The 117,454-nt window shown below is 51.0% G+C and overlaps 7 protein-coding genes and 1 non-coding gene across 18 annotated transcripts; 3 read left to right on the forward strand and 5 right to left on the reverse strand.

The window, feature by feature from the left end:
* Positions 1-10,541: 10,541 nt before the first annotated feature.
* MPL (MPL proto-oncogene, thrombopoietin receptor) lies at positions 10,542-25,645 on the forward strand. The gene is made up of 12 exons (XM_004001876.6): positions 10,542-10,667; positions 10,833-10,965; positions 11,290-11,468; positions 11,983-12,281; positions 12,913-13,075; positions 13,450-13,576; positions 18,336-18,514; positions 18,677-18,819; positions 21,456-21,615; positions 21,809-21,905; positions 23,963-24,050; positions 24,256-25,645. The coding sequence occupies exons 1-12, from the start codon at positions 10,589-10,591 to the stop codon at positions 24,541-24,543; spliced, it is 1,935 nt and encodes a 644-aa protein (XP_004001925.1). The 5' UTR covers positions 10,542-10,588; the 3' UTR covers positions 24,544-25,645.
* Positions 17,334-17,435, reverse strand: LOC114111150 (U6 spliceosomal RNA). Its single transcript, XR_003587255.1, has one exon. It is a non-coding gene; the product is annotated as a U6 spliceosomal RNA (small nuclear RNA).
* Positions 25,646-30,249: 4,604 nt separating the features above from the next.
* Positions 30,250-34,215, forward strand: CDC20 (cell division cycle 20). Its single transcript, XM_004023553.6, has 11 exons — positions 30,250-30,344; positions 30,517-30,705; positions 30,814-30,962; positions 31,049-31,145; positions 31,306-31,434; positions 31,537-31,733; positions 31,844-31,938; positions 32,077-32,305; positions 32,466-32,591; positions 33,491-33,608; positions 33,960-34,215. Exons 2-11 carry the CDS (start codon positions 30,525-30,527, stop codon positions 34,136-34,138), a joined length of 1,500 nt encoding a protein of 499 aa, XP_004023602.2. The 5' UTR covers positions 30,250-30,344; positions 30,517-30,524; the 3' UTR covers positions 34,139-34,215.
* A 175-nt stretch (positions 34,216-34,390) lies between these two features.
* Positions 34,391-39,174, reverse strand: ELOVL1 (ELOVL fatty acid elongase 1). Of its 7 annotated transcripts, none has more exons than XM_012117796.4 (9): positions 39,067-39,174; positions 38,295-38,360; positions 36,512-36,571; positions 36,194-36,384; positions 35,894-35,974; positions 35,714-35,770; positions 35,518-35,623; positions 35,299-35,435; positions 34,391-35,128 (listed from the first exon to the last, which is right to left on the reverse strand). In XM_012117796.4, the coding sequence occupies exons 3-9, from the start codon at positions 36,555-36,557 to the stop codon at positions 34,907-34,909; spliced, it is 840 nt and encodes a 279-aa protein (XP_011973186.1). In that variant the 5' UTR covers positions 36,558-36,571; positions 38,295-38,360; positions 39,067-39,174; the 3' UTR covers positions 34,391-34,906. The 7 variants fall into 7 exon arrangements, with proteins under 7 accessions (XP_011973186.1, XP_011973022.1, XP_042102894.1 ...); XM_012117632.4 differs by having other exon boundaries at positions 38,272-38,360; XM_042246960.2 differs by lacking the exon at positions 39,067-39,174 and adding an exon at positions 38,620-38,881.
* Positions 39,175-42,522: 3,348 nt separating this feature from the next.
* On the reverse strand, positions 42,523-43,047 carry LOC106990835 (transmembrane protein 258-like). The gene has a single exon (XM_042246965.2). The coding sequence runs from the start codon at positions 42,925-42,927 to the stop codon at positions 42,637-42,639; it is 291 nt and encodes a 96-aa protein (XP_042102899.1). The 5' UTR covers positions 42,928-43,047; the 3' UTR covers positions 42,523-42,636.
* Positions 43,048-55,436: 12,389 nt separating this feature from the next.
* Positions 55,437-60,624, reverse strand: MED8 (mediator complex subunit 8). 2 transcript variants are annotated; one of them, XM_012117908.3, is made up of 7 exons: positions 60,597-60,624; positions 59,143-59,261; positions 57,992-58,136; positions 57,442-57,582; positions 57,166-57,247; positions 56,549-56,797; positions 55,437-55,821 (listed from the first exon to the last, which is right to left on the reverse strand). In XM_012117908.3, exons 1-7 carry the CDS (start codon positions 60,600-60,602, stop codon positions 55,757-55,759), a joined length of 807 nt encoding a protein of 268 aa, XP_011973298.1. In that variant the 5' UTR covers positions 60,603-60,624; the 3' UTR covers positions 55,437-55,756. The 2 variants fall into 2 exon arrangements, with proteins under 2 accessions (XP_011973298.1, XP_011973368.1); XM_012117978.4 differs by having other exon boundaries at positions 59,508-60,624.
* Positions 60,625-60,704: 80 nt separating this feature from the next.
* On the forward strand, positions 60,705-112,148 carry SZT2 (SZT2 subunit of KICSTOR complex). 2 transcript variants are annotated; one of them, XM_027968781.2, is made up of 72 exons: positions 60,705-60,807; positions 72,491-72,616; positions 72,929-73,102; positions 73,396-73,566; positions 76,863-76,994; positions 77,761-77,902; positions 78,310-78,416; positions 81,870-82,080; positions 82,276-82,446; positions 82,802-83,036; positions 83,209-83,338; positions 84,207-84,349; positions 84,600-84,752; positions 84,885-84,999; positions 85,202-85,419; positions 85,502-85,717; positions 86,109-86,187; positions 86,387-86,481; positions 86,746-86,914; positions 87,084-87,198; positions 87,320-87,433; positions 87,623-87,793; positions 87,916-88,010; positions 88,246-88,369; positions 88,461-88,625; positions 88,715-88,919; positions 89,214-89,329; positions 89,438-89,684; positions 90,498-90,639; positions 90,773-90,865; positions 91,011-91,089; positions 91,191-91,484; positions 91,648-91,789; positions 91,966-92,061; positions 92,150-92,213; positions 92,445-92,630; positions 92,958-93,128; positions 93,216-93,303; positions 93,402-93,473; positions 93,651-93,852; positions 94,672-94,771; positions 95,469-95,598; positions 97,346-97,498; positions 97,601-97,703; positions 97,789-97,894; positions 97,980-98,091; positions 98,628-98,746; positions 98,852-99,016; positions 99,251-99,335; positions 99,470-99,634; positions 99,723-99,890; positions 101,037-101,170; positions 101,558-101,724; positions 101,838-101,935; positions 102,025-102,157; positions 102,257-102,387; positions 102,520-102,620; positions 102,693-102,869; positions 103,055-103,322; positions 103,426-103,505; positions 103,585-103,710; positions 103,815-104,014; positions 105,335-105,425; positions 105,652-105,732; positions 105,815-105,889; positions 108,074-108,287; positions 108,647-108,800; positions 108,943-109,065; positions 109,162-109,567; positions 109,682-109,798; positions 111,082-111,150; positions 111,312-112,148. In XM_027968781.2, the coding sequence occupies exons 1-72, from the start codon at positions 60,781-60,783 to the stop codon at positions 111,453-111,455; spliced, it is 10,290 nt and encodes a 3,429-aa protein (XP_027824582.1). In that variant the 5' UTR covers positions 60,705-60,780; the 3' UTR covers positions 111,456-112,148. The 2 variants fall into 2 exon arrangements, 1 of the variants encoding a protein (XP_027824582.1); XR_006059346.2 differs by lacking the exons at positions 108,074-108,287; positions 108,647-108,800; positions 108,943-109,065; ... (2 more) ...; positions 111,082-111,150; positions 111,312-112,148 and adding an exon at positions 104,903-105,014 and having other exon boundaries at positions 105,815-105,845.
* HYI (hydroxypyruvate isomerase (putative)) lies at positions 112,142-114,996 on the reverse strand. Of its 3 annotated transcripts, XM_015091922.3 has the most exons (8): positions 114,683-114,996; positions 114,492-114,603; positions 113,416-113,530; positions 112,942-113,020; positions 112,803-112,852; positions 112,631-112,700; positions 112,408-112,542; positions 112,142-112,298 (listed from the first exon to the last, which is right to left on the reverse strand). In XM_015091922.3, the coding sequence occupies exons 1-8, from the start codon at positions 114,879-114,881 to the stop codon at positions 112,225-112,227; spliced, it is 834 nt and encodes a 277-aa protein (XP_014947408.3). In that variant the 5' UTR covers positions 114,882-114,996; the 3' UTR covers positions 112,142-112,224. The 3 variants fall into 3 exon arrangements, with proteins under 3 accessions (XP_014947408.3, XP_027824591.2, XP_060255837.1); XM_027968790.2 differs by lacking the exon at positions 112,631-112,700; XM_060399854.1 differs by having other exon boundaries at positions 112,142-112,542.
* Positions 114,997-117,454: the final 2,458 nt, after the last annotated feature.

Consider the following 117,454-nt stretch of genomic DNA (forward strand, 5'->3'; position numbering starts at 1 on the left):
TAACAAGTTGGCAAGAAGAAATCAGAACCCTCGTACATTGCTGGTGGAAATGTAAAATGGTGCAGCCTCTTTGGCAAATAGTAGTTCCTCAAATAATTAAGCATAAAATTCCCATAGCACCTCACACTTCCATTTCTAGGTATATACCCAAAAGAAATGAAACATAGGCCTACATGAAACTGTACATGAATGTTTGTAGAAGCATTATTCATATTAGCCCCAAAGTAGAAACAACCCAAATATCTATCAGCTGATGAATGGGTAAACAAAACATGGTATATCCATACAGTTGAATATTATTCAGCCATTACAAGGGAATGAAGTACTGATGTACTCTATAACATGCATGAACCTTGAAAATACCACACTAAGAGAAACCAGTCACAAAAAGACCAATATTGTATTTGTTTGTATTCCATTTATTTGAAGAATCCAGAACAGACAAGTCTTTAGAGACAGTCAGTAAATTGCAAGTTGCTTAGGACTGGGAGAAAGATGGAAGGATATAAAGGCAAGAGCTAAAAGATACAGAATTTCTTTTTGAGGAGGTAAAAATGATGCAAAATTGACTATAATTTCATATAAACACTAAAGTATGCTAAAAGCCATTGAATTACACACTTAGTTAGGCAAATTTTATGGTATGTGAATTATATCCCAATAAAGCTATTAACAGAGAGAGAGAGAGTGAAGATGTGATGGTGTGGTGATGAGCCGGAAGAAATACTTGGGTGAGAGACTGGGCAGGGGGTAAATAAGGGTGAGGAAGGAAAGGGAAGGCGCCTAGGAAGGGTGCCACACTTCTGTTTAGATGACTGGGTTACTGGAAGTGCCAGTCACTAAAAGGACAAAAAACAGCTTTAAACTCAACATTAGAAAATAACTAAGATCACGGCATCCGGTCCTTCACTTTATGGCAAACAGAAGGGGGGGAAGTAAAAGCAGCAACAGATTTTATTTTCTCGGGCTCCAAAATCACTGTGGATGATGACTGCAGCCATGAAATTAAGACACTTGCTGGTTAGAAAGAAAGCTAGAACAAACCTAGACAGCGTATTAAAAAGCAGAGGTACCCCCAATCAAAAAGTGGGGGAAAGACCTAAGCAGACTTTTTTCCAAAGTAGACATACAGATGGCTAACAAACACATGAAAAGATGCTCAACATCACTAATTATTAGAGAAATGCAAATCAAAACTACAATGAGCTATCACCTCACACCCAATCAGAATGGCCATCTCCTAAAAGTCTACAAACAATAAATGCTGGAGAGGGTGTGGAGAAAAGGGAACTCTCTTGCACTGCTTGCACTGTTGGTGGCAATGTAAACTGATATAGCTACTATGGAAGACAGTATGGAGATTCCTTACAAAACCAGGAATAAAACCACCATATGACCCAGCAATCCCACTACTAGGCATATACCCTGAGGAAACCAAAATTGAAAAAGACACATGTACCCCAGTGTACACTGCAGCACTATTTACAATAGCTAGAACATGGAAGCAACCCAGATGTCCATCAACAGATGAATGGATAAAGAAGCTGTGGTGTATATATATATGATGGAATATTACTCAGCCATAAAAAGAAACACATTTGAGTCAGTTCTAATGAGGTGGATCTTATTATACAGATTAAAGTTAAGTCAGAAAAAGAAAAACAGATATTGTATACTAACACATATATATGGAATCTAGAAAGATGGTACTGATGAAATTATTTGCAGGGCAGCAATGGAATCAAGATTGCCGGGAGAAATATCAATACCCTCAGATATGCAGATGACACCACCCTTATGGCAGAAAGTGAAGAGGAACTAAAAAGCCTCTTGATGAAAGTGAAAGAGGAGAGTGAAAAAGTTGGCTTAAAGCTCAACATTCAGAAAACGAAGATCATGGCATCTGGTCCCATCACTTCATGGCAAATAGATGGGAAAACAGTGGAAACAGTGTCAGACTTTATTTTGGGGGGGCTCCAAAATCACTGCAGATGGTGACTGCAGCCATGAAATTAAAAGATGCTTACTCCTTGGAAGGAAAGTTATGACCAACCTAGACATCATATTAAAAAGCAGAGATATTACTTTGCCAACAAAGGTCCATCTGGCCAGGACTATGGTTTTTCCAGTGGTCATGTATGGATGTGAGAGTTGGGCTGTGAAGAAAGCTGAGCACCGAAGAATTGCTGCTTTTGAACTGTGGTGCTGGAGGAGACACTTAAGAGTCCCTTGGACTGCAAGGAGATCCAACCAGTCCATTCTAAAGGAGATCAGTCCTGGGTGTTCATTGGAAGGACTGATGCTGAGGCTGAAACTCCAATACTTTGGCCACCTCATGCGAAGAGTTGACTCATTGGAAAAGACCCTGATGCTGGGAGGGATTGAGGGCAGGAGGAGAAGGGGACAACCAAGGATGAGACGGCTGGATGGCATCACGGACTCGATGGACGTGAGTCTGAGTGAATTCCGGGAGTTGGCGATGGACAGGGAGGCCTGGTGTGCTGCGATTCATGGGGTTGCAAAGAGTTGGACACGACTGAGCGACTGAACTGAACTGAACTGAATGGAGACATAGACATAGAGAACAGACTTATGGACACACAGGGGAGCAAGGAAGGAAACTTATATTGCCATATGTAAAATAGATAGCCAATGGGAATTTGCTATATGACTCAAGGAACTGAAACCAGAGCTCTGTAACAACCTAGAGGGTTGTGATGGTAAGGGAGATGGGATGAAGGTTCAGGAGGGAGGGGACATATGTATACTTATATTGATGTTTGGCAGAAACCAACACAATTCTGTAAAGCAATTATCCTTCAATTAAAAAATAAATAAATTAATTTTTTTAAGAAAGAAATTAAAAAAAAAAAAAGCAGAGATATGACTTTGCCAGCAAAGGTCCGTATAATCAAAACTGTTTTTTCTGGTAGTCATGTATGGATGTGAGAGTTGAAACATAAAGAAGGCTGAGTGTCGAAGAACTGATGCTTTTGAATTGTGGTGCTGGAGAAGACTCTTGAGAGTCCCTTGGACAGCAAGGAGATCAAACCAGTCAATCCTAAAGGAAATCAACTCTGAATATTAATTGGAAGGACTGATGCTGAAGCTGAAGCTCCCATACTTTGACTGTTTGATGCAAAGAGCCAACTCATTGGAAAAGACCCTGATGTTGGGAACGATAGAAAGCAGAAGGAGAAGGGGCTGGCAGAGGATGAGATGGTTGAGAAGGGGCTGGCAGAGGATGAGATGGTTAGATAACATCACTGACTCAACGGATATGAATTTGAGCAAATTCTAGGAGACAGTGGAGAACAGAGGAGCCCAGCATGCTGCAGTCCATGGGGTCACAAAGAGTCAAGCACAACTTATTGACTGAACAACAGCTTACATGACACTTAGTTGCCAGGCACTGTCCCAGGAACTTGTCATATATTAATTCCTTTAATTTTCAACAACCCTATTAGGTTGGTACTATTATTATCATTCCCATTTAACAGAAAAGACAACAAGTCTGAGAGGTTAAGTAACTTAACCAGAGTCTGGCAGTTAGTAAATGGCAGAGTTAGGATTCAAACTGAGAATTTTGGATCCAGAATCTTTCTGTTAGCCACAGTGCTACGGTGCTTCTCTGGCACAGGAGAAAGGGGCCAGCTGAGGTGTGATTGTTGTTGTTCAGTTGCTGAGTCATCTCCAACTCTTTGCCATCCCATGGACAGCATGCAGCATGCCAGCCTGCCCTATCCCCCAATACAAGCTTGCAAATCCAACACCAATACTTTGATCCCATACAGGCTAAGGGTGGGCCCCAAGGGTACCCTCCCCAACAGAAGAGCTCGCATGTCCACTTGGCACCATAGGACCCAGGATGCCACTGCAAATAAGAACTTCAAGCCAAAGCGCCTGGCTTCTCAGCCCCACCCGCCCCAGTCCTGTCTAGCTGTGGTCCTCACCGCCTCTCTCAGCAGCTGCATTCCCACAGGGGCTGGTCTGGGTTGGATAAGCACTGGAGCAAGAGGCCAGACCAGCAGCACGAACTTGTTTCCAGGGAAATGATGGAAAGCGGAAGACGGAAGGCCAAGCTGTGCCTCTTAAAGCCTCATTAGGCTGGCGGCTATGGGGAAGGCAAACCCAAGCGCTTTGCCCAAGAGGCTTTGCTGCAACCTGCCTGGGCTGCAAAAACGGAACTCCCATCCATCAGCCCTGAGTCATTCCCTTCTCAGCCCCAAGGAAAGGGTGATTTCCTGCCTGGCCCTCCGGGCAGCTCAGGCTCCTCTCATGGGTTGTGCATCTCTTATCTCACCCCAGGCCCTCTGCCTGAGTCTGGCCGGAGTGGTCTGGTCTTCATGTTTCCTGAGCAGGAAACATGGATTCAGAAAGAGCCCAGCAGCTCAGGAGAACAGAGGGCTAAGCAAACTGGGTCTCTGGAAGCTCTCTCGCTTGGAGTCACTGGTGGGTACCTAGGGATCCTTTGCCCCTTTACTTGAAGTAAGTCTCTCGTGATGCCTATTTTCAACCCAGCCTCATCCTGTGGGAGATTCTGGCCTAGTGTGGCCCTGTGCCAGGCACAAAATATTAAATACCGTAAGTCCCCTGCATCTGAACGAATTACTTTCCGAGAACATATTCAGACGTCCTATTTGTTTGTAAGTCCAACACAGTTAGCCAAGGTGCCCAACTAAAGCAATCAGCTATAGAGCACTGTACTAGAATACGTTTATAATACTTTTCACATAAAAACACAAAAAATAAACATGTTTAATCTTCCACCACAGTTCCTTGAAAAGCACAGTAGTTCAGTACAACAGCTAACATACAGTGATTGGCACCGAGTGAGCAGGCAAGAAGAGTGACTGACTGGAGGAGAGGGGAGGTGGGAGATGGCAGAGCTGAAGGATGGTCAGCAATGGGAGACAGAGGGCAAGCTGCACTTTCACTCACGTCTGACGTTGGTGACACAGGTTCTGGTCCCTTGCTGGAACCAGATGCACGTGTGCGTCATTGAAAGTCCTCCAGTTGAAGTTTCATATGTAGGGGACTTACTGTAAGTGAATGAAGTGAAGGAAATGGTAGTCGTCGTCAGAGGTGTCCATGTAGAAGTTATAAGAACAGGCTTTGGAGTCAGAGAGACCTGAATTCAAATCTCAGCTCTACCCCTGAGTCGTGACTTTGGACAACTCAGTTAATCCATTTCAGGCTTGGTTTTCTCTTCTGCCAGTTAAGAAAGCATGAAAGTGAAAATCACTCAGTCATGTCTGACTCTTTGTGACCTCATGGACTATACAGTCCATGGAATTATTCAGACCAGAATATTGAAGTGGGTAACATTTCCCTTCTCCATGGGATCTTCCCAAACTAAGGATCAAACCCAGGTCTCCCACATTGCAGGCGGATTCTTTACCAGCTGAGCCACCAGGGAATCCCAAGAATACTGGAGTGGGTAGCCTATTCCGTCTCCAGCAGATCTTCCCAACCTAGGAATTGAACCGGGATCTCCTGCATTGGAGGTGGATTCTTTATGATCTATCAGGGAAGTCCCAGAAGAAGGGCATATAATCAATTCCTCATGTGATGTAATGAGACAATATGTTAGCACAGAGCTGGCAAACAGCAAACACTCTTTAGTGGTAGCTAGTGAGACGGGGAATTAGAGAGAAAGAGGCTGGCCCACCCCATCCAGCTTTTACCCCAGGAAGCATGAGTATAAAATGATGGTACCCTCTAAGCAGGGTTGACATCTTGTCTAGCAAAGGCAAAGTTATGCATGGCCATTTATATATAAAACAATAGAGGCGCAATAGAGGCGCAAAATTCTGGGGGGACTCAGAGGAAGGGAGGAATGTGTGTGTGACCCAAATATCCTCAAGGCTTTCAACCCTTTGAGGTCACCTTTTCCCTTTACATCCGATCAGAACAGCCCTGTCCCTACTCCACATCCTCTGGAAAGTCCGTACCCGTCTCTATTTTGACTAGGACTTTAGTACACCCTCATGATCACCTCTCAGTCTGAATTCCTGCTCTTGCTAAATTTTTCACCGCTTTCTTGCTCATTTTCTGTGGCTGCCATTGTCTCTTGATTCCTCAGATACTGTCACCTTTTCCCTTTGTTTCTAAAACACCATGTAAGTTTTCGTAGATAGAATGCCTGTACCAATAGTATGCTTTAGGGAAGCTAAGCTATCACAGAAGAGAGAGTATAAAGTTAAAACTGAGTATTAGGCATCATTGTTCTAAAATTTTCCTCCAACAGCCGTTCTACTGAAATTTCTCCCTGGTGAAGATGTCTTTTCCTCGGACTGCTATCTTCCATTTATTAGCCTCCCTTCTTCTCTGGAGTTACCACTATACACTTCAAAATTCTCACGAATTTTGTGTTTGGCAAATTAGCTCTCTAAATCCTTCCCAGGCCCAAAGGCTCACGCAGTTGTTTTTGATCACAGAAGAGTTACCAGGCCTCTGAAAGGAATGTGACAGTGCATTTTTCTTTTACAGTTAGACTCCCCCATGCACCCCCCCACACACACACACACTGCCCATTACATTTAGTTGGGAGAGAAGAGTCCCAAAAAGTAATGACTCGGGACAAATCTTGAGTCACAAGGACCGTTCCAATAGGTTGAGAGGTTCTGGAGGGTTTTGTGCTCAGGGAAGCAAGGGCTTGTGGCAGGAAAGGGGATCGCATTTGGGAAAGAGCAAGGCGGGCATCATGAGGGAGAGAGTCAGGAATGGAATGAAGAGAAGCAAAGGGCTTCTGCTCCAGCATCGAGAGGTGAGCCTTGGTCCAAAGGATCGTGAAAGGGTTTTAAGCAGGGAAAGAATAAAAGCAAATTTGAGCTTCAGAAAAAGTTCTGAGTAAGGAAATACCATTTGTTAACAATGGCAATGGCAAACATAACATTGAAGAGGATATGGGGAAACACAGTGCCCTGACACACTGCCCCAGGTGCCAGCGCAACAAGGATTCTAGGAAGAAGCTTGGCAAAGCTGGGAAAGAGGCGGGGAGATGGAGAAACTAAGTGCCCAAAGCTGCCTCTCCCAGGCTTTCTGACTGGATTAAAATGACAATGTTGGGAAATCTGGGAGGGACAGGGCAGGAGCACATCACTTGAGTAGCTTGAAATTGGCTGTTTTGCAGGTCTTGGGTTTTTGTTTGTTTGTTTTTTAACCGCGTGGCACATGGGACCTTATTTCCCCGACCAGGGATTGAACTTGCACTCTCTGCATTAGAAGTATGCTGCTAAGTCGCTTCAGTCTTCTCCAGCTCTTTGTGACCCACTGGACTGCAGCCCACCAGGCTCCTCTGCCCATGGGATTCTTCAGGCAAGAATACTGGAATGGATTGCTGTAAATCCACTGCTAGATCCTCCAGGGGATCTTCCTAACCCAGGGGTTAAACCGAAATCTCTCACATCTCCTGCAATGGCAGGTGGGTTTTTTACCACTAGCACCGCCTGGGAAGCCCACTTATACCACAAAGGTCAGCAAATGCTACACAACAGGACTCCCATGCCCCCCACTCCCCTCCACCACCACCCACCAAAGAGCAGATCAACAGCACATACCTGCCTGAGCCAGCCCTCACACAGCAACCCTTTGAGTTCCCTCAGCAACGGCTGCACAGAGAGTAAATACAGACTTTTGTAGGCCAGGGCTTTGGCTTGATATCCCAACAGCAAAGTCTAGGCCTACTGACCTGGGCTGGACCCACTGGATTCTGACCAGAGAGTAGCAAACCTAAATGAACCTTCCCCGAGGGCTATCCCAGTCCTTGTTTGATATTCTACAAAAGCAAAGGGCCCAGGAAGGCATCTCTCTCCAGCTGTGTGGAAGTAGAAAAAAATAGGAAAATGAAAGGGACAGATAATGAGACCTCCTTCCACGCAGGAGCAAACAGGCCCCAACTCAACTCTGCAATGGTCATAAACAAGCCCCTTGTCTTGTGGGCTCTGCAGCCCTAACTCTCTCTGTGGAATTCACAGGACTTGGTAAGACTTGCATGCAGGAGTGGAGGCAGAATGAAAATTTAAACATTTCAGGTTCCAAGCCCACATACCCAGGTTGCCTATGGGGAGATGCAGACCTAGGAAGGGAAGATAGGAGGGAGGTAGGAATAGTTCTGTTTGGGAGCCCGTGAGCCTGAAGCACCCATGGGACAACAACTCAAGATGTCTAGTAAGTAACTGAAAACTTGAGGTTAAGATTTGGGGAGTAACTGGTAGATTTTATAAATGGAACTGAAGCCGTGAGGCTACTCAGAAACTAGTAACAAAAAGGGGGAAGCAAGGAGATCTTTAGAAGAGTAACATTTAAGAGAAGGAGCAAAGAAACTGGAAGGGAACATGACAGGAGGGGGAAGAAACCAGGTGAATGTGACATATTGCAGAAACCAAGGAAGGGAGTACCAAGCATTGCAGAAAGATTGAGCATGATGAGAATTAAAATGAGAGACACAATGAGGTTACTGTGACCGATACAGAGAGAAGGGGACAGTGGTAGGAGACAGGACCTAAGTAGGCCGAGGTCAACTCAGACAGGACCTTGTCTTTAAGAGTATTCTAAGTGCAGTAGGAAACATTAGGGGTTTTAAGCAAGGGGGGGGGGGGGAGAAATGTGATCTGCATTTTGAACATCTCACTCCATTCTATGGAAGATTTGCTGGAGGGATTAAGAATGGAGGCAGTTACGAAGCTTATCAGTGACTCAAACAGGGACTAGAATGGTAGGAGTGCAAGTGGTAAAAAGCATTCAGGTGCAGGGTACATTTTGAAAGACTTTCTGGCAAGAGTTGCTAATGACCTGAATGTAGGGTAAGAGAACGATAGGAATCAAGGAGTACTGAGATTCGGTGCTTAATCAGCTGAGTAGATGGTGACACCACTTACTGAGTAGGTAAGACTAGAGGAAACAAGAAAGGTGTAGGGAGGAAGCCAGACTCAAGAGTTTTATTTTGGCCATCATAAGTATAAGATGCCCATTAGACATGGAAGTAGAGATTTGAAGTAGGCAGTTGGTGATCCAAATCTGGAGCCCAGGAAGGGGAGTCACAGCTAGAGACATTAATTTTGAAATCATCAACACATCCGCAGCATCAAAGCCATGGGACTCCATGAACATTAGAGTTATTTCCCCTCTCACTTGACCCGACAAATTTAGTGCCCCTTGCTTGGGGGCTGGGAGAGGCATCCGATGTCATCTCCATTGGGCAGAGGAAGCTGGTCCCATGGAACCTGAGAGGTGGACAGGAATCAGGGCAAATCTGGCCTCAGGGACTTCTTGCAGAGACGTGATGCAAGAGAAGCTAAGACCTCACAGATGAGGCTGAAGGTTTCACATCCTACAATCCTCCTACCCCTCCCTACAGCACTCTGTTAATATCATTAACTCAGGAGGAAGAAAGAAGGATACTCAGTCTGCAAAGCCAGTGAGGGGAGCCCCAGGTGAGGTCGGCGGGGCTAAATGTGGGAAGTTACCATGGCCTGCACTGGCCCCACGCCCTGCCAGAGTAAAGCTCCTGAGAGTCGGCGCAAAAGCCACCACAGTTACAACAGTCGCAGGAGGGAACTTGGGCTTCAGAGAAGGGATTGCACCGACTCTTCCACCACCAATGTGAAGATGGGCCAGAGCTGGAGGGCTGAGACCAACCATCCCTTGATTCTGAGCCAACCAGATAAGAGCACTGAAGCCCAGAGATTCTCAAACTAATATGTATTCACATCATCTGGGGATTTGGGGATAGTGCAGATTCTGCTTTAGAAGGTCTGGGGCGGGGCCCAAGAGTCTGCATTTTAATAAACTGCCAGGTAGTGCTTTTGCTGATGGTCCATGGACCACACTCTGAGTAGCAAAAGGTAGCTGTGGAGGCTCCCCACAGTGGAGGGGGCTGTCCAGTTCCAAGGAGAACATGTTTATTTGTGCACAAAGTGACAGAACCTATTAAAGTGGAAATAGCCACCATCTTGTCACCAGAGCAAGGCAGACAGCCATTTCTTGGTGGATTTCAGCTTCCAGAGGCACTGGCATGGTTGTTAAACACTTAGGTTCTAAGCTTGATGTCCTGATTTTTACCTGTTAGGAGGTGCGTCATCTTAGGCAAATCTTCAATTTTTCTGCGTCTCTAGTTTCCCCGTCACTATGATGGAAAAAATAAGACTATTACGAGGACTGGCTGAGTCAGGGGATAAAAAGTGCCTCACACGTGGCAGCAGTGAACAGCACTCAGTAAGTGTTGCTCTCCGTGCTCACAATATGCCTTCTCCAGCAGTGAACATGGACCAACACAGAGGCTTACTCTGCTTCTAGTACGTGGTCAAAAAAAAAAAAAAAACACGCAACCCCCCATCTCTCTCTTAATGAAAGGCCTGTATCCTCCCTTTCAAATTCCTCCTTCCCTTCTGCCCACTCCCATGCCCCCTCCCCTGGCCCCCAGCCCCAGTGTGGTCTGGATGGGCCCCACAGGGGCAGGGGCAGGGACAGGGACAGGACGTGGGCCTGTATCTGACAGGAACCTGAGGGGCTGGCCCGGGAGGGGACTGGGGCCCAGCTTCCTGAAGGGCGGATGGGCTGAGGCAGGCACACAGTGCCGGAGAAGATGCCCCCCTGGGCCCTCTTGGTGGTCATCTCCTACCTCCTCCCGGTCCCCCAGTACCTGGCACAAGTCACTAGCCAAGGTGAGGTGTGTGGAGGGTAGCAAACACCCATACCCAGGAAGATGGAGCCCTGGGTGGGCGGAGGAGGGAGGGAAGTGCAAAGTGGGAGGCCCCCGCTGGTCCCCTACTCTTGCCCACAAACATGCCGGGGAGGACCGGGAGCCCAACTCACCAGCTGTTCCTCAGATGCCTCCTCGCTGGCCTTGGACTCAGAGCCCCTGAACTGCTTCTCTCGAACCTTTGAGGACCTCACTTGCTTCTGGGACGAGGAAGAGGGAGCGCCCAGTGAAATGTATCAGCTGCTGTATGCCTATCCGGGGTATGTGTTGTGTCATATATGTATATCGTGTATATACCACTCCCCTGTGTCTGTCCTGTGCATACCGCAGCTGAGCCCTGTTCCAGCAGCTTCCTTGCCTTTGGCCCTGTCAGAGGACTAGTCCGAGACCGAAGTAGCCACTTAATGAACAGAGGTGCTTTGGATACAGCCAGCTCCAGCCCCTACGTACCCCCTAATCCCACCCATCCCAGGCACTGAGAAATGGCGGTAACGGAAACAGAGGTCGGGCTTGGGCCCAGACCTGGGTCCTCAGGGCTGGACAGGTGAGCATGTAGGTAGCCCAGACTTCTCCTGTGCCCACAGGGAGCAGCCCCGCACCTGCCCCCTGAGTTCCCAGCATGTGATGCCCTTTAGAACCCGATACGTGTGCCAGTTTCCGGCCCAGGCTGAAGTTCGCCTCTTCTCTCAACTGCACCTCTGGGTGAAGAACGTGTTTCTGAACCAGAATCTGACCCAGCGGGTGCTCTCTGTGGATGCCGTGGGTAAGCAGCATCCTCCTGTCAACCCGGCCCCTCTGTTTGCCACCCTTGAGCCAGCTCTTAGAATCAGACCGAGCTGTGCTCTTTCAAGATGACATGAGTGCCCCCCACTACCAGACTCCCAGAGGCACCTCGAGACCCCTTTCTCATTCCTCTTAGCCTCAGCGTCCAGAGCTAGACTTCGTTTCACACCAGAGACACCCCGACCTTCCCGTCATTAACCTATTCATTGACTCACTCATTCATCAGTTACAGAATACCTACGCTGTGCTAGGCACTGGGCATCAGGACAAGGACGCACAGATGAGGAGGGGTCCCTGCTCTTGAGGAGCACTGAGCCTACCCATCGGTGGTGAGGCCACTACTCATCCGAGGACAGAACAGGATAAGGAGCCTCCCTGCCCCTGCCCCAGGGGCTGCCCTCACCCCAGCCTTGAGCACCCCTCTCCACAGTCCACGGGCTGAGCTGCAGGCTGCAGCACCCAAAGAGTTCTGATGTGCCCTGTCTCGCCCTTAGGCCTGCCAACTCCCCCCAGTCTCATCAAGGCCATGGGTGGGAGCCAGCCAGGGGAACTTCAGATCAGCTGGGAGGCCCCAGCTCCCGAAATCAATGAATTTCTGAGGCATGAACTGCGCTATGGCCCCAAGGGCCCCGGGAACTCGACTGGCCCCACAGTCACACAGCTGCTGTCTGCAGAAACCTGCTGCCCAGCTCGGCGGAGACCAAACCTAGCTGCAACCCTGGACCAGTCTCCATGTGCCCAGCCCATGATGCCTCGACAGACTGGACCAGAGCAGACCTCCCCACCGAGAGAAGTACCCTGGCCTTCTTCTGCTCCACCTCCTATCTCTTACCCTCAATTTTGCCCCAAGAAAGGACAGGCCATGCTTTGGGGATTCCAGACTGGGTCGGTCCTTGGAGAGTTAGCATAGGCTCTGATTAGTTCTCAGAAGCCATGTTTATTTAGGAATCTCCACTTTAGATCATTCAGACCAACACAACTGAGCACTTCAAGTCCCCAAGTTAGTGGGGGTTTCCAAAAAAAACCCTGAAAGTGAAAGTATCAGTCACTCAGTCGTATCTGACTCTTTGCAACCCTGTGGGCTATAGCCCACCAGGCTCCGCTGTCTGTGGAATTCTCCAGGCAAGAATACTGGAGTGGATTGCCATTTCCTTCTCCAGGGGATCTTCCCCGACCCATGGATCAAACTTGAGTCTCCCACCTTGCAGGCGGATTCTTTACTGTCTGAGCCACCAGGGAAACCTAAAAAACCCTGAACTCCACCTGAAACCCACCAACCTGGCCCCCAGTCTGTGCACGTATTTATCCAGTGAAGAACTGAGTGTCTCTCCACAGGCATGTTGTGGGGTTTCAAATATAAGAGATGGAGGCTCTCTTGGCTGAGAGGCAGACCTAGATTGTGAGGCTGGGATTCTTCTCCCAAGGCTCCATCTCTGACAACGAAGGGTGGCAGCTGCCTCATCTCAGGACTCCAGCCTGGTAACTCCTACTGGCTCCAGCTACGCAGCCAACCTGATGGGGTCTCTCTCCGTGGTTCCTGGGGATCTTGGTCCCTCCCTGTGACTGTGGACCTGCCTGGCGATGCAGGTGAGTCAACAGAGGAATGGAGGAGGAGACAGAAAAAATCTCTAGAGATACCTGGGCTAGATATAGAAGCTCAGAGAACTATGGTCCTTCCTGACGATCTCAAACTTGCTACTGCACAGGATGAACTACATTCAGGGAGAGAAGAAAGGATAGGAGCAAATGTTCAAGTTATGTGTGTAAAGATGATCTGGATACCCTATGGAGTAGGAGCATGTGGGCTCTGATAGGGCTTCTTTCTCCACATCCATGCTCAGTCTTTGCAATCCTATGGACTGTAGCCCACCCGGCGCCTCTGTCCATGGGATTCTCCAGCAAGAATACTGGAGTGGGTTGCCATACCCTCCTCCAGGGGATCTCTCCTTCTCCAATCCCAGGGGAAATTGGACTACAATGCTTTACCTTGGACCTGACGAATGTTACCTGTCAGTGGCAACAACAGGACCATGCCAGCTCCCAAGGCTTCTTCTACCACAGCAGGGCATGGTGCTGCCCCAGAGACAGGTGAGAAGTGAACCGCTGATTGAGTTTGATGTCATAGGCTGCTGCTGCTGCTGCTGCTGCTGCTGCTGCTGCTGCTGCTGCTGCTGCTGCTGCTGCTAAGTCGCTTCAGTCGTGTCCGACTCTGTGCGACCCCAGAAATGGCAGCCCACCAGGCTCCCCTGTCCCTGGGATTCTCCAGGCAACAACTCTGGAGTGGGTTGCTATTGCCTTCTCCATGATGTCATAGGAGAGAAGCACAACTCTGCAGAAAGAAAGGAGAGATTGTTCTTGATCCATTTCAGTCCCCTTCCTTATTCCCCAAACCAAAGGCCCTCCATGCTCTCATCTGCCAATGGGTATTGTATCCTTTCAACCTCTCTTCATACCCCCTGGGAATGCGTTGGTTTAATTCAGTGTAATCATATCACCTAGACCATTACAACAGCCTTCATTTTCTATCACTTCCAATTTACCCGCCCCTGCATGCTGTTGACAAACTGACCTTTCTTAAACTTTGCATGGCCTTCTCCTACTCAACTATGTGCTGCTGCTGCTGCTAAGTCGCTTCAGTTGTGTCCGACTCTGCGCGACTCCATAGATGGCAGCCCACTAGGCTCCCCTGTCCCTGGGATTCTCCAGGCAAGAACACTGGAGTGGGTTGCCATTGCCTTCTCCAAATATGTACTGCAACTTTTCACTATCTATCGGATCCAATCAAAACTTCACCCGGTCTTCAAGCATTTCCACCAAACACCTCACTGATATGCCGTTTCCTTCATATCTAATATATAGCCAAGTCTTGTTGATTTTACCTATCAAACATCTCTAGGATCTGTCCGTGTCTGTTCATCACAGCTGTCACCCTAGTACAAGCCATCTTCATCTCTGAGTTAGGTTACTGAGAAGACTTACTAACTGATCACTTCTTGGATCCTCCAAAACATTCTCCACACAGAAGCAGAAGTGAGTTTTTAAAAGCAGAAAAATAAATGCAACATTCTCTGCTTAAAACTCTTCCAAGATCCATAGCTTTCACTGATCTTAGGACAAAGAAAAGAATTCTACTGTGACTGTGTAAAGTTCCAAAAGACTCAGCCCATATCTGTGCCTTCAACTTTATCTTATTCTATGCTGCCTTCTGTGCTCTTTTCTCCAATACTGGCCTACTTTTCTTCCCGCCTACCTGCCACAATCCCTCCTGCCTCTGGATCTTTGCACATGCTGTTTACCCAGCTTTTTTATCTTTACTTAACCTCCACTTATCCTTCAGATCTCAACTCAGATGTCACCTCCCCCGACCTTCCTTCTTAGGTTCAGCGACACTATTATATATCCTTGTTGTACCATGCACCTCTCCTTCTTAAATACTTAACATAGTTATAATTTTACATTTATACTTTACATGGTTATTTGATTGATAACAAAATTCTCTCTCAGAGCTCTATTGAGAAAGGCTGATCTTAACTAAACATGATCCCTGAGGGCAAAGTCAGTGTTCGCTTTTACTCACCAATGTATTCTCAGTTACCATGGGGCCTAGAACAGAGTAAGTGCTCAGTAAAAAGAAAAAATTATGAAATGATGAAAAAAAAAAAAACCCATTAACAGTTTTAGTGTATTCTTCCAGTTTTCTATGCATTTACGTATATCTAAACATAATATTTAATTTTCAATATAAATTGGATCACATTGTATGTATGATTCATTTTAACTTACTTCTTTTTAACTTACTTTTTTGCTTAAAAATATGTCTTGGTCATCTGTAACGATGTAACTCATTCTTTCTAATAGCTGTATAGATTTCCATACTGTGAAGAGGGCATGAGTGAAAGGGTAGTAAAACTGAATTCACATACTCTCTGTCAAAACCTGCTCCTCCCCTTCTTGTCCATCTTGCCATCAACTCACTTTTCCACCCTGAACTTCTGCATTTTCTACACTCTCGACATCCAATCAGAAACACTGGTCATTTCTACCTTTTCAGTACCCCTTTTGAATCCATCTGTTTCTCTCTATCCCCACTGCCACAATCCTGCTTTCAGATCCTCATCATTTTGCATGTAAAATTCCGTGACATCGTCCTAATAAATTTCTCGGCTTCTAGTCCACCCTCACAGATCCTTTCTCACAAACTGCAGTTAGAGAGACTCTCCTAAAGTGCAAAGATAGTGATGACAATTCTCTGCTTAAAATCCTTGAATGTCTCCATAATTGCTGCAAGATTAAGTTCAAGCTCCTTAGAAAGGCAATAAGGCCACCTGTGACCTTGATCTGCCCGCACTTACCACTCTCCACCAAGCCCTCTGTGCTAAAAACTTTCTGCACCACTTAGGGTTTCCCCCAAAGTACCATATCTCTTATCTGTGCACAAGCATGTGCCTGGGATGCCTGTTTGTACCCTTTTCTTGTCCTATTTATAGTCAAAGACTCATTCTAAGCACTGCCTTATACAAGAAATATTTTCTGACCCTCCCCATTTGGGTTAGATGATCTTCCTTGCTACTCCCCAGCCAGCCTGTGCACATCAAGAAAAATACCATCTGTTTGTTTTTCTCCCTTTCCCAGTGAAACGACAGCTCCTTGAAAATTTTTCCTCTGTGTATTCATAGGGTCTACCATAGTACCTAGCACATAGTATAAATTATTTGTTGAATAACCTAGCAAACATAAAAATACATAAAATGGCAAATGATTTTAGTAATAGCTAGCTATTTCGGGGTTATAACCAGGAAGGAGACAGGATTTATTTGTTCAACAAACAACTCTTGAAGGTGACTATGTACCAGGCCCCAGGGATAGAGTGACAAAACAGAGAAGCTTCCAGCATTGTGGGGGCTTACATTTTAGTTGGGGGAGGGGAATGAGGGGAGACCAACAAGAAAGAAAGGAGCAAGGTTAAATGATAAAGACTAAGTGGAAGGGTGGGGATAGGTGCTAATTTCATGAGTGGGTGGAGAAAGCCTTGCCAAGGAGGTGACAGATGAGCTGAGACCCAAGTGGCGAGAAGAAATGAGTCACGTGAGATCTAGAGGCAGGGCGATCCAGGGCACGGGAGCTGCAAAGACAGTGCATCTGGTATGTTTGCAGCACAAAGAGAAGGCCCACGTGGAGGAAGGGTCATCACTTTGTGTGAGACTTGCTGGAGATGAGAATGGCAAGGCAGGGAGGAACTCAACCATATGAAGTCCTGTCGGCTCTGGGATGGAGTTTGGGTTTTATTTGGGATGGGGAGCCATGGAAGGATTTAAGCAAGAGTGATATGATATGAGCTTCCCAGGTGGCTCAGTAGGTGAAGAATCCAGCTGCAATGCAGGAGATGCAGGTTTAATCCCTGGGTCAAGAATATTCCCTGGAGAAGGAAATGGCAACCCACGCCAGTATTCTTGCCTGGGAAACCCTTTGGACAGAGGAGCCGGGCGGGCTGCAGTCCATGGGGTCAGAAAAGAGTCGGACACCACAGCAACTAAACAACAATGTGACCCCATATGATTTACATTTTTTTCACTTTAAACTTTTTATTTTGTATTGAGGTACAGCCAATCAGCAGTGCTGTGATAGTTTCAGGCGAACAGCAAAGGGATTCAACCATACATATATCCAAGTATCCATTCTCCCCCAAACCCTGCTCCCATCCAGGCTGCCCCATAACAGTGAGCAGAGCTCCATGTGCTATACTACAGTTCCTTGTCGGTTATCCATTTTAAATATAGCAGTGTACACATGACCATCCCAAACTCCCTAACAATCCCTTGCCCCTGGCAACTATAAATGCGTTTTAAAACATGTGAAATGCTTCATGAATTTGCATGTCATCCTTGCCCAGAGGCCTGCTAGTCTTCTCTGTATCATTCCCATTTTAGCATATACGCTGCTGAAGCGTTTACATTTTTAAAAGATGTTTCTCTGTGCAATTAAAAGGAAGTAAGAGTGCAAGCAGGAGCACCATTTAGAAATATGCCTTAATCCAGGCAACAGATAATGGTTTCATCTAATGTGGCAAGAATAAAGGTCAAAATAAAGAGATAGCTTTGACATATATTCTGGACATTATCAGATCAATATTTTGGGTCTACATTCTGATTGCTGTATGGAGAACAAATTGAAGGGAGTGACAGAAACAGAGGCAGAAAAGCTAGTTAGGATACTGTCGCAATAATCTGTTAGTAAAATAATATTTAGAGGTGACTAAGAAGGCTGCCTAATGAGAACAGATTAAGAACATAAATATGTTTTGCTCTACTCTTTGAAACAATCTCATTCAAAGTAGGTATTACTGACTCATTTCACAAATGAGGAAACTGAGGCAGAGATGAAAATTAAGTAATTTGCTGAGTTTTATGCCAATAAGCCAAGACCTGAACACTATAGTCCATTTAATTTCCCTATCTCATCTAGCTCTTGCTTTTTGTTTTGTTTTTTTTTTTTTTTTTTTTGCTGCACTGGGTCTCTGTTGTAGCACTTGGGATTTTTCTCTAGTTGCTCTTCACAGGCTTAGTTGCCCGGTGGCATGTGGGATCTTAGTTCCCCATCCAGGGATCGATGCCCCCATCCCCTGCATTGGAAAGCAGATTCTTAACCACTGGGCCAGCGGGGAAGTCCCTACCTCTTTATTAAGAAGAGGCTGAACCCCAAAGCAAACCTCAGAAAAAAATACATGGCATGAGAAAGCCCTGGAGGCCTGTCCAAGGAACAAGGTAGATTATAATCGAATTCCCTATGAGACTGGATTAGTCTCCGAGGCAGGCATTGAATCAAATGACTCCATTTGCCTGATTTGTAGGGACCCCGTCTGGGAGAAGTGTGAAGAGGAGAAAAACTCAGGATCACAGTCCTCCCAGTTCTCCCGCTGTCACTTCAAGTCACAAAATGACAGTGCTATTCACATCCTTGTGGAGGTGACCACAGCCCAGGGTGCTGTTCACAGCTACCTGGGCTCCCCTTTCTGGATCCATCAGGCTGGTAAGGACTTTCTTCCCTTCTCCTCCCACGCAGTTCCCACCCCTACCTTGTCTGACCCCACGCCCAGGATCACCAACTCTGATACTTCTGACCCATGGCCCTGGTGACATGATGTCCCATGCACAGAAGGGCTTAGGCCAGTCCCTGGTGACATCCCTGTAGTGCTCATCCCCACTCCAAACTTGCTCTGGAGGGAGGTCTCCAGCGGGCAGCTGGAACTGGAATGGCAGCATCCATCAGCCTGGGCAGCCCAAGAAACCTGCTACCAGCTCCGATACACAGGAGAAGGCCATCAGGACTGGAAGGTACAGTCAAGGGACAAATGACCCCAGACCTCATACTTGGGATATTTCTGAGTTTCAGGATGTCTGTTATCAGGAGTGATAACCAAGATATCACTGTATACTCATGTGTATGTGTGTCTGGGCTTGTTTATCTCTGTTCTATCTGATTCAACTGGTATCTTAGTCTCTCTTTGACATGTGACACTGCTGACTATGCCTGTTTACAATGCTCTCTTCCCTTTGCTTTGGGGATATCATTCTCTCCTGATTCTCTACCACTTCTCTGACTGAACCTCCTCACTCTTTCCCGGGCTCTTTCTTTCCACACTTCCTTAATAGGTTATGCTTCCTGCAGTCCCATCCTAGACTCTTTTCTTCTCTGAAAGTGTTAGTCGCTCAAGTCGTATCCAACTCTTTGCAACCCCAAGCATGGTAGCCCAACAGGCTCCTCTGTCCATGGAGTTCTCCAGGCAATAATACTGGAGTGGGTAGCCGTTCCCTCCTCCAGGGGATCTTCCTGACCCAGGAATAGAACCCAGGCCTCCTGCATTGCAGGCAGATTCTTTACCGACATCTAGATGTTCTCTCTAGGTGAGTGCTTAGATTCCATGTTTTCAATGACTACACATTAACCATCCCAAACTTATCCCGACACCTATGTGGAAAATAACTTCTATACCATAGGTGAATTACCTAACCTTCTGAAGAGTTTCAGTTTCCTCACTGGTGAAATGGGGATAAAGCTATGTACTTTCCAGAGTTATAGTAAAAATTAAATACATAGATATTTAGCATATTGCCTGGTAGATAGAAGGCACTCAATAGACATTAGTTTCTCTTTTATTCTCATTTACCACGTGTATATATGACTTCTTACCAGACTGCTGCTGCCGCTGCTGCTAAGTTGCTTCAGTCATGTCCGACTCTGTGCGACCCCATAGATGGCAGCCCACCAGGCTCCCCTATCCCTGGGATTCTCCAGGCAAGAACACTGGAGTGGGTTGCCATTCCTTTCTCCAATACATGAAAGTGAAAAGTGAAAGTGAAGTCGCTCAGTCGTGTCTGACTCTTAGAGACCCCATGAACTGCAGCCTACCAGGCTCCTCCATCCATGGGATTTTCCAGGCAAGAGTACTGGAGTGGGGTACCATTGCCTTCTCCATCTTACCAGACAGTTATACCTAAATGCCCCCTAGGACATTTCAGACTCAGTAGATCCAAAACTGAACTCATTTTCTTCCCCAGACTTTTTTACTTTTTTATTGAGGTATACATTACATAAAGTAATATAAATCTTAAATAGAATATTGGTTAATTTGTACATGTGTATACATCCATGTAACCATTACCCAGATAAAGATAAAGGTTGTTTCTGGTACCCCAGAAGTGTCTTATGCCCTCTGGTCACACATACACACCCTCAGAGGTAACTACAATTCTGACATTACTATTCATAAGTTCTGGCTATTGTTGAACTTAATCAAATAGAAAAATACAGCATTTCTTCCTCAAACTTAGTTCTCCTGTTCCTTGCCTGTGACAATGGCACCAACACTTAACCCAGTTACTTCAGCACGGAATTATCCTTGACTCTTCTCTCCTTCTCACTTGTCCCTTCCCTCTACCAACAACTTAGTTGAGTTTATTGTACTAATGGGCCTTACATCTCTGCTACCACTGTTTCAGTCTTATCTTTGACCCTCTAGTCCACCCTTGCATGTTCTTGGCACACAGAACACTCTGTAACCCACAATCAAGCAACTCAGTCAGTGTAACACTCTTTTGAGGGCTCTGTGGCACCTTATTTATCTTGTTATTACTGCACTCATTACTTCTTGTAACTATTTACTTGTTTGGATATCTTCTTCATAAGACATGTGGGATCTTGTTTTTCTTTTTCCCCAATGCCTACTCCAAGGCTTGGCTCCTCACAAGCAATTCATAAATATTTACTACTGATCAAGTTAATAATGTGTCCCTGCTGGTATACACGATGTTTGTTCCCTCTTCTTGGACTCTCCTCGTACCCCCAGCACCTGGCACAGTGCTGGCATCCTCTACTGAGAGGATGTTATTTGTGGCCTGGTTTACACGGCTATGAGCCTCCCTGGTAGCTCAGGCGTTAAAGCATCTGCCTGCAACTGTGGGAGACCCGGGTTCGATCTCTAGGTCGGGAAGATCCCCTGGAGAAGGAAATGGCAACCCACCCCAGTACTCTTGCCTGGAAAATCCCGTGGACCGAGGAGCCTGGTAGGCTACAGTCCATGGGGTCGCAAAGACTCGGACACGACTGAGCAACTTCACTTACACGGCTATGAGTATCAGAGTGTGTCCGGGGTTTCCATCGCCCAACCTGGTCAGTGTGTGTGTACCGGATCTCTGCCGACGTATCATACGTATGTGTGTCAGGATGAGTAGTTCTGTGTGTAGATGAGTCAGTGTGTCAGGGGTGTATCACGCCAGGCAGGGCGAGGCTCTCTGTCCGAGTGTTCTCTCCAGCCAGTTTCCGCCGGGGATGCCAGTTTTCTGCCAGTGAGGCGCTTTGGAGGAATCCCCGGGGATTCAAGGCGGTAGGATTGGGGTCAAACAGAGGCCGAGTTCTCGAGGGCCCAACGCCGTCCCACGGGGACCTGACCACCGCTTGCACCTTTGCGTAGGTGCTGGAGCCACCTCTTGGGGCCCAGGGAGAGACCTTGGAGCTGCGCCCGCGCTCCCGCTACCGCGTACAGCTGCGCGCCAGGCTCCACGGCCCCACCTTCCAAGGTCCCTGGAGCTCTTGGTCCGACCCAGTGAGGGTGGAGACGGCCTCGGAGACGGGTGAGGGCCGGGCAGGGGCAAAAGCTCTCTGCGGCTGCGCGAGTGGAGGGGCGGGGCTCCGACCCCACCAGGCTGCGGTTGCGCAGACGTACCCGGCGCCCGGGGACAGCGAGTGGGGTGGGGCTGGTGGACCTGCGGGCAGGGCTCTGGCCAGGCGCCTCCGCCTGAGGGCTGACTGCTTTTTGTCCCTTAGTCTGGATCTTCCTGGTGACTGCTCTGCTCCTGGTCCTGGGCGTCAGCGCCCTTCTGGGCCTGCTGCTGCTGAGGTGGCAATTTCCTGAGCACTACAGGTACCGCTCCGGCCAGGTGGGAGACGGGGCTGTGATCCGGGCAAGGCCGGCGGCCCCTAAAGAAGCATCCTCGGGTCACTCTATGACGCCCGTTCTCCAGACAATCTCTCATCCAGACCTGTGGCATCTGCCGCTCCCCGCACGTCTTCCCTGGGAGTCCCACCGCCTCCTTACACTCGATCATGTCCTCTATGCGGGACACCTCAAACAGCCCCACCTTCTGGCTCCTCATCTCAGTAACAAGTCCACCTGTCACCCAAGCCAGCCCACTTGGGCGCCTCCCTCCCCATTATCCAGTCTGGTCCTGTCATTCCACCTCCTAAACCTCACTCAAAAACAACACCCTTTCTTTAGCCCTACAGGAACTACCTGACTCACCAAAAGGGAGCCCCTTCTCCCTCCAATCTAGCCTCACACAGCCACCAGAATAATCTTTCTAAAACGGCGCACATGAACTTGTCACTCCGCTTCCTTAAGTTTCCCCATTAGCTCCCCAGGATAAAGTCCAGGCTCTAGGCAAACAAGCAAGGCTGTGCCCCTGCCAGAGTTTCCACCTCCCACCCTGTGCATCAGCCTTGCCACACTGTCGGTGATTTCCTGCACAAGTCCAGTGGTTTTACTTCTCAGCGCCTTTGAACATAATGTCCCCTCTGCCAGGAATATCCTCCCTGGATGACTAATACCCATTTATCTTTAAATAACTTTCTTCACCAACTCCTAGGAAACCTTTCCTGACCCTCCCCTATTGGCTACTCTCTTTGTGCCCCAATACAGACTTCTTTCATAGTGCAGGAAGCTTTTTACTGCATTCATTTCTTTATATGTCTTCCCTGTGCCTTACGTGGTCATCCTTAAATCTTCAGCACAGTGCCTGCCAAATAGCACACCCTTAAATAAATGCCGTTAATGAATGAGTTGTTTATGTGGGGAGACTAAGGCTGAGGATAAATGTCACTGGAAGTTATAAACATAAAAGATAGATTCCATACCACCTCAGTCCTTCGGTAACATCTCTTTATTCTTGAGGACTCAGCTCAGAAGGTGACTTCTCCAGGTGGCCTCTTTTGATGGCCCTAGGCTGGATTAGATGCCCCTCTTTTGGGCTCACATCTCTCCTTGAACACGTCTTTGAGCTTTTAATCCTCTCTAATGTATGAGTAGACTGGGATGTAGCCTGTATCCAGATCCACCTAAAAGGCTGAGGGAGGAGAGGGAGGCTGCGCTGCTGACCCAAGTGTACCCAGTTCCTTTCCCCCAGTTTACCAGATACCACTCCTCCTCCCCTGGAGAGATAAAAGTGTAGTCACAGAAGAGGCTCAACTAAAAAAAAAAAAAAAAAAAAAAGCAAAGAAGAGGCCCGAAGGTCATTCAGCTAAAGTCCTTCCTTGCGGAAATATGAGCCTAAGGAACTGGAGGTTCCCCTGACATACCTTAACCCACATTCTTCACAGGGAGACCATCTTCCCCAGTAACTTAATAAAAGCCCCACAGGTTCTCTTCATTCAACTAATTTCATGAGAATCTATTATGGGTCAGATACTGTTCTATACCCTGTAGATCCCAGAGTGAGCAGATAGACAAACTCTTTGCTCTTATGGATTTACATTATATACATATATATATATATATATATAATAAGATTCTAATAAATATACAATAAGTCAAGCACTATAAAGAATAATAAGCAGAGCAGGAGACAAAAAGTGATGGGGAAGGGAGGTGGTTTTATTTTAGACAGGGTAGTCAGGGAAGGCCTCTCTGTCGGGATGATATCTGAGCAGAAACCTAAGTAAAATGAGGAAATGAGTCGATGTTCCAGGCAGAGAGAATAGAAAGTGCAAAGACCCTGAGGCAAGAATGTGGGAGGACACTCAAACTGCTTTTTTGAGCCTCCACACCACTGACTTCCTCCCACCACCTGAGGGCTCCTCTACCTTCCTCTTACCTCTTCAAGCTTACTCCCCCACCTCACTGCCTCTCCCCACACACCTCAGTGGTCTCTTCCCCTACCTAATTCACTCCCGCAGCCCAGTGTCCTTCTCTTCCTTCTCCTCAAGGAGCCTGAGGCATGCCCTGTGGCCCTCACTTCCAGACCTACACCGGGTCCTTGGCCAGTACCTTAGGGATACTGCAGCCCTGAGTCCGGTGAGTGCACCTCCCCCCCCCCCCACCCACCACCAGCCCTGCTTAGAGCTCCTTGCCCCATCACACAACTTCTCCAAGGCCCTTGCCCCACAAGTATACCATCCCTGGGCCCTACCTCCAGCCCAACCCTTCTTCCTGCACAGTCCAGGTCCTGCTCCCACAGGACCTGCTCTAACCCAGACCCCTTTTCCCCCATCTCTCCCAGCCCAAGGCTGCAGTCTCAGATGTCTATGAGGAAGTGGAACCCAGCCTCCTTGAAATTCTACCTAGATCCTCAGAGAAGGCTCCCTTGCCCCTGTGTCCCTCCCAGGCCCAGTTGGACTACCGAGGATTGCAGCCTTCTTGCCTGGGGACCATGCCCCTGTCTGTGTGCCCACCAATGGCTGAGCCAGGGTCCTACTGTACCACTCACATCGCCAACCATTCCTACTTACCACTCAGCTGCTGGCAGGTCCCTCGCTCCCAGTACCCTGGACAGATCCAAACTCTGTAGTCCTCCCTCCTGAACTTCCTAACCCATCCTGTCCCAACAACCACCATCTCAGATCTCACGTCCTTCCCTGTTGTCTACCCTTCTGGCTGGACTTCATAGCACTGATCTTTCACCACTGCTGCTGGCATCAACCTGGGACTCTTTCTCCTCAGGCAAGGCTCACTTGACTAAGCCCCTCTAACTTTCACCTCCTTTCTCTCTGCTCTTTACCACCAAAGTCCTTGAAAAGGAGTCTCCGCTTCCCAACTCCATTTGCTCCTCAGACTGCTTCAATTTATTCCCCTGCTACCACTCTGCTAATGAAACTACTCAGGCAAAGCTCACCTCAAGCTTTCTCATCACAAGATCCAATCAGATCTTGTTAATCCTCAACCTGTTTGATCTCTCTGTTGGCATTTGTCAGGGTGGCTACTTATTTCTCCTTTAAATTCTCTCCCCTGTGGCTCGCATGCATCACCATCTCTCCTGGCTCTGCTTGCGCTTCTCTGAGTATACTGATAGTTGACAGCATAAACTTTGTGGCCTCAGAGCTAGGTTCAATTCCTATCTTTCCCACTTGCTAGCTGCGTGACCTTGAAGAAATAACTCAAAGTCTTTGAGCCTTAATTTTCTCATCTATAAAATAGGGATAATACAGAATGCTATAGAGTTGTAAAAAGTATTTAGTGAGATAGTCTAAAGCACAGTGAAAGAGGATCCCGGATTAATGTCAGCAGCAGCACCAACATAGTGCCGACTAAGACATAGTGTTTGAGATATCTAGACTAGACTATAGTAATTATTCCTTCCTAATCTCTTATCTTGGCATATCTTCCACTCCTTAATTATTGCAGTCACTTAAGAGTCAATTCTTAACAGTCTCCAACCCATCTGCTCTCATAGCCTTTCTTACATGCTCTTATCTCCAGCCCAGACTTTTACTATAGCACCTGTAATGCTTTATGCAAATAACTGTTTACATGTCTGTCTTCCGTTACTAGATTGTGAGCTCCTTGGGGGCAAGGGCTGTGATTCATTTGCCTTCCCCCTCCTCCACCCCCTAGCACCTAGAATAGTGCTTGATTTACGATAGCAGGCCTCCAATAAATGTTTTCTAAATGAAGGAAATCTTTCTGGACAATGCCACCTCATCCCATGCCAACCTCTCTCATCCTCTATGCCATTCATATGCAGTGGTTAAATATGCTTAGGCCATTCTGATTATGGATTCCCTGACCCATTCAAATTCTCAAACAAATGGTATTTTTTGCTGACTCCAAACATACCCGCTGTATCAGTCAGAGTCTTGGCAGAAATAGATGACACACACACACTCAACCTGGGTATCTGGATGAGAATTTAATATAGGGCATATTTACAAAGATGGGGCAGGATTCAGGAAAAACATCAAGGAGGAGTGCAGTGTCCTGGGGCTAACAACAACTGGGAGGTGGGGCCCACCCCTCTCCACCCTGTGTATCAAGGGGTCATGGGAGAGAGTGGTTACAAAGGCTGCCTGGCAGGAGCTGTGGCAGAGAGCTGCAGCCAGCCTGTGGGGATGTAACAGTAATGGGGCCAGGGGAACACACAGCTCCTGCCTGCTCTCCCCCTCCCTCCAACACCACCCCTCTGTATTAGTTTGCAAGCACTGCCCTAACAAAATACCACAAACAACAGACATTTATTGTCTCATAGTTTTGCAGGCTAGAAACTCAAGGTTTTAGCAGGGTTGGTTGCCTCTGAGAGCTGTAAGGAAGAATCTGTTCCATTCCTCTCGCCTAGCTTCTGGGGCTTTCCTGGTGTTCCTAGACTTGGTTCTAGGCTTCTCCTCCATCTCTGCCTTCATCTTCGTATGGCGTTCTGCCTTTACTTGTGTGTGTCCAAACTTCTCCATTTTATAAGGACGCAAGTCATATTGGATTAGGACTCACCCAAATGACCTCATCTTAACTAATTATATCCTGGAGTGACTCTATTTCTAAATCAGGTCACACTCTGAAGTACTGGGACTTAAGTACCCAACATATAAATTTGGGGGTGAGGGACACAATTTAACCCATAACATCCTCCCATTTGGTGAAATACAAACAGAAACCAGAGTCCAAGGGAGTCCACTGACGCAGGCCATGTGAGTCAGCCTCACAGGGCACAGAGCCGAGCAGAGAAGGATGAAATGCGGCCCTGAATGGGACACATGGATGACACCTAGTATACTCACTTTCCATACTTCTCCAAGCCACGTTCAAGGCTCCAATTCGACTCCTAGGGACTCAAAACTAGGACTGAGAACCAAACCACTGAAACTCTCACCTCTACACCAATTCAGCCATCATGTCCTTAACCCCTTTTACTTACCAAATTCTGTGTCCTCTTCTCCATCTTCACTGAGCTATTATTACAGCCTCTACCAACTACCTCTGCCTCCAGTCTCTCTCCCTAAATCCAACCTGTATGTTGCCTCCAGATTGATCTTCCCGTTCATCTCACTCCTTGCTCACTCCTTACCTCTAAATCTTTAGTTTGGCTCTTCAGAACTGATCTCATTCTCTTGTACTACTTTGCTATGTGAGAATTAAAAGTGCTAATACAACACCAAGCACATAGTAAATACTCAGTATTTACAGAGTTATCTTTATTATTATCCCAACTAGACTGTTCCACCCCCTGAATATTACCTATATTTTATTCCCTCCATACCCTCTCCTTCAGGTCCTTCAGGTCCTTCAGATGAGAGTTCCCTTATCGAAGCAGCTCATCGGGTATCCAGATACCTTGCTCTACCAATAGGCCATTGCCTGTCCTCTTCTATCTCCTCTGGCTCTTTTGCCTTCACCTTCAAAAATTCATAGGTAGGACTTCCCTGGAAGTCCAGTGAATAAGAACCCACCTGCCAACGCAGTTGACACTGATTCGATTCCTGGTCCAGGAAGATCCCACATGCCTCGAGGCAACTAAGCCTGTGCACCACAGCTGCTGAGTCCAAGCACCCTAGAGCCCTGCTGTTTAGCAAGACTGCTCTTCAGCAAGAGAAGCCACCGCAATGAGAAGCTCAGGCGACCCAGCAAAGTGTAGCCTTCTCTGCAACTAGAGAAAGCCCTCAGGCAACAACAAAGACCCAGCATAGCCAAAAATAAAAATTTAAAATAAAAGATGCATAGGATCTTAGTGTTGGCATTCCCTCCAGCTCCCATGAACTGCCCTCTTTCTCACTCTCAAATTTCTTATACAAGTAGCCCATGCTTGCTGCCTCCATATTCTCCCCACCCTCCTTTCTGCAACCCCTTCCAAAGGAAACCCGAACACCCCCTCCCCTGATCCCTTTCTCTCCAAGGTCACCCATGATTTATTTTCCAATAGCCAACTGTGACCTTTTCTGTCATCACCCGACTATTTTGCATATTAGAATTCCTCCCACTTCAAGGTCCATGTCAGTACAATTTCCACTGGCTTCTGCCATTCCTTTTATGTTTTTATTTTTTAAATTAAAGGTCTTTTTTTAATGGTCTTTAAACAAATAATTTTATTTAATTTTGGGGCTGTGGTGGGTCTTTGTTGCTGTGGGGCTTTTCTGTAGTTGCACAGAGAGGCTACTCTCTAGCTGCCGTGCACAGGCTGCTCATTGTGGTACAGGCTCTAGGACACTGAGGCTTCAGTGATGTGGCATGCCGGCTCAGGTGTTGCAGCTCCTGGCTTCTGGAGCACAGGCTCAGTAGTTGTGGTGCACAGGCTTAGTTGTTCCATGGCATGCGAGGTCTTCCTGCATCAGGGATCAAACCAGTATCTCCTGCACTAGCAGGCTGATTCTTTACCAGTGAGCCACCAAAGAAGCCCTGCCATTCCTTTACTTTTCAAGGTTCAAATTCCCTGAAGTTGTACCCTTATTTACCCTGTTGTTCTTTTCCTCTACAGTGACCCTTACTCCAGAAACTGCAAATTGCTGGCCATGCCTTGTCCTCAGAAATGTTTTGTTTGGCCCTCCCCTGAATTAGAGCCTCTCACTGACTCCACAATGCCTAGCAGATAAAAGTCCAAACTCCTTAGCTTAACATTTATGGCCCGGACCAGCTTGACTCCTTTTATGTCCTCTAGGGTTCAGGGATTCCTCATTTCCAACCCTAGGACACATAAATCCTTGTTTTCCAAGGTAATTGGAAAGAGATAACATGAATGCTTCAAAATTAAAGATAATAATATTATTTGGGTGAAAACTCCAAAATTTTCTCTTGTCATCATCAGAATTGATTTTAGGCTAACGACTGATTTTTTTTTTTTTTTTTTCCCTAGCCTCTCTCTGGGACAGTGTAGAATATGGTTAGATTCTGAGGTTAGTTAGTTTGGCTCCACTAATTATTACTGGCTGTGTGCCTTTGGGCAAGTTTCTAACCTTTCCCTGACCTGGTTTCTTTCTTTCTTTCTTTCTTTTTGTAAAAACGGAATAAAGTTTCTGCCTTATGGGATTAAGGATTACCTGCAGTAATGTACATAAACTCTTTAAACATCATAGTTAGCAGATGGTCAGTAAATGGTGCCCATTATCATTTTTATGATTGCTGCTGCTGCTAAGTCGCTTCAGTCGTGTCCGACTCCGTGCGACCCCATAGACAGCAGCCCACCAGGCTCCTCTGTCCCTGGGATTCTCCAGGCAAGAACACTGGTGTGGGATGCCATTTCCTTCTCCAATGCATGAAAGTGAAAAGTGAAAGTGAAGTCGCTCAGTCGTGCCTGACTCTTAGCAACCCCATGGACTGCAGCCTACCAGGCTCTTCCGTCTATGGGATTTTCCAGGCAAGAGTACTGGAGCGGGTCGCCAGTGCCTTCTCCGTTACGATTGCTGCTTCACCTCTAAGTATATCATACAGTTCACTGAAGTCACTGTTAGAGCACTCTATTGAACAGGAGTCAGATCTGGACTCCCACCAGCATGTGACCTCGCACAAATCCCTTTCTGGGCTGCGGTTTCTTCATCTGTAAAATACGGGTGTGTTGCTGGGATGGGGAGATGCGCCATGCGCAGATTAGACTCGTGCATCTCTAAAAATCCTGACATCTCTTGAGCTCCATGGGGGTCAGCCCCAGTTTCCCTCACAGGGCTATCCAATCTTATCTCCCGGATAGGCAGGTCTGAATCCTTTTTTCTTGACCATAAGGAATTCACCCTTCTTTCAGCCTCATTTTCCTCGTTTCTAAAACAACAGCAAACAAAACAGTTTTTGAAAACAAACACAGGCACTTCTTCCTTCCTAGCAGTGTTCCCGCAAGCACTAAGCTAACAACGGACGTTCCGGCCTTCTCTCGTCTAAGTTTTTCAATCAACTCCTGCAGCACCCCACTCCCAACCCGCCTGCCTGCCTTCGGACCGGCTGGTCGGTAAGGCCACTGCCTTACACTGCCTTCTCTAAACAGGCTTAAGTGCTTTAGGGCATTCCACCGAGTTCCGCACTACGTATCATAAAAACGATCCTCAAGCATGAAGCGTGAAGGTCGGGTGTGGGGGAGACTGAGGAATGAATGAAACCAATAGGGGAAGGCGGCCAGTGCAGGCCCCGCCCCCAGACGCGCCCCCACCCCGCCCCGTTTCCCGACACCTGGTGGCCTTTGCCTTTCTCCCACCCTTCAAATCCCGCTCGCCTGCTGGACTCCCGTGAGATCAGGAGCTTCCCCCGGAAGACCCGCCCCTGTGCCGTGGAGGCCAATGGGCTAGGGCGACGGTTGCGACGGTTGGATTTTGAAGGAGCCAATGAGTGCTTGGAGCGGAGAGTTTAAGTCGTCCAAGTCCTCACTGCTAAAGCCGGTCTGGGGTTGGAACCTGCTCTAAACTGACGGTGAGAGACGGCTGGACTGAGCGAACCGGTCTGGGCCTGCTGCCGAGGGTGCTGCGCCGGGAACAGCTGCGGCCAGCGTGGTCCTGACTGTAGTCGGCCGCCCCAGAGCACGGTCGCCTCTCTTACTCTGGGGCTCAGCAGGCAGCCACTGCAAGGAACCCTCTCCCTCCAGACGTTCCCATGGCCCAGTTCGTGTTCGAGAGTGACTTGCACTCGCTGCTGCAGCTGGATACACCCATCCCCAATGCACCGCCTGCGCGCTGGCAGCGCAAAGCGAAGGAAGCCGCGGGGCCGGCCCCCTCGCCTATGCGGGCAGCCAACCGATCCCACAGCGCCGGCAGGACCCCAGGCCGAACTCCCGGTCAGTAGGGTGCGACGGGTCGCGGGGAGGGCAAGGGCTTGAAGCAGCCTTCACGCCTCCTCCCCCTGAGCCGGGTCTGACAGTCTGGCTTCCCTCTCCCTGTCCCAGGCAAATCCAGCTCCAAGCCTCAGACCACTCCCAGCAAACCTGGCGGTGACCGCTATATCCCCCATCGCAATGCTTCCCAGATGGAGGTGGCTAGCTTCCTCCTGAGCAAGGAGAACCAGCCCGACAACAGTGAGACGCCCACCAAGAAGGTATGTGTCTCAGGGGACTTCTGGCAGGAAACTGGTCTGTGAAATCTAGATAATACCGCCACCTCATCCCCACCCTTATGTGCCAGGAACATCAGAAAGCATGGGCTTTGAATCTGAACGGTTTTGACATGGAGGAAGCCAAGATCCTTCGGCTCAGTGGAAAACCACAAAATGCCCCAGAGGGTAAGATGTCATTCTATCCCCAGGGCTCAGGGTGGATGAGATGGCTGTCTGCCTTTTCCATCTAGAATTGAGGGGAAGGAAGTGCTTATCTGGCCTTCTGGGCTAAAGGCATGTGGAAGTGTCAATCCTCCCAGTGTCTAGACGCACTCTGTTGCCATAGGTTACCAGAACAGACTAAAAGTACTCTATAGCCAGAAGGCCACGCCGGGCTCCAGCAGGAAGACCTGCCGCTACATTCCTTCCCTGCCAGACCGCATCCTGGATGCCCCTGAAATCCGGAATGACTACTGTAAGTGCAGGCTTCTCCTTGTCCAGCGGATGGAGAAAGAGGGAGAGAGAGAGGGACAAGGCAAACAAGACAGCTCATGCTCTTCCCTTCCCCCTCTGGCAGACCTGAACCTTGTGGATTGGAGCTCTGGGAATGTACTGGCTGTGGCTTTGGACAACAGTGTATACTTGTGGAGCGCTAGCACTGGTGACATTTTGCAGCTGCTCCAAATGGAGCAGCCTGGGGACTATATATCTTCTGTGGCCTGGATCAAAGAGGGCAACTACCTGGCTGTGGGCACCAGCAGTGCTGAGGTGCAGGTGAGATTTGTCCCGGTGCTGCAGCTCTGTTGTCCCCAGACCCAGGGGGCTTGCCCAGCAGGACGATGTTAATGCCAAGTCTCGATCCTCATGGTCTTCTTTCTCTGTAGCTATGGGATGTGCAACAGCAGAAACGGCTTCGAAATATGACCAGTCATTCTGCCCGAGTGGGCTCCCTCTGTTGGAATAGCTATATCTTATCCAGGTCAGTGGCTTTGTTAATCCGTTACAAAATCAGATTTTGGCCCCCCTCTCCCTGGACTATACACCTCTGAACAGAAGCAGCTCGGGCCTGCCGCCTGTTTGGCACCGCTGCAGGACCTGGCTCCCTTCTCTCCTGCAGTGGCTCACGCTCCGGCCACATCCACCACCATGACGTTCGGGTAGCAGAACACCATGTGGCCACGCTGAGTGGCCACAGCCAGGAAGTGTGTGGGTTGCGCTGGGCCCCGGATGGACGGCATTTAGCCAGCGGCGGCAACGACAACCTGGTCAATGTGTGGCCTAGTGCTCCTGGAGAGGGTGGCTGGGTTCCTCTGCAGACCTTCACCCAGCATCAAGGGGCTGTCAAGGTGAGAGTGGGGCTGGGCCGGGCCTCTGCACTCTCACCCAGAAGAACCTGGGGACTGTTAAGAGGACATGGGATGGTGGAATTGGACTGAGTTAATTTGTGTGCCCAATAACTCCTTGTCTTGCTCTAGTACCTGCTGACTTCACCTTTATCCCACCTAGGCTGTAGCTTGGTGTCCCTGGCAGTCCAATGTCCTGGCAACTGGCGGGGGCACAAGTGATCGACACATTCGTATCTGGAACGTCTGCTCTGGGGCCTGTCTGAGTGCCGTGGATGCCCATTCCCAGGTAGTCTTCCTTATCCCAGCCTCACTCCCAGATGTGTTCTTATTCTGCATAGCTTTCCTGGGCAACCTCCTCCCCTCCAATGGCTTCACTGATGCAATACTGGCATGATCTCCAAGCTCAGATGTCACCCTTGAATTCCAGACACACATTTTCAACAGTCCACAGCCAGCCTGTCTCTAACCCCACGTTCTATAAGGTGGCACCACACTAGTATGTCCCAAATTAAACTCATCGCTTCCCCGTGCCCCCCTGAAATGTGTTCCTCCTCTACTATTTGAAAGGGACACTAAGAAATCAGAACAAGCAAGACTCTTTCATCTTCCTCACCTAGTCACCAAGATATATCAGTTTTCCCTCAGAGTATCATTCACATGTGTCCTCTCCCCTCGGCCTCATCCTTCTTCCTGTGGAGACTCACAGCACTGGTCTTTTATTGCTTCCAGCCTGTCCTCTGTACTGGTCTTGGTAGTCTGTTTCTGTCCTCCTCAAAGCCCTGCAAGGGCTCCCAATTACCTACAGTGTATAATCCAAATGTTTTAGAATGATATTTGAGGCCCTAGCTCAAAGGTGGGTCTCCCTGCAAGCCCTGCAGCTTCCTCTCCTGACACCCCCCTTCCCAGTACATGCAGACTTTGCTTTATTCGAGCCTCAGGCTCTGGAGCCAGAGTTCAACTTAATTTGTATGTGAGCTTAGACAACTTACTGAACGTCCTTCCAACAGATTCCTCATCTGTAAAATGGTTAACAACTCTAACTCTCAAAAGGGTTTTGTAAGGACTAGTCATTCAGGTCTGAGTCTGGAGCCTCTGGCAGAGCGCCTAACACCACGGTGGACGCAGTTCTGATTTGAGTAGTGCCAGCTCTGTGTGTGTCATGCCCATGCCATTTCCTCTCCACAGGTGTGCTCTATCCTCTGGTCTCCCCACTACAAGGAGCTCATCTCAGGCCACGGCTTTGCCCAGAACCAGCTGGTTATTTGGAAGTACCCAACCATGGCCAAGGTGGCTGAGCTGAAAGGTGAGTGCTAAGTGGCAGACACAGAAGGGCACACATTGTCTGACTATTTGTATGAAATGTCCAGTAGAAGCAAATGCAGAGACGGGAAACAGGTTAATGGTTGCCAGAGGCCGGGGAGAGAGTACTGAAGAGTGACTGTCTTTATGGAGTGATGAATTACCATTGTGATGGTTGCACAACTTTGTGAATACACTAGAAACCAATGAATTGTATGCTTTAAAAGGATGAATTTTATAGTATGTGAATTATTAATTATCTCAATTAACTGTTACAAAAACTCTCAAAATTGGAGGGCTATAGGTACCTACCATCCTATGTATTGCTCTCACTTTTTTCCTCCTCACATCCCAGGTCACACAGCCCGGGTGCTCAGTCTGACCATGAGCCCAGATGGGGCTACAGTGGCATCTGCAGCAGCAGATGAGACCCTGCGACTGTGGCGCTGCTTTGAGCTGGACCCTGCCCGGCGGCGGGAACGGGAGAAGGCCAGTGCGGCCAAAAGCAGCCTCATCCACCAAGGCATCCGCTGAGGACCAACTCCTCACGGTGTTCTGTGGGGTTTGTTTTTTGTTTTTTTACTTTTCTAATAAAGTCATGTCTCCCTCTCTTTTGGCACGACCTCTGTCCCAGCCAGCAGCCTTCCCAGAGGCTCCTCTCTACTGGGATCAGAGAGCTAGAAACATCCATCCTGTGGGCACCTTGACCATCCCTCCTGTTTGCAGACAGGCTGGCAGGCTTTGTACCCACCTCTTCCATTGACACATGTACACACACAGCCACCGTGCTTTCCTCTGTCACTTTTAATAAAGACATAAAGGAGTGAGCAGCCTCCACAGGCTGTATTCCCAGGCCCCCCACCCACCCTGACCTTTGGCCAAGAAGCTCCTACTTCAGTGTGGGGTGGAGAAGGGAGGAGCCTGGGTCCACAGTGACAGATTATTGCTGACCTCTTACAGTGTGAGGAAAAAGGCCACAAGACCCTGGTGGGGGCCAGCCCTGAGTGCTCCTCTCCCAAGTGTAAGGCAGGGAGGGGGAAGTAAGTGTCCAGCCCTTTCAGCCCCCGGCTCTGGAGTGGCAGAGGGCAATGAGGCCACATCCCTGGGGCTGGCCGGGAGAAGTCAGGGAGGAACGGAAGCGGTGGTCTCTGTGTACCAGCTGTGGGGTGCAGAGAGCTGTCTGCTGCTCAGTCCTGACCACATAAACCCTGGTCACAGGTATAGCTGGGGAGGACAATGACAGCTGCTGCCTAAGGTGCAGTCCTGAGGCACTTAGGTGGGCACCTAGCTAGCCCATGTTTCTCAGTTGGCCTTGACTTTGGTGGTACCTGGAACTCCGTTTTGCTGAAGTACACGGGGCAGCCGCTTGCCTTTAGTGTAAGACTGATACCAGAAATTGGAGAAAAGCACAAAGAAGATGGTGCCGTACATCCAGATGAGGTGGATGATGACTGGGTACTGGTAGTTACAACTGGGCAGGAAGTAGTACTGGGAGATGTGCAGCGAGACCAGGACAAACTGGATCTGGGACCAAAAGGCATGGGTCAGAGGGCACAGGGAGAGAGGACTGGAGTGCAAGGGGACAGGACAGTGAGTGGGGAGGGCTGGAGGCAAAGGTGAGGCAGACTGGATAAAGGTAGGGTCCAAACCAGAATGTCGGGGGGATGACTGTGGGTCAGGCTCGGGGCCCTCACCAGCTGGATGGCTGTCATGTGCTTTTTCCACCAAAGGTAGGGCTGAGCCACAGGCCCAAGGGCAGACAATCCATAGTACAGGTACATGATGACGTGCACTGAGGAGTTTATCATGGCATGGAAAGAGGCCATTCCTCCTGTGAGTGGACAACAGGGTCAGGAGAGTCAAGCCTCTGCTCCCCAGTACCTGTCCCTCCCCTAGCGGCCATCGCCACTCACCTGGGGCTATTTTTACCCCCCACCACCAGCTCCAGGGAAGCACTGAGTGGTGGAAGACATGTAGGAAGGTCACCTGTCCATCTTTCTTCCGGAGAACAAAGATCACCTGAGAGACGTGTGGGAGGAAGGGGTTTCAAAGCCAAGGCCTCTCACGTCTTTCTCCCCACACATTCTCAAATCTCACGTAATTACTCACTGTGTCTATCAGCTCAATGAACTTGGAGAAGAGGAAGAGCCAGGCCACTCGAACCATCTGTAAGAAGTCAGGACATCCTTAGGACTGCCAAGAGCCTCTCTAAACGGGCCTATAAGACAGGGCACATCCAAAGTGCTCTTACCCGTGGTTGTTTGGGGCCTGGCCTCCAGCACCACTTACCCTCAGTGCCTCCGGGTTGTTGGAAAAGTCCACTGGGTCGCAGCGCCAGGTGTAGGAACTTAGCCAGCCGGACATCAGGAACTATGAAGAAGTGTGGATTAGAGAGCCAGACAGCCCTCCCTCCCCCAAATCTCTTTTGTTCTCTAGACCAGCGGTCCCCAATCATGCCCTGGAGGTTGGGCACCCCTGCTGCAGATGGAGAAACAGAGCTGAGCCTCTCTGGAAAGAAGATGCCTCCTCTAGCCTGAGGGCCCACCCATTATCCTGGAGGAATAAAGCTGAGGCATCCCAGGGGCCTACCTCATAGACAATGTAGAGAGAAAGTGCCACCAGTGAGAAGTTGTAGACAACCATGAAGCCACGGAGCTGGAAGGGCTTCCGGTTGGCCATGATGCGAGGTCCCAGTGAGAGAACGAAGTACACATAGGTCAGGAGGATGGAGGTCATTAGCAGGGGGGACCCCATCAGAGGGTAGCCCTGGAGCCGGGGATCTATGAATAAGGGTAAAAAAAAGTAAGGAAGGGTCACAGAGTCCAAATGGTCCCCAGCAGACATGAGGTCAGGTCACAAAGGGTCAAAGGGTCTGTAAGGAGGAAGGGCTAGTAGACAGCATCTCACCTGCATGCTTCATCATCTCCTGGTACAGGTTCACAACAGCCTCCATCCTGGCTAAGGGCTCTGGCGAGGTCAGGAGGAGAGGTGTCAGAGAGGGCTGACTGTTCCCCCAACCGCCCGCCCCCCAATTTCACCCTTGACCCACAGACAGGACACAGACCAGACAGGACAGTTCCAGACACCTTGCCACAGAAAGGACAGAGCAGTGAGAGGAAGGAGTTGCTGGGGACCAGAGCGAGAAGGTGGCCATGGGGGGCAGGGATGGGGTGGGTGGGGGATCTGTTTCCCACACAGCCTGCATGCCTGGGAAGGGCTGTTCTGCCCTTCCTCTCCACACCTTCCTCTCCTCTCCTTACACTCTGCTCCTCTCCAGGGATTTCGACTTTCTGACTTCCCCTCCCTTCTTCTTCCACGAGAGGACTCTCAATTTCTGGTCTCCTTCCAGAGAGGCTTACCTCCTACCACCAGGGAATTCGTCTCTGGAACGAACCTCCTCTCCCTTCCTCACCAGTCTCTCACCTCTCCAGAGGTCCTCCCCTTCAATTTCTCTTGCCCCATTTCAGGATGCACATCTCCCGGCATGGTCCCTCCTGTCCTCTCAGGAACTGTCCCTCCCTCCTCTCCCCTGCCGAGACACTCCCTCAGGCTCTCCTCTGCCCTCCTGGGGCTCTCACCTGCAGCCTCTCCTCTGTCTCAGATGCTCTCCTCTCACCCTTCCTTTCCAGAAGCCTGGCTCTTTGAGACTCCTGCCCTGGCGGCTCCACCTGTCTGACTAGATCTGGCAGCAGCCCCGCCCTCTGCCCACCCCCACAGCACAGCGTCCGAGGTGGAGGGTGGGTCCAGGTCACAGGTCAGTGCCTGGAGGACCCACCAGGATTGAGAAAGCCAAGTAAAGCGCAGGACTCACCACCCACCCAGCCACCCCAGACCAGTCAGATGAACTCTTGGTTTTGAGACAAAAACCTGGACTCCAGCCCCAGGCCTAGCCTCAGCCCAAAGAGAACTGCTGAAAATCCATACCCGGGCATCCTCTTCTAAATGAGCCATAAATTCTCAGGCTGTCCTACTTCAGAATGGGTACCATCACCCCTCTCTCCCAGGGAGGGGCCGGGAGCCAGTGGCATGTGAGGAGGTGGGGAGTGGGAGAGGTCTCAGGAATCTTCCCCTCCCTCAAGGAGGGGTCATAATTGACTAGGCCGTCTCCCTCTCGGAGCCTGAAGGAATGTCGGGGGAGGGCTCGAAGGGACACAAAAGCCTTGGCCAAGAGGAGAGCCTGGGACTCCAGACAGACAGCCCTCAAGGGGCAAGGCACTCCCCAAACAGCCAGCACAGCAGGTGCTCTGCGAGCTGCCTTCACTTGGGTTGGCCAGGTTCCCTCCACCCAGAGAAGCAACCCTGCAGGTACTACGTAAAGAACACAACTTCTGACAGTCACGGGGGCTGCACATACATCTCACAGATGCTCCCCCAACCTCTACGCCCACCCACAACTGCGCCACCTCGTTCAGGCCCCCAGCCCTCCCATACACAGCCCCTGCCACAGCTCTCCCTCCGCCCCTGCGACAACCGGCCAGTGGCAAGCACACACATGCAGGGCCCACCTGCCTCCTGCCAGCTGCAACTGCCCTTGTCTGACACACCACCCGGACAGGTCTCCATGGACTTTGACATGCTCGGTCTCTAATACTCAGGCCTGCTCCTAGCTACGCGCACACCGGCAAACACACTGAAACACACACGCTCCTTCACAGGAGCCGCATTACCATGTGCAAGTGCTTGTGCTCACATGCAGGTTTCCTCTGGCGTGAGTCTCAGATGAGCGCGGCCACATACATAAACTCACACAGCCCACCTGCAGGTGAATGAAGCCAACATCATCCACACCGTGTGCTGACACAGACTTGCCCTGGGTCATGCACTCCCACAACTCTCTTCACCGATGGCAGTCATCATTCATTCATTCCCAGAGTTTTGCTGGCTGCTTATTCCAGGGTAGGGCCTGCCCAGAAGCATGTGCTCTAACACACAGCCCCTCCTCGACCCATGGGAGCTTGCCAGCTTGTTATCTCCCGGTCTCTCTCTGCCACCATCCCCAAGTTCACCTCCCCCACCTCACACACGCCGGCACCCTGGAGGTCAGGGGTGGCTCCAGGCTTCTGGAAGGCCCTCTCCCCAAGTTTCAGGAGAGTCTGGGTGTGTCCCCAGTAGGGAAACTCGGTCTGGTCCTTCCTTGCTTTAAGATGGATGGAAGGGAAAAGGAGACAGGCAAAGGGAGCAGCGGGGGTGCAAAAGGGCGCCAAGGGGAGGGAGGAGTAAGAGACAGAGAGGGGCCAGAGTCAGAGGTGGTGGAGGAAGGCCCAGGTTCAAGCAAATGGGGGCCAGGCACGAGGGAGGCTGCTGGGGAGGCCCAGCCCCGGAGAGCTGGGACCTCCCACCCACTCTCCACAGGCACAGCCTCGCCCACAGCCTGGGCAGGGCAGGGCCAGGCCGGGCCGAGTGGCCCAGCGGGTCAGGGGCCTGGGCACGTGGCGAGCCCGCCCTGGGAGGTCCCGACTCACCAGTGGGGGCCAGGCGGGCAGTCGTGGAGGGCTGGGATGGAGCAGGGCTGGAGAGGAGTCCCCAGGGCCAGCCTGCCTGCCACTTCCTCATCTGCTGGGCCGACTTTCTGTCACCAGAGGGGGAGAGGGCGGGCCGGGTAGGGGGCGCCCGCTGATTGGGCCTCTGGTCGAGGCAGGAGGGGCCGGCCAGCCCCGGCTCTGCTGGGCCCGCTGGGCGGAGGCAGGGGCGGGCCGCTGGGCCCCTGGCAGGAAGCGCGCCCAGCCCCGGCTCCCCACCCCTTCCCGCCGCATCGCCTCCCGCCTCGGTCAGCTCGCGCGGCCTGGCCCTGGGCCCTTGCCCGCCCAGGCTGTACCCTGCGCCTTCCTAATGTTTAGCCCCTGCGTGGCCACCTTCTGGACCCTCTGGGATTCGTCCACCAGCACGACCAACACAGCTTCTGTTCGGAACCGATCCACCCCACCTGGGACCTTGGAGCAAGTTCCAGGGTCAGCCGTCCCCTCAGAGAGAGTGGGACCCAAGGGGTGGGGTTCAGGCAGCCTCTCTGTGGCCCGAGAGTGGCCTCGGTCGGCGGGAAGGTCTCAGCCCAGGGAGCCGCTGTGTGGGGAGACCTTCCTTACCAGCCCATAAACTTGGGTGAGCCCAGCTTTAGGAGTTGAGACGATTGTGTGGACCGGAGGTGGGAGAATACAAGTAGCCTGGGGCAGGGGAAATTAATGAATCACTGGCTATGCTGGCCTCTTCAAGGTTGTGAAAGGAAAAGGGGGAAGTGAAGCCAGCTGTGGCTGAATGTTGAAGGCCAAATGGAGCAGTTTGGTTTATTCTGGAAGCAGAGGAGAAACCAAAGAGTTTTGAGGAGGCTACAATCAGACTTGTGTTAGTAAATATCCACGTTACTGACCACCTACCACGTGCAGGATGGGGTTAATTGCTGGTGGCACATCAATGAACAAGGCAGATGCTGTCCCCACAGGGGGTTCACTGTCTAGCCAAATCACTTCACACTGGCAGCCAGTGAGAGAGGGGACCTAGTTGGGGTGGGGGGGGCAGGTGAGAGAGCACCCTCACCCAAGAAGGTCTGGAAGTTGACAGGTTTGGAAAAATAGACACTGGAGGTTTCCCTGAGACAGCTAGGCTCACTCTGCACACTTAGTTGTCTCTCTGGCTCCCTGCACCCTCCTCATGCCATACACTCACCAACTCTACAGAACCACTGGGGTTGAGGACTAGGTTTCAGCAAAATGAAATCTGTATCTCCAGCAGCTCCTGTAACAGTGCTAATGCGTGCAGTGATCCAGTGACTGCACAGGACTGCATGATGTACATGTGGAATTCAGAGGAGGTGTCGGTTTGGAAGAAACAATGTGTTCATCAGCAGTGGAATGTATCTTTGTGGAGGGGCTTCCCCGGTGGTGCTGCAGCAGTAAAGAACCTGCCTGCCAATGAAGGAGATTTGGGTTCAATCCTTGGTTAGGAAAGATCTCCTGGAGAAGGAAATGGCAACCCACTCCAGTATTCCTGCCTGGGAAATCCCATGCACAGAGAAGCCTGGTGGGCTACAGTGCATGGGGTCGCAAGAGTCAGACATTTAGCCACTAAACAACAACAAGCTATGTGGAAGTTTAGTGTTAGAGTTAAGAGGTCAGAGCCAAAGTATAGTTCTGATCCAGCTCAGAGAGTACCTACGAGTACCTACCCTTGAAAGGAAATGGCAAAAAAAAATTCAGCTATTCAAAAGGCTCAGACTAATTAGCATTGTACCTGAAGGCCTATCTGATCTGGTCCTCAGCCTCCCCTCATTCTCCTGGGCCACATGCTATAGTTTAACTGTTCCCCAAGGATATCAGCATCTTTCATATACCCCCACACCTCCAAGCCCTGTCTCCTAACTCAAGATAAAAGCAGCTTTTCCAGGCAATAAAGCAGTCCCTCCCTTCGCTTTCACAATCTCACTGCAATACAGTTATCTGCATACCCCCTCACGGTAGGTTTTTCTCAGCAAGGACCAATATTTTAGTCGTCTCTGTACCTCTAGTATCTGACCAGTGTTGGACTCATCTTCCCCTCCACAGTGTTTGCAGAGTATTAGAGTGAATGAGAAATGTGAGAAGGGGAAGAGAGGTTGAGGGACCCAGAGTCAAGTAGGGAAGACAGGAAGAATTCAAAAGCTTTTCTACTTGCCTTGGGATGACAGTATCAGTTGAGTCAATAAATATTTATTGTGTTAGGTATACTTCAGTAGGCCTGGGGGTCACACCTAACTCCAAAGACCTGATTTTAAACCTCCAGTTAGTACTTATATGACTTATGTTAAGTGGCTGAACCTCCACAGCACCTGTCTCATTGGATTGTGAAGATTAAAGGAGATGACCCAGGTAAAGGATTCAGCACTGTTTCTTCCTCGACATTTCATAGCCAAGGGGTGAAGCAAGAAGGTATATTCTTGTATGTCGATTAATGAGCATTCATTCAACAAATACTTCCTGAATAAACTGTGCAAAGCACTGTTTGGAGAGCACTATTGAGAGGCTTGAACTAAGTGTCCATCTAGAGACAAACAAAGCAGACTTATAAATGATGAAACAGTTCCTGAGGTTAAATATGGTAGAGATGTGTGTGTGGGTGCTGTGCTCAATTCTGTCCAACTCCTTCCAACCCCATGGACTGTCACTCGCCAGGCTCCTCTGTCCATGGAACTTTCCAGACAAAAAACGAGTGGGCTGCCCTTTCCTACTCCAGGGGATCTTCCCAACCCAGGCAATCTTCCCAACCCAGGAGTCAGACCCGCATCTCTTGCCTTGGCAGGAGGATTCTTTACCACTGCGCCACCTGGTAGAGAGAGAGATCTTCAACTATCCATTAGTCACCTGGACCACTCTGGTATTAATGAATGACCACAGCGAGCCCTCAGTAAATGCCCACTGACTACATGAACATGCCCATGTCCTTCAGTTCCAGTCCTAGTCCTAGGAGAAAGCACCTTCAAATATCTGATATAGACCACCAACCCAGGTCCTACCAAATGGCATCTCCAAGGCACTGGGGTTCCTGAAAAATATTTACAGTCTAGAAAAGAAGACAGATAGATAAATTAACAGTTACAATAGCAAGTGGTGAGTTAAACCGAGAGGGTTAAGAGAGCAGCAGGGGGGGCACCTTACCCCATGGTGGGGGTTAGTTCTTGAAGGCTTCACAGAAATGACACCAAAGCTGAGTGTTAAAGAAGACAGGGAAACATCTTCAGGCAGATGGAAGCATGTGTGCGAAGGTATTAAAGCAGAAGATATGGCTGGCGTGGGGAGTTCTGGGGAGTCTCCAGTCCAGAGGGCATATAGGAGTCAGTCATGAAGAGCTCTGTATGGCCTGGTACGAAGTCTGGATTTAGCTGTTTATCTTTTTTAGCCCTGGCTGCACACCAGAATCATCTGGAGAGTTTTAAAAATATCAGTGCCTGACTCTCACCTCCAGATTGATTCTAAAGGTTTTGATTTTATTTTTTCACATATATGCCTTTACTGTGAGCAGCAGGTAGGACACTTCTAGCAAAGTAGAAACAAAATCCAAAAATTAATTTACCAAAGGAAGGACTCAGTGAAGACCCTTGGTTGGAACCCTTGGGAGCTCAGACATAAGACACTGACCCAGAGCAGCAGGCAGAGGACTCCAAAGCCCATGAAGAGTGAGGCCACCAAAGAGATGAGGAGCTCTTTGTAGATATCCCAAGTGTATTTGGTGGAGGTGACCTTATAAACAAAGAACCAAGAGGTGAAGAACATGTCAACGGCCAACAGCACCACAGTCATATGGGGAAAGATAGCTGGGTTCACTGGACTGGTATGTCCACTCATGGCCTCAAGCTCCATTTTGCTGGGCTCAGGGCAATCCACTGCTCCCCTAAGGGTTGTTTTTAATGGGAAGAGGCTTAAGCGTGTTTATGTGCTGTGTAGAAGACAATCAGATAGAGCACACCACGGGGTTTAGACTTTGGCTCAGGAAAACACCTTATAGGCTGAAATATACAGAAAAGAAGGGTAAGTCTGTCAGTGGACTGCTAGGAAATGGGACCACTTAGAACCTGCAGGGAAGCTGGGTGGAAGATCTTGGAGGTAAGAGGGTCCATGGAACGCTACCTACACTGGGGGCAGGCTGATAAACTGGAGAAGCTGAAAGAGTCCAGGAAGTCGTTCTTGATAAGGATAAAGGCCAGATGTGTGTGGGGGTAGGGAAGAATACCAAGTCCAACAGCTGAAACTCCCCCTGAAATTCATGGAGCCTTCCTGACTAAAGGGAAGTGAGGTGACAACTTCCCCTGGGCCCCACCCTCTCTGACTCACAGGTCACTCACATGGGCCTTTCTCCATCCTCTCTCCCCAGAAGATAAACTACTGATTTACCTTCTCCAAGGGTTCAGTCTGAAAACCACCATCTGTATGAACTGAACAATAACAACTCTATTTCCGTGATTATGTGGTTTTATGTGTTTCTGGGAAAAAAAAAAATCTAAAGGGACATCGGATCAAAGAAGCAGGAAAAAGAAAAAGGGAAAAGGTATTATCTGTATGTGCCTGCAAGGGAGGCGGTGGAGCAGTGGAGGGAACAGGGTATGGGGGTGGCAGGAGAACTGGCTGAGAACAATAGGTACTGAGGGTCAGAGGCTGAGAGGCCACAGGAGTGGCAGGTAGGAATGGAAGCAGCCTCCCGGGGCCTGTGTCGAGCTTCTCCCTTCCCCACCTGTAAAGGACAAAGGGCACTTTCTAACTGTATCCGCACAGAGGAGCTGAGGGGAGGGCTGTGTCCGTGAGGACAGAGGAATGAAGATGAGGGGAAGGGCTTGTCGGTTAATGATTCTGCATGTCCATGGGCCTCAGTCAGCTCGCTGGTGTCCTCTGCCTAAGGTTGGGACCTTGGCTGAAGGAAGGACATCCAGCCAGCAGAAGAGAAAGACTGCATGCGAACACTCATCATACCATCTGAACTGGGGGGCTGCCTGAACCCTTGAGAGGTCAGGGGGACAAGGCCTGATCTGTTGTAGGTAGCCAATGCCAACACCCTATGAGTACTGTTCAGTGTTCACTGAACTGAGGGTAAAAAAAGAAAAAAAGAAATGCAGTTTGGGGGAAAGGGCTGTGATAAAATGTGCTGGAAGAGTTCTGGAGAGAGAAAAGGGAAGGCTTTTGGTGAGGGGACAAACCAGGGGAGGTTATCAAGATGGAAGAAAGAGAGTTAGCAAGATCTGGAAGATGTGGGAGAAAGGCCAAAAAGGGGACAGAGAAAATGCAACACTTTCTCTGGCAAGCACGGGGCCAGCTGCTTCCCATATGCTCTTATGGTTCAGTCCTGTAAGGTAAGTACTGTGATCACTGCTGAACAGATGGGGAAAGAATGGAATCAGAAAGGGCGAAGGGTTTCTTCTCAAGGTGACACAGCAAGTGAGGTGGAAGTAACATAGATGATTCAAACTGAGGAAAAAGCACGGACAAAGGGATGGATGGAGGGAAGAACAGGTCAGGAGCAGGGAACTGGAAGTGATTCTATTTGGCGAAAGGATCCAGTGAATGAAAGGCCTTCATATGCTAGGTTAAAAAGTAGCTTGGCCCCAGATCATGAAGTATTTTGAATGAAAGAAAGAGGAGTTTTGTTTGTACTGAGATGTCCCTGGAGATTTTTAAGGGGTTGGTATGATCCCCATTGTTATTTACAAAGAAAAACTTGGTGACAGTGAGATTATCAACAGGAAGGCAGAGAGGAAGGGAGGCCAGGTGGGAGACCAGCTCAGAGGCGCAAGTGTGACACGGTAAGGGCCTAACCTAGAGCAATGGAGCAAGAAGGAAGAAGAGGGGATGGGACCAGAACTGACAGCCAGGCTGGCAAGCTGGGTAACACCGTGGAGCAGGATGGAGGAAGAGAATGAATTGGGATATCCTGAGTTTGAGGAAAGATGGCCCCTTCCACAGGCAATCTGAAACACAGTACTGTAAGTTTAGGAGAAAGAATGGGGTTTGGTCATGGTGGGGGGCGGGGCGCGGGGGACAATATCTGCGAATTGTCTGCAGAGATAAAACCACACACAGTGGACTGTTGTAGCTTTAAGTCCGGTCCCATTCAGATACTTTCCCATCCCCCTGCTTTCATTTCCTTTAGGGAATTTCTGCCCAGCCCCGCTGCTGCTTTAGTCACGGCGTTCTCTCCATTTCCCTCAGTGCTCCTAATGGCACAGAATCCAAGCAACAAGAGAGTTCTCCCACGAAGTGAGCAATATGTAGTAGAGTGGAGAAATGCAGAGACAGAGCCGAGACAACACCAAGCCCCTGACCTGCCTGGAGCCAGTCACCCTTCAACTCCCCATCTGTACAACCCAAATCCATTGGGTCTCTCTTTTTTTCAGTTCAGTCAGTTCAGTTCAGTCACTCAGTCGTGTCCAACTCTGCTGCATGAATCGCAGCACGCCAGGCCTCCCTGTCCATCACCAACTCCCAGAGTTCACTCAGACTCAAGTCCATCGAGTCCGTGATGCCATCCACCCATCTCATCCTCCGTCATCCCCTTCTCCTGCCCCCAATCCCTCCCAGCATCAAAGTCTTTTCCAATGAGTCAACTCTTCACATGAGGTGGCCAAAGTACTGGAGTTTCCGCTTTAGCATCATTCCTTCCAAAGAAATCCCAGGGTTGATCTCCTTCAGAATGGACTGGTTGGATTTCCTTGCAGTCCAAGGGACTCTCAAGAGTCTTCTCCAACACCACAGTTCAAAAGCATCAATTCTTCTCGGCGCTCAGCTTTCTTCACAGTCCAACTCTCACATCCATACACGACTACTGGAAAAACCACAGCCTTGACTAGACGGACCTTAGTCGGCAAAGTAATGTCTCTGCTTTTCAATATGCTGTCTAGGTTGGTCATAGCTTTCCTTCCAAGGAGTAAGCATCTTTTAATTTCATGGCTGCAATCACCATCTGCAGTGATTTTGGAGCCCCCCCAAAATAAAGTCTGACACTATTTCCACTGTTTCCCCATCTATTTCCCATGAAGTGATGGGACCGGATGCCATGATCTTCGTTTTCTGAATGTTGAACTTTAAGCCAACTTTTTCACTCTCCTCTTTCACTTTCATCAAGAGGCTTTTTAGCTTCTCTGCACTTTCTGTCATAAGGGTGGTATCATCTGCATATCTGAGGTTATTGATATTTCTCCCGGCAATCTTGATTCCAGTTTGTGTTTCTTCCAGTCCAGTGATTCTCATGATGTACTCTGAATATAAGTTAAATAAGCAGGGTGACAATATACAGCCTTGACCTACTCCTTTTCCTATTTGGAACCAGTCTGTTGTTTCATGTCCAGTTCTAACTGTATGCTTCCTGACCTGCATACAGATTTCTCAAGAGACAGGTTAGGTGGTCTGGTATTCCCATCTCTCTCAGAATTTTCCACAGTTTATTGTGATCCACACAGTCAAAGGCCTTGGCATAGTCAATAAAGCAGAAATAGATGTTTTTCTGGAACTCTCTTGCTTTTTCCATGATCCTGTGGATGTTGGCAATTTGATCTCTGGTTCCTCTGCCTTTTCTAAAACCAGCTTGAACATCAGGAAGTTCACTGTTCACATATTGCTGAAGCCTGGCTTGGAGAACTTTGAGCATTACTTTACTAGCATGTGAGAGATGAGTGCAATTGTGCGGTAGTTTGAGCATTCTTTGGCATTGCCTTTCTTTGGGATTGGACTGAAAACTGACCTTTTCCAGTCCTGTGGCCACTGCTGAGTTTTCCAAATTTGCTGGCATATTGAGTGCAGCACTTTCACAGCATCATCTTTCAGGATTTGAAACAGCTCAACTGGAATGCCATCACCTCCACTAGCTTTGTTCGTAGTGATGCTTTCTAAGGCTCACTTGACTTCACATTCCAGGATGTCTGGCTCTAGATGAGTGATCACACCATCTTGATTATCCAGGTCATGAAGATCTTTTTGTACAGTTCTTCTGTGTATTCTTGCCACCTCTTCTTAATATCTTCTGCTTCTGTTAGGTCCATACCATGTCTGTCGCTAGTTTAATTGCAATATGTTGTAATCAAAATAGTCTAGTATGCTATGTGATAAAGACAAGATTTCTCAGGAGAGCGTAAGGGATTGCTCAGGGGAAGGAGAACAGTATTGGCATTTCAGTGCTGACTATATGCCTGGCAGGCCTTGTATGCCCTTCTGAGAAGCCTGGACTTTATTATATAGTAAAATAAGAGCTACTTAAGTTGAATTTTAAATATGCTAAGTGGAAGGTACCTTTCTCTGAGCATATTACGGGATTATAGCACCAATTTAGGAGGTGGAAATCAAGGGTCTTGGAACTAAAGTAATTTGCCTAAGGTCACATAACAGATAAGTGTTCAGTTCAGTTCAGTCGCTCAGTCATGTCCAAGTCTTGTGACCCCATGGACCACAGCACGCCAGGCCTCCCTGTCCGTCACCAACTCCTGGAGTCCACCCAAACTCATGTCCATTGAGATGGTGATGCCCTCCAACCATTTCATCCTGTCATCGCTTTCTACTCCTGCCTTTCCTGGCATCAGGGTCTTTTCCAATGAGTCAGCTCTTCACATGAGGTGGCCAAAGTATTGGAGTTTCAGCTTCAACATCAGTTCTTCCAATGAACACCCAGGACTGATCTCCTTTAGGACGGACTGGTTGGATCTCCTTGCAGTCCAAGGGACTCTTGAGTCTTCTCCAATATCACAGGTCAAAAGCATCAATTCTTCAGCACTCAGCTTTCTTTACAGTCCAACTCTCACATCCATACATGACTACTGGAAAAACCATAGCCTTGACTAGACGGACCTTAGTCGGCAAAGTAATGTCTCTGCTTTTGAATATGCTGTCTAGGTTGGTCATAACTTTCCTTCCAAGGAGTAAGTGTCTTTTCATTTCATGGCTGCAGTTACCATCTCCAGGTCGGGTATAATTTAAAAATGGTCAACCGTAAAAGGGAGGAAGTGATAAAGACTTGACAGGAGTAGGTGCTATTGGGAGGACAAACTGTTCACCAGATGAACAGGAGGTTGGAGCAAGAAAAAGAGAGGGCAGACACACCAAGAAGAGGGCAAAGCATGTTTAAGGCATGGAAGTGTGAGACAGCACCTAGTCCACAGGTACTGGCCCCAGCTTACAGTATAGTGACAAGAACCATGGAGTTGCCATGGCAAAACAAGGCCTAAAGGACTGGTGGTGACTGTGAAGGGAAGAGAGCAAGCATGGAGCTCTGGTGTGTGATAACCAGTGGATCACACAGCCACCAGTGAAGACCTAAGCCTGGACTGAGTGAGCAGGGACAGAGGAGAACACAGCCCAGCTTCACAGGGAGACCCCTGAGTGGTGAACGCCCCGCTGTGGAAGGGATGTGGGCAGACTGGAACTGGGTCTTCAGATGGTGTGGACAGGGAACAGATAGAGCTTAGAAGGAAGCCAGTGAGGATGCCTGCCATATGGTCTTAACTCAAAATCACAGTTTAGGAGACCAAACTGGGCTTTAATAGAAGTCTGTAGGTGACAACTAAGAGGGAGAAAGAAAGTTCACACAACTAGATCTGGAAATGACTCGTTGCGTCAGGCAAGCCAGTGCAAAAATGTTCCAGTGTCTGCTCTGCACACAGTGGGGGATTAAATGTGCATGGAGAGTCTCTCCTAGTGTGAATGTAGCTGTGAGCACAGATGAGCTACAGAGGAAGAGTTACCTCCGCACAGAGGGACTGGTCAATGATTGATTGAAGCAACAATTGCTGACAGCAGACTTTCAGACACTACCCTGAGGATAGTTAATATTCACTGAGCTTCTACTATTGTCAGGCACACTATCCTAAGCGCTTTGTATGTATTAATATATTTAAACTTCACAGAAGCCTTGTGAAATAGCCACTAGTATTATCACCCCTAGAAATAAGGAATCTGAGGCAGAGAGAGGTAAAGTAACTCGCTGAAGGCCACACAGCTAGTAGGTGGCACAGCTAGAATTTGAACCTAAAGGAAATCAGTCCTGAATATTCATTGGAAGGACTGATGCTGAAGCTGAAGCTCCAACACTTTGGCCAGCTGATGTGAAGAGCTGACTCATTGGAAAAGACCCTGATTCTGGGAAAGATTGAGAGTAGGAAGAGAAGGGGGCGGTAGAAGATGAGACGGTTAGATAGCATCACTAACTCAATGGACATGAATTTGAGCAAACTCCAGGAGATACTGAAGGACAGGGAAGCCTCGCATGCTGCAGTCCATGGGGTTTCAAAGAGTCAGACACAACTGAGCAACTTAACAACCACCTGGCACTAGAAAATGCTCTTTTAACCAAAATGCTAGATTATACTCTCTCTCCAAGCTCAACCAAATAACAACAGCAATAGCAGCAGCTACCACTTCCAGTGTTTATAGTGGGCTAGATGCCATGTATGCCAGGCATGCACATTTCTTGCAGAAGAAAATATAGCTGTCATTCAGAAGAACTGGATTTAAACTTTGACAGTGCAGGGTGCTTGAACTTGGGGGCAATAAAGAGCAGCAGGAGCTAGAATAAGTTTGTACAAGGTACAAACGTAGAGCATAAAAGAGCAGGTCATTGACTGCACCTAGTGGGAATGGCACTGGGCTGTGGACAGATAGGTTTCTTGGAAGCTTCAGAGTGTGACCTATGAGCTGAATTTTGAAAGAAGATTGGATATTCATCACAGAACGATGGGACAAAATGTTCTGTGCAGAGGGAACAGTGGGAATAAAGAAATGGGGGGCTAAAGAGAGTTACATTCAGGAAACATCAAGCAATTTGTACAACGTGGGAACAGAGTGGGTGGCAGGACAGTACAGAAATTAAGTCAGGAGAAGTCAGGGAGCTAGATCACAAAACACTCGACTTGTTTTTCCAGGAAATTTAAGGTGTTTTTCAAACTTGTCCACTGCAGTAAATGTTAAAAAAAGAAAAAGAATAAATATCCCCAGACAATTTAGCAGCTTAGTATGAAATCCTTTGGACTAGTAGGAACTCCCCAAAGTCTGCTTACTCTTTCCTGCATGCCTGATAATTCTGCATTTTGTTTAAGTTACTTACCCTTGAGTAAAATGGGCAGTCTAGGATGAGCTCTACCCTGTAACTTTCAGTATGCCTGGCATACTACCAACCTGCCCAGCATGTGGACCCTAGTTTGAGAACCAGGGGAAGGAAACTATCAAAAGGACTTTAATCAAGGGAGTAATGGGATCAAATCTACAGAAATCTATCTGGCAGCCACATGGAAGATGAGTTGGAGTGGGCAAGCCTGGATGCAGGGCGTCCAAACATTACTTTTAAGGCGAGGCTCCAGGCCCAAACTGCAGGGCAGGATGGATGGATCCTGGGGAGGCAGAATTGACAGGATTTGTATCTGGCTGAGTTAGGGGGTGGTGCTGGGACACAGAGTGGGGAAGTGTTTACGACAGTTTCCATAGACCTGGCTTAGGTCACACCTAGGATACTAGAAAAGAAACAGGTTGGTAGGGAAAGATGATTGGATTGGCACATTCAGAACCTGAGGTACTTGTGTATCAGTTCAGTTCAGTTCAGTCGTTCAGTCGTGTCCGACTCTTTCCGATCCCATGAATTGCAGCACGCCAGGCCTCCCTGTCCATCACCAACTCCTGGAGTTCACTTAAACTCATGTCCATCGAGTTGGTGATGCTATCCAGCCATCTCATCCTCTGTGGATCATAGGGGCAGGAATACCCAATAGGCATCTGCATGTCAGCAAAGAGGTCTGGGCTGTCTGATAAAACTTGCTTGAGTTATGTACATAAAGGTGGTGGTCGCAGAGACAGCAGGTAGAATAAGAACAGCAGGTTAACGACAGAGTCCTAGAGAATAACAACATTCAAGAAGCAGGCAGAGGGACAGAAGGCCAGAAGCTGCCGAGAAGGGATGGTCAGAGAAGCAGGAGTCAGTGAAGGGGAAAAGGTGGAGAAGCAACGGGCAGCACTGTTTAAAACCATGGAGATAAGTAAGAAACAGAAGGACTGAAGAAAGTCTGGATTTAGCTCTCAGGTCAATAGTGATCTGAGACAGGCTAGTGCCTGAGGAAGAGTGGAAGTGGGACTAAAGAGTGAGTTATGGGGCGTGAAGGAAGATGGTGATGGCAGGCTCCGTATTTCAAGAGCATGGCCGAGAGTCAAGTGAGTGGTGACATGGGCTCAAGGATTAACACGGAAGGATACTAACCAGGGCCGTGAAAATGGGTGCAGCCTAGAGAAATGCGTACAAAAGACCAAGGACAGTCTACACATGGGCTGCGGGCCAGGGAAGATTAATCACCAAAATGACTGTGAAGGAGGGGAATTCAGGTGACAGCAGGGAAGGGAGTGAAATGGCAGAGGAAACACAGGAAGGGGAGCAGCCCGTGGTGCCTTGGATTCAATTCCTTGGGGAAGGTTATCATCACATGGAAAAGTGTAATTTGCTGCCTTTAAGAGGGGGAGTCTCTGGTACATATATCTTGCCCAGAGGAAAGAAAGAGATGCCTAAGTGGGAAGGTGACTTCTGGCATTCAATGCATTTATCTCTGTTGTGAGTGACTGAAGTCACTCAGTCGTGTCCGACTCTTTGCGACCCCATGGATGGTAGCCTACCAGGCTCCTCTGTCCATAGGATTTTCCAGGCAAGAGTACTGGAGTGGGTTGCCATTTCCTTCTCCAGGAGATCTTCTCAACCCAAGGATCGAACCCAGGTCTCCCACATTGTAGGCAGACACTCTACCATCTGAGCCACCATCTCTGTTGTAACTTTTACTAAAGAACTAGTGAAAGTTAGTAAATAATTTTAGGGAAGTGGTCTAGAGGGAGGTCTGTATTCTAAACTGCAGGTGACAGGGAACGTTAGGAACAGTTTGGAGAGGTTCAAGGGATTGGCAGGCCAGTCCAAGAAAAACTTTGCCTATCATAACATAGTCACGCGATGAGGAAAATGAAAAGTACCTGGGGATATACAGGCCTCAGAACCATTGCCAAAGACTTGAAAGCTAGGAAGTATCACTGGGAGCACCCAGGTGAGAAAACTGAGGCCCAGGGAAGTCAGGGGCCTTGCCCATTGTGTACTTGGGGGAACCGCCATGTCCATATGGTAGGTGATATCTTGAGAGCACATGAACTGATCAAAAGGCGACAACAGAGAGCCAGAACCTGCCTCAATAGAAAGTAAGAGCCAGAAGTCAAAGGGAAGAGAGGAAATTTGTCCCGTAGGACAAAATACATCTTCAAGCAATGACTGAAGTTTCAGTTAGAAAGCCCCATCTGCAGGTGGCAAACTCTTTTCAAATGTTAGCCCCTGTGTGTTCAAGGCTGTCATGCCAGAGCCACACTGAGCCTCCACAGGTTGGTACAGTGAACCCTCCAGACTGAATCACAAAGGGACCACAGCCCCCAGCCCTACTCCTGGCCCACTGCTAAACTTCAATAGGCTAGCCCTCACCACTTGGAAAAGATGGAAGAAAATGTACATCCCTTGGCGGTTTCTCTAGACAGTAATCAGGAGCTGATCTGGCATGGGCCTTTGGAAGGATTCCGCCCCCGTCCTGCCTGGTGCTGGGATCAGCTCACACGGCTCCTGTGTCCACAAGGCACAGAGAATACATTGTCCATAAGGAGGATTATTCTGTACAAGAAGTTCAGACAAAGGGAGAGGTTGTTCCCAGCTGCCTGGGGGAGGTGAGAAGGGGGCTGGAAAGGGACTGGCCTTGCACTAGGGCATTCCTACAGAGATCAGCTTCTTCCCTTCAACAGCAGGACAGGAGGTGGGCACTATACCGGCTCCGGTTCAGTCCAAACACCAGGACTGATTATGGAGTTTGACGGAGCACTTAGCTAAAACCTATCTACCTTGACTGTTTCCCAAGACAGTGCAAGGCCAAGTTAAATGACCTAACTAGGTAGGGCAGCAATAGACATCAGCAGAGGAAGAAAACAGGGTGACTGGGGCAACGTGCAAAAGAGAGGTTCAGCAATGACAGAGTGCCAGCCTCAGGGCAGAGCTGGAGAGGGGGTGGTCCTAGCAATGGGCGTCATGCAAATACTGATGCAGTAAGCTTCCGCCTTCAACAGGATGACCTCTGTGCTGCAGTTAAGTTTAACAGCTGCTGCTTCTTTCGCCATCCCAGACACACACTTGGGAGACACTGGCCTAATCTCATTTTCCCCGGGTCCCCAAGAATAGAAGCAAACACAGGCCCCAGGCAAAACAGAAACATTAGAAACTGGACAACACTACCAGAGGGAAGCAGGAGTGCCATCTTTTTATCTTAAATCTGAGCAAGGGAGCAGCAGGTCAATGTGCTCTTCTCAAAACTCTATAATATTCTCTCTATTCCCACCTTTGGGGATGAGTGGGTTAGGGATGGGAGATACTCTCCACCGAGACACTTGCTGGGCTGTATGAGCCCCAAAGGTGGTGATGCTGCTAGGTTTGTACACTCCAGAGGATCTGGGGTTGGGAGGTTGGGAACGAGAGCATGTCCTCTCAGAGTGAATACAGACATAAGGGCACGAGATGGAGGTGGGGTCCCGAGTATGCTCCTCTTGGGACAGGAGGGCACTTCCACTCTGGGAGGACAAGGAATCCATTTCAAATAGTACTTTGGGAATGACGTTGCTATTAGTCTGAGGCAACAAAGACACTTGGGGTTGGTTTCAATAGGTTTGAAAAGTTTTCAAGAAATTTTCAACAGGAAGGAATCTTTGGGTGGAATAAAGGAGGGTGGTCACCAAGATACTCCAGGGGTTTTGGAGACGCACACCTTGAATTCGATCCGATGTGACAGTGAGCTCGGATATTTCCAGTGCAAAGGGAAGAGAAGAGAAGGAACAAGCGAGCGGCCTGACAGACCGGTAAGGCAGCCCTGCTGTAGTGGGGAAAGTGCCCGACACTGCCTCCGAGCTGACGGCAGGGCTCTTCGTGCTCTGTGTACTGTGATCAGTGAGCTGCATGGATACATTTCTGGTCGTGATGGAACTCGAATGGATGTGACATCTGTGACTACTTTTCCAGTCCTTTGCTGCCACAGCCTGGCAGAGTCCTGCCTGGCACTGAACAAATACCAAAGTGCTAATATGTGACAGAAGAGAACAGAGCAAAGGCAGCTGGGAGGAATCAGCAGCCCCTCTTATTACCTCTCAGGACTTTTAGATCAAACCTACAGATAAGACAAAAAAAAAAAAAACAACCTAAGAAAACTTTTTATTGGAGAAGAAAAAAGGATTGCCTTGGGACTTGGTGGTCCAGTGGTTAAGACTTTGGGCTCCCATTGTAAGGGGCCTGGGTTTGATCCCTGGCTGGGGAACTAGATCCGATATGCTGCAATTAAGAGTTCACCTGTTGCAACCAAAAATCCTGCATGCTGCAACTAAGACCCAGCACAGCCAAATAAATAAAATTTTTTAAAATACTGCCTTGCAACAACCTTGAAAGTCTCTGACGTGTAGTCTCCAATCCCCACACAGCTCTCTCAATTTACCTGCTGTCAGATAACCCTGACACAGTGGTCATCAACTTAAATAACTTTATTCAGAGCAATCCTTTGGTCCACTTCTGCTGACTCAACTCCTGCCCTTGCTTGCAAAGGAGAGCCAAGAAAGGCAGCTTAAGCTGGTGACCCAAGCCCACTCTCCTCTCCAGCTTTATAGAAGCAGGCAAAAGTGCTGGCGGCTGCCACCTCCCACCATCCACTTGACCCTTATTGGAACCACTGGCTCAGTGGACTGGAGAAAAGCCATGCTAACTGAGCCCAGGAACCAGGCATACTTTGAGGATGACTCAACCACAATGAGAGACGGTGTGAGGTGCAAGTCCCCTTTCCCTCCAAAATATGAAAGAAAAAAAAAAAAGGTCTGGAGAACAAGGGACATTTTCACTTGCTCACAAAACCCTTTCTCACGTAGTCCTGCCTGGCAGAGCCACTTCCTGAGGAAGTCCCCACCTACTGGGACTTCAGCATCTTCCCTGACATGCCCAGGGTGGGGTAAAGGATAGGGGACTCTGACTATTTCCCAGATGAGAGCTGAACTGGCTTCTGAGAGGATGGAGAGTAGAGCAGTCCCAAGCTTCTCCAGAGTTGTAAGTGGATGGTCTGTCTCAGCCCGGAGGCCTCGTCACCTGCAGCCTGGAGAGATGGCCAGGCTGGAATGTGGGAAGCAAGGCCTGTGGAGGCAGCGGGCCTCTAAGGACACAGAAGCTGTCACCATCTCTGGCAGCACAAAATAAACACAGGCTTTCAAACAAAGCTGAGCGGTCCACGATCTTGTGTCCATCAGCTCACCACAGACACGAAGCAGTTTCAGATCAGGGCAAGTTCTGGATCGAGGACCGAGGAGGGGGCAGTGGGGAGAAGTGGCTGTAGAAACTCTCATTTATTGAATACTCATTATTTCATAGATTGTGCTAAGTGTTTTACATCATTTTCCCATTTTAATCCTCACAACAACCCTATGAGGTAGGTATTATCATCATTTATAAACCAGAAAACAGGCTCAGAAAAAGTAGGTCACTTGCCCAAGGTCACACAGCTAGTTGGCAGTGGAGATGGGATCTGTCTGTGGCCGAAAGCCTGTGTTCTTTTCATTGTACCCATCCAGGTCAGCTTTGGGCAAAAGGCAGTTTCACTGCCCAACTCTGAAAAGAACACCTGGGAGTGGAGGTTGCCACTCACACTCACCGCTGGTAGGGATGCATGGAAGCCGACTTGATGTTGGTTTTTATCCCACTTGGCATTTTCCCTAAAAAGAACACGAAGAAAGACACCTGAAGCACAGTCAGATGTTCGTCATAAATCAGAAGTGTTGCCTCCCAGGTTCCCTTCTGTCATCTCCTCCATCAGCTCAGAATCTGTGGCATCTGACCTTGGGTGACAAGGCTCAGAGGTACAGCTCCCTGCCCAGCCCTCTACCTGAAGATGGTCAGGAGGAGGAATAGCGGGAAGGGCTGGAGCACATCCCTGCAGGCTCTTGCTCCTCCCCTAATGGAAAAAGAGAGCTGTCCCTTTGCCTAGACAGCTTGGAAGAAAATATTTCTTCTAGCTGCTTATATCCGAACTCCTCCAGACTGTTCTGATAATTACTAAGTGAGCAGAAGAGACAGGATACAGAGCAAGGAATACGCGTAGCACTGGAAAACCTGCCTGCTTGTCAACTCCCAACACATCTACCCAGTGATCCTAATACCTAGGGTGAGACACTGACAACACACCCACCCAGAGTTAAAGGGCACAGAAGGGTAGCTAAGGGCAATTTTAGTCGAAGTTCTTTCTCATTGTCTGGTGTCTATTAACAGAGTCTCAAATGAGACTTTCACTCTCAAGAGTTTTTTTCTGGGTCACAGTCCAAGGAGAAAAGGAGAATGTCTCCAGCCCTGGGGATGGGGTGAGGGGGAAGTGTGGCAGATAACCCAGTTTATTCTCACATCCCTGCTCAAGGTCTGTCACCAAGCCAATCCTTGTCACCTTACCTGGCTGGCCTGCTTGGGCCATCTGCACCCCACTGAGCATTGGCTGCTGCTGATTTGGCGCTCCTGCTATCTGCACCTGCTGTAACCCTGAGGCTCCTGCGAGGACTGTTCCAGCTCCCGGCTGGCCTGGCTGGCTAGGACCACTGCTGCCTGAAGGCCTCCAGTTAGACAGCCCCTTTCCAAAGGCAACAGCTGCCACTAAGGCGTTGGTATCTGCCGGGTTAAAGGTCTGCTTGTTCGGCCGGAGACCTGAAGGGCAAAGTAAGTGGAGACCCTGAGGTATGCCTCTAGCCCTGGACTTCTTCTAGCACCAGGAAGACCAGTATGAGTGCCAGGGCTTGGAGTTCTGACTTCGGTAGCATCCAGACTTCCTGGCAACCCAGAGGAAGAGCCAGAGGACCCCCATGACTATCTCAGAATTCGCCCTTCTCCCTTTGCTCCTTTCTCCACCTGCCCCAGTGCTGGCCTGAAATATAGAAGGCCAACAGAATAGATGCATACCCTTGGCTAAACAGCACATCCCTGCATCCTCATTTCACCACTACCAATACCACCCTTCCTATTCCAGTGATCTTATCCCTCATTCCCCCATCACTTTGCCACCAATCCCTCCATACCTCCACTCTCTGATTCTCGTTCCTCTTTGCTGATTTTCTCCAGGAGGTTTGAGCACATTTTGTTCAAGCTCTGGATCTGTTTCTGTAACACATGTAAGTTTGTGCAGAATTTAGGGCAAGCAAGAAATGATTACAGGAAAGGTTCTTCCTTGAGCTATTCCAGGGGCAATGGAGGCATAACCAACTGCCATACCCTACAATAGAGAAGTGGGAATACTCAGCCTCTTATGGTAAAACTCGAGGGTGTAGGGCAGCAGGGCAGGGACTCGGTCCAACCTGCGCTGCGTCAGCACCAATGCGAGCAGCATCCGTGGTGAGCTGCTTCTCTTGCTCTTCAACCTCAGGGTCAGGCTTGGTTCTCAGATGGTCAGGGACCACCTCGTGGCTGAAAACAGGTACCCGTCCTTCAGTCTGCCTCTGTAACACACAGATTTTATGATCCTACTGTGCACTCCAAGAAGATTCAATTTTGGCCTGATATACACATAGTTCCTTCCACAGGCAAACAGTGCACTTTCAGGGAAAACATAACCTGAGACTAATAATATCTGGCTTCCTAAGACACTATTCCCCTCATTCCATCCTTCAACTCTATCTACTCACACCCTGTCTCTACCAGATCTAAGGATAAACCCTTCTCTACCACATTTTAATCAAAGATTGAAATAGGACAGAAGGACAAAAAGCAAGGCCTCCAAAATGTAGCCCCCACTTATTGCCACACACTACTGCATATTCAAAATTTCTAGATAGAAACCAACCACTGTGCTGTCAGTCCTCATTTAAGGGCTTTGTTTCCTAAGCTGCATCCCTCTCCTCCTCTTACCATGAGATCTTCATCTCGGTCTGGGGACAACACCAGAGGGATGATGACCTGGTTGCGGAACAGTGGTGTCTTTTCATGCTTCAAGACCTTGTTCAGAGTGTTCAGCTGTCCAGAAAGCAAGGCAAAGCTGTCCAGGACAGATGGCCTGGTGGTGGTAAGAAGATGTCAGCATGTTCCTGGTAAAGGAGCCTCAAAGGGGTCCCTCGGACTAGGAATAACCAGACTCACCCCCAAAACACTCATAGCCCTATGCTGGCCTGGGCAGGAACTAGACTGGCTCGCAGGGATTATGGGGTTAAGAAAGAGGGATACACTTTGAGTTTCTGACACAGATGGAGAAAAAAAACAGGTCATTATAGCAATCCCCACTTATCCTAAGTTTCACTTTCTGAGGTTTCGTCTACCCGTGTCAACCACAGTCCAAAAATATTAAATGATAAATCCAGGAAATAAACAATCCATGTTTTTAAATTGGGAGGTGTTCTGAGGAGTGTGATGAAATCTTGCTTCATCCCACTCTGTCCTACCCAGGATGTTGATCACCCCTTTGTCCAGCATATCCATACCGTATACGGTACCCACACAAGTAGTATAGAAAAAAAAAAACAACAACCCACAGTATATACAGAATAGGATTCAGTACTATCATAGTTTCGGGAATCCACAGTGGGTCTTAGAACTTACCCCTGATAGATCACGAGGAGCTACTACATTTGAATGGGGTGAGGACAATGGCAAAATAGGAACGATGGCTACACTATTATCACTAGAACTTCAGAAACCGGGTGAAAGATCCCTTTCCAGATCCAAACTTTCCTAGATTGGACCTAAAAGACTTGGCAAAACCCGTGCAAGAAATCCAGTATGAATACTGTGGTGGGAGGACCCACTGCAGGAGGACCTCATCCTGGAGAAGTCAAACAGGGAGAATCAAAAGCTAGAAAGAACCTGGGTTGAGAAATTGGGCATTTCTCTACTACCCTTAAAGTTGAGGTCCAAGGCCAACTTCAGTGTTAAATGTTGGGAAAGCCAGCTCTTTCTAAATCAAAAGATGTTCACAAAGTGATAAATGCTGGAGGAGGTACCCTGTGCAGCAGGTGGCCTAGCCCCCACCCATAGAGCCCTCCCCAGCTTGCCCTGGCAACTCTTACCAGGTCAGCCGGTCATACTCGTTCTCCAGCTTGTAAATGAAACTCCCCAGTGAGTTCTTCAGATCAGCCACTTGACTCAGCAGTGCATCTAATGATGCCTCAAGCTGTTTTTCCTCCCTCTGAGCCAATAGGAATAGGTTGGTTACTCAGCTGAGTGTAAGGATGACACATATAGAGGAAGGCTGAAAAGCCAGGGTGACAGTGTGCAACACCAGGACAGTGACACAGAATCTCATTGGCACAGGGACAGTCAGGCTGTTTCTGTCTCCTGTCAGCCGGGCTCCACCCCTATTTGGAGTTAGGATCACAGACAGCATCAACCCTTAGACCTTAAAACCCATTCATCTGACCTCAATTCCTCTTACCTACTGATTCCTTCCTCTCATCGCTTTTAATCCGGGCGTGACTGTTTCTCTATATTAGGCTTGGTTTGTATCTGTTCTCCCTCACTGGACAATTTTCACCAGACGTAATGCCTGGGATTTATTCTGTTCGGCACACCTCAGCAGCAGACGTACTCTGACGTCCTATGTTCTAGAACCTGCCTTGTGAACCTGGCTGTTCTTGGCAATGACATAATCTCTGAAAACCTACCTATACAGGAAGGCTCCTCTGAATACTGCCACCGTCACCTTCCTCTTCCCTCAGCATTTGCTGTTTCAACCTCCTCCTTGCTAAATCAATCTGCACTCACTTTATTGCTGTGCCAATATTCCTGTGCCCCTTTCGCAAGCTTAGTCAACCTATAAAAATGTACTGACAACTACCCTTCTGCAACAAACAGTGACAAATGAAAAACAAAACAAAACAGCAACCAAACCGCACATGCCCCTAAGCACTAGGCAAACTATATTAAAAGCTGAGGGGTCTCCAGTTTTATCTCATTTCACCCTTTAACTACTAGGGGTACACACTAGGAAGAATGAAACAGAACTGCAAAACCCCGAATGTGGAGGACACGAGCCGGGTTCCACCCACGGCCTCAGATTATTTAGTCTGGCTTCTGGCCACCACGGTCCCACAATTCCTTCCACCCTCGGGCTTCTCTCCAGTTAGATCCTCTGTTCTGTCAACATCCAACGTCTAGGCCGGGGCCTGAGCCCGAGCCCAATCCACCTCTTTCTTCAGCCGTCTTCCTTGGACTGCACCTTCCCAAATTTCAACTTGATCCTTTTCCACACCCTATCAACAACTTGATCCTTTTTCCACACCCTAGCAAGACAGTGCTGCCTTCTCCGTCCCAACCTAACCGCAGTTTCTGTCTCCTGTCAGCCGGGCTCCACCCCTATCCCTCTCCAGAGGTCCTCGTCCCCATCGCGCGTCCCTTTATCTCACAGTCGCGGTCTCGACCAAGTCCTCTCATCCCTAACTCCTCACTCTCTCCTCGGCCAGCCCACTTTCTGTCTCGTTACCCCAAGCTAGCTACCCGTCGCTAGCGCCAAACCGGTCCTCACCTGCATTGCTGCGGCGGGGGGCGGTGTCAATCACTTCCTCTTCCGGTTCCCAAGTAGGCCAATTAGAAAGCTCAGAACTCGACCCTCCCACTCACTTCCGGCCCCGCCAGTCGCGAGACCTCCGGGTCAGGGGTCAGGAGCGGAGCATCTTCTCTGGCCCGGGCCGGCGCGGGAGGGCTGTGTGATGGCCTCGGAGCGCCCGGAGCCGGAGGTGAGGGGCGGGCGGGCGCAGCGCTGGGCCTGTAGATCCGAGGGGGAGGGTCCGGCGGCCAGGCGCGGCCGTGGCCTCCTCCGGGTCTGGGGGCCGCCTGGCCCTCCTGAAGGCCCAATAGTAGCATCTCCTCACCCCTACTTTCCTCGGGGAGGCCTAGAGGAGGAATTCGTGGCTCAGTTTTGTTTGCCGAAATTTAATCCACGATTCTCTACTCTAGGGCTCTTGGGTTCTTTGACCTCGTAATGGCATTCAGAAAATCTGTATTTTGATCTTCTGTTGCAGTTTCAGTGGGCAGGTTTGCCGGTTGCTGCCTCATTCAAATATTATTGGAATGCCATAAACAGCATAAATTAATTAGGTTCTAGCGCTCATGCAATTGGAGAGCAGCTTAGATTTCATGAAAAAACGTTGGATTCAGAGTGAAACCTCGTTCTGGTATTGGCGCTGCCCTGTAGCTATCTGTGCAACTTTGGGCAAATCTTGACTTCCCGGATCCTGTTTCCTTCTTTGTAAAATATCTATCTTCAGGTCTATTGTGAGGATCACACGTTTTAAATGGGAAAATGCAAATGAAGCATCCATTAAGTACGAAGGACCATGCAAGGAACTTTTGTATACATTGTGTGGTTCAGACTTGTGCAAGGAAGGTGACAATACCCATTTCCATATACAGACAAACTAAAAATCGAGGGAAGTGAAGTACCTTACCCAAGTGCTACTCTCAGCTGGGGAGTGGCAGAGTTTTGTAATTAGAAGTCTAAAATGTCAGATTTGGAAAGAAAACATCACTAGGAGAGTTGCCCAATGTTACAGGAGAACATGTGAGTGGATGGGAAGGGTGAGAGGTGTATAATCATGTATTGAATCCTTACCTATCGAATGCTTACTGTGTCCCAGAGACCATCTTAGCGCTTTACCAATGTCAAAGATTACTCTCAACCCTACACAGTAGACACTTATCCCCATTTTTCAGTTGAGGAAACTGAGGCACAGAGGTTTTAAGAGTAACAAAGTTGCACAGCTAGTAAGTGGCAGAGCCAGGACTCCAAAACAGGTGGTCCCTTGTGATCTTGTGTTCTTAGCCATAATGTTTACAGTGCAAAGAGAAAGTAGCCACAGGATGGTAAATCTCCAGTGCTAGGATTTGATGTAATGAGATCCAAGATTAAATACAACTGTAGGAAACTACCCTATTAAAAAGGATCAAATGTGCTCACAGGGCTGGTGGAGTAGCCTAGGCATCAGAAATACCATTACTGAGGAATACTCAAGGAATTTGGAGCATGTTTTGTGGATTAAAATGAGAAGACATGGAGGGATGTTGTGAAATACAACAAACCTTTCATGCAGATGGTCTAAAACAGCATTATCTAATAGAAACCCAATGCAGGCCATATATGCCAGTTTTTTAGAAGCCGCTTAAAGAGGTTAAAAAAAATAGGTAAAATTAATTTATAATATATTTTATTTAACCCCATATTTCCAAAATAGTGCCATTTCAACATGTAATGAATATTAAAAATTATGAGATATTTAACGTTCTTCTTTTGTACCAAGTCTTTAAAATCCAGAGTGTATTTTACTCTTAAGCATATGTCACTTTGGGCTAGCAATATCTCAAGTGCTCAGTAGCCACAGATAGTAATGGCTACCATACTGAGCAATGCAAATCTAAAATAACTTGAATCAACACACGTTCCTGGCAGTCTCACTCAACCACAAGTTCATTTGTTAAATTCTTGATTTGCATTTCTGCACATCTTACCCCAGAAGGTAAAGGGAGTGAAGAGTTAAAGTGACTGACTGTTAGAGGTTATTATAATCCCAATAGAGAAAGTTTGGGCCTAGTCAGATTTAAGAAGTCATCGTTCCTCAGATACTTAAATGATGTGTGCTGTTATGGACTTGGAATTGTGCTAAGTATCAGGGTGGATAGGGAGCAGTGTAAGACACTCCCTATTTTAATGGGGTGAACAAACATTGGATTATAATAAGTGCCTCAGAGGAAAAGTACAGAGCGAGTGAGTGTTTAACAAGGGTTCTTAACCTAATTGTTAAGTGAAGTGGGTGGATCCTAAAGCCTTCTCAGAGGAATGACATTTAAGCATGGAGGAGTGGAGGGTGGCAGTGAGGAGAGGCAGAATACATTGCAGGCAAAGGAAAATTGACAATCTGAGGGGAAGGAGGAGGAGAAGGCAATGGCAACGCACTCCAGTACTCTTGCCTAGAGAATCCCATGGACGGAGGAGCCTGGTAGGCTGCAGTCCATGGGATTGCGAAGAGTCAGACACAACTGAGCGACTTCACTTTGACTTTTCACTTTCATGCATCATTGGAGAAGGAAATGGCAACCCTCCAGTGTTCTTGCCTGGAGAATCCCAGGGACGGAGGAGCCTGGTGGGCTGCCGTCTATGGGGTCACGTAGAGTCGGACACGACTAAAGCGACTTAGCAGCAGCAGCAGAGGAGGAGGTGTGAGCCTTCAGAGAACTTAGAGGAAGCAGCTGCTCATGTGGGCTCAGTGACACTGAGAATAGCTAACACAAGTGTTTCCTGAGTCATCATCTACTACTTGGGAAATCCTTGTGAAATCGGCACAGTTATTATCCCTCTTTCACAGGTGAGGAAACTCAGGCACAGAGAGTTTAACTTCACCAAGGCCTTATTCTAATAAGCAGTGGAACCAGTGTGTGATCTCAAACTCAGGGGGAGGTGGGTGAGAGAGAAGACTGGTGAAGAAGATTCAGGTTGAAGCCATGCTTGAAGTTCAGGACTTTGGCATATGTACAGTGGTTCAAGGGCAGGTGAAAACTCTTGTGGAACGCTGTTAACAGAAAACAGCACAGGGTTGGAAAAGGCTTCAAGAATAATTTGTACCTTAACCGCCAAGGGACAGGGGCAACAAACAAAAAAACAAATCAATGAGATGGACTTTGCTCCCTTCATCCTGGCGTGCATAGTGTGCAGCACATGCCTCATGTCTTATTCAGCTTGCTATGGATGGTATGTAGGCCTCAGTGAATGTTCCAAAGAATGATAGGCTTTCTCTATCATTGTCTGATTCTCCGGGTTAATTGCCACAACATCCTTCTGAAGTAAACATTCTTATTCACATGTTACAGATGAAACTGAGGCCTGGAAAAACTGACTTGTCCAAGCTTGTTAAGTAGTAGAACATATTTGAATCCAGGTCTCTGCCTTCAAAACCCTGCTTTCTCTTTGCCAGACAACTCCAATGTACTTCAAACTCAGGAGGATTCAGTATCAGGGATTAAGTCTCCACGTAAGTGTCAGTGCTGTGAGAACACAGCTAACTCAGGAATTCTCAACCAGTGCAGTGGAAGAGTGGCTTGGGGGAGCTCATGAAGTGTAGACTCCTGAGCCCTCTCAACTCATAATTCATTTGGTCTCAGGTGGTGCCCAGGTTTCTGCAGTTTAACAAGCACCTCAGGTGGTTCTGATGCCAGTGGGTCCTTGGATCACACTTGGAAAAATACCGCTCTAGCTGCCTGAATTAATTCTTGAGTCTTTTGGTTTCGATAAATTGCATCTTGAAAGTGAAGAAAACTTAGAGCTAATGTTTGTGAAACGGTAGTTGTTGACTTTGAAGGATGCATACAAGGGGGAATGTTGCGAGAAGGCTCAAGTTAGGAAATGTTCCTGGTTTCAAGAGTGTGGATTCTGTAAGAACTGATTGATGAGCTAGACTTCAGTTTGGCCTTGAAGAGTTAGTCCGTCATTCAAAATAACCTTTGAGACAAGGTGGAGAAACAGAAGCTACACAGTAGTGGAATTAAGCAGCCTACTAATAAATAGTCTGAAGAAAGTCTTCTAATGGGACAGTGCTTGTCTGTACCCTCCATCTGCTGAATCCCCCTTTCCCTCCTCCCTTAGTCAACTCTGCTCAATCTTCAGAGCCACTTTCTCTTAAGACCCACCTCTGAGTCAGGTTACTTTGTTACATGCTCTCATAAAACCACATTCTTATCCTTAGGCACACCTAGTTTGTATTAATATAATAATTAGAGTGATTATCTGATTGGTTTGTTTGGTTTTTTTTATTCTGGGGTAAATTCTATGAGAGCAGAGTATGCCATTTTTTGCTTGCCATCGTATCCTTAGAACCTAGCCCTGTGCTGGCACATAGCAGACTGTCCGTAAATTTGTTGAGTGACAAATGGATGCATGCTCACCTTATCTTTGTCCTCTTTGGACTTGGATAAGAACTTGATGGCATCATGATTGAATCAGCAGGGAAATTCAGCTGTAAAGAGATTTACTAGAAGACAAAACAGCAGCCTAAGCTTCACAATAGAATAATAGGCTGGGTTTATCCAGTGTAGTAGGACGAATTGAATAATTGTGTGTGTCCTAAAAGAGCCAGCTGCATTAGGACAGAATGGGGATGTGTCTAAGCAGCAGAAGCAAGAAAGGCATAGAGATTTCTCGGGTCAACAGCATGGTAAAGCTTTCCCCAAAGTAAACAGAATGATACTCTGAATCTGTGCCCTCACCTGGGTCTTATACTCCATTTTGGCGTCCACATTTTAAGTTGAAAAGTAGACCAGCCAGAGTTCGTTCATGGACTTGTAATCTAAGATATAAAATAGGGAACTCAAACCATGCTGTTAGAGATGCACTTAAGGAACCTGGAGATGTTTGTTGTGGAGCAGCAAAGACTCAGAACCATCATCAGATATCTGACAGATTCTCCTTTGGCAGAGGGTCAGATTTTCCCTCTGTGGCCTCAGGAGGTAAAACCCAAAGTGAGTTACATATTTTCAAGAGAGCAGATTTCAAGAGCATGTCAATGTAATATCAAGAAGACAGATTCTGGCTCGGTGTGAAGAAATTTCTAATTCTGCCAACCAAGTGAGGGTGAGCACAAAAAGCTGAAGTGAATGGCTGTGCAGGACTTCCTCCAGACTCAAAGCAGCAGCACCTTGTTACTATTGATACATGCATTTCTGTGGCACTTTTAACTTTACAATGTGCTTTCACCCATCATTGGGATAGGTGATGATATTTTATAGAGGAGGAAACTAAAGGTCAAGGCCAGAGTCTCAGCTGTCACATCACATTTTCTTTCTGTAATACTGTCATTCTATCTAAAACAAATCTGTTAAGAGTCTACACCAGAACCACCACTCCCCCATTCTAGAATTGTAGAGAAGAAGATAATATTACTCAAGAACATACTAGTAGGGGGAAAAAAACTTGGTAAAAACAACTTTCATGGAGGCAAAGGAAAAATCCAAACTAGTTTTTCCACAAAGCAGATGAGGCAGGATAGGAGTTTTTCAGTATTAACTCTGGTGGGTGATATGAAGAAATTCAGGCTGCTTTGCGAATGCCTAACAAGATACTAAACAGTACAGGGAATCATGGAAAGAAAGGTTCGTTTATTAAGCCCCGAGTGGCCAAGATTTTAGTCCTAGCAGATGAAGTGACCAGGTGTCCCCAACTCTCCTTATGGTGCTGACATGTAGACCTGTGCTCTCCCTCCTTTAACCCTGGCCCAGTATGGGCCAAAAAACTCCTTTCCTGGCTATTTCCTTGCACAACTGAAACAAACTGGCATTAAAAAAAAAAAAAAAAAATCTTTACTCACCACCAAAGAAGAACAGGAAAATAGAATGGAGACTAGTGTTATGATGACCTCACCTTGAGAAGAGTTGTTCTGCCTATGATTGGTTTTAAGTGTTGCATTTGCTTTGCTTAGAACATAGAGTGAACTCACTTATTCAGCAAAATTGTATAGAGCATCCTATTGCCAGGCAGTGCACCAGACTCCAGGGATAGAGTGATAAACAGAAAGGGCTGCTGAACTGGGATATCCTTCTTATTCTGATAATACTGAACCTACCCCAGCCTTTTTCAAGATAAGAACCGTGGCACAGTCAACAGATAGACAAGGAAGGTCACTAAGACCACACAGCCAATCCAGAGGGAGAGGTTGCCTAGTTGATAAAAGTAACTCATTCTGAGAAAGAGGGCATGTAATTGCTGCTATTTCCTTTCAAGCCAATTAGACCCCTTTTGTCTTTTTAATAGTTTGGCAATAAGAGCATTCAATTTGATGGGACCTTCTGAGGAGAATGATGGTTAGAAATGATAGGAAATAACGATACCTGATTTCTCTAGCTACCAGGAATCATCCTGCAACCTACTGGTTTTTGGTGTTACCTTAAGCATCCTTGACACCTTTTTTGTTGTTGTTGTTACTTTGGACTTCCCTGGTGGCTCAGATGGTAAGAGTCTGCCCATAATGTGGGAGACCTGAGTTCAATTCCTAGATTGGGAAGATCTCCTGGAGAAGGAAATGGCAACCCACTGCAATACTCTTGCCTAGAAAATCCCATGGATGGAGGAGCCTGGCGGGCTACAGTCCATGGGGTCGCAAAGAGTCAGAGACATTGAGCGACTTCACTTCTCTTCCCTCTTTGATTAATCATCAGTTCTTGGCCATCTTATTATAAAGTTTCTTTAAAGTGCAACTGAGCTCACTTGTCTTAAAGGTTAGTTCAACTGACTTTTCCCAAGACCGTCAGTGAAAGGCGGTGGTTTTACATTCTAGTACAGTGCCTTGTCTCAGCAGGGAACAGGCTCAAACAGCTCACTGAATGGCTACTTTGAGTAGCTGTGCTGTAGGCCATTGTCATCTCCCCTGGTTGTTAGGGGAGCTTTCTAAAACCTGTGGTAGCCGGGCGGGGGGTGGGGGGGGGGATTTTTTAAAATGCAGATACAATAATACTGCCCTGCTGAAAAAAGATTTAGGTAGCTTGACCTAATTCTTGGATAAAATCCAGAATCCTAGCCAGGGCCTACCTCAGGCCCGTGCAGGATAACAGTAGTATTTCCCAAAGTGTGATTTTAGACAGTATAGCGACAGTACAGAGTAATAATCGCATCACATATTGATGTTTAAATTGTCTTTTTGAATTATGTCACAGCATCCTTTATAAACCTCCATCATGTTCCTTCTTGTAACCATTTTAAAACTTTTCTGCTCCTAAGTCCCCAGTTTAATCCATATGTTAAGCTCATCAGGCGTGGGCTTGACTTCTGACCCTTTGCCTACAGATTCTAGACCACTAGACTATTCAGGTATGACCTAAATCAAATCACTTACGATTATACAATGGAAGTGACAAATAGATTCAAGGGATTAGATCTGATGGAGTACCTGAAGGACTATAGATGGAAATTCGTGACATTGTACAGGAGGCAGTGATCAAGACCATCCCCAAGAAAAAGAAATGCAAAAAGGCAAAATGGTTGTCTGAAGAGGCCTTACAGGTAGCTGAGGAGAGAAGAGAAGCTAAAGGCAAAGAACAGGAAAGACACACCCAATACGCATTTGAATCCAGAGTTCCAAAGAATAGCAAGGAGAGATAAGAAAGCCTTGCTCAGTGATCAGTGCAAAGAAGTAAAGGAAAACAATAGAGTGGGAAAGACTAGAGATCTCTTCAAGAAAATTAGATACCAAGGGAACATTTCATGCAAAGATGAGCACAGTAAAGGACAGAAATTGTATGGACCTAACAGAACCAGAAGATATTAAGAGAGGTGGCAAGGATACACAGAAGAACTGTACAAAAAGTATCTTCATGACCCAGATAACCATGATGGTGTAATCACTCACCTAGAGCCAGACATTATGGAATGTGAAATCAAGTGGGCCTTAGGAAGCATCACTATGAGCAAAGTTAGTGGAGGTGATGGAATTCTAGCTGAGCTATTTCAAATCCTAGAAGATGATGCTGTGAAAGTGCTACACTCAATATGCCAGCAAATTTGGGAAACTCAGCAGTGGCCGCAGGGCTGGAAAAGATCAGTTTTCATTCCAATTCCAAAGAAAGGCAATGCCAAAGAATGTTCAAACTACTGCACAATTGCGTTCATCTCACACGCTAGAGAAGTAATGCTCAAAATTCTCCAAGCCAGGCTTCAACAGTACGTGAACCATGAAATTCCAGATGTTCAGGCTGGGTTTAGGAAAGGGAGAGGAACCAGAGATCATATTGCCAACATCCATTGGATCATTGAAAAAGCAAGAGAGTTCTAGAAAAACATCTGCTTTATTGACTATGCCAAAGCCTTTGACTGTGTGGATCACAACAGACTGGAAAATTCTTCGAGAGATGGGAATAGCAGACCACCTGACCTGCCCCCTGAGAAATCTGTATGCAGGTCAAGAAGCAACAGTTAGAACTGGACATAGAACAGCAGACTGGTTCCAAATAGGGAAAGGAGTATGTCAAGGCTGTATGTTGTCACCCTGCTTATTTAACTTATATGCAGAGTACATCATGCAAAATGCTGGGCTGGGTAAAGCACAAGCTGGAATCAAGATTGCTGGGAGAAATGTCAGTAACCTCAGATACACAGATGACACCACCCTTATGGCAGAAAGCAAAGAAGATCTAAAGAGCCTCTTAATGAAAGTGAAAAAGCTAGCTTGAAGCTCAGCATTCAAAAAACTAAGATCATGGCATCCAGTCCCATCACTTTATGGCAAATAGATGGGGAAACAATGGAAACAGTGAGAGAGTACTTTTTGGGGATTCCAAAATCACTGCAGATGGTGACCACAGCCATGAAATTAAAAGATGCTTGCTCCTTGGAAGAAAAGCTATGACCAACCTAGACAGCATATTAAAAAGCAGAGACATTACTTTGCTGACAAAGGTCTGTCTAGTCAAAGCTAGGGTTTTTCCAGTAGTCATGTATGGATGTGAGAGTTGGACTATAAAGAAAGCTGAGCACCAAAGAATTGATGCTTTTGAACTGTGGTGTTGAAGAAGACTCTTGAGAGTCCCTTGGACTGCAAGGAGATCAAACCAGTTAACCCTAAAGAAAATTCTGAATATTCATTGGAAGACTGATGCTAAAACTCCAATACTTTGGCCACCTGATGCGAAGAACTGACTCATTGGAAGAGACCCTGATGCTTGGAAAGATTGAAGGCAAGAAGAGAAGGGGACGACAGAGGATGAGATGGTTGGATGGCGTCACTGACTTGATGGACATGAGTTTGAGCAAGCTCCAGGAGTTGGTGATGGACAGGGAAGCCTGGCATGCTGCAGCCCATGGGGTCGCAAAGAGGTGGACATGACTGAGCGACTGAACTGAACTACAAATTCTGCTAAGCTGCCTAACTTTTTTGGATCTCTACTGACTTCTGTTAAATGTTTTGTGTGAAGACTGAATGTGGTTACCTAGGTAAAGGGCCTAGTGTTGAGCCTGGTCATAACTTGTAATAGTTGACTTCTGTTGTGTTCTAAGTGCCATGCGCTGTGCTGAGGACTTCATATGTGTAGTTTGCCTTCATCCGCAGAACAGTGCAATTCAATTGGTATTAGGATTGGTGCTGGTAAATCTGATACCGGTACTATCTTTATTTTACAAATGAGGACACTGAAACATATAGGTTAAGTACCTTTCCCACAATCTCACTGCTAATAGGAGGCTGAATTGGGATTCAAACCCAGGCTGTCTGAATCTGAAGTTCTTATACTTAAGCTCTACAGTGTTCTATTGAATGTATTTTAGGTTCTCAATAAATATGTGTTTCTTCCCTCTTCTTCGTTCTACTCTCATCCCTGCCATTTCCCAATGTCTCTTGCTCTGTCTCTTTCCCTAAACTTTAAACTTTTTATTTTGTATTGGGATTTAGCCGATTAAAAATGTTGTGGTAGTTTCAGGTGAACAGTGAAAGTACTCAGCCATATACATATACTTGTATCCGTTGTTTCTGTATCTCTTTACTTTTGCCTTCTGTCTTGGAGAGAAAGGTCTTTCTTCATCATTAGTCGTTGCATCTCTACTCTCCAAACTCTTCTCCAGCATCAGATATCCATCATTATTGCTTTTCCAGGACTTTTTCCATCTCTTCTCCATGGGTATTTCCCCATTGTTGGAGAGAAAAAAATCTTCATTTCAACATCCCATTTCTCAACCGGATATCACTGACTTTTGCTCACTTCCTCGTAGCCTGGCATTTCCCCCCTCACTAGGAACATGGGAAGAGAAATTTGCAGTTTATCTAAGTAGGAGGAGAGTAATCTTTTCATCTGAAGCAAGAGTAAGGGAGTAAAGGATGTTACTGATAAGGGTTAATCTTGAGGACACATTGAAGAGTTCAGGCCAGCTGACCCTTATTTCTCTGCAAAACAATAGGTTTATCTGGTGGGACCATGGGAGTTGACAGATTGGAAAACCTGAGGGGACTAAGGAAAGGTTGCTGACCAGGGAAAGGTAAAATGATTGGTAACGTTCACTAGAAGTGGCACCACTGACAAGGTGGAAAGTTTCTTTCCATCAGAGTATACAGCTGGTGCCGTGTATGTGTGGATAAGGAAGAAAGTTAAATTCATCCTGAGTCAAGAGTTGCTGCTGCTGCTGCTAAGTCGCTTCAGTCGTGTCCAACTCTATGCGACCCCATAGACGGCAGCCCACCAGGCTCCCCCGTCCCGGGGATTCTCCAGGCAAGAACACTGGAGTGGGTTGCCATTTCCTTCTCCAATACATGAAAGTGAAAAGTGAAAGTGAAGTCGCTCAGTCGTGTCCGACTCTAGCGACCCCATGGACTGCAGCCCACCAGGCTCCTCCGTCCGTGGGATTTCCAGGCAAAAGTACTGGAGTGGGGTGCCATTGCCTTCTCCGGAGTCAAGAGTTGGCCCAGGCTTTTGTCACGACAGGTGAGGACGCAGGCAAGGGAACAGATGGTCGTTAGGACACAGTTGAACCGACTGCCTGTGAGGCAACAGAAGGAAGGAACTGGAGCGTTGACAGCTAGGAAGGGTGGGGAGGGAGACTGTGAGCCACAGAAGCTGGGCTTTGAGGTCTTCAGTAGGCTTGCCATCCACCCAGTGAAGAGCTCTCACTACCTGCTGTTGTCAAGACTTAATAGGAGGAACTGCTGGGCTTTATTGAGTGTCTGTTCTGTTTTAAGCGATTTGCTAAGCAGAGGGACACAAAAATAGAGCAAGATGTAATCCCTGCCCTCAAAGAAGGAGTTTATAGGAGAAACTCACATATCCATTGAAATGTACAAGGTCACTTGATCTGCATAGATGTCTTTAGAGGAGAAATGGGAATCAAGAGATGAGAATTGAATCCTTGGGAAGCCCATTGCACTGAAGTGGGGGTAACCATTTCACTTCTGCTGCCTTGCCTCGGTAATGGATTCCGAGCTTTTTGGACAAGTTACTTGCACTGTGATCTATATGTACTAGGAACTAGTGGATTTTTTAAAAATACTTACTTGGCTGCGCCAGGTCTTAGTTGTGGCCACATGAATCTTTAGTTGCAGCATGTGAACCCTTAGTTGAGGCACATGGGACCCAGTTACCTGCGTGCGTGCTAAGTCACTTCATTCGTATCCGATTCTTTGTGACCCCATGGACTGTAGCCCACCAGGCTCCTCTGTCCGTGGGATTCTCCCAGCAAGAATACTAGAGAGGGTTGCAATGTCCTCCTCCAGGGGATCTTCCTGACCCAGGGATCAAACCTGTGTCTCCTGCATTGCAGGCAGATTCTTTACCCACGGAGGCACCTGGCAAGCCCCTAGTTCCCTGACCAGGGATCAGACCCAGGCCGCCTGCATGGGGAGCACCAGGGAAGTCCCTGGGACTAGTGAATTTTTATAGATTTTAAAAATATCTCTTTATCCCTAGGTGGAAGAAGCCGGGCAGGTGTTCCTGTTGATGAAAAAGGATTATCGAATCTCCCGAAATGTTCGCCTGGCTTGGTTCCTCAATCACCTGCACCAGACTGTGCAGGCCACACCCCAGGAGATGCTGGTGAGGCCCAGAGACATGCACAACATGAGGGCTGACCCCGAGGATCTGTTTGTTTGTTTGTTTGTTTTTAAGAAGAGTGCTGGAAACAGGAGGGGAGACTAACTCTTGAGGGATCCAATTCGAGGAGGGGCAAGTGACTTTGGCCACAAGATTTCACAGGGGAAATATTGCCTAGTCATTTTTCCAGCTTGGAAAAGCACTTGGTTGGGTTGTGGGAGGTAGAGCCAGTGGTGTGTCATTTTGGGTCTGGAAGTCAGGTCCTGGAGAGAAAGGGGTACTTCCCTGACTCTTCCCTCTTCTCTCCATCATCAGCTTCAGTCTGAGCAGGAGCTGGAAGTCCTCAGTGTCCTGCCTCCTGGGTGGCAGCCAGATGAGCCAGTGGTCCCCAGGCCCTTCCTCCTTGTACCATCCACCCGGGTCACCTTCCTGGCCTGGCAGTATCGGTTTGTCATTGAGCTGGACCTCAGCCCATCCACTGGCATTGTGGTAAGGGGTTGGTTGAGGGGAGGCAGTGGGAAGAAAGGATTGGGTAGGAAGTGAGTAAGAAGAGGCAGCCTGAGATAAGTGAAAAATGATCCCACAGTGGTACCACTGTGGAAAGGAGACAGGTGTGTGAAGGGATGGTGGGAGTTTGAAGACAGAGCCCGTTCCATCTGTGCACTGTGTTGGGGGGTATGATCAACCTTAAGAATCTCAACCCCGGAAGCTGCTTACATCTGCCCTCTGCTCGGGGCTGTGTTTGGTTACGCTTGAGAGACCTTTCTTTGCATTACCCTCAGGATGATTCCACAGGGGAGATCTTGTTTGATGAAGTTTTCCACGCCCTCTCCCGCTGCCTAGGCGGGCTGCTCCGGCCCTTCCGAGTGCCTGGATCTTGTATTGACTTCCAGCCTGAGGTCTACGTCACTATCCAGGCCTATTCTTCCATCATTGGCCTGCAGTCCCATCAGGTATTGCATCCTTTCTCCATGTCTGTATCCTCAGACCTAATTTTGGGTAGTCCACTGACCAAGTCCTTATCCTGTCTCTACTCTCCATGCCCAAAGTCCCCAGCCCTTCTCAAACCTATTCCTAGTCATCTCTGCAAGTCTCTCTCCTCTTTAAAAGTGTTGCTCTGGCCTTAAAGGGCCTTCCCTTAAGCATCAGGTGAGTTGGCACTGACTGGACAAATGCCTCTCTCATTGCTCCTCTAAGTCTCTGGTTCTGCTCCCGGATGTCTCTTTTCTCTCCCCTGCCCCTTTTAGTTCCATCGGAAGGCTGGATAATGTCCTAACTCCTTGCACTACCTCTAGAAGATGGTCTTTTGGGACAGTTTTGTGGTTTTGAAATATAACAAAGACCCAAAAACATAATTTCTTCCAAGGAGAGAGGAGGGCCATTTTTCTTCTGAGCCCTGTGAGCTGTCAGGTGTTAATGCTGACCATACAGATAATTACAGGCTTATCCAACACCCAGACAAGCTATCAGAAGGCACTCCTTTTGGATAATGGTCAAGTCTGTTACTAGAATATCTGTTTTGGGCTTAGATAAGTATTGACCCAGTTTCCCCTCATCTGCTTGTAACCACTCTTAACTCATTGGTAGGGGCTTACCCTGAAACTGTCCTGATGGCTCCATTGTCAGCTTAGCTATCAAACTGGCTTTGAGAGAGGAGGATGCAAGAAACAGCATCTGAGAAGCTGAAATATGCATATGGCCTTTGGTACACGCCTGGGTCCCAGCCCTCTACCCAGGATTAAAGTGTTCTCCTAGTGCTGGTGTTAGGACTGTTGGTGGTGGACCACATCCCCAGGCAGAGATCAGGCTTTGCAGGCACTCACGGTCAAGGTGAGAAAAGTTTAGATGTTAGGTAATCACTCAACACTTGGTTCACTTTGATAAACACTTAGTGAAGCCCAATCGATGCCAGGCCTGGGCTAGGTCCTGGATGAATCAGACCCTGTTCCTGTCCTACTGGGAGGGGTTGAGAGCTTAGTAGGGTAGACCGATATTAAAAGAGATAATTTCAGTTGAAAGTGATAAGGGCACTGCTAAGTTATGACTCAGGTGCTGTGGGAGCACCTAGCCAGCCTGGAGCAGCAGCAGGAGAGACTTTTGGACCAAGACATTTGAACTGAGTCTTGCAGGATGAATTGATGTTAATTATTTAAAACAGAGGAAATGGGCTTTCCAGGCAGAGGGGCCAGCAGAAGCAGACATAGAGCTGTGAAACTGTGCTGTCAGTCACAGGGGTTATAGGGAGCTACATGTTACTCAGCTGGACACAATGAAGATTGAGTGATGGGAGGGTTAGGAGGGTGGTAAAGGGGAGAGAGAGAAGCGGGGGCAGAATTATGAAACACCTTGGATGTCATGGCTGAGAGCTTGCACTTTATTCTACAGGGGAGTTTGGGGGTAAAGAGCATCTGTATCTGCAAATGCCTCATGTGCTTCCTTGCTGTACCCCTTACCAGCTGTGTGCTTTTGTGCAAGTTACTTAACCTCTCCGTGCATCTGGGTCTTTTCTCCAAAATGGGGATGTCACCAATATTGCATGGTGACTGAATTAATACATGTCAAGCTTTTATTAATAAAACAGTGCCTGTCACACAGAACATGTGCAAATGTTAGCTACTGAAATTATTAGTCACAGGTAGTAGAGAAATGTTGGAGGTTTGGAATGTCAGTGACAGGATCAGATGTGTCCATTAGGAAGATGACAGTTGTTTGTGGCCAGTGAGAATTGGGGGCAAATTCTGGACTAGGGAGAACAGGCGGAAGATTATTGTGGCATGGCAGAGGAGGTGAGTTCTGAACAAGGACAGCCACTGTGGAGAAGACGAGGACTGAACTTAGGGAAGCCTCCAGGCCACGTGTCACTAAGTCAGCTAAGACGTGAGGCAACTTCCTCAAGATGCATCCTGCTGTTTTTCAAAACAAAAAGTTGTCACATTTATACTATATGCCCTTTGAAGGAGATTTGGAAAATATATAAAATATATATATTTTTAAACCTACAGAACTTGATCATAATATACCTCCCAGAAATAGCTATTTTTGACATGTTGTGGAATGTCTGTCTTCTCTTTGAGTATGCATTTATTTCCCTCATCACCACTACTCAGTCCAGAGACAGAAGAAACGTCAAGCTTATTCCAAACACCCAGTTCTACCTCCTGCTCTTTTAACATATGATATGGGCATTTTTTCCACATCACTAAATATTTTTTGAAAACACAGTTTTAAATGACTGCTTCTCTTAGTATTTTATCGTATTTTCCGTCATTATATATTTAGCCAAACCGTTGTTGGACCCTTAGGTTGACTCAGTTTTCACTCTTCTGAACAATACAGCTCTGAACATTTTGCTCCTCTTTTCACAGCCCCAGTTCCCAGTCTTCCCCTCCTCTCAGTCAGGCCTTTAGTTGTCCAGAGTCCTGCTCTGCCCTCTTCTGGCTGTCCCCACGCACTGGCCCCGTTCTGAATGGAGAGTGAAGAAGTAGCTGTTGGGTGGGGGGGCAGGGGATGGGGAGAAGTGGGCAGATTGTCGGAGTCTGATGAGGACGGGGAGAGAGGAGAGGTCCCAAGGCCACCACCGGGGCCGCCAGGTCTGTATAAAACTTTTAGGATGGGAGAACTTACTCATGTTGAATGTAGAAGGAAGGAAACCCCATGGAGAGGGAACCAAGATGTTAGACAGACAAAAGATCCAAGGTTAGATGGAGATATTAGCTTTGGGGAGAGAAAAGAGGAAGAGGAATCTTCTTCTTTGGACCCTGGAAGGAAGAACAAAAACACAGGTAGATGCAAATGACTGGCCAATGCTGAGGGCATTTTCGGTGGGTCAGAGAGTAGTGCACCCTGAAGGTTAGGGTGAGTGGGGAGTTCCTGTTGACTGGTTTCTTTCTCTGTGAAAATGGTGGCTGGGAGTTATCTGCTAAGGGTAAAGAGAAGGAAGGAACACTCGTTGGGGGAATAAGATTCTCAGCTTAAGAAAAAGAAAAGATCCAGAACAGCTTCTTTGTGCAGTGCTTGGAAATCAACAAGAATAAGAATGTACGAGTGAAAAGAGGCATTTCCTGGCCAGATAGGGCAGCTTGTAGACAATGTCCTGGAGGCCAAGATGGAGGAAACTGGGAGATGTTAGTGGCGCCCCCACGCGGGAGCTTGGGGCAGCCCAGTGTGGCGAATAAAGAGGGAGGCCAGAGGGGTACTGCCCAGCGTCCCCCTGCCCTTCACGTACCGCTCTTTGCCTTGTGCGTCTCAGGTGCTGGTCCAGGGCTGCCTTTTGGACCCTTCCCAGCGGGAGGTGTTCTTGCAGCAGGTGTATGCGCAGCTCTGTCTCTTTGAGGATAAGGTGGCCGCCATGCTACAGCAGCAGTATGACCCCCAGAACCAGGTATGTGGGAGAGAAAGCAGGTAGAGGCCGTGGAGAGGAGGAGCTGTTAAGGGACAGAGGGGACAGAGGAAGGGCAAGCCAAATGTCATAGAGGGAGGAGACAGCAGAAAAAAAGGGCAAAAAGCCAGGGGCAGAGGGCGCCAGGGGAAGAAGTGCTGGTGAGTGCGCACAGCAGGTTCCCTGTTGAAGAGGCTTACCAGACTCCCCGAGGCACACACTGTGGCGGGGAGAAAACGTGGAGGCTGTTTGCTTGTGTTTTTTCAGTCCTGAATCTTCTCCCCCCGTGGATCTGAGAAGCTGATTGTGGGTGACTTTGATTTCTACTATTTTGTATAATCTGGGATAAAGCTGCTTGGGTTCACCACAGTGCATGCTCTTATTCTTTCAGATATCTGAGAAGTAGCCAGGCAGATGGCAGGTCTGTGTGTTTGAAGACTTAATTCGATTGATGTAGTAATATGTATCATAATGGCAATGGAAGAATACGGAAAGGGGGCCTTACTGGCAAAAGGTGGGGAAAGCCTGCTCCAGGACAGTGTGGTGCTTCAGCTGGTGCTGGACGGCTTGCCCATCTGAGGATCGGCCTCCAAGCACACAGCAGGGGAAGGAGCATAGTCAGGACTTAGCCATACAGTAGGGGAACTGGAGAGCTCATAGGATTAGGCCTGTCTGGCATGGGCAATGCTAGACTATCAATTCTGGCTTTGCTGTGGATGGGGTAGCAGCGCCATCTGTCCCATTCAATCTTTTCTGTGACTTGGGCCAGACCGAGGACCAGTCCCCAGACTCAGGGGAGCCCTCAGGCCGGAAAGTGGGCGTTTCCATGGTGACAGCTGATCTTGGGCTGGTCAGTATGATTCGTCAGGGCATCCTGGCGCTGCAGCTGCTGCCCTCCAACTCCAGTGCAGGTCAGTAGGAGGAATGTTGGTAAGACTGGGGAAAGGGGGGTACAGGAAGGGTGGTGGTATTATCAGCAAAGATAGAAGTTCCAAAGGATTAGTGGGCTGCAGGGAAGCGTGTCTATTTCCTTGTTTATGAAAGGTAAGTGTTCAGTAGTGTGTATCTCGAGTAGCCCCAGCTCTGACAACCAGCAGGGATCCTGGTGGGAAGGAGCAGAGCTCCAAGATCACCTCTTGGGAGGAGTTTGGGACCCAGCCCTCGAGAGGTTGGAGCAGGAGGGAAGGGAAGAAGGAAAGGTATTGGAGGATTATAAAACACAGTGGTTGGTGGACACTGAGGTCCTGTCCCTTGGGCACCTCCCTGTGACTCTGATCTGGAGGGACCCCAGGTCTGAGTCTGATGCTTGCTGCTCCAGGTATCATTGTGATCACGGATGGAGTGACCAGTGTCCCCGATGTTGCTGTCTGTGAGACGCTGCTGAACCAGCTTCGCAGTGGCACTGTGGCCTGTTCTTTTGTGCAGGTAAGGACTTTCTGGGAAGGAGGAGAGGAAAGTATCATACCTTACCAGGTGGAATGTGGCTGGTTACTTTCTTGTAGGCAGGGGTTTCCCAGGTAAAGCCAATAGCATAGTTCTGGAGGGATGGTGGGGATGGGGATGGAGCATCATGTCTAGAACAGGATATTAAACTGGTGGGAGAGGATTCTCATCTTTGTTCTTTCCTTAGGATGTGAGAGACAGCGTGTTATAGTAAGAAGAATGCAAAGTTTGCTGTCTGGCAGTCAGTTCCAGTCCCACCTCCCTCATTAGATTAGTTATTCCTGTTTCGGTTGCAAGGGTCAGAAAACCCAGCTCAAACTAGCTTAAGCAGAGGAGGGAGTATATTCAGGGACCTGCAGCCAGTTTGGACAGGCTACAGGACAGAAGGCAGAGAGTGGAAAGTGAGGCTGGAGGGTAGGCATAGGCCAGAGCATGGAAAGGTGCTTCTGCTGTGTTAGAGGAGTTCCAGCATAATTGTGTGGGTGATGCTGATGGAGGGAAGGAAAGTCACTTACTGGGTTTGTGTTTTATAAATGTCACTCATTGCTGGGGGAGGGACAAGAGTGGAGGCGGGGAGGCTGTTAATTGCAGTGGTCAGGTGAGAAGATCAGGACTTAAACTAGGGGAATTCAGGGTAAGAGAGAATGGGGGGTAGCATTAAGGAAATGAAGGGGCGGCATCAACATGACTTATGATTAGCGAGATGTGAGGGGTGAACAAGAAAGAGGGGCTAAGGGCATCTCCAAGTTTCTGACTTCACTGATGACTAGGAGCCAGCAGAGTCAACAGAGCCGCAGTTGGGGTGGAATGCGGACAGGATGATGAGTCCAGGTGTGTGCGTGTTGTTCCAGGCGCCTGGGTGTCAGCTTTGGAGTTAGGCGTGCCTGGCCGGAATCGACTCCACTTGCTGGCTGTGTGATGTGGACACACCACTTCACTTCTTAGGTGGATTCATTTGTAAACGGAGGTTGTAATAGCACCTTCCTCAGTGGGTGAGGTGATGCATTTGAAGGGTTTAGCATAGTGCAGAATTACGCAGTAAATGACTGCCGTTCGTAGCGGTTAGCAGCCGGACACACAGACCAGATACTCAGGAGTCCACACTAACTGAGAGATAGTTAGGATTCGGGCAGCCCATACATGGCATTTGAGAATAGATAAGGGTCCCCAAAGAACTTGGGGGCTACTGAGGTTTAAAGATCTTTCATAGAGAGGGGGCCCAGCAAAGAATGAAGAGGGAATAATCAGACAGAAACCAGAAGGCTCTGGTGTTAAGAATTTCAGGGTTTGGGGGAGAAAAGGAGTACTTAACAGCATGAGAGGCAGTAGGGAGATCATGTACAATGAGGAATGAAAAGTGCCCTTGGGGTTTGGCAGTTAGGTTATAGAAATTTTTTTCGAGGCTACTATAGTCCAGAGGCGGTGAGAGAAATGATTGCAGTGCGTGGAAGAGTGGATAGAAGGGAAGGATGTAAGACAAGTGTTGACATGTGGAATCTGGTTGTTCAGATCAAGGGAGGAGCAAGTGTGCTCGAGAGAGAGAACGGCAGCCTGAGGGGAGGATAGTGTGGAAAGAGAGGGGTGTTCTGACTTGTGTTTTAAGCTAGAGACTTCATGTTTCCAAAGGGCCATCGTGGAGCAGAGTTTGAAAATAAAGGAGAGGAAGCTGGATGGAGTGAAGTCCCTAAATTAAGAGGAGGGCGTTGGCTCAAAAAATAAGTTGAGGGATTCTTGGAGCAGAAGAGTGTCCTTGCTTCTCTGAGACTAGGATAGAAGTGAGGACATGTACTGTGAGGGAGGGAGGCAGAGCTGAGAAGGAGGAATGGCGCCTGAAGGACCAGCTGGATGGGGTGCCATACTCTTTGATGTAGCGCCACCCTACACAACTATGCAGTTCTTCTTCCATTTGGGATCCAACCCGTCCATCCTAAAGGAGACCAGTCCCGGGTGTCCATTGGAAGGACTGATGCTGAGGCTGAAACTCCAGTACTTGGGCTACCTCATGCGAGGAGTTGACTCATTGGAAAAGACTGATGCTGGGAGGGATTGGGGGCAGGAGGAGAAGGGGACGACAGAGATGGCTGGATGGCATCACCGACTCGATGCACATGAGTTTGAGTGAACTCAGGGAATTGGTGATGGACAGGAAGGCCTGGCATGCTGCGGTTCATGGGGTCGCAGAGTCGGACACGACTGAGCGACTGAACTGAACTGAAGATCTCGTTTGGGATCTGGGTATAGAGCTTGTGATCCTAGTTGGGGTTTCCAGGTGGAAGCAGAAGAAAGGTGAGGAGGGCCTGGGATTGAGAATGTTGCATAAGAAGTTGCTTGAACATGCAGTCCAGGCTGGGTTGCTAAAAGAGGCCCAGGAGGACGTGGATAGATTTGAAAAGAGCAGTGGTTCAAGGCCTGGGAGTCTTAATGGGATCAAAGAGCAGCAGGAGGAGGAGGATGAAAGGAACTTAAAAATGGGACAGAGTTATGTGTAATCAGGGATGTGGCAATTGAGTTCACAAAGAGGAATTAGTTCCAGGTGAAGCCAGGGGCCAGTGTGTAGCTCTGGGGCAGGTGAGTGGAATAAAGTTCTTGGAGATGACGGTTAAGGAGCTGAGTGGCCAGGAAATTGAATGAACCATCTGTAGGTGTCCCCACCTCTGGTCTCTAAAGCCTGATGATCTGAGGTGGAGCTAATGTAATAATAATAATAGGAATAACTGGCACAGTAAATGTAATACAGTTGAATCATCCTGAGACCATCCCCTCAACCCTGGTTCATGGGACAGTCGTCTTCCATGAAATTGGTCACTGGTGCCAAAAAGGTTGGGGACCACTAAATTCTAGAGTGTACCTCCAAAGGACCAGCTAGTAAACATTTCAAGCTTTGTGGGCCATGTGGTTGTCCGAGCTACTCAGCTGCGCTCTTGTAGCCTGAAAGCAGGCATGGACAGGGTGTGCTGTGTTCCCATAAAAGTTTATTTACAAAAGCAGAGGCTAGGCTAGGTTTGACCGCAGGTTGTATGTGGTTCTCCAGTCTCTGATCTGTAGGTTTAGTGCTCACACTACGGTCCACAGACCAGCAGCCTTGGCATTGCCAGGGAGCTTGTTAGAAACGCGAACTCTTAGGCTCCCACCCCAGGCCTCAGGGTTTTGTCTGCACCCTAAGGTTTGAGAAGCACCCTGTCAGATGCTGCAGTCTTGAGATGATAGGAATTTGGTGAGCCGTTGGCCAGAATCTCAGTGAGTGGGGTCAGGCTGGTATTTGATGTGGGGCGAGAGGGGTGTGGCCAGCTGCTGTTGGCTTCAGACAGAAGGGCTCAGGGAAGGAAAGCTGCGGCTGTGCTGGGGTGCGAGCCGCCACGCAGCCCAGCCTCTTCTTGCACTGTCTTCTCCGTTGCCTCTCTCGGAGCTAGGTCTCTACTTGCTCCCTTTCTTCAGGTGGGAGGAGTTTACTCTTATGACTGCAGTTTTGGCCATGTACCCAACGTGGAACTGATGAAGTTTATCGCCATGGCAACATTCGGCTCCTACCTGTCCACTTGTCCTGAGCCCGAACCAGGCAACCTGGGTCTGACTGTCTACCACCGGGCATTTCTGCTCTACTCCTTCCTGCGCAGCGGGGAAGCCCTGAACCCTGAATATTACTGCGGTGAGGGGCAGACTAGGGCAGGTGTGGGAACCAGGGGACCGTAGTGTGGACCCAGAGATGATGCAGGGATCTCTCCAGGGCTCGGGTCCCCGGGCAGTGTAACGGGGCTAACTTCGCCCTGTTCTCCGTCAGCTAACAGGTAACACTGTCCCCTGCCCGACCCCTCCCGCCCCCCGCCCCCCGCCCGGCCCCTAGGCTCTCAGCACCGCCTGTTTAATGAGCACTTGGTCTCCGCAAGCAGCAACCCTGCCTTGGCCCTGCGCCGGAAAAAGCACACTGAGAAGGAGGTTCCGGCTGACTTGGTCAGCACCGTGTCTGTGCGGCTTCGAGAGGGCTACAGCGTCCGAGAGGTCACACTGGCCAAAGGTAAGGTCCAGGCCCTGCCGTATCCCACACATCTAAACAGAGCAGGAGAGCCCCGTGTAACCATGCACGGCAGACTCTGCTGATCAGTTGAGCTGGGCTTACTTCTCTTAGCATTTAGCTTCCCAGTTCCATCTCCTTCTGTTCCAGGTGAGTCAGCTGAGAGTGGTGTAGTGTCCTGGACTTAGCTTTGTTTTCAGATTTTGCCTGCAAACTTCAGTTTGTGTCAGTTGGTAGGCTCTGGGCCTGCACTCTGTGGAACCAGGCTTGGGACCTCTGGCTAGAGGTCCATGCTGTAGGTGGAGGTTGTGGACAAGACTCAGCCCCAGGCCCTCTTCCCCTCCTGCTTCCCCTGAAGGCGGGTCCCAGCTGGAGGTGAAGCTGGTGCTGCTATGGAAACACAACATGCGCATTGAGTACGTGGCTACTGCACCCTGGCCCCTGGAGCCTGAGGGCCCTCGAGGCACCCGGGTGGAAGTGACAATGGAAGGCGGTTATGACATCCTGCATGACGTGTCCTGTGCGCTGAGACAACCCATTCGCTCGCTGTATCGCACCCATGTTATCCGACGGTTCTGGAACACACTGCAGAGGTAAGCAAGGTCACCGCTTAGTGACGGAGGCCCCACTTGCTGTGTGGAGGGGTGGATGTGTGAAAGCGGGGTCTGGAGAGAGTCACCCTGAGCACTCGGGGCTTGTGTCCAGACTCCCAGGTGCCCCTGGGGCTCCCCTCCCCTGACTCTCCGGGTGGCCCTTGCTCTGCAGCATTAACCAGACGGACCAGATGCTCGCCCACCTGCAGTCCTTCTCCTCCGTCCCAGAGCACTTCACGCTGCCCGACAGCACCAAGAGCGGAGTGCCTCTCTTCTACATCCCACCCGGCTCCACCACCCCGGTGAGGAGCCCAGAAGCACGTTCATTTTCCTCACCTCTGAGGCCCCCAAACCAGGACCCTGAACTTGAGCCTTCAGAGCCCCCTCCTCCCCACCCCCACTGTCCCCCCCAGGGGAGGAAAGAGTCTCTAGAGAAAGGTGGCCCCCAACAGACCATTGGAGTCAAAGGTCAAGACTCGCAGAATGTCTCAGTAGTGGTCTCCCAGCCAGCTGCAAGCCCTCTCGCCATCTCCACACGCATCCTCCAGCCTCCCCCACACTTCCAGCCAACCACTGACTGCTGTGCTTCTCAAGGACTGTGGCTCCATTTGTCCTTTGCTTTCTCCACACTTGGCCTCAGCCATCAGCCTAGCACTGAGGGGCTGGGGGCTTATTCTAGTGAATCATACCCTCATCCTAAGGTCCTGCCATCACTCAGAGGCTTTCCCCCAAAGTCAGTGATGGAAGTTTCATCCTGTGTCTGGATTCATCTTTAAGAGGCCACACAGCCTGTCCCTGGGGTCGTTTGTCTTAATCTAGCCAGTGGTCCCCAACCTTTTTGGCACCAGGGACTGGTTTTGTGGAAGACAATTTTTCCACAGACTTGGGTTTGGGGGAGTCGTTTTGGAATGATTCAAGTACATTACATTTATTGCGCATTTTATTTATTACTATTATTTCAACATTTCCAGCTCAGACCATTAGGCATGAGATTCTAGAGGCTGGGGCCTCTAGACCTATGACCTAGCCTTCATATTGGAGGCAGTTTCTGCCTCTGTCCCAGGCGGGGCTGAAGGTTCCTTTAGCCTTACTCCACTGCTGCCTCTGACCCCGCCCACCCCAGGCTCTGCTGCCGCGTGGAGGTCATTCACGAGCTCTTCCTGCCCCCAGGTGCTGTCGCTTCAGCACAGTGGCTCTGACTCCTCCCACGCCCAGTTTGCTGCCTACTGGAAGCCAGTGCTGTCCATGGACGCTAACTCGTGGCAGCGCTGGCTGCACATGCACCGCCTGGTGCTCATCCTGGAGCATGACACGTGGGTATCCCTGGTCAGGCCACAGCCTGGGTGGAGGAGCAGGGTGCGGGAGGGGCGCGAAGTGACAGGGAAGGGAGGCAGTGGATGAGCCCATACCGACTTGGCCAAGGAAAGCGCCAACCGTCCTAGCCCTCCTGCTCTTGAGCCTCCAGAGCCTCAGACAGGGCCTGGAAGAGAGAAGTAGCAGCCTGTCCCTCTCCCCAACGCCTGGGGCCGGGACGGCTGACTGCACCGCACACCCTCTTCCCAGGCCGATCCCCAAGCACCTGCACACCCCGGGCAGCAACGGCCGCTACAGCACCGTCCAGTGTAGGATCTCGCACTCCTCACTGACCTCCCTGCTCCGTGACTGGAGCAGCTTCGTGCTGGTCGAGGGCTATTCCTACGTGAAGCTGCTCTCCAGGTGGGCGCCGTGATGTCCCCTCCTCCCCTCAGCCTGTGTCTCTTCCTCTCACCCCAGACCCTCTCCCTCCTTCCTCCTAGACCCATCTTCTCCCAACCGAGGGCTGCTCACAGACCCTCCATTTCTCCCCAGTGCCCCAGACCAGCCCCCTTCCTCCTTCTACATGGTCCGCATCATCTCCAAGGCCCCGTGCATGGTGCTGCGCCTGGGTTTCCTCATCGGCACACCAGCACAGGCTCGGCACAAGGTGAGCGGGGCCCCGACTCACTCTCCGACCCACGAGCCCTGGAGTGTCGACAGGCTGCTTCTCCTCAGCACTCCCGGGGCCAGTTGAAGGAGGAGCCCCCCAGACCAATAAGCTGTGCGGCACCAGGCTCTCCCACCTCGTCCGTGGACCCCTTCTGCACGTCCATACCAGATGGGAGGGTGTGATCACAGTTTCCCCTCAGATTGTGTCGGACTTGCGGGAAGAAATCCTGCGCCTGCGTTTCCCCCACCGGGTTCAAAGCAAGGAGCCAACACCCAAGGTGAAACGAAAAGGGCTGGGGGGCACCGGTGGGGGCAGCTCTCCCTCCAAGTCCCCCCCAACGCTGGGGCCACAGCAGGCCCTGTCTGACCGGCCCTGCCTTGTGGTCCTGCATAAGCCGCTGGACAAGCTGCTCATCAGGTTGGTAGAGAGGGTGAGGACCGGCCAGGAACGTGAGCTGAGCATGAGCAGAGGTCAACTGGGAATTGCCCTTGTTGCCCAGGTATGAGAAGCTGCCTCTGGACTACCGGGCACCCTTCTTGCTGACCCTGGAGCCGCCAGGGCCACTGCCCTTGGTGTCGGGCCGCTCAGCCTCTTCCAGCCTGGCATCACTGTCCCGCTACCTGTACCACCAGCGCTGGCTCTGGAGCGTCCCGTCGGGGCTGGCCCCTGCGCTGCCACTCAGTGCCATCGCCCAGCTCCTTTCCATCCTCACTGAGTACGTCACTCAACCTACCGGGCCACAGCGGGCAGGGAGGGAGCAAGCGTCAACGCTGGGCTTGGATGCTGGCAGAAAGCCTAAGCCAGACACGGGCCCTCCATCTGCCCTCATCTCTGAGGCCCTCGCTCTGCAGCAGAGCCAGCACAGAGCAGGCGTGCTGCTCCCCTACCCACCGCCTTTCCCCACAACTTGGTGACTTTGGCCCCTGGTTCTCATTGGACCTGCTGCCCCTGAGGGACCGGTGGTTTGAACAGGGCCACCAGCAGACAAGTCTGCTTGGATGGCCACTGGAAAGAGGGCGTCTAAGGGGCATCGGAGGCCAGGGTTTGCATGCTGAATGTCTCTCCCCATCTCATCCCGTCCCACCGCTGCTCCTCCGGGGCCTCAGAGTCCGGCTCTCAGAAGGGTTCCACTTCGCCTGCAGTGGGGAAGGCATCATCACCATGGTCCTGGAACTCCCGATTCAGGTATGTGCCATCCCTCACATCCCACCAAGGTCCGTCGTCATCCCACGGCTACTCGCTTCTGAGCGGGTTCAAGGCTGATGGAAACACTGCCTCACTGGGACCCTGTGGCCTGAGGCCAATCCCAGGACAGTGTGGTGAGGGGCCTAAAGTTCTGAGGGCCAGGGCTGGGGCGGGCCTAAACTCTCCCCTCCTGTCCCAGAATGAGCCCCCGGGGCAGGCTGCGGCTGAGGAGAGGCACACGTGCGTGGTCCAGTACATCCTCTTCCCGCCTCATTCAACCTCCACCAAGGACAGGTGAGCCCTGACCCCCCCGAGCCACCTTGCTCCAGTTCCCCTTCCCCCTACTGCCCTCTGAAGGTCTATCTCCCAACCTTGAGAGTCAGGGCAGGGGATGCTGTCTTCAGACGCTTCATCGGGCGGATACAGTGACAGAAGGCCATGTGTGAACTGTGGCTGTCCTGTGAGCCCTGGCCTTCCCGCGCTCTGTGGGCTGACTCCTGACCAGGCGGCGGTGGGTGGACTCCCCTTTCTCCAGGCTTAGAGTCCTTCCTTCTTTAGCTTCTCCACAGATGATGACAACGATGTGGAGGTGGAGGCCCTGGAGGGGGACTCGGAACTCAACCTGGTCACCGAGGTGTGGGTGGAGCCGCAGCATGGACGGGTGGGACCTGGCCCTGAGAGCTGGAGGCACCTCCAGGACTTGACGTACTGTGAGATCCCTCAAGCTGTGAGTGGCCTCGGAGGACCCCAGCGCTCCCTAGTCCCCTGGGAGTAGCACAGCCTGATGGCTTCCCGGTCCCTCTCAGTCTCTGTGTTCTGAATGTCTGTGTTGGTGGGGCCTTCCTTGAGAGCTGGAAGCTGGGGTTCACCCCTGCCCTCTGCTACTCCTCCCCTAGCTCCACCCTCGGGACGCTGCCTGCATAGGCTCCATGCTGAGCTTCGAGTATCTGATACAGCTCTGCCAGAGCAAGGAGTGGAGTCCCCTGCCCCCGGAGCCAAGGGTCTCTGCCGGTCAGTGGGGAGGGGCCCCTGGGCAGGAGCCAGGGAGGAGTGGGGAGAAGCCAGCTGCAGACGGGAACTCCAGGCCTCCCTGTGCTCGTCTCCCCCCACCCCACCCCCACTGCCCTCCCAGGATTGGACCAGGGAAGAGACGCCTGCGTCCACGAGATCCCTTTCCGTTTTGACCTCATGGGACTGTTGCCTCAGTGCCAGCAGCTCCAGATGTTCTTCCTCCTGCTTTCCAGAGGTGGGTGAGCCTTGTGCCTAGAGAGCCAGCCAGCCAAGGGGTGTTAGAGCGCAGAAAGCAGACGAGTCTGCGAAGGAGCAGAGAGTGTTGGGGGCGGGGGCTGCAGGAGGGCCGGGCTGGCCGGGCCAGAGCCGGGGGTCGCTGGGCAGCAGGAGGCCCTGGGTGCTGAGCGGAGTGTGTGTTGGGCAGAGCCAGAGGGCATCCCTCCGGCCGAGGCGCCCTGTCCCGCCAATGACATGGTGCTGTGCCTGCTGCATGGCTGCCTGGGCCAGGAGCTGAGTGACCGGGAGCTCCCGCTGCCCGCCACCGACCAGGCGGCTTTCCTGCACGAGGTGCTTCGGCGGACCTGCCACAGTCCAGGTGAGCCCCTGCCTCTTTCCAGCTACCAGACTCTGCAGAGCGATTCCCGTCTGGGTGCTGGCCTCCCCTTTCCTGCACCTCAGAGCTCTGCTCTCTCCCGTCCACCTCTACCTTCATTGTAGGTCCAGAGGGGCCACCGGTGGGGGACCCTGGGATCCTAAAGGATCAAGCAGGCAGCAGCGCCCAGCCCATCGGAGACCCCGGTCTTCCCACCCCGGTCAGCACTGGTGCATCGGGCCTTCATCATGGTGACCTCCTGCCATGCCCACATGTTCCCCCCCAGCTTTCTAAGTCTGGGGAGGCTCAGTGCTGCCCGCCACTGACAGGGTGCCGCCATCCCTCGTGATCACCAGTCTTGCAACCTGTCCCTGAGCATGGAGTCTTGGGCAGAGAAAGAGAGTGGGCATTGGGTGGTCCCTTCAGACGGCTCTGATTTTGTTTCTCTCGTACAGAGTCCAGGCCCTCCTGAAACTCCCAGGCCTGTCAGCTCTGCCCAGCCCCCTCAGTGGCGCTGCTATGCGAGGCTTGTGACCCCCCAGCATGTTTTTCTGACTTTCCTCCCCGCGACCTTCTCAGGTACCAACTGTTGGCCTCTCTCACTCGTCCCCTCAGCCCCCTCACTGGCCCGCCAGGCAGCTCTGAGTTATGTCTTGCTTTTCTTCTGCAGATGTCCTGCATCTGGCTTCATATGGCCTAGAGGGACCCCCTCAAGAGGAGACAAGGCCTAAGTTTGGGGATTGGAATGGGGCCCCCAGCATGAAAGATCTGGCAGGAACTGGGGTCACGGTGACAAAGTCCCAGGTCCCCACCCTCAGTGTCACCCCAGCCAGTGGTAAGTCTGCTGACTCTTAAGTCAGTTAAGCAGCAGCAAGAATGGGAACAGACAGAGGGCTGGATGCCATGGGCCACTCTTGCCCACAGACAGTGCCCAGAATTCAGGAGAGCTGAGCCCACCCTTCTGTCAGGACCTACCAGCTTACCCTGGGCGCCAGGCTTCACAGACAGAGGGTGCAGATGGGCCCCGGACCCGGTGTCCTGTCTACATCTATAGCTGTTCTCTGGAAGCATTGAGGGAGCAGATGGTTGGCGTGCAGCCCCCTCAGGCACCCCGAGATCTCATCTTCCGGTGAGTGCCCTCCGTGTTGACCTAGGTCCTTTCCCAGCCCCCAGCCAGCCATGGCCCCCAGCCATTGCTCAAGGGGACAGACACACAAGCTGATGATCAGTGGCAGGAGCTCAGCTTCTTGGCCGTGTCCTGCCTGCCCAGTGCTGGACTTCCTTCAGCTCATCAGCTGAAGTCTCTGAGCCGTCACTGCATTTGGTAGGGACCTAGGGACAATCCACTGGAAGGTGGGGGATGGTTAAGTGTGGGCTGTCACTGAGGGGAGCTAGCCAAGCCCTCTCTTTCCTCCATTCCTAGGACTCAGTTCCTCGACCAGCCTTCCCTCTCCTCAGCCTGGATGGAGCCCAGGCACAAGGAGGCAGCCAACCACTGTGCCTTGCTACAGGAGCACGCACAGCGATGCTATGTCCGTGGTGAGTGTGATGCTGTGGCAAGGAGAAGCCCACTTTGCAGATTACGGACATGGGGACTGGAGAGGTCCTCACAGAGCTTGACCTCGTGGCCCCTTCCGCTTCCCGCAGGGCTGTTCCGGAGCTTGCAGCAAGCACAGAGCGTGACCTCGCAGGACCTGCTGATAGCAGTAGATGCCTGTGAGGAGCTGCTGCAGGAGATAGACATCACCCCATTTCTGCTCGCACTGTGCGGCCACACTCGGGGTTTGCCTCATGCACCCCCAAGCCCCGGTCCCCTCAGCCCAGGGCTCTTCAGCAGCAGCATGGAGGAGGGCCCCGAGCCTCGGGAACGAGCTGTCCTGGCTTCTGAGTCCAGGTTGGGATGGTTCTTGAATGATATATAAGGGGGCACACAGACAAAGCCCCTATAGCCCGGGGCCTCTTGCCCTGGGGAGGCAACCAGCCATGCTTGGCCACTGGTTTCTTACCTCCTGCCCAGGCTTCTGTCTCCCATTCAACATGGGCAGCAGTCTCCCCATCTTACTTTCCTTGTTCTCCTAGCTTTCCTGTTTTGGTGTGGAGTGTTGAGCTAGGTTAGTGGTGGGGAGTTGCCAGTGGCCATCAGTGAAAGCAGAAGCTTGTTCCGAGGACATCCAGATAGTAGTGATAATCCCCTAAACTGCTGAGTCTCACAAAGACAGAAACTGTTGCGTGAGAGAGGCAGGCAGACAGCTGTGTGTCTGGTGTCTACAGGGGTCAGCACTGGGGAAACGGAGGGAGCAGAGGGATGAGTGCACTGGTGACGCCCAGTTCCCTCTCTGGAGGTCTAGATCCCCCACCTTTCATGCCCCTCAGATGAGTGCACTTTCTTCCCACCAAACCTTGCTTCTCCACCTGGGTCTCTCTCCCACGATGAGTGATCTCTTCCTCCACCCACTGGTCCAAGTCAGAAAGCCAGGAATCAGCCTTGCTCAGTCCTCTGTTGCACAGAAATGTCCAGCCACTAAGGAATATGGAAGTTAGAGTGGAGATGGGTGGGCGGGTTCTCCCGACCTCTCCTGCCAGCGTCCTGTGCTCAGCACCCTTCTGAGAGGGAGAGGCAGGCCGTTGTGCGCTGCTCCCATTTGGGAAGCAGGCTCCTCTAGGATGTGATGGTTCCTAACACTTCGCTACCCCCCACCCTGCTCAGCATAGAGACTGAGGACCTAAGCGAGCCTGAGTTTCAGAGCACCCGTGTCCCTGGGCATCAAGACCCGGGCCTGGAGATCTCTCTGACAGACGTCTGTCAGCTCAGAGGAGAGGCCCATGATGCTCTTCACAGCCTCATCCAGGTGAGGGTAGAGAGACAGAGCCCTGGCTGGGCAGTGGTCCCTCATGGTTGGGGGTGTGTAGGTGTTTGTTCTAGGATAGGGGCAGTGTTCAGCCGAATAGCAGCTGACATCGTAGCCTTCTAACCCCAAACAGGAGAAGTTCCTGGAGATCAGCAGTCTCCACTTCCGCACCGTGCCCTCCAACCCCCACTACTTCTTCTATTGCCCTCCATCCAGCAGGCGTGAGGTGAGTGGCCATCTCCTTTACCTCCCACCCTCCCCACAGCCTGTAGCCCCTGAAACCCTGCTTGGCCCACCCAGATCCTCCCGATCCCTGATCCTTGGTCCCCTGAGGCCCACCTCAGGTAAGGCTGCCCCTTTCTCTTGCCCAGGATGAGGGCCCCCGGGATACAGTCGACAGAAAAGTCAGTGACTTGGAGTTTTCAGAGGCTGAGCTCATAGGAGAGGAAGGTACATAGGCCAGTGGGTAGAGGGGCAAAGGCGGCTTCCAGCCAGCATCCGGGGCCTCCGCTGCCAGCCTCTCCTGTTGACCACGTGACATGCGTCTCCAGGAGACGCATCTGCCTGCTGCGTGGTCACCGAGAGTGACCCGGAGCTGGAGGTGGAGTACCGCGAGAGCCGCGAACCAGACCTGGGGCCTGCCGGGCTGGACTCCGCCTCGCTGTCAGACGCAGACACCGTGAACCCCGATGAAGACTCCTTCAGTATCCTGGGGGGCGACTCCCCCACGGGGCCCGAGAGCCTGGGGCACGACCTGCCGCCGCTCTTCCTGCACCTCACGTGCTCCGTGCGGCTGCATGGCCAGCACAGCTCAGTGCCTGTGTGCAGCCTGCCCACCTGCCTGGGTGAGTCTAGAGGTCCCCAGGGGAGGGCCACAGGGCCTGGGCCAGCCTGCCTGCCTGTCTGGGGGTGGGAGAGAGCCTCTGGGTATAACTCTTTAGCCCTGGACACTTAGAATCTGTGCTTGTCCCAGGGTTCCAGTGACCCCTAACCTCCCCCCTCTCCCAGGCCAGGTGCTTTCTAGCCTGGAGGGGCCCCCCATCGGAGGCCGAGTTCCTCTGCGGGACCTCAGTGTCACTCTGGACGTCTTTGTGCTGACCTTGCCCCTGGAAGTGGAGCTCCCCCCGACCTCAGATCCTCAGCACCACCGGTGTGGCAGCAAGTTTGGTGGGGGGTCTGGGGCCTTGTTAGAGTAGGGGAACCATTAAGGAATTTAGGGGTGCCTGGGGACTAAAGGTACCTTAAGGATTCCAAGAAAGGATTGCTGAGGAGGCCTTGGGAGGATGATAGGTGCTGACCTTTGACCTTTGCTCCTGTCCTGTTCAGGTCAACATCTGAAAGCAGTGCGTCCTTCCCTCGGTCCCCAGGGCAGCCATCCGATGATGGGCTGGGGCCCCCACTGCCGCCTCCAGGAGAAGACAGGTATTTCCTTATCTCCCTCTTAAACTTCCTTGCTCCCCATTGGTTTTTGTCCTCTGAAAACCAGTATGTAAACCTTTTTTCCAATTAGGCACCCAGGACTGTCTAATTTAGCCACACCCCACAGACTGGCTGTTGAGACCACCATGAGTGAGGTGAGGGCCTTCCCTCCCCCAGCCTAAGTAATCGCCCCTCAGCACTGTAACTGACACCCTTTCCATCAGATGGTGACGTAAGTCACCCCCTTTATTCTGAGGTCCACTGAGGCCTGTCCCAGTCTGTGAGGCAGAGTCTTTTCCAGTGTCTTCTGAGGGAGGAGTGTGGTGATGCCCCAGTCAGCATGGGGGGTGCCCCTCACCACTCCCTGTATCGCTCTCTGACCGTAGATCCGCTGGCTGCTGGAGGATGAGATGGTGGGGGCGCTGCGAAGAGGGGGCGTCCCCCAGAGCCCAGCCCTGCACCGCGCAGCTGCCCACATCCACAGCTCACCTGGACGCTCCACCTGCCTGCGCCAAACGCTGCCCCTGAGTTTTGTATTTGGGCCAGAGCGTTCTCTCACACAGTTTAAGGAGGTATGCTGCCCTCAAGACGCTCCCTGGTCACCTTGGGGCCCGTCCTTCCCCAGGCTGCACGGATAGAACCGGAAGGCCCTCCTTCGGTTGGAGTCCACCTCCTCACCTTGTGGTCTGACTCTGACCCCATGCCTGGCAGCCCAGCTCACCCTTGCCCCTGGGCCTGTTGAGTCTTGGGCGAGTCACTGAGCCTTTTCATAACTCTCAACGGGGATGCTAGTGTGTGCTTCACTGGGTACTTGTGAGGGGTCTGATGAGGAAGTGTGGGGCCCACCAATAGGGAGAGCTGCTCCTGCCTAACTTCTGCCCTTGGCTCCTGCTCCCTAGGAGTTCCGTCGCCTCCACCTCCCTGGTCATGTTCTTCTTGAGGACCCTGACAGTGGCTTCTTCTTTGTGGCAGTGGGCCAACAGCCAGGTGGGTCCCACAGGGAGCTTGGGACTTCTCCGGCCTGGGCTTGGCGCAGCCAGGAGGACAGGGCTGAAGGCCTCGAAGGGGAGGTGAGTCTTGCCTGGGCTCACCTGCGAAAGGAGCGGGTGGTGGTGGAAGTATGGAGCTGTGCTCCAACCTGACCTCCTGACCCTCAGGCCCTGACAGCCAGCCCCCAAGCCCCTGGCTCCCCAGAGGATTCTCAGAGCCCCCTGCTCATCAGTCTCCCCAACCTGCCCCAGGGAGGTAAGAGAGGACTTGCACCTTCCTTGCCCTGCAACCGTGTTCAGAAAGCGTCCTTGGCAGGATCGAGAGAGGCTCCAGGCTTTCCCTTCTCTTCCCAGGGAGCCAGGCTGGGCCCAGCCGGGGACTCAGTCTCATGTCCAGTCAGGGCAGTGTGGACTCGGACCACCTAGGTAAGCTGGGGCAGAGCAGGGAAGACCAAGCTGATGGGAAGTGGACTCAGGGCCGCATAGTGGAAGGTCTGGGCAGGTCCATCAGTAGGGACTAACCCAGGGGGACCCACCAAGGTGATGCATTTGGGGCTCACATGAGCCTAAGGGTAAGGTTGAACTTAAGCATGTTTGACACAGGTTATGATGGTGGCAGCAGTGGCTCAGACAGTGAGGGTCCCAGTGAGACCCCAGGTGAGAAGCCCCCCTTCGTGTTGCGGACCCCACCCGGGCCGCCACGTTCACAGCCTTCGCTCATAGGCCTCCCTGGACCCTGCCTGCCTGACTTCTGGCTCATTGTCCGGGTGCTGCAGGACCGTGTGGAAGTGTATGCACATGCGAGGTAAGGAGCAGCTGGGCCCTGCAGCCTGACGCCGACGTTAGCTTCTCCCTGGTCCCACAGCTCCCCTCGTCAGTGTTGTTAGAAGGCTAGACTTGGGACTGAGGTTTTGGGTAGGGATCTGACTTGTGCTCCGAGGCTGGGGGCTCCTGACCACTTCCCACATGTTGTAACAAAGCATATCACTCCGCTCTTCTAATGGAGTTGAAAAGCTGATGAGGATTTTGGCTCCTAGCCAAGCATTAAGAGAATCTACAGTTCTCTGCAGCCCAGGAGCTGTAGGTATATAAAAATAAGGGATAATAGGTAGTATTTAACAAGTGCTTGCTATGTGGCAGGCACTGTGGTGTTTGTTATATGGATCAGTCATTTGATCTGTAACATACCTGCGAAATATTATTATCCTTATGGTCAGAATGAAGAAACTCCAGCACACATAGGTTATATTATGCTTGCTCAAGATCCCAGTTAGTAAGCAGCAGCACCATACTTAGGCATCTCGCTCAGTGCTGCTCTAATCATGGGGGTGGGCATGTTAAGAGAAGGGAGGCCCACCATTCTGACAAAGAAGATCGGAGGATAAAGAAGAGGTGAACTGCGTGAGGGAAACCTCAGGTGGTGCCTACATGGAGGCTGGTGAGGCAAGCCTGGAGCCCAGGCTTCCAGAATTGCTGCTGAGAATTCCATCTTTCCTAGTTCCCTTCATGTTTACTTCCCCTTGTCCAGTCCTCCTTCCTTTCCTTCCTCTTGGTCCCTCCTCCCATGACCTCCTCCCCCCTCTTCCTCCCCACTGCAATTCTGTGTCTGATGCATCCTCCCCAGGAGCCTGATTCGGGAGGATGCGGGGCCAGGCACCGAGTGTCGCCACCTGCAGCAGCTCCTGGTGAGGCGAGTTGGGGAGATCTGCAGGGAGGTCAACCAGGTAAGGGACAGGGCTCCCCAGGCATGGGATGCAGCCCAGATGAGGAAGGAGTTTCCAGGAGCTTGACTTTCAGAGGCTGTTGATCCAACTTAGATGTTTTCTTTGACCCTTAGTTACTGGGATGCTATTACTCCCCAACGTCCTTACAACCTGAGGAGCTCTCCAAACCCACCCCCACAGTGGGTTACTCTCTCATTCCCTTCCAATGACTGTGAGATGCTCCCTCTCATTGCACTCAGCTAGCATTAGGGATGAGATAATAAATTAAGACAGAGGGAAGCTTATGTCAAGTGGGGAGAGATGGGTATGAAACAACTAAAACACAAATTATTTCCGCTGAATTGTGAAGGCTTCTGTAGAGGAAAAGCAGAGACTGTGAGAGCACTTAACAGGGATCTGACCATCTGCAGTGTCAGGGAAAGCTGGGAAGAGATTTTTAAGCTGAGATCTGAAGGGCAGTAAATAGATTCTGGCAAAGAGGAGGGACAGATGTTCCTCACTGGCTTCAGCGCCCAGAGCCCAGTGACTGTCAGACACCATCTCTGAGCTCCCAGTGATTACTGATGCTCTTTTTGACCTCCGACCCCCCAGAGATAATGGGCATTCTCTCTAGCCTTTGATCACCCCTCTCCACCACCAGCAGCAGTGTATGCAGGAATATTTCAGTTCCCTGAGAGCTGGTTCCTTCTTCTCTCAGCGGCTGCTTCTTCAGGACCTGCACGACAGTCATGTCTGCAACTCTCTTCTGGTGGCTGAGAGTGAAGAAGATCTGTGGCGTAGCGAGACCCCCTTCCACTCCCGCCAGCGGGTACCACTGCCCAGCGATGGTGAGTCCCACTCAGGAGCCTGCCTTTACCGAAGACTGCTGAGAAGCTGGGGGCAGACTAAGTAACTCACCATTACTTGGTCCTCGGTGCCAGGTAATACAGTGAGAACAAGGAGAAGAGGACAGAAAAAGGATCTCCAGGTTTGGCTGCCACGGGGTCATCAGTGACTTTAGTGAAAGCGCTTTCAGTGGAGACAGGAGTAGGGAACCAGAGGAAGTGGGGCCATGAAAGGGTGTTGGGCTGGAGGAGCCGGGAGGCACTCCTCTTTCAAGTCGCCTGGCAGTGAAGGGAGAGGCAGATAGATCCGGTGAGACTAAAGGGAGGTGGGAGGCAAGGCAGGAATTTAAAATACGGCAGAGACTTGAGCATGTTTCCGTTCCACGGGAGAGAGCCAGCAGAGGGGGCGCCGTGGAAGAATACAGGAGAGAAGGGACCCGGAGCAGGCGCCCCTGTGGCCTGTCTTCCTAAGGGCATGCCTTGTTTTCTGAAATGACCATCTCACCCCTGCAGGGTGATGGCCGGGGCCGAGGAAAGGGCAGGGGGTGGTGGGCAAGTAGGCCACCTCACAGGCAAGAACCCCGGAGGGGTGGAGCCTGAGTGCCTGTAGGATTTGCCCTCTGATTGGCTGTCCCTCCAGACAGGCAGGCACAGAAACCTTAGGGGTTAGGAAACACAGGATCATCTACTTGAGATGGGAATCAAAATCTCCACACTTCCGCTCCCTTCTCTTATTCCTCACAACCTCTCACCCCAGCTCACAGAAAAAAGCCAGATCATGCCATTCCTTTGCCTTTCTCCCTCAGTTCTAAAAGTCACGTCAGATCACTCCTTATCTTTAACATGCTCGGCAAGGCTGTAGACAAACGTTCCTAACAGCTACGGGAGAGCGCGTCTCTCAGCACATCCTGGGATGTGTTCCATATCAAAGCAGAATCCCCATAATTGATGGACTTCCCAGGGTTTAGAAGACATCTTCTGCAAATTGAGTATGAGCTGCGTCCGCCAAGCACTCCTTCCCAGTGGCTCCCAACAGCCCGGGATGTGAGACTAGTCGGAGCCCAAACCCAGCCCTTCCTCGTTTTAGTCTTTCCATATGGTTTCGCTGAAACCCTTAGCAACCAGCATTCCAGTCCAGACTCTGCAGCCCCTGGGTGTCCTGTATTCTGCTCACATCTTAGAGCAGCTTCTCTAGGAAACCAGATTGCCACCTTGACCTACTGGAAGGTTCCTCATCAACCTGGAAAGGGTCGATCAAGGCCGTGGGCTGCAGCCACAGACTCTGGCAAAGAGCCACCCAACCCTTCGGGTTTTCTGGGCTAGCTGTCCTCCAGAGCAAAGGGTGTAGTGTCCCCCCTGCTGTAGGGGTATGTGAGCAGTCACGCACATTCTGTTTTAATGGGGTATGTATTATTGCACTGCCCAATGAATACATGAGTAGGATATGTTCTGTATTATATTCTGACAGGCTCAGAGTGTCCTGGCAGCATCCTCAGGATTATGCTTTGCCTTTCCTGACACCTCTTCTTAGCTCCTTCTCCATGTCTTCCTGAGATAGTTCTGAAAACCTTTGTGCTATGACCTGTCTTCCTAAGAGCTTATCTTAATACCCAAAGCGACCATCTTTCCCCTCGCAGAGTGATCGGCCAGAGGAGTCGGGGGTTGAGGACAGGTAGGCCAGTTCACAGGTGAGAAGTCTGAGGGCAGAGGGCTGTGCCCTGTTTCTGATCCACCATCTCCTGTCCCCCAGATTATGCTGCTGATGAGAGCTGTGGGCCCCGAGGGTACCTGGCCGCCACGATGCAATTTGTCCCTGGCCATTTCTCCTGTGACGTCGTATGGGGAACCGTGATTCGAGTCCACTCACGCCTCAAAATGGGACCCAGCATGGGCGTCTCTCGGGGTATGTGATTGGCATGAGAGGGCAGGTGGAGTGTAGTGGGGTTGTGGTTGGGGGTGGGGAATTTGGAGAAAAGAGTTTTCTAAACCCTGGTTCCCCCTACAGCCATCCAGGCCCTACGCTCTGTGCTTAATGCCTTCTCTGTGGTGAACCGGAAGAACATGTTTGTTTATCAGGAGCGAGCAACAAAAGCTGTGTACTATCTGCGGTATGTGAGTCCTGGGAAGCCGGGCTACAGCCTGAGGCAGTGGAGGAGCTGTTGTCCAAAGCCCTCCCGTGCCACTCTTTCCCAGGCTCCTGGAGACGTCCTGCAGTGAGCGGCCGTGGGACAGTGACGCCCTGCCCCCATCCCTTGCTCTGTCCCGAAGCCAGGAGCCCATCTGTTCCGAGGAAGCCTCGGCATGTATCTCCCACTCCCTGATTCCCCCGTGCTCCTGCAGACTTTGCTCCCTGGAGCCAGGCCCTGACCACAGTTTGCCTGCAGGGTCCTCGTTCTCCCCTGGACATGGCGTCCAGCCGCAGTTCCGATGCTACTCGTCCTGTGGGCCAAGTGGACAGACATATCCAGCTGCTGGTGCATGGCGTGGGGCAAGCAGGTGAGGGGAGTGGCCAGATGGGGTTCCACAGTTGTCTGGGACTTCTTACACTAGCTCCAGGCCTCCCTCGAGCAGGAGCTGGGTGGGAAAGGACAGGCTCCTGAGATGTTGAAGGGTAGGACCTATAGCTGGCTAAAATGCACCCAGATGTCTAAACTGAGTGCATATGTGGATAGATGGTGGTCCCATTGGCCAGATACTGGGGCGGGTTTGGGATACATTGAACCCAAGGTATCCAGTAGGCAACTGGCTCATTTATTTATGGCTCAATAAATGTATACTAGCCTTGGGCTAAGAATGTTACTGATGAGATAGATGCTATTATTATTCCCACTGTATAGAGGGGGGCACCGAGGCTTTGAGAGGTAAGACTCATCTGTCACATGCTGAGTAAGTAGCTTGGCAGAACTAGAACTTAGTGCTGGCTGCCTCTGGTATACGGCAGCCTGTTTTGAGTCTGGGGTTAAGGGATGAGATGGAGTGGCTGGATCTTCTGCCAGCGAGCGTCTCCGCCTCCCCACCATGGCTATGTCCAGGTCCTGAGATCACAGATGAGCTCGTACGGGTTCTGCGTCGGCGCCTGGATGAGGCCACACTAGACGTCATCACGGTCATGCTCGTGCGGAACTGCAAGCTGACACCAGCTGATGTGGAGGTCAGCTCCCTCCCAGGCTCCCTGCGTGACTCCACCGCAGCTACCGGGACAGTCGCAGCCAGAAACTTTCTTCAGCTCTGATTCCCCTTCCTTCCCTCTCTGCAGTTCATCCAGCCCCCAGGGAGTCTGCCCTCGGAGGTGCTGCACCTGGCCCTGCCGCCCTCCTGCCGGCCCTGGCTTCCCGCCCTGGCCTGGTACCTGCGTCAGAACCTGCTCATCTTCTTGCACTCCCCCAAGTACACGGATAGCAACAGCCGGAACCACTTCCAGGTGAGGCTATACCTCCAGTCCACACCTACATGCATGCTTGCTGAGGAAGCTGTTTTCTACAGATCCCCACCCGTGGACCTCTGCACACCCAGCCCCGGCCCGGCCCTTGTCACCTACCTGTGTCTCCCTTTGCTCTTGCGTGTGCCTGTTCCCCGCTCTCCCTGTGGGCACCCGTTCCCTGAAGCCTGTGTCCACCTGTCTGGGCTTAGTGCTCGGTGGCTCTTCTCTCCGCAGCATCCACTCCCGCCGCAGGGTGGCCTCCCCGACTTGGACATCTACTTGTACAACAAGCCTGGAGGACAGGGCACTGGGGGCAAAGGTACAGTGCAGCCCCTGGGCCCGTGGCGCCACGGGGTGTGGGAAAGCCTGTTTCTGTCCCGCAGCTGGATGGGGTGGGAAGGGGCAGGGCCCAGAAGTCTCAGAGCTAAGCTTTCCTTTTGGATTTCTACCCAGGGGTCGCCTGCATCACTCTAGCTTTTGTGGATGAGGAGGGAGCCCCCATCTCGCTGGCATCATGGCCCACTTCTTCTCCTGGGCCCCCAGACCCACTGCAGGAGGAAGAGTTCGAGCAGCTGACTCAGGTCACTCGCTGCCCAGTCCTGCCAGACAGTTCTTCAGGTGGGGCAGCTTGGTCAGAGGACGGGGTGTTCATTTAATGCTGTGGACACCAGGGACACACTCAGGTGGCCCCTGTTCTTTCTTCCAGCTCCACGCGGGGCCCCACGGCTTCGACTGGATGTTTGGGAAAAGGGGAACATCAGCATTGTGCAGCTGGAGGAGAAGCTCCGCACAGCAGCCCGCCAGGCCCTGGCGGACGCCGTCATGGAGCTGTGGCTGCTGCCGGCGCCGCTGTGCACAGAGGACGCATCTGCAGGTATGTGGAGTCTGGAGAGCCCCGGAGGTCCAGGTGAGACGGTGCTCCAGGTCAGGGCGCAAGGAGAGTCTGGGGAGATGCGGCAGAGGCTGCATCTAAACTACACATTCATAGCTGTCCCTCACCTTCCCTGCGCCAGCAAGGTGACACACGTGATAGAAATGCATGTGTGCAGCTGGCCACTCGCTTAGATTGGCGGTATATCACCAGGAACTCCCTACACACGCGCACACACACACGACCAGAACTGTGTACATACACACACACACGACCAGGAACTGTATACACACACACACACACACCCCCAGGAACTCCCTACACACACACACACGCACACACACACATGACCAGGAACTGTGTACATACACACATGCACACACACGACCAGGAACTCCCTACACACACACGCACACACACACATGACCAGGAATGTGTACATACACACATGCACACACACGACCAGGAACTCCCTACACACACACGCACACACACGACCAGGAACTCCCTACACACACACACACACACACACACACACACACGACCAGGAACTCCCTACACACACACACACACACGACCAGGAACTCCCTACACACACACACACACACACAACCAGGAACTCCCTACACACACACACACGACCAGGAACTCCCTACACACACACACTCACACACACACACGACCAGGAACTCCCTACACAAACCCACACACACACGACCAGGAACTCCGTACACACTCACACACACACACACGACCAGGAACTCCCTACACACACACACAAAACCAGGAACTCCCTACACAAACCCACATACATACGACCAGTAACTCCGTACACACTCACACACACACGACCAGGAACTCCCTACACACACCTACACACACACGACCAGGAACTCCGTACACACACACACACGACCAGGAACTCTGTATACACACACACACACACACACACACACCCGCCATTCAGGAACAGGTATAGTATGTAAATACATGTCTGTCTCTTACCAGACTTAGGGCTGGCTGGGTTGCAGGAACAGGTAGAGTAAGTAAATGGCATGTCTGTCTCCCACCAGTCTTGGGGCTGGCTGGGTTGTCTGAAATGGGGGTTGATGGTCAGTGACAGGAGTCTGTAATGCCTGCTACTCACAGGGAGTCTCAGGAGTGGGTCACTGGACACCAAGAGCCCTGCAGGCCGAGCCAGCACCTTTCCCCCCAGCCCTGGCCCTGGCGAACCTGTGACTCCTCCCAGCAGAGCTGGCCGGCGTAGCTTCTGGGATATGCTGGTAATGGAATAAAGAGAGGTGGTGAGGTTGACCTCTGCTTTCTTGCCTGCCTCCTGTCTCCCCTCTCTATTACCTGGAGGCCCTGCCTCAGAGCTCTGTCCCTTAGACAGGAGTATACAGAACATGGAACGTTCTCACTTACACACAGATAGCCTCAGCTTAAGTGTTTTCATTTCCACTTTCCTTGTCAGATCTCACAGCCTGCAAGATTTCAGCAGGCCTGTTACTAGCGAGGCCACTGAGGATCCGGAAAGTTGGGTAGCCTGCTCAAGGCTACTTGGTTGGCCTCCAGTTCTTCTGGGTTCTTGTAACTATTCTTGGATGCCTCCATCCTCTACCCCATTCCCCTTCCCAGTAGCCCCTCCTCATTCACTGCATTGCCCCCAGAGTAAAACAGAATGTGGGGACTTGGGTTCCCCAAAAACAACTGATGACATTGTCCTGGATCGGCCAGAAGACACTCGGGGCCGGAGGCGTCACAAAACGGAAAGCGTTCGGACTCCAGGTGGGACTGAGCGGGCAGCGGGCCCAGAGTCTGGAGCCCAGAGACAAAGGTATGTGTGTTATCATGGAAAGTGTGCTGTGAAGTCACAGGGGCTATTGAGTGCGTGTGAACATACAGGTCTTGTGTGTGGGTGCAAGGCTCTTACTCCTGCTGTGTCTTCAGACGGAGGACCACACAGCTAGAAGAGGGCGAGGCAGGCACCCTGCAGCCTGTGTTTGCTCGTGTCGCTCGGCACTGGATGGAGTTCATGGTTCAGATTGGTGAGACCCTTCTCCCACCCTTGAGCCTGTGGCCCAGTCCCCAGCCCCCAGCGCCGAGCCCCACCACGACCTCTGTGCCCGGGATCCAGGATGCGCCTCGGTGTCCAGGAGCTCCACTCACATGGTGTCCCGCTTCCTCCTCCCATCCGTCCTGTCTGAGCTCACCACTCTGGTCACCTCGATGGCTGGCGACACCAGTGTCCGCATCTTTGAGCAGCATTTGTGAGTTTGGGGTCTCACGGAAGCTGAGGTGGAAGAGGCGATGGCCAGGGAATGGGGCCGTAGATGGTCTGCTTTCTGTCCGTCCCTCCCTCCCACTAGGACTCCTGAGCCAGAGCTCTTCAGTCCGTGTTCCCTTGGACAGCTGGGCCCACCACACCGCCCGGCAGCTGAGCGGCACCTGCTGCTTCTGGGCAGGAACTTCTCACAGTGGAGGAGACCCACCCAGCAGGGTGAGGCCACAGCCTGCGGTGGGGGTGGGGGTCTCAGAGGGACTGATCCTGTAGCCTCTGACCCTGTGGGGGGCAGTGAGCGATTGAGAGGGATCAGTCCTAAGACCTTCATTTTGCCCCTTGACCCCATAGCTGCCAAAGCCGTGCAACGCTTTGAGCCAGGAGGTGACGGGAGCATGGGGCGAAATGCTCCCCGGCAGAGGTTCCTGCTGCTGGAGGTCGTGGACAAAAAGGTAGGCATGGGCCAGGGGCTGGGTGGTAGGAGGGGCTCTGTGATCCCACTGATGCTGAGCCCTGACTTCCAGCTCCAGCTGCTGACCTACAACTGGGCTCCAGACCTGGGAGCGGCCCTGGGCCGCGCTCTGGTTCGCCTCGTGCAGTGGCAGAACGCACGCGCCCACCTCATCTTCTGCCTCCTCAGCCAGAAGCTGGGCCTCTTCCACCACTATGGCCAGTTGGACTTTCCAGTGCGGGATGAAAAGGTGCCTGCCGTCTGGGCCCCTCCTCTCCTGAGCAGTCAGCTAAAGGAAGCTGCCGTCCGGAAACAGGAGAGGGGGCAGACAGAGCAGAGGTCGCAGGGAGGGCGAGTCAAAGAGGCAGCCACGGGGTGGGAGAGGAGGTCTGAGGGCAGAGGCCCAGACCCCTTGTGAGGCTTTGTCTCTCTCAGGAGCCAAACCCATTCCTGCTGCCGACTGTGGAAGCAGAGACCCTCATCCGGAGTGCAAGTCCCCCCCTGAGCCGTGAGCAGGGCCGGCTGAGTGGGTCCTCACGGGGCGGGGGCCCCCTTCCCCTGGACACATTCCCCTTCGATGAGGCCCTGCGGGATATCACGGCCACCCGCCCCAGCTCCTCCCTCGGCCCTGTGCCCAGACCGCCCGATCCCGTCACCTACCATGGACAGCAGTTCCTGGAGATCAAGATGGCAGAGCGCAGAGGTGAGCGGGCCAGGCCGGGCGGCAGGCAGGGCCAGCTGTGGAGCCCGGCAGGAAGAGGGGCGGCTGCTCCTGGGGTCTGCTACTAAAAGCCTCCAACCCCTAGAGCTGGAGCGCCAGATGAAGATGGAGAACCTGTTTGTCACGTGGCAGCAGCGCTCTGCCCCAGCCAGCATGCCTATCAGTGTGAGTGCCTTCCCCGCATCCTCCGGGCAGTCCCGTGACCCTGCCCTGGCCACCCACCCGGTGCTCACTCTTTCTCCAGGCCGGGGAGCTGGAGACCCTGAAGCAGTCATCCCGCCTGGTGCATTACTGTGCAACAGCCCTGCTCTTTGACCCTGCAGCCTGGCTGCATGGGCCTCCAGAGACCTCGGGGGCCCCGGAGGGACAGGTGAGGCTCCAGACTCTGGATTTGTTCGGGAGGACCTCTGTTCCTTCACCCCTGATAGGGTGGTTGCCAGTGGGTAGAGTCTCTCTTAACCTCCACTCCCACAGCGGCGCCATCGCCCTGAGTCAGCCTCGGGAAGCCGAGAATCCCCCGCCAACTGCGACTCCTCGGACGGGCCTCCGCTGGGCGCCCGGGAGGAGCCTTGGTTGAAGGAGCTGAGTCTGGCCTTCCTGCAGCAGTACGTGCAGTATCTGCAGAGCATGGGCTTTGTGCTGGTGCCGCTGCGGCCCCCCTCACCTGCCCGCAGGTGAGCCCCTCTCGTCTCCCTGTTCTCCTCTCCTCCTCCATGGCAGGTGAAGCCGCACACTCCCTTCTCCTTGGGTCCTGTTTGGGTAATTAGGGCCACGTGCACATTCAGCTCACCAGGCCCACACTATGACACAGTTCATTTCACGTATCCAGATATGTCCGTTTGTTTTCTCCCTCCTGTTTTCAGTTTGATGCCTTTTCAAAGTAGTAAATGTAAGTCATGCTTTCTTACTCAAGATGCCCCCTAGGCCCAGAAAGCCATTTCCCACCTCCTTAGTGTTTCTGTAGCCAGCTCTCCATCCCCCCGGCCTCTGCTCTCTCCCCGGCCTTAGGAGGAGGACAGGCCTGCGCCTCCAGGACGTCTCATTCAGTTGCCCCTCTCATTTCTCCAGGACAGACCCCAGGAGGAACTCTGCTCATTGCCCTCCACAGCCGGGTCCCAGCGGCAGGGATTTCTCTGGCGTTCATGTCCTTCCCATTCAGCTATGTTCTTCCCAGAAGTCAGAATTCCCTTTTAAAACCAAAGACACTACCGTTAAATATATGTTTCCAGAGGAAAATTTTAAATCAAGCCTTCCTCCCTCTCAAGTCTCTCCAATCAATAGGTCTGGTCCCTATTTCCTTGAGAATTAAGTAGGACATTTCTTCTTGCCAAAGGCTTTGACCACTGCCCACCCCGCCACCCCCACCCACCCCCAGCAACAGTTCCAGGAGTTTGTAGTCCTGAGTATGATGAGTGGGTCTCGTTGGCTCTTTCTATTTTGTCCTCATTCACAGTACTTCTCTTTTTCCCCTTTGTCTCTGAGTTGAGAAGGGAAGAACAACAGGCTTTAGATCACTAAAACTGACCTTCCCAGCTCAAAAGAGAACCCCTTTTCCCTCTCAGAGGAACCGTCCTTACCAGGGCATCAAGCATCCACTTGAGCTTTCCCCGTGAAGTCTCAAGATGGACATCACCCACTCCCCTCCCATCCTCCCCTGCTGCCTCCAACAAGCAGGTACTGCCATATCCCACAGGGGTCTCCCCTTAGTCATGGCAGCCTCGGCGGCCCCACCCTCATCCTCTCGCTGGAATAGGGGGGCCTGTCTCCACCTCCCCTTAGAGCAGCACCTGCTGTGGAGAGCGCCCCGCCCCACAGTCTAGCCCCGGACTCCAGTCCCAGCCTGCCCACTGACCCACCATGGGACCCAAGCAGGTCGCCTCTGAGCCTGTCTCCTCGCCTCCACAGTGACTCCTGTGAGCTGGCTCTGGGTCTGGTAGCGGGGACCCTTTGCCCCACGAGCCTGCCCACCCCCTGTCCCTCTTCCTCTTCTGCAGCGCCAGTCGGCTTCGGGCCATGGCTGTCCTTGGAACAGAAGGACGGGGTTCCTTCTCCTGCCCGAAAACCAAGGCTGAAGGGAGCCCCAAGGTAACCACATCGTCATGTGCTTTCCCCAGCAGTGAAATCAGCGATGCCTCAGACAGCAGCATCACTAAGCCTGAATTATTTGCCCAAGGCCCAGAGTCAGGGGCCCTGGATAATGACTGAGGTCATTGATCCCAGCCTGACACCATTAAAGTCATTGGCCCAGGGGTCTGCTTCCCCAAGAGCCCCCATCCTTGCCCCTGAACCCCAGTCTTTCTCCTTTCTGCAGAGCACAGGCTCTCCAGTCACCACATACCACCTGCAGCGGGCTCTGCCTGGGGGCATCATCCTCATGGAGCTGGCTTTTCAGGTAAACAGGAGGAGCACCATGTGAGGAGAGCCAGGCCTTCCTATCTCTTGCCCTCCTGACCTCATCTTCATCCTCTCTCCAGGGCTGTTATTTCTGTGTCAAACAGTTTGCCCTGGAATGTTCCCGAATGCCCATGGGGCAAGCTGTCAACTCTCAGGTAAGTGGCAGGGACAGAGGGCTGCGGGGTCTAAGTGTAGCCCCAGCAATGATCTGCTGCTATGGGTAGCTGGGTCATTCCAGTGCCATGACTGGCCCATCTGCCAGTCACATTGTGATAGTCCAGAGCCGGGTTCAGGCATGGCCCTGGGGGCAGAAGGCAGTGCAGCACAGGGGCCGGTCTGGCCCTGTAGTCATTCTGGCACTGACCATAGATGGTTGGACAGTGAGGATATTTGAGCTGAATGGGTAATGTGACACTTGGGTGGGCCAGTGCCAGTCCTGGCTTAGAGCTGGGGACAGCCTGGCACTGTTCATATAGTCGCTAACACTTACAATGTGGACTAAAGTCCCCTCCCATACAGCATACCCCCACACACGGTTTTATTTCTAGCCCTCTGATTGCCTGAAGGCAGGGCCTCTGTACCCCACGAGCACTCGGGAGGGCTCAGAATGAATGAATGAGTCAGGACCGAATGTGGTCAGGGACCTGAAGCCCTCCACCCTTGAGTGAGTTTGGCCCCTTTGGGTTGTCAGGCTTGTCATGCAAGGGCCTCTGCCTTCCTTATACTTTGAGTTGAGTTTCTAAAGATTAGGGTCTGACTGGGCACAGGCTGTCACTCTCCAGGACAGACGGCATAGACTCTTCCCAAATCAGCTTCAGATCCAGCTCGTAGGTATGGATTCGGGTATGGATGCCTCATCTAGTCATCACAGGAAAATGAGATCTAGGAAAGCTTGGTGACTTCAGTGCAGGCACCTACCTGGCCTAGGGCACAGCAGGGAGATTGGACGGGCAGGCACTCTTCCACACTTTGCTGTAGTATTGGCAGGATGGACCCACTTCACTATTCTCTTGAGCTTCCTGAAGTCCTGACTTCCCTGACCCCTCATCTCTATCCAGCTTGGCTCTCTCTGCCCCTGCATATCTAATCTGTATCCCTACTTAGATTTCTAAGTTGCTTTATTATTGCTATTAGTAAGTGTTTAGTATACATTCTAAGCAAAGAGAATTTTATTCCTGCTATACAGAAGGGGAAACGGGGGTTCACAGAGGTTAAGTGGTGTGCCCCAGGAACACAGCTAGTTGGTGGCAATACTGGGGCTGCAATCTGAGGCTCATCCTTGGCGACTGCAGTGTTTATCACGCTGCTTCAAATTTATGAGGGCCTTTCCTTTATTTCCATAGTGGATGGGGAAACGGAAGCAGAGAGGTTGTGACTTACCCAGGGTCCTGCAGCTACTCTGACTCCTAGGCAGTTGCCTCATTTACAGTCATTGATTTCCTTTCCTACTAGTTTTTTGCCCAGTGTCACCAAGGGGCATGCTCATGTAGATTCTGCCATCCCAGCCTCACTTATCCAACTGTTAATACACTCTCAGTAATGCTGATTTCCTCCAGGAGAAGCCCAGCTCCGCCTCTCTGCCTTCCTTTCTTCCTGCATCAGTGGTTGTTCATTCATTCATTCATTCGCAGATCAACTAGAGAAGGCCCACCCTGGGCTCGCCTTGACAGGATGTCCCAGATGAAGCTTTACAAATGAGTGGGAGTTAGCCAGCTTTGGGGGTCAGTGGGAGCAGCATTCAGGCAAAGAGAATGGCCGGTACAAAAGTGTAGAGAAAATATGTGATATATACTTGGGGAGAGCAAGTAATTTGATGAGAAGATAAAGCTGGAGAGTTGGGAAGTGACCAGAAAAACCTTTCTAATAGTCAGTAATTACACCCCTGGCCTACCCAGCCCACCCTGTTTAAAACTGCACCTGCTTTACCAATTGATTTTCTGTAACAATCTACTAATGTGCTGCATATTCATTTCCTCTGATGTTTATTATCCTGTCCCCACTGCTAGACTGTAAGCTCCTTGAGGGCAAGGGTGTGTATCCCCAGCACCTAGAACAGTACCGGGTAGACAGGTGGTAGGCACTCAGCAAGTATTTATTGCATGAGTAAATCTGTGCTGGACTTGAGTGGACTCTGGGATACAGAGTTCAAAGGTTCATCTCTCAAAATGGTCAGTTTCATGCCAACAGTTACAACCGAGTTGAATGTAATGAGGAGGGCTTCTCACAGAGGGACCACAGGACAGGGTGAACTGTGCGTGGCATTTCCCAGGCAGGAGGAGGGGGTGGGGGTGCACCGGGCAGCCTGCCGTCGTTTCCTGACTGGCCCCGCCACCTCCCAGCTCTCCATGCTATTCACGGAGGAGTGCGACCGGGTGCGGGACCTGATGCATGTCCACTCGTTCAGCTACGACTTCCACCTGCGCCTCGTGCGCCAGCACGTGCTGGGCGCCCATGCGGTGCTGCGGCACGGCTACCACCTGACCACCTTCCTGCGTCACTTCCTGGCCCACCACCCCGATGGGCCCCACTTCGGCCGCAATCACATTTACCAAGGTCAGTGCCCAAGGGCAAGCCAGTGAACCTGGGAAAGAACAGGCCACAAGCCAGGACCGAAGGGACCACTTCCGGGGGCCAGACCTTGTCTCGTCTCCCCTCTCCTGTGTTGTCAGTCGCTTCGTGTCACCTGGACCCTGTCCTCACCTTTCTGTCTTAAGTAACTCCCAGTCTGTTTCGTAAGTTTAGGTCCTGTACCCCATGTGCCCTGAGCCACTTTGTCCCACCTCCATGTCCCACAGGAGCTCCCCAGAAGAATTAGTCCGCTTGTCAGTCAGAGCCTCAGGGACTCCTGTCCTCCAGCCCACAGATCACTGTGTCTGTCTGGGGCTCAGTGTCTCCTGTAACTCGCCTCTCAGGGACCCTGGAGCTGCCCACCCCACTCATCGCTGCCCACCAGCTATACAACTATGTGGCCGACCACGCCAGCTCCTACCACATGAAGCCGCTCCGGATGGCCCGGCCAGGAGGCCCAGAACACAACGAGTATGCCCTGGTGTCGGCATGGCACAGGTAAGGCGGGGTGGGGACAGGTGGAGCTGGAGGCAGGGCCATCCCCGCAGTAGGAGGACCCGTGTTCTCTTAGGCTGAAAGCGTGGGCCCCTGGCTTCATCAGAACCTCAGGCTTGACATCTCCCCCACCCTCACTGCTCAGCTCTGGCTCCTACCTCGACTCTGAGGGACTTCGTCACCAGGACGACTTTGACGTGTCTCTGCTTGTCTGTCACTGTGCTGCACCCTTTGAGGAGCAAGGCGAGGCCGAGCGGCACGTTCTTCGGTCAGCAGATCCCCTACCTTGAACGTGGCTCTTGCCCTGAAGTGGCCCTGTCTGTCCTACTGTGACCATCACACTCCTACCCTCTCCCCACCCTAGGCTACAGTTCTTTGTGGTGCTCACCAGCCAACGAGAGCTGTTCCCCAGACTCACTGCGGACATGCGCCGGCTCCGGAAGCCGCCCAGACTGACGCCTGAGCCAGAGGCTCCTGGGAGCTCAGCCAGTAGCCCTGGGGAGGCCTCTGGGGCCAGTGTGGCCCCTGGACCAGCTCCCCTCTTCCCCCCATTGGCTGCAGAGGTGGGCGTGGCACGGGCACGGCTGGCTCAGCTGGTCCGGCTGGCTGGAGGGCACTGCCGTCGGGACACCCTTTGGAAGCGCCTCTTCTTGCTGGAACCACCAGGACCTGATCGGCTGAGGCTAGGGGGGCGCCTGGCCCTGGCCGAGCTGGAGGAGCTCCTAGAAGCAGTCCATGCCAAATCCATCGGGGACATCGACCCGCAGCTGGTAAGGGGCTGGGGTGGGTGCTTGGAAGGCCACCAGCAGCCAGGGTGAAGGTTGCGGGAGTCTCAGAGGCGGCTCCGGGACAGCAGACCCATGCCTGTGGGCCTCCCCCCGCAGGACTGCTTCCTGTCCATGACGGTCTCCTGGTACCAAAGCCTGATCAAGGTTCTCCTGAGCCGCTTTCCCCAGAGCTGTCGCCATTTCCAGAGCCCAGACTTGGGTACTCAGTACCTGGTAAGTTTCCTTGGCCTTCCTCTGAAAGAAATCCTCATTAGATGGAGGACAGGGTCCCCCTCAAGGAGCCCCAGCCTGACTACACAGGCTCTGGAGGGAGGCTGAGATGGAGTGCCTACACAGGAAGAGAGGAGGAAAATTCTTCAAGCACCAAGCCATAGGCTGTGACTCACTGAGAAGAGAGCTGTGCTCTCAGGACCCTCAAGGGCACAAACCTTGGCTAGTGATCCCAAGGGCTAAACTCTGGAACCTCATAAGTGGTTAGTTCATGTAGGTTCAAGTCCCAGAAAGGACTTCTTGGGCTTTCAAGACTTCTTACCAAAGTGTGGTCCTCGCACCAGCAGCGTCAGCCCCACTTGGGAGCTGGCTGAAGTGCAGACCCAAGGCCCCACCCCCAACCTGCTGGCCCAGAAGCTGTTTTTCCACCATCTCCACAAGTGATTAATGTGCACATTAGACTGATAGATTGCTGGGAAGGGCAGTGGAGAGAAGAGAGTTATGGCAGTGGGCACTGGGGACTGGAAGACTCAAGGATGGGCCCAGTTGAGAGCAGCAGTTCAGGAGGGGTAAGGTTCAAGAGACTTCTGAAAAAAAAAGGACTTGGCCCATGGTGAGGGGTCCTGCCGCATGGTGCTTCTGGGGAAGACTTAGTTTCAAGGTGTGACAAAGCATCACCCAGAAGCTGAGGCGAGTTGGGGTAAGGCTGCAGTAGTGTGGCGAGTGTGAGCAGATGGGGGTGCTTCTGTGGGTGGCAAGAGTGTTGGAGCAGGGATGGGTTTGGGGGAAGGGCGATGAGTCTGAGGCCCAAGAGGACCTTGCAGGACCACAGTCTAGAAGGTCTATGGACATCGGGGATTAGCGCTCAGGAGAGGGGTGTAGGCAGCACTTATATGAACAGGAGGTCACTGAAGCCCCAGGCATAGAAGAAACTGCTTGGGGAGAGACCACAAAGCTGAGCTACAGGGACAGACATCCAGGAGGCCAGACACACAAAACCCAGGAGGCAAGGAGGACTCTCGTCGAGGGGGGAGAGCCCCCCTTTGTTGCTGGGCTTCAGATGTTGATGCCAGCTTGTGTAGGGCCTTCCAGTCAAGGACCACTCCCCTCATCCTGACGTCCTGCACAGGCTGACTGGGAGCCAATAAGGATGAGAAGCAAGGTTGCAGCGCGGGTGGGGTCAGGTGGTGATGAAAGCTGGCCTTCCTCAGGCTGGTCCCGCCTCCAGGATGCCCTCGTGGAGGATCTCTGCCTCACTGTCCATCTCATTGTGTCTGTGTCTTTAGGTTGTGCTGAATCAGAAGTTCACGGACTGTTTTGTGCTAGTGTTTCTGGACTCCCACTTGGGAAAGACGGTGAGAACAGGGGTGGGGGGCTGTTGAGGGGCTTTGTGTCAGCCCTAGTGGGAGGCTATACCTCAAATGCTCTACCCCAGAGCCTGCTGAGTTTGGGGAGCCCAGCTTCCTGGGCCCAGCCTGCCCACCTCTCACCACTGCACTCACTCCCTGTTCCTTAGTCTCTGACGGTGGTTTTCCGAGAGCCCTTCCCTGTGCAGCCCCAGGACAGCGAGAGCCCCCCTGCCCAGCTGGTCTCCACCTACCACCACCTGGAGTCCGTCATCAACACAGCCTGCTTCACCCTCTGGACCCGCCTCCTCTGAAGGACAGGCCACTGAATGTCCTCGAACCATGGCTCTATAAGGTTGCCCACTTAAAATCTTAGACCAGCCCTTCCAGGTCCCTGGGCAAGACTAGACACTGAAGGACGCCAGAGGTCGTGTGAATGTGTCTTGGGGGCCTGCAGCAGGAGCTATGCTCCCTAAACACTTGCTGCCACTGACCAGCACAGGGCTCCAGAGGGTCCACTCACCTCCTGAGGTGCCCATGTCCTCTCAGGTCCCTGGGCCCTTCCAGAAGGAGACTCCTTTCTGTTCACCTGGCTGAGTCTGGGAATTCTTCATATCAGGTGGCAGGTAGACCCCTTAGAGCTGCTCTGCCTGAATCCTGTCCGATACCCACTTCCCCCACCCCCATCACGAGTCATCTGATCATTAGTTCCCACTGGGACATCATTGCCAGACAATTGCCATTGAGATAAGACACCTCCGTTCGAATCCCAGCTCTGCGTTTGAAGCAGCTGTGACTGTGGGCAAGTCCCTTGGCCGCTGTACCCTTGGTTTCTCGTCTGTACCCAAGGAGCACGGACACAGCAACACCGGCACAGACTGGAGGACTTGAACACGAGCTGCATGGCCCTTCTCTGCAGGAGGGAAGTGGCCCGAAGAAACCGCAGAGTTAAGACACTGTGTGTCCTCCCCCGCCCCTTCCAATAACATACACACGTGGAAACGTCAGCAGGGTGTCTTTAATTAGAGGAGACTCAGTCATGCTGCTCACCGTCCCAGAGGCATGTGGCTGGAGCGCAGGACCTCACTGGCCAGCCTGCGGGCGGCCCCTCATCTCCCAGTATGAACGCAGCCAACTCAGGCCCTCTGCTGTGTCTCCTGAGGGGAGCGGGCGCGCGGCCTCTCAGGCCATGAGGAGGAAGACAGCCCCTGTCGACAGTGTCCCTCCAGAGGCCCTTCCCTGGGGCCAGGCTCAGCCCACCCTCACCTCGAGGCTGGTACTCGCAGCCCACGAAGCCTGTGTAGCCTTCATCTTCCAGCAGTTGGAACAGATATGAGAAGTTGAGCTCTCCGGGGCTGTCGGGTTCCCCCCGACCGGGGACCTGTGCCACCTGCACGTGCCCTGGGGGTAGATGTTGGGGGTAGAGAGAGTGGAAGGACAGGGGAAGCCTCATGGCAGGCCAGGAAGAAGCCGAGAAAGGGGCCCTCACCAACAATGGGCAGGAACTCTCGCACGTTCCCTGTCAGGTTCCCGTCCATGATCTGCCAGTGGAATAAGTCCTAGGGCAGAGATGCCCCAGTCAGAGACCCTGCAGCCCACACCACTGTCCCTGGATTTGGAGAACACGGCCCTCTGAGAAGCACACCCTCTCCCCCACTTACCATCTGTAGCTGGAGGTTGGGTCTTCCCACCTTCTGTAAGATGGCTGCCGCTGGGAGAGAAACCAGGGAGAGGGGTCGTGAGACTCAAGGAGGGCTGGAGAATCAATGGACAGGAGGCGGCCGGGGGTTGGGGGCCTACCCTGCTGGGGCGTGTCCAGGAAATACCGGGGGTCCGTGATGCGGGTGTTTATGGGCTCCAGCAGTCCCACGAGGTTCTCCTAGCACCAGGCCAGATCTATGAGTAGAGCTCTCCCCAAGTTCGACCCCCTCAGTCAGTCACTGCTCAAGCCGATCCCCAGCCCTTCTGGCCTCGGCCAGGGCCCAGCCTTGTGCCTCACTGCGCTCCCTACTGTGCTTCCCCTCCACATACATACATGAAGTATGTGTGTCTGTATGTGTTTTCACTGTCTCATGTGGGTGCTCAGCCATGTCCAACTCTATGCGACCCCATGCTCCTCTGTCCATGGGATTACCTGGGCAAGAATACTGGAGTGGGTTGCCATTTCCTCCTCCAGAGGACGTTCCTGACCCAGGGATCAAACCCGCATCTCCTGCATTGGGAGGCGGATTCTTTACCACTGTGCCATCTGAGAAGCCCCTTTCACTGTCTCACCTGAGCCAAAACCTCAGCTGCGTGCCTGAGGTTCTCCAGGAAAACTACCTCCATTTCACCCCTGACCGCGGTTCTGTCAGCCCCCTTGGGCACTCGGCCAGCCATCAGGTGAATCCTGTGGGGAAAATGGGGCTGGAGGGGGGCTGTGGAGTCCATCCTCACCAAAGAAGCCTTCACACCCATGCTCGCTGGGTACTTCTCTTCCAGCTGCCCTCCGACTGCACCAGCCTCCCGTCTCCCCAGGTCCCCAGTGAGACCACCTGGCTGTGGTGCTCAGGCCTCCCGGCGCCCTCAGACACTTGTGTCAACCTAAGACCGAGGCTTTTCCCAGATTCCTTCTGAAGGCCCACCATCCTCCTGCTTCAGAGACCACAGGCCCTCACGCAGCCCCTCCTGTACATCCAGATTCTCCTTTTCCATGGCCCTTCTCCTCAAGCCTCACCTTTAAAAAATTACTTTGACCCTTATGCTCAGGTATTCCACGCTGCTTGTCTCTCCTCCTTGCATCTGTTTCTTAGCTGCTTCCCATCTGTTTTCTGCACACACACTCCTCCCTCTGCCCCATAACTGCTTGTTGCCAGTTCCTTCGCAGTCTGGTTGCCCTGTGCAGGATTTGACATTCACCTTATCAGCCCCACTCTGAGTCCCCCACCTTCTCCCTTCGCCACCTCATCTTTCTCAGTCACCTCCAAAGCAGACAGACTTCACCTCCAGCCTCATAATCTCTGCAGAATACACCAAGCCCCGGGGGCGTGTGGCTACTGCACCGCTGCCTGGAATGCTCCTTTGGTCAAGCAAGCACCCACCCCGGAGACCCAGTTCAACATCACTACCTGTTATGAAGCTTTCTCTGCTCCCAGAGTCTCCTTGAACTGACTGGGTTATGTCCCAGGTCATACTGAGTTCTCAGCATGAGGTGAGCAAGAAAGAGTTGCAAACTGAGAGTGACGTACACACAGATGAAATGCAAAAAGGCAATTTACAAGGGACCAGGACTAAAGAGGCAGAGACGGGAGTACCCCTGAGCCTCTTCTCTCGCGGATTATGGGGGCGGGGGAATGGAGAGGGGAGGTTACCTGGAACAGCCCAGAGCCTTAGCGTACAGCACCGCCTGCTCCAGCCCTTCTCGGAAGGCCGCCTGCCTCCCGGGAACAGCCCCCAGCCCATTCTCCCCCTTCTCTCTGTCTCCTGCGGAAAGAATGGGCCTCAGCTCCCTGCTCCTTCCCCACTGCCCCACCCTGTCCCGGCCTGGGCCCTCCCTGCGCACCTGGGGGCGTGTTGATTAGCACCACCCGTAGCCCGGCTTCCCGCGCTGCGCGCGCCAGCGCCTCCGGCGGCTCCGCATACGGCCAGCCGATCTCGGCTGCTTCGAAGCCCGAACTGCCCGCGGCCCGGAGCCGCGCGGGAAAGCCCGACAGCTCCGGGAACAGCCACGACAGGTTGGCCGAGAAGCGGAGCGGAGCCATGGCTACTCGAGAGCGCGCGCGGGGAGGAGTCCCCGCAGCTAGAAGGCTGCAATGGCGGGCAGGGTCGAGCGGGGACTCGAGGGCCCGCGCTGCCTGCAGGGCCGGGGAAGAGACTGGAGGGCCGCACTTGCGGGGCGGGGCGGGGCGGGGCGGGGCGGGGCGTGGAGGACCCGGAAGTGGTGGAGGAACCCGGCCCGGCCGCGCGGGGGCGCACTGGCGCCGCGAGCTGGGTGCCGGCCCTCTCCCGCTGGCAGACCCGTGGGTGGTAAGGGCCGCGAACCTGCCAGAAAAGTGCACTTTTCCGGACGGGAGAGGAAGGCATGGGGAGGGGGCGCGGGCCCAGTTAGGGTGAAGGAACGTGGATGCTAACAAACGCTTGGTGTTTACCTTCATTATAACCAGAATATCTGTTCATTAAAGAACTTTTGATAGCCATGTGCCGCACCACTCAGCCGTTAACTTTCCTGTACAGGGCAAAAACTCAACACGTACAGTCTTGTCCTAGAAAACCCTGATCACAGTGTATATGAGGTCTTATGGCATATTATTTCGTTTTCCCAGAGAAAATCTTGAATTAGCTGCTCGTTCCGCACCTCAACAGCCTAGAATTGATCATGCTTACAGGGGTTTCAAAGTGTGTGTGTGTGTGTGTGTGTGTGTGTGTGTGTGTGTGTGTGTGCGCGCGCGCGCGCGCGCGCACGTGTGCTATAAAAGCTCTTTAATGCACCTTTTGGTTCCATCTCTGAATCGTTTTCTCAGGTTCCTCTTGTAGGTACAAAGTTCAAAGTCCCTTGTAAGGCAAACTGCCCCCACCACTGGACTCAGCGCGGAGCTGCTGTGGGCGGCCTGTCTCCCTCAGCCCCAGCTGATTGGGCCACGGAAAGACATCTGATCAAGCGCAGCCAATCCATAGACGGGCCCGAGACCCTTGTCCAGTTTGTAAAGCTGATCTGGCCAATTAGATTCCCTCTTGGAGAGTTCAAACAAGGAAATCCTGAGAGCCAAGTAAGCGATGGGTTTGGCAGATGGTTCTGGCTGTACAAAATAAATAAGCTGGAGTCAGGTGGTGAGGAAAATTAGAACAGAGAAAGAGAATAACCGAACACTACGAGTAGGCGTAGCACATTGTGATACCGCTGCTTTAGAGTTCCCAGGACTGACCAAACCCACGGCAGCTCCCAGGTCTACGCTTCCTCAGGCCAGGATGTTTAGACTTTCCCTGGTTTCTGTGTCTGTAGTTTCCTGGTGTTTCTTCAGATCATCCGAATAAGTTTATTTCAGCCACACTAACCCAACTGAATTGGCAGATTCCAGGTTGGGATTACATGGTGAAAAAGTAGGACCATACTTAAGTTTTTTGACTGTGCTAGCGTGCTGTGGGTGTCCGACTCAGTGCGTCCCTATGGACTGCAGCCTGCCAGGCTCCTCTGTCCATGTCCATGGGATTATCCAGGAGAGAAACCTGGAGTGGGTTACCGTTCCCTCCTCCAGGGAATCTTCCCCACCCAGGGATCGAACCTGTCTCAAGTCCATCTGGCAGGCTGAATTTTTAGCAGGAGCGCCACCCGGGAATGGCTTCTCAAAAATGTAATTTTGCACTCAGATGACACATGCGTAGCAGTCATGTTGATCTGCTCTCTGTGCTAACTTTGACAAAAGGCAGCTTGAAGTGCAACACCAGGAGAACCCAGTGTTCCCTGTCTCCTGTCACTGCCCACTTGCATCCCAAGTCAGGCTCACCCAGCCACCCTGGGCCCAGGCTGAGAGTTAAAATTAATCCCAATTCCTGGCAGGTACTGTGTCTTCAGCACTGCCTCCACGAACAGACGGATGTCAGCTCACCTGAAATCAAATCACTTAATTTCTTGCCCCTCTACTTTATGCTTGGAACTCTGACTCTTCCGGGAACATGTTTCCTGGAAGAAAGTGAAAATGAAATTCACTCAGTCGTGTTCAACTCCTTGCGACCTCATTCACTATACAGTCCACGGAATTCTCCAGGCCAGAATGCTGGAGTGGGTAGCCTTTCTCTTCTCCAGGGGATCTTCCCAACCCAGGGATCGAACCCCGGTCTCCCACATTGCAGGTGGATTCTTTACCAGCTGAGCTATCACCGAAACCGTTCATGTTTCTTGGGCACTGTCCATTCAGGATATGGCCTCACTAAGTTTAACAGTTTAATCAATCTCAAGTTCAGCATGTTTATGATCCACTGTTGACAATGCGGAGTGACATCTAAGGTAAATAATTCCTTATCAACAGTTCAGCTCAGTTCAGTCACTCAGTCCAACTCTTTGCGACCCCATGAATCACAGCATGCCAGGCCTCCCTGTCCATCACCAATTCCCGGAGTTCACTCAAACTCATGTCTATCAAGTCGGTGATGCCATCCAGCCATCTCATCCTTTGGCATCCCCTTCTCCTCCTGCCCCCAATCCCTCCCAGCATCAGGGTCATTTCCAATGAGTCAACTCTTCGCATGAAGTGGCCAAAGTATTGCTTCACTGTAAATCTCTGAGTATGCAAATTCTATTTAAGACTTTAAAAACACCACCATCTTCTTGGGTCTTTAC

The sequence above is a fragment of the Ovis aries genome, chromosome 1 (genome assembly GCF_016772045.2).
Source record: "Ovis aries strain OAR_USU_Benz2616 breed Rambouillet chromosome 1, ARS-UI_Ramb_v3.0, whole genome shotgun sequence".
In the NCBI taxonomy this organism is placed as follows: domain Eukaryota; kingdom Metazoa; phylum Chordata; class Mammalia; order Artiodactyla; family Bovidae; genus Ovis; species Ovis aries.

What these genes read in the sequence shown, in the direction of transcription:
- SZT2 (XM_027968781.2), top strand. Translation starts at nt 60,781, where the DNA reads ATGGCCTCGGAGCGCCCGGAGCCGGAG. An exon ending in GCCCTCCAACTCCAGTGCAG is followed by an intron (nt 77,903 to 78,309) that starts GTCAGTAGGAGG and finishes TTGCTGCTCCAG; the next exon opens with GTATCATTGTGATCACGGAT. An exon ending in TCAGATCCTCAGCACCACCG is followed by an intron (nt 91,790 to 91,965) that starts GTGTGGCAGCAA and finishes TGTCCTGTTCAG; the next exon opens with GTCAACATCTGAAAGCAGTG.
- HYI (XM_060399854.1), bottom strand. Translation starts at nt 114,881, where the DNA reads ATGGCTCCGCTCCGCTTCTCGGCCAACCTGTCGTGGCTGTTCCCGGAG. An exon ending in CAGCTGAGGTTTTGGCTCAG is followed by an intron (nt 113,021 to 113,415) that starts GTGAGACAGTGA and finishes GCCTGGTGCTAG; the next exon opens with GAGAACCTCGTGGGACTGCT. An exon ending in AGAGTTCCTGCCCATTGTTG is followed by an intron (nt 112,543 to 112,630) that starts GTGAGGGCCCCT and finishes ATCTACCCCCAG; the next exon opens with GGCACGTGCAGGTGGCACAG.
- CDC20 (XM_004023553.6), top strand. Translation starts at nt 30,525, where the DNA reads ATGGCCCAGTTCGTGTTCGAGAGTGACTTGCACTCGCTGCTGCAGCTG. An exon ending in GTGAGACGCCCACCAAGAAG is followed by an intron (nt 30,963 to 31,048) that starts GTATGTGTCTCA and finishes CTTATGTGCCAG; the next exon opens with GAACATCAGAAAGCATGGGC. An exon ending in AATAGCTATATCTTATCCAG is followed by an intron (nt 31,939 to 32,076) that starts GTCAGTGGCTTT and finishes TCTCTCCTGCAG; the next exon opens with TGGCTCACGCTCCGGCCACA.
- MPL (XM_004001876.6), top strand. Translation starts at nt 10,589, where the DNA reads ATGCCCCCCTGGGCCCTCTTGGTGGTCATCTCCTACCTCCTCCCGGTC. An exon ending in AGACCTCCCCACCGAGAGAA is followed by an intron (nt 12,282 to 12,912) that starts GTACCCTGGCCT and finishes TCTTCTCCCAAG; the next exon opens with GCTCCATCTCTGACAACGAA. An exon ending in ATACTGCAGCCCTGAGTCCG is followed by an intron (nt 24,051 to 24,255) that starts GTGAGTGCACCT and finishes CATCTCTCCCAG; the next exon opens with CCCAAGGCTGCAGTCTCAGA.
- ELOVL1 (XM_060399821.1), bottom strand. Translation starts at nt 39,157, where the DNA reads ATGAGGAAGTGGCAGGCAGGCTGGCCCTGGGGACTCCTCTCCAGCCCT. An exon ending in CTCTCTACATTGTCTATGAG is followed by an intron (nt 35,975 to 36,193) that starts GTAGGCCCCTGG and finishes ACTTCTTCATAG; the next exon opens with TTCCTGATGTCCGGCTGGCT. An exon ending in ACAACCCGGAGGCACTGAGG is followed by an intron (nt 35,771 to 35,893) that starts GTAAGTGGTGCT and finishes GACTTCTTACAG; the next exon opens with ATGGTTCGAGTGGCCTGGCT.
- LOC106990835 (XM_042246965.2), bottom strand. Translation starts at nt 42,927, where the DNA reads ATGGAGCTTGAGGCCATGAGTGGACATACCAGTCCAGTGAACCCAGCT.
- MED8 (XM_012117908.3), bottom strand. An exon ending in GAGTATGACCGGCTGACCTG is followed by an intron (nt 58,137 to 59,142) that starts GTAAGAGTTGCC and finishes TACCACCACCAG; the next exon opens with GCCATCTGTCCTGGACAGCT. An exon ending in ACCGAGATGAAGATCTCATG is followed by an intron (nt 57,583 to 57,991) that starts GTAAGAGGAGGA and finishes TGTGTGTTACAG; the next exon opens with AGGCAGACTGAAGGACGGGT.